The sequence below is a fragment of the Ascaphus truei genome, chromosome 3, assembly GCF_040206685.1.
Source record: "Ascaphus truei isolate aAscTru1 chromosome 3, aAscTru1.hap1, whole genome shotgun sequence".
In the NCBI taxonomy this organism is placed as follows: Eukaryota; Metazoa; Chordata; class Amphibia; order Anura; family Ascaphidae; genus Ascaphus; species Ascaphus truei.
This window is the reverse complement of record NC_134485.1, coordinates 19,034,914-19,162,649: the sequence shown is the minus strand read 5'-3', so window position 1 is coordinate 19,162,649 and position 127,736 is coordinate 19,034,914. Positions and strand designations below refer to the sequence as shown.

Below are 127,736 nucleotides of genomic sequence, written 5' to 3'. Positions count from 1 at the left end.
GGCGGTGGCTCACTGGGGGGGCGGGAAGGTTGTGATTCCCCCCCCCCCCCTTCAGAGGTAGGCGGCAGCTGCTCACTGGGGGGGGCAGCCAGGAGGGTTGTAATTCCGCCCCCCCCCCTTTTAAAGCACAGTGGCAGGGGTTCACTAGGGGGGTCGACCGGGAGGGTTGTGATTTCCCCCCTCCCTTCAGAGCTCGCCGGCGGTGGCTGACAGGGGGTCGGGCAGGACGGTTGTGATACCCCTCAGAGCTCACTGGCGGCGGCCCACTGGGGGGACGGGAGGATTGTGATTCCCTCCCTCTTCAGAGCTTGCCGGTGGCGGCTCACTGGGGTGGTGTCCGGGAGGATTGTGCGGCGGCGGTTCACTGCGGGTGTGAGCGGGGGGGTTACTGACGGGGGGCAGCAGCACGCTGTGGGGGCGGGTGGGGGGTTTCTCTGCGGCGGCTGACTTTGGGTGCGGTGGGTGGCGGAAGCTGACTTAGGCCTCGTTCAGGGTGCCAGCTGCAGGACTCGGAGGGAGGGCGGGAGGGAGGCAGTGCGGCAGTTTGCTGGACGATCTGTGTTTATCCCCCAGCAGACTTTTCAGCGTTGGGGAGGGGGCGGGGTTACACACAGCAGGGTAAGTATCCAAGTTGCAGTCATGAAATCATTCTGAAGAATGATTTCATTGGCTGCCGAGGTCCCAGTGACGCTGCTGCAGCTCCAAAAAACGAAATTTTCGTTTATTGAAACTGTAGTCAGCTTCAACTCCTGGCTTCGGAGACAGGGCGGTTGTTACCCTGACAACCAGTATTCAAATTGAATACTTTGTTTCTCACGGCAGCACGCACGGCAGCACGCCCTCCCTCCGAAGCCAGCACCCTCAACGAGGCCTTACTGTGGGGCGGCCGGGATGTTACTTGGCGGCTGTCCGCTGCAGTGGCTGGCGACAAACATATATAGAAAAAGGGGCAGATTCCGGAAATTGAAATGGTGAAAGCTACAATTAAGATCAATGAGCACTTGTGTATCTCACTATTGTGAACCTACTGTACACAGTAGACAGATTTTTTTGTTATCCAGCAAAGCCTTATTTTTCCTATCAAATAATTGTAAAAATGTTAACATTAGTTCTGTGTTTATGCCAAATTGCAACTCTTACACACTGGTAACAAATATTTTAAAATAATTTGCTTAAGATGCTAATGTAGGATACACGGTGGAGAAAAATTGATATATAATGTCTGTCAGTGAAACATAATATGAGGGAAATAGCAGCTCGTATTTACTGCACTTTAGTTTTCCATAGATTTGCATTATTTAGAACATTTAGGCCTCGTTCAGGGTGCCAGCTGCAGGACTCGGAGGGAGGGCGGGAGGGAGGCAGTGCGGGAGTTTGCTGGGCGATCTGTGTTTATCCCCCAGCAGACTTTTCAGCGTTGGGGAGGGGGCGGGGTTACACACAGCAGGGTAAGTATCCAAGTTGCAGTCATGAAATCATTCTGAAGAATGATTTCATTGGCTGCCTTGGTCCCTGTGACGCTGCTGCAGCTCCAAAAAACGAAATTTTCGTTTATTGAAACTGTAGTCAGCTTCAACTCCTGGCTTCGGAGACAGGGCGGTTGCTACCCTGAAAACCAGTATTCAAATTGAATACTTTGTTTCTCACGGCAGCACGCACGGCAGCACGCCCTCCCTCCGAAGCCAGCACCCTGAACGAGGCCTTAGAGAAAAATGTATGAAATATGTGACCAGAAAAGCACAATAACTACAATAAGCAATATACTGTACCATGCAGAACCTGATGAACAACACATATATAAAATGTGTCTAGGTTGTTAACAAGACTATAATAATTTGTTGGGCTTCAACACTGTGAGTGTCAATACAAAGCGTCTTTAGTACTGGATGCTACAAACAATCCAGCACTGAAAGAGATTAAATGCCTTTGCCTGAGAGCCCAGCACGCACCCTTGGCAGTAAAGTGCTTAAACCAAAGTTACAGGAATGAGAAATAAGGAGTAATATATGAATCTGAATGTCAGTGTTAAGTTTCGTTTCTGAAGCAGGGAGGGGTGTATTGTGTTCTATCATAGCCACCCGGTCAGTGACAATCCTTCATTCTGCAGATGCATGACATGCAAGGTGAGTACTGTACATCTCGTCCCTATATTATCAAGCCAGTCCAAATACTCCTAAGCCAATATGCAGCAATTCATGGCAGCAGTGAAGGGGGGAAGCTTTAAAAAATCAGTTGCAGAAGAGGAAGTAGTTAACTTTGCTGCTTTTTACTTTCCATTTCTTACCTCTTTAAATATTTCTAATGAACTTTCAGGGTTAAAAATGGAAGCAAAATTGTCTAATTTTGTCAAATTTTTTTTTAACTTTTCATAGTTTTATTTCCCGGCTAGCCATAGTTTTTTTTTTTTTTTTTTTAAACTCAACCATTTCTTTTAATTATGATATTTTTGAAAACAGTTTTTATATCTTTAGCTGCGGTTCTAATTTTGACTTTTCACGGCGAATTCGAACTACAGCATGAATATTTAGCTCATTAGATGGGTGCAAATAAATGTCCCACCTTTCAATATATATCAAATAGTCCCCGGTCCGGTTATTTTCTCAATTTATTCAGAGAAAATAAAAAAAATCTTTTACTGCATCCATAGGATTAACTATGTTCCTAATCTTTTAAGACTGGTCCCTATTGTACAGTATTGGGTTTTATTTTACTACTAACTAAATATTTAACTAACCTTTGATTCCAAACTCATGATTATATAATATTCAACTCGGCAAACATTAAACATACCAAGTTTGATACAAAATGGAAATTAATAATAAAACAAGATAGATTATTAAGTCACATAAAACATTTCTGCACCTGCCGGTCTTCCGACTGATTTACTTTGTAAATGGGTATGTGAACGCGTTGGCAGGGATTATTTGAACCGTTTGCTGCCATTGGCGTTAATATGCATTTCTGTCTTATGTATCAGGGAAAAATTGAACCTGTACTTTATAATTGAGCAATAGAGGTGCTCACTCACTATCTCTGCTTCTCAATGTGCTGCAGGCTCTGGCTGCTGAGGGGTTAATATATCCACTTGTATTACAAGGAAATTGAAAGTGTAGGTTTATGAGAGAGAAAGGCATGCTCAGTGCCATATTAAAGCATCAAACTCCAATCTGCTTTTGAGAAGACAGACTGGGTCAAGGGTGACACACTGTGGCGTCTTTAGAGCCTCTACCACTAGGGGGCTCAGGACATCGTGGTTCACTGCTGGACCATTAACTCTTCAAGTAGAGCCCTACCCTTTCCTGCCTGCTCAATATCCCCGCCCACCTGTGCAGGGGCTTCTAGAACTTGTAATCCAGCTCCTGATTCAATGCAGTAAATATATACACGGGTCTACAACTCCCAGAATCATTTAGGGAAAATCCTAGGAGGAGGTCATATGACAGCCAATCAGTGTAAAGGCTCCCAGTCCCATGGCTGTAATCCTTACCTGCATCAACTGCCCCCCACTCTCCATCCTGTACCCACTGCTTTTTTGCCTCTTTCTCTCCCACCCATCTCTTTTGCATAAACTGTCCCCCTCTACCTGTCCCTCCTGCACCCGCCGTCCCCTCTCTCTCTCTCTCCTGCACCCATGGTCCCTCTCTCCCTCCTATACCCATTGACCCTCTCTGCCTCCTGCACCCTCTCTCACTGTCTCTTCTGCACCCACTACCCCTCGCTCCCTGTCTCCTGCACCCACTACCCCTCTCTCCTTGTCTCCTGCACCCACTGCCCTCTCTCCCTCTCCTTTTCCCTACTGTATCCACTGCCCCTCTCTCCCTCCTGCACCTACTTCCACACTCTCCCTCCTGCACCCACTGGCCCTCTATCCATTCTGCACCCACTGCCCCTCTCTCCCTCCTGCACCCACTGCCCCTCTCTCCCTCCTGCACCCACTGCCCCTCTCTCCCTCCTGCACTCACTGCCCCTCCCTCCCTCCTGAACCCACTATCCCCTCTCTCCCTCCTGCACCCCCTGCCCCTCTATACCCTTCTGCACCTACTACCCCTCTCTCCCTCCTGCACCCACTGCCCCTCTCTCCCTCCGGCACGCACTGCCCCTCTCTCCCTATCTCTCCTGCACCCACTGCTCCTCTGTCCCTGTCTCTCCTGCACCCACTGCCCTCTCTCCCTGTCTCTCCTGCACATACTGCCCCTCTCTCCGTCTCTCCCGCACCCACTGCCCCTCTCTCCCTGTCTCTCCCGCACCCACTGCCCCTCTCTCCTTGTCTTTCCCACACCCACTGCCCCTCTCTCCCTGTCTCTCCTGCACCCACTGCCCCTCTCACCCTGTATCTCCATCACTCACTGCCCCTCTCTCCATCTCTCTCCATCACCCACTGCCCCTCTCTCCTTGTCTCTCCTGCATCCGCTGCCCCTCTATCTCTGTCTCTCCTGCATCCACTTCTCCTCCCCTTGCCTGTTTCTCTCCCTGTCTCTCTCTTTGCCTCTTGGACCCACTGCCCCTCCCTACCTTAGGATGAGGCTAGCAAAAGTAGATCTTAGGTAGCTGAAGTCTGAGCACCCTGCTTTACCAGAATGACCTGTGTCATTGTTTGCAAACTCATAAACACGGGGTTAGATAATGAGTAGTTTATTGCCTGTACAGCATAGAGCATGATCATACACACAAAAGTCAATGAGACTCTCTGCCAGGGGAGGGTCCAAGCAGGCTTTATACGCATTTTAGATTCCTTTGTTTAAAATAGGTTACTAAGCAGAATATAATGACATCACACCTGTGCATGGGGGGGTAATCTTCTTTTAAACCAATCAAATTACTGCTCATCTTATCTATCCCAGACTGGCTCCAAAGAACAATTCATCAAACCTAAACTGGTACTTTTAGCTGACCACAACCCTTGAGTGTTTGAGCAACAAGGCACAGTCCATATCCCCCCGTGGAGCAAAGTTAATTCTTGCTACAACACGCATACTGACATATAACACATACAAAGACAAAATGGATGCCTGTTAAAAAAAATGAATTCCACACTCCAGAAACCCCCTCCAGTCCATTTCAATAATATGTCCTTCCAACATTATTATTTCAACACCTGTTATTATCATAACTGTATATCGCAGGTTGCAATACAGTGACTGAGACTATCACTGTAATCCCCCAAGACTACAGTAGCATCATATCATTCATGAACCCCGCTGATACTATCTTAGCAACCAGTTCATTCACCGTCTGGCAACGAGTGAGTTTACCTTTGTGTTTCCTTAAAGCAGCAGTTCACGCTGCGGATTTAAATGTATATATTTATTTTCCCTTTAATATGTGCATCAATACAATCCACACAATGATAAGTAATTGGCTAAATTGCCGATCGATCCGTTCCCCTGTGATTGATTGGCGAAGATTCGGCTCGGAGTTCACTAAATGGCTGTCAGTGCAGCAGAAGAGGAACCAAAGATGCACAGTTCCGTGGGGAAGATCATGTGACCAGGCAGTCACTAGATACAATTGGTGCACTGCTAGAGCGAGAGAGGGCAGGGCTCAAAAAGGGGTGTGCCAGAGCCTGTCTCAGAAGAGGAATTAGATCGGACTTTGTAAATGGTTGCTATAGAAACAAAAAATGCGTGTTATATTATAATAAATTAAAAATGTCATTCAGAATTGTTTTAAAAAAATGCTACAAGTATTTTCTCATAGTACAGAACTGATTTATTAAAAAAATATATCATGTAAGATATTGTTTGGTCTCCAGCTTTAGTGATGAAACATCTCCCCTACATCTCAAAATGTGCATGTAATAATAAAAAGTAGTTTGAATTGATTCAGTATTGTTATTCAAATGATCCATTAGATATTATTTAAGTAATTGGTATGTGATATGATAAAATTAGGAAAATCAACAACTACCTATATTTTTTGTCCAAACTAATAGTGGTAAATAATCATATTTAATAATGTTAATTATTATTAATATGATACATATATTATGTCTTATTTATAACTGTTTACTAGAAAAACAATAAAAAAATAATGTTGAGTCTCTGAAACAAGGAAACATCTGGAAATGCAGGTACAGGTCCTTTGGAGTCGAATTTAAATTAGGGAACATAAAATCATCAAATTTTACATGAAATTAAGAATATTTAAATGTACACATATCTGTCAGAGATTGCACAACCCTGCTCCTAAAACATACCCTGTGCGATGTGTAGTGTTAGGCTTTACTTTGATTTTATTGATTTATGTAAATATTTTTTTTTTTTTAACTATTTAAAGAATTTTCATCAACCGAAAAACATTCGTACTCATTGAAAAAAAAGACAAGAAAAAACATACAACTAGCAGGGAGCAGAAGGGTAAGAATGCAATTCAAATGACATAGAATCATACCGAGTATTACTTTACAGCAAGACATTATGGACCATATACTAAGCAGTCTTCTGTCATACGGCACTTTCTAGCACTGCAAGCTACTGCTTTTTAAAACCTTTTTTTACTTTGCACGGTTACAGGGAAACCTGGACACAATAATACATACATTTTAACTCATGATATTGACATCGTCCCTTTATACCTAGCGGGACCCACACAGACATTGTAATACATTTACAGTGTTGCAGCCACTATTGGGGTGCAGAGCTAGCACTCTATAATGCCCCAATATGGCTCGGGGGCACCCAGCCGGGCATAATACCTTAATTTACTGGCCTCGGTACCCCCTCACCGTTACAATGAGCTTCAGATCAGAACCAACTCTAATACCATCCTAGCCCCTGTTAATACTTGGGCATATCGTTTGACTCCCATTTAATATTTTGGTTACATATTTATACCCTGACATCCAAAACCTACTGTATGCCAAACTAGGTGTACTTTATAGGAATACATCCTCCCTAAACCTGTTGGTCAGAAACGGCTTTGCACAGCAGATGCTAATGCCAATTATAGACTATGGGTACATAGTGTAAGGTAAACTCAGATTAGCAAATTTGATACCCATTAGAATTCAAAACGCCGCTTTGTTCTCCAATGCAACTACAACACCCTTCACTGCGAAATGCCCAAAGAACTAGATTGGTCATCACTTGAATCTAGTTCATCTTTCCTGTCTTGCCTTCAAATACTTTCTGGGGAAGGAACCCGCCTGTCTGAACAAGCTCCTCACCCCTACCACATGCAGCACCTATCATCTAAGATTAAAAAGACAGTTCATGGTCCCAAGGTTCAAAAAAGTATCCAGATGCTCCTCCTTCTCTTACCGTGCACCCAACAATGGAACAATCTACTGAGACTCTCACAGCCACCACCAGTCTAAGTTCTTTTAAAACTAAAGCTGTCTCACATTTTAATCTGGTCTGTAACTGTTACATACACCTATAACATGTATTATCTTTAACTGTGCATGTAATATCATTATATATAATGTATACCCCTGTTCACTTAATGAAACTACTGTATATATTTGTCATCATAAGCTATGCCCAGGAAAAACTTGAAAACAAGAGGTTTTCTCAACAACTCTCAATGTATTACTTCCTGGTAAACCAATTTTATAAATAAAAGAAAAAAATTGTACATAGCTCAATAATAGTCAGTGTGTTATAAAGTTACATAGAACTGCTACACTGTGCAGGTGTGTGCTTTGTACGGGTTGAAACATTTAGCCCCACCCTGAATATACATATTTACATTTGTTTATTTGCTCTTTTTTGGCTTTTCTTGATACATTTTTATTGAAATATTTTCATTCATATTATTGAACACAATTTGATATACATATATACTACATACATACATACATACATACATACATACACCGGTTTTGCCCGGTTATAAGGTGAGTGGATTTTTTTTCCAATAAAGTTAAGTTGAAAAGTACATATTCACCTTATAATCGGGCCTGCCCACATTGCGAGCCAATCAGCAGTCAGATGTATTGTTATGAGGGTACAAATGGAGGAAGCTTCACCTTTTGGGGCCTGAAGCAGCCATGTTGACAGAGAGATAAACACAGAAATAAAGACAAGAGTTTGTCTCTCTCTGTTTCTTTCTGTCTCAGAAACAGACACAGAGATAGACAGAGTTGGTGTGTGTTAACCTCTTTTCTTTCCAGCTGCTACCAAAATTAAAGTGGTGCCTTACAATTGTAGCCCATGTCCCCCCCCCCCCCCCCCCAGACACAGATTGTACCTCTAGGGTGTAGGGAGGGCTGGCTAGTGTGTATTGGGTGGTGCGTACCTGCTTGTAACAGGAGGGCCTGAGTGTCCCGCGTTGATATTGGGGACAACAGGTCCAGGCTTCTGGGGTAATGGCCTTCATCTTTAGTGGTGGTGCAGCGCCTCCATTCTCTGGCGAAACCTAGGGGGTAGGTTGGAATCTTCCCAGAGAAAGCCCTGGTCCCAGGGCGAGAGATTCCAGTCTCACACACACACATCCTTTGATAAAACAGCAATGTCTTTATTGTCTCTTAGAAAACACACAGCAGCAGTTCATTGGCAGCAGTACTTCCAAATATATGAACAGGGTATTGTCCTCCACTCCGTCTCCTCCAGAAATGTACCCTGCAGGATGGCCTGGTTGGGGCTGTAATACCCCTGCCTCCACCCAAGGGTAGGCCCTATGGGTGAGGCTAAATATCCCCCCCTCACCCCCCTCAGCAGGGTGGGGGGCATTGGTCCACGCACTATAGTGCTATCCACTCTACTCAGTCTGGCTGAGTGTCTCCTCCCAATGCTCCCGGATCATACTCTTTCTTTCTCTCAGGACAGACAGCCTTCACTGCTCCAGCCCTAGACTGACTTAACACACAGGAGCAGTCCACTAAATAGAGTGCAGCCCTGCCCCTTATGATGTCAGCAGGACCTCCCCTCTGTCTCAGGCCTGCCACAGAGTCAGGAGCCTACCTCTATCACTAAGGCAGGGCTTGAAGGGGGAAAAACCCATGATTACTACTGGCACCTGCCCTTAAAAGGACTTACTCCAGTAGGAGAAAGATGTGTAGTCCACTATTTCTTACAGGGGCTACACTCTCCCTCTGGTGGAATCCAATGGTCCCCACTTGGACCTAACTTTAGCAGTACCATCCTGCGGTGAACAAACCTGGGAAACAAAACACAGGGCAGGTTATGATATTTCGTGAGCCAACAACCAGGTGGCGTAACAATACAGTCAGTTACTCCCAACGGGGAGAATTCCTTAATAATATTGTTTCGGATCAGGTTTCCGTACCTTCCTCCCATTATGGTCAGTGATAGTTATATAATAAGGCTGTACTGACACAGACTCTGGCCGATATATTACACTGTGCATATATATGCACCGTCCTATACTCAAGACCCGGACCATCTCACTGATTCGGTCCTCATTGTGGTAACCTGCCTTACCGAACTTCGTCCGTAAGTATTCTTGCACAGCCTCCCTGAGCCAACTATCTTGGTTCTCTTCTATTTCTCTCATTATGGGTTCAGGCACATAAGGATACTCATATCCGTGGGACTGTCTATACCGGAATACTATGGCTCTGTCTGCCCGGCTCAACTTGGTCAGTTTCTTATTGCCCGCCCTGCTTGGCAGTACCCAACACTCTGGTTCTGCAGGAGCAATGTCGTCATACAGAATACTAGGCCCCTTGGGAAGAATGATCTTCTGCTCTTTCTCTTGGTATCTGTGCTCTAATTCATCCGCCACCTCCTGGGGAGTATAGGCACCTACCGCCCACCAATGGTCAACTATATTGTTCCTAATTAACAGGAACCTGGTGCGGTCCATACCTTTGTGGTACCCAGTGAACAGGGGTGCCCACCACTTGTCACGGTGCTCGTACTCTGATAATGGGCTACCAGTATCTACCTCTGACTCCACTTGTGACGAGACACCGGACGTACCCGCCTCTGTAGAGCGCGAGCAATCTCTCCTCCCTTTGGCGTTGAAGTAAATGGTTGGGTTCATTTTGGAAACCCCCTAACCTACAGGCCCAGCCTCTGCCATAGTGTGGGACCCTCTGGCCCTCCCTCTAGACACAGGAGAAAATGGCACAGGGTTAGGTACACGTATCACATTTGCATATGGTATCTCCCCATCAGACCCCTCATCGCTCCAATCCCAATCCCTCACATCTCTGGAATATTTGGGGTATTTCTTTAACTTATCCCCGCTAGGTCCCGGTGGAAATACTCGTGACGGGGCAGGGGCAGTGTCCGGGGCAGTGGTGCTAGGGGTTGGGGCTGGGGCAGTGTCCATTTCAATGTCCAGCAAGCAGGTAATCCCACGACCAGTGGGCAGTTTCTTGCCTGCTCTCTCCGCTGAGCCCCGTGGTCCTCTGGAAAGGCCTTGGCTTCTTAGTGTGGCCATTGCAGCGGCCATTGCTGCTCTCCACGGGGAGAACAGCGCTCCCGGGCCTCTTTTCCAGTCGGACCCAGAAGTGATGTCATCATTGCCGCCCGCGGAATCCCCATCCGCTCCGTGGTCACGCACCGGAAGTGCGTTGAGGACCGGAAGGGGCGGTGGTGGATCATCGGGTCCGCGGACGGGTAAGTAGGCCGCACGCCTCTCCTTCTCGTCCTCTGCAGGGCTCGTCTTCGCCTGGCGGGAGTAAGGGGGTGGTGGAGTCTCCTTACCGCTCCGCTGCAGGCTGATGTACTCTGGTCCCTCCGGAGCCGTCCCGGATGCCGTCTCCGCCGCACCGCGTGGGAGTCACCACGGCCGTGGGACTTCTCCGGGCCTAAGGCCGCACCAGCGCTCGCCGTCAGAAGGTGTCTGGACTCATCTGCTCCCTCTCTCCGGTAGGTGGACCGCCATCTTTGTTACAGCTGGGGTGGTTCGCCGGTAGGCGCATCGCCACCGATGAAACACCATCTTCTTCCTCCGAAGACGACTGGATCGGATCCTCCGCTAGGGAGTCACCTGGGTCTTTTGCGGCCCCGCCAGTGGATAGTGGTACGAAACGGGCCCGTTCTGGTACCTCCACTGCGGTCGCGCTCTTCTCCGCTGGATCTCCGCTCGGCTCGATTGTCAGCTGGGCCTTGGTTCCCACTTCAGTAGTAGTGCAGTGAACTAGGGCAGCCTCGTCCGCTGTCTCCGCCACCTCCGTTAGTGTTCCCGGAGAGGCACCATGAGGGGTCTTTAGCATGGGCCATGGCTCGTTAGGCCACAGGTTGTACGTGCCACATTGAGGGCATCGTGCCTTGGTGCTTGCGGCCGGTCCGGGTGTCCTGTAGTGGACGCACAGGCACCGGAGATACTCTCGGCCCTCGACCTCCACCACCAGGAAGCCTCCTGGGAGTTGGAAGATAGTTGCGCTCAGGTCCGACATAGTTAGTTCAGGGGTGGAACAGTTCAGTGTTTCAGCTCCTTATTCTTCGAATGCCAGACAGAATTGAAGTTCCTCGCTCTCGCTTCCTGTCCCTCCCTTCTCTGGGTAGGGCGCTTCTGATTGGCTCTCCTTGTGCCCCCTCCCTCTGGTGGAAACAAGAGGAGGGGCACTCCTTCTCTCAGCGTTGGCCAGTCACAGCACAGGTGGGTGGGCTTTCGGCTTTCGCTCCGCGCCGCTCCTCTTGCAGGGGATCTGGGTTTGGCGCCAAACCCCTGCACATCTCCCTCCACATTTCTCTCACAGTCTCTTTGCACGCTTCACGTGCGCGATCCAGGATTGGCGGGAGTCGCCATTTTAGTTTGGCTGCTAACTGCTGGCCCGTGAATGGCGCTGCTGTCGCCATGTTTAACTCTTGCATGCTCCGCGGAGCACATGTAGTGACAGCCGCCATCTTTGATGAGCCCTCCAAATTTATGACTCCACTATTCTCAGTGTCTAGTGCAAAACTCGTTCCTAGAAACTGACTGAACCTACTGACATTCTCTGATGCTCTCTGGAGGCTATTTCTCATTGCTTATACCCACAAGTATGATGTGGCATACCCCAGGCTAGGCAGAACTCCTTCTCTGTGCACCGCCCTCGCTGACGGTTCCTACAAGTACTCTTTGGTGTGTTTTATGTGGGTGCTGGCTAGTGTACCGGGCATCTCCCTAAGTACGGGCGTCTCCTACTTTTGGCCACTCATAGTGCGGGCCCTGGGCCATGGTCCCTGGACTAGTTAACAGGCTAACCCCCCCCAGTTGCCTCACACTATCTGCCTCAAGGGACTAGGACAGCTATAGCCATGCACCCATCTTACAACACCCTATTAGGGCACCCAGGGCGTACTGTGCGGGAATCCACGCTCCCCTGACTACCCCTGGTATTGCATGCCCTACTCTCTCCAGTACTTGCACGGAAGGTGCACTTCACTCTTCCCGCTCAGCCTTGCTGAAAGCCTGTCCTGTTTGGGATCTCAGCAGCTCGCCTCCAAATGTAGCCCATGTTCCCCCCCCCCCGGACACAGATTGTACCTCTAGGGTGTAGGGAGGGCTGGTGTGTGCGTACCTGCTTGTAACAGGAGGGCCTGAGTCTCCCACGTTGATATTGGGGACAACAGGTCCAGGCTTCTGGGGTAATGACCTTCATCTTTAGTGGTGGTGCAGCGCCTCCATTCTCTGGCGAAACCTAGGGGGCAGGTTGGAATCTTCCCAGAGAAAGCCCTGGTCCCAGGGCGAGAGATTCCAGTCTCGCACACACAAGTCCTTTGATAAAACATCAGTGTCTTTATTGTCTCTTAGAAAACACACAGCAGCAGTTCATTGGCAGCAGTACTTCCAAATATATGAACAGGGTATTGTCCTCCACTCCTTCTCCTCCAGGAATGTACCCTGCAGGATGGCCTGTTTGGGGCTGTAATACCCCTGCCTCCACCCAAGGGTAGGCCCTATGGGTGAAGCTAAATATCCCCCCCTCACCCCCTCAGCAGGGTGAGGGGCATTGGTCCACGCGCTATAGTGCTATCCACTCTACTCAGTCTGGCTGAGTGACTCCTCCCAATGCTCCCGGATCATACTCTCTCTCTCTCAGGACAGACAGCCTTCTCTGCTCCAGCCCTAGACTGACTTAACACACAGGAGCAGTCCACTAAATAGAGTGCAGCCCTGCCCCTTATGATGTCAGCAGGACCTCCCCTCTGTCTCAGGCCTGCCACAGAGTCAGGAGCCTACCTCTATCACTCAAGGCAGGGCTTGAAGGGGGAAAACCCATGATTACTACTGGTGCTTGCCCTTAACAGGACTTACTCAAGTAGGAGAAAGATATGTAATCCACTATTTCTTACAGGGCCTACACAATATTCAGGGTTACTCCATCATCGGGAAAATGCCTGGGCAAGCCCATGGGTTTTCATTCTTCTCTGAATCAACTTTGAAGAAATCTGTGGTTGCATGTGGTGAATGCCAAGGGTTGCTATGGGAGGTGACGGATATGATTCTAAAGACCGTTGTGCTCCAGTGGTCCTGGGTTCTGCTCCATAACTAACTCAAACAGCAACCTGACACTGCACACAAACAGGACATTCCTGACATTTTGGTTTTCATTGAGTTTGACACTGTCTTTGGAAGCATGCATGTACCCTTATGTGAGGATTCTTCCAATACAGCATTTTATACATGTTTATCACCCATGCATGTGATCATGTTACGGGAGATTTTGTTGCACTGATATTGGACTTTCTCTGCAGCCTACGAGGATGAGGAGGAGAGTGAGGTGAGCGAGGCGAGCGAGGAGAGAAGAGAATCACTAGGTGATCAAAGTACCAGCACGACACGGAGGTAAAGCAAAACTAGGATTTATTAATCAACCAGGCAAACATACTGTATCCCGGCGTTTTAGTCCCGAGGGGAACCTTCCCCTGTACACCAAAATGTCTGGATATGTGTGCTTTATGGACCAATAAATTCTATTTTTGCATAACCCTAGTGATCTTACCCCCACTATTATTACACCACTTTACCGTGCACCACCCACCTCTCTGCTATGTGTGTATATATATATATATATATAATATATATATATATATATATATATATAGAACACACAAAAGGAGAAGTTGCTCAACACATAATATATAAGGTTAACTCAAGCCCTTTAATAAAACTAACTATAAGGGTAAAATAAAATATATACCCCAAATAAAGTCAGTATATAAATTAAATAGGACCTGATGGTGCTAGGGGATAGTGAAAACTATATAAGACACACAGATGAAAAGAACAAAGACAATCCCCTTAGTAGCACTCTAAATTACACCTAAACTAATCTATAAGATAAAGATGGTTAAAAAGAAACAGATGCTCCGCCAATTCAGAAAAAATGAACAAGATTTTATTAATTTAACAACAAGACACACTAACTTAAAAACATAAAAATACTAAACACAGCCTATGAAAATATATATGTATCAAAAATATAAAGAGAGGACTACTAATCAAATACTATCAGTATTACAAAAAGAAGAAAAACTAAAATGTGTCTAAATAAAGTTTAAATAATTACAACAAAGTAGTTTAGTCTAACATAATAGGCAATACAAAATATATTCCCACTGACATATGCATGAAAGAATAATAAATCATTGCGTTGGAAAAAGTATATAGTCAATGACCCAGTATATAGCCAGGAAAAATTAATATGTATACCAAAAACAGAGGGGAAAAAAAAGGAGATAAAGCAACCAGGGAAAAATAATATAACAATAATAATAGTTATACCCTGAACAGCATTTCCCCAAAATGAAATCAATGAGAACTGATGCAGCAAATAAAGAAAAATATGACTAATAAAGACATATTAGCAAACAGAGTAATGCATATTGAAAACACCACAAAGCGCAGCACTGCAAGGACAGGTAATGCCCAAACAGTAAGGAGGGTAATACTCAGCTGCAGCTAGATTGTGTGGAGTTTGTGTCCATATTGATTGTACAGGATGTGTTTCCAAAGTCTGCTTATAACAGGAACAAAAAATAAAGTCCAAAATGCTGCATCAGATCCATCAAAAGTCCCTCAGAATAGAAGATTACATAAAGGCTGTAGTAAAGTAAACACTCAACATGGAAGAAGCCCACCAACGGGTGAAACATGTTGAGTGTTTACTTTACTACAGCCTTTATGTAATCTTCTATTCTGAGGGACTTTTGATGGATCTGATGCAGCATTTTGGACTTTATTTTTTGTTCCTGTTATAAGCAGACTTTGGAAACACATCCTGTACAATCAATATGGACACAAACTCTACACAATCTAGCTGCAGCTGAGTATTACCCTCCTTACTGTTTGGGCATTACCTATCCTTGCAGTGCTGCGCTTTGTGGTGTTTTCAATATGCATGACTCTGTTTGCTAATATGTCTTTATTAGTCATATTTTTCTTTATTTGCTGCATCAGTTCTCATTGATTTCATTTTGGGGAAATGCTGTTCAGGGTATAACTATTATTATTGTTATATTATTTTTCCCTGGTTGCTTTATCTCCTTTTTTTCCCCTCTGTTTTTGGTATACATATTAATTTTTCCTGGCTATATACTGGGTCATTGACTATATACTTTTTCCAACGCAATGATTTATTATTCTTTCATGCATATGTCAGTGGGAATATATTTTGTATTGCCTATTATGTTAGACTAAACTACTTTGTTGTCATTATTTAAACTTTATTTAGACACATTTTAATTTTTCTTCTTTTTGTAATACTGATAGTATTTGATTAGTAGTCCTCTCTTTATATTTTTGATACATATATATTTTCATAGGCTGTGTTTAGTATTTTTATGTTTTTAAGTTAGTGTGTCTTGTTGTTAAATTAATAAAATCTTCATTTTTTCTGAATTGGCAGAGCATCTGTTTCTTTTTAACCATCTTTATCTTATAGATTAGTTTAGGTGTAATTTAGAGTGCTACTAAGGGGATTGTCTTTGTTCTTTTCATCTGTGTGTCTTATATATATATATATATATATATATATATATATATATATATATATATATATATATATATATATATATATATATCAGTAAAGTGGTGAACACACTAGACATTGTGCTCTGAAAGAAATTCACTTAAATGCACACCACTAGCAATTTTAAAATATAACTTTTAATAATATTTACTTAAAACATCTATTATAGATTGTGAGTATAACAGTACATACAAAATCAATCAATAGTAGAACGATATGCACATAAACTCCTTGGTACACTCAGATTTGATAATATTGTTTACTGAGATAGGAAGCAAATGGCGTAATTCAGTGTTGATGGGAATACAGTACCATCAGGGAGCCAGAGCAAAATACACAATAATACACCTAATGAATATTGAGATGGAAAGTAGACTGAATGAGGAGCTTGATCAATGCTAACTTTAGTAACAGTAGGTGCAGATAATAAATGGATACATTATACCATATCTCCCCTTTTGTAAAGCCAAAGGGGGAAGAAAAGAAGGTAGGAGCAATATGCTACCTTCCAATATATATATTGGTGCAAGTGAAGAGAAAGAAATTATCACAATGTGGCGCTCAAAAATAATTAGTGCATTTAGATTGGTGAATCTGATACATATCAGTGCAATTTGTGCTCGTGAGAATTAAATGATACTATGTATACAAATGAATTGTTGATTGCAGCTGTCACCCAATGTTGGATTGCTTTCTCAATCCCGTACAGTTTTCAAAGGTCCATGGTCGTAGGGAAGCGCAAACGTATGTGGAAAGAAAGAACAAATATCTAATAGTGCAGTATTGTCAAATATGAGTTGGATACTCACAAGTGTGAGGAGGTCTAGATACACGTAAAGGTATCTTTGGATGGTGAATCATAGACCGCAATCAGGTTGAAGATGGCATCGGAATATGTACATCCACTTGTACCTTTCATATAATGAGAAAGAGGACCGGACTCCTGATGAAACCAAATATTGTGAAATGCGTAGAGTGACGCTTCACGCAGTCGACCGGAAACCCTTGGATCCGCTGACACGCAACATGCGGAGTCCCCTAGACGGAGCCGCAAGGTGTGTGTTTGGCGGGAAAATCGTACCAAGGAAGACAACAACTGCTCCACGTTACAGCAGCCAGTGACGATCGCGTTGATCAAATTGCCTGTACCATACCTATACCATGTGAGTGTATACATCCTATACTTACCTATATAAAGTATTATAGTCTGCACTATGTCCGGTCCTCTTTCTCATTATATGAAATGTACAAGTGGATGTACATATTCCGATGCCATCTTCTACCTGATTGCGGTCTATGATTCACCATCCAAAGATACCTTTACGTGTATCTAGACCTCCTCACACTTGAGTATCCAACTCATAAGAACTAAGAAGAATACATTCGTATATACATTTGACAATACTGCAATATATATATATATATATATATATATATATATATATATATATTTATATATATATATATATATGTGTGTGTGTAGGGTGTAGGCGAGGTATAGGTTGTAAAAATACCCCTAAATAGAAAGCCAAAGCAGCACAACCCTGCGCAAGCAGAGATAGCAAACGCTGTAAAGGATGGCTCAATGTACAGTATGCTGCCTTGCAGTATATATAGGGTGTAGGCAAGTTGAGCTATAAGGGATGGCTCAGTATACTGTGAGTCCAAACTGACAGTCTACAATGAATTAGAGCTGACACAGGCCATCAAATATACCAGAAATACTTGCTATAGCCTACTTGAACCATACAGCATAGAGTAACTCTAATGACCTCAGAAATCTTCTATCTTAATATAATGATATGATATAATATAATCGCTCAAAAAAATTCCCTGACAAAGCTCGATAGCTGGAGGGAACCGTGCGTAGGGCACGCAATGACGTCATCAGCTTCCGTTATGGAGCTGTGTTAGCTCTCAGTATAACGAGTATTTCAGTGTTTGGAGCATTATGAGCGATTATATATATATATACAGTATATATTGTGCCCAAACCACGTTGCAGTCTCTTTAAGTCCTAATTTAAGGCAGGAAACACTGTATTTCTTTATTTACAGAGATTAAATCATATGATAACAGGCCCACCGGCCCTTTAAGTCAAACAAATCATCAAATAAAATACCTATTCCCGTTAGGGAAACTAACTCAACTTGGCTTCAGCCCTTTCTAACCACAGCTGAACAAACTATACTGGTTCCCAGCTTAAGACATGCCCTGTATACAGTCTCTGCACACAATAGTAATAGTAATAGTCTTTATCTGTTAGTCCATTGAAGCAGACATCCCCACTTCAGCACGGTCTCTCCTCCTTTCCTTCCTTAGGGGAACTCGGCCCCATGTGAGCTCAGAGAAACTCTCCTCTGTAGATCCACTGTCAAGGGCTGTGCCAGACTTCCTTCTTTAGCTGGGGAGCACTTCCCTGTCTCCTTCTCTGGGACAGCAATCTTTCACAATGTGTCTCTCACACATGGCAGCTCTCTGTAGTCACTTCCTGACAATTAAAAACTCCATCAGCAATGAGGAGTTCAGCCTTCTCAATTAGGCATCAGCTGAACTAGCTACTTCTAAGGAGGATTAACCCTCTGAGAGCTGAAAAGGTCCCTTACTGCACTGTTCCAGCATATATATATATATATATATATATATATATATATATATACACACACACACATTTTGTCTTTGTTAGCGCACACCTTTTATTTCCCATCTGTCTTTCCTTTAGACATGAAGCCATTAAACATCCCAAATTAAAGTATGTAGGTGTAGTTTTTAATGTTACTAACAAAGTAATTTAAATAACTGAAACTGTACTTAAATAAGTATGCACTTATTTATTGATATCTATTTCAGGAAAACACTCCAGGAGATCTAAAGGTAACACAATGTCTAACAACAGTCCGAAGGTGGATGTGAATGGAAGTACTCAGGTATCGTTACCTTCAAGGCATTTTATTGGGTGTTTTTTTGCATTGTTCTATCCTCCGGGACAGAGGTGTCACCCAAGAGATTAGAGATTGTAGAAAGAGAAAATGATTGCATTGCGTTAAGGAGCAAATCATCTTGATGATTAGTCTTTTCTGATATGTTTTCTTAGTGTATATCTGGTGTCATTTTATTTAAAAGCGTGTCACTTATTTCTTTGTTATTTTATACCGGTAACACAAATATGGAGCATACGATATCAATTGTGTTCCTGACAAAAAAATGTATCGTGTTTACTATGACTTTGGGTGTACTTCAATATGCGCAATATATTCAATATGACTTTGGGTGTAATTCAATATACTGTACTTAGAAGCAGCCAATTGCACTGAAATCCGCCCCCCCACCCCCTTTGACTTGAATAGGTGTTTTAAGACAATTGTTGTGGAATATATTGAAACACTCCCTCTGTGTTAGATTATAGGAACTTCTAAAGTGAAGTGCTGCTAATCCATATTTTGAGTCGCCTTTGTGTTTACCCCAAAACAATGGTACTTACAATCCTGATTCTCAATTCAGTTAAGCAAACATGTTTAAATTGATGCACAAAATGAGATAATTGATGCTGTAATCAAAATTAAATTTGACTGTGATAAAGGTATGGGTTCTGTGACAAACGGCTTTCTCAGGGGCTCCGCCGTCTGTCCGGGACTCCTTGAACACGGTCTTTTAGGAGAGGTTAAATGACGAGGCGTAACGTGCTGTTCCTTTAAACAGGCTCCTGCCTGGTTTATAAAGTCCCAGGCTTCTTTTTAACCATCTTTATCTTATAGATTAGTTTAGGTGTAATTTAGAGTGCTACTAAGGGGATTGTCTTTGTTCTTTTCATCTGTGTGTCTTATATATATATATATATATATATATATATATATATATATATATATATATATATATATATCAGTAAAGTGGTGAACACACTAGACATTGTGCTCTGAAAGAAATTCACTTAAATGCACACCACTAGCAATTTTAAAATATAACTTTTAATAATATTTACTTAAAACATCTATTATAGATTGTGAGTATAACAGTACATACAAAATCAATCAATAGTAGAACGATATGCACATAAACTCCTTGGTACACTCAGATTTGATAATATTGTTTACTGAGATAGGAAGCAAATGGCGTAATTCAGTGTTGATGGGAATACAGTACCATCAGGGAGCCAGAGCAAAATACACAATAATACACCTAATGAATATTGAGATGGAAAGTAGACTGAATGAGGAGCTTGATCAATGCTAACTTTAGTAACAGTAGGTGCAGATAATAAATGGATACATTATACCATATCTCCCCTTTTGTAAAGCCAAAGGGGGAAGAAAAGAAGGTAGGAGCAATATGCTACCTTCCAATATATATATTGGTGCAAGTGAAGAGAAAGAAATTATCACAATGTGGCGCTCAAAAATAATTAGTGCATTTAGATTGGTGAATCTGATACATATCAGTGCAATTTGTGCTCGTGAGAATTAAATGATACTATGTATACAAATGAATTGTTGATTGCAGCTGTCACCCAATGTTGGATTGCTTTCTCAATCCCGTACAGTTTTCAAAGGTCCATGGTCGTAGGGAAGCGCAAACGTATGTGGAAAGAAAGAACAAATATCTAATAGTGCAGTATTGTCAAATATGAGTTGGATACTCACAAGTGTGAGGAGGTCTAGATACACGTAAAGGTATCTTTGGATGGTGAATCATAGACCGCAATCAGGTTGAAGATGGCATCGGAATATGTACATCCACTTGTACCTTTCATATAATGAGAAAGAGGACCGGACTCCTGATGAAACCAAATATTGTGAAATGCGTAGAGTGACGCTTCACGCAGTCGACCGGAAACCCTTGGATCCGCTGACACGCAACATGCGGAGTCCCCTAGACGGAGCCGCAAGGTGTGTGTTTGGCGGGAAAATCGTACCAAGGAAGACAACAACTGCTCCACGTTACAGCAGCCAGTGACGATCGCGTTGATCAAATTGCCTGTACCATACCTATACCATGTGAGTGTATACATCCTATACTTACCTATATAAAGTATTATAGTCTGCACTATGTCCGGTCCTCTTTCTCATTATATGAAATGTACAAGTGGATGTACATATTCCGATGCCATCTTCTACCTGATTGCGGTCTATGATTCACCATCCAAAGATACCTTTACGTGTATCTAGACCTCCTCACACTTGAGTATCCAACTCATAAGAACTAAGAAGAATACATTCGTATATACATTTGACAATACTGCAATATATATATATATATATATATATATATATATTTATATATATATATATATATGTGTGTGTGTAGGGTGTAGGCGAGGTATAGGTTGTAAAAATACCCCTAAATAGAAAGCCAAAGCAGCACAACCCTGCGCAAGCAGAGATAGCAAACGCTGTAAAGGATGGCTCAATGTACAGTATGCTGCCTTGCAGTATATATAGGGTGTAGGCAAGTTGAGCTATAAGGGATGGCTCAGTATACTGTGAGTCCAAACTGACAGTCTACAATGAATTAGAGCTGACACAGGCCATCAAATATACCAGAAATACTTGCTATAGCCTACTTGAACCATACAGCATAGAGTAACTCTAATGACCTCAGAAATCTTCTATCTTAATATAATGATATGATATAATATAATCGCTCAAAAAAATTCCCTGACAAAGCTCGATAGCTGGAGGGAACCGTGCGTAGGGCACGCAATGACGTCATCAGCTTCCGTTATGGAGCTGTGTTAGCTCTCAGTATAACGAGTATTTCAGTGTTTGGAGCATTATGAGCGATTATATATATATATACAGTATATATTGTGCCCAAACCACGTTGCAGTCTCTTTAAGTCCTAATTTAAGGCAGGAAACACTGTATTTCTTTATTTACAGAGATTAAATCATATGATAACAGGCCCACCGGCCCTTTAAGTCAAACAAATCATCAAATAAAATACCTATTCCCGTTAGGGAAACTAACTCAACTTGGCTTCAGCCCTTTCTAACCACAGCTGAACAAACTATACTGGTTCCCAGCTTAAGACATGCCCTGTATACAGTCTCTGCACACAATAGTAATAGTAATAGTCTTTATCTGTTAGTCCATTGAAGCAGACATCCCCACTTCAGCACGGTCTCTCCTCCTTTCCTTCCTTAGGGGAACTCGGCCCCATGTGAGCTCAGAGAAACTCTCCTCTGTAGATCCACTGTCAAGGGCTGTGCCAGACTTCCTTCTTTAGCTGGGGAGCACTTCCCTGTCTCCTTCTCTGGGACAGCAATCTTTCACAATGTGTCTCTCACACATGGCAGCTCTCTGTAGTCACTTCCTGACAATTAAAAACTCCATCAGCAATGAGGAGTTCAGCCTTCTCAATTAGGCATCAGCTGAACTAGCTACTTCTAAGGAGGATTAACCCTCTGAGAGCTGAAAAGGTCCCTTACTGCACTGTTCCAGCATATATATATATATATATATATATATATATATATATATATATATACACACACACACATTTTGTCTTTGTTAGCGCACACCTTTTATTTCCCATCTGTCTTTCCTTTAGACATGAAGCCATTAAACATCCCAAATTAAAGTATGTAGGTGTAGTTTTTAATGTTACTAACAAAGTAATTTAAATAACTGAAACTGTACTTAAATAAGTATGCACTTATTTATTGATATCTATTTCAGGAAAACACTCCAGGAGATCTAAAGGTAACACAATGTCTAACAACAGTCCGAAGGTGGATGTGAATGGAAGTACTCAGGTATCGTTACCTTCAAGGCATTTTATTGGGTGTTTTTTTGCATTGTTCTATCCTCCGGGACAGAGGTGTCACCCAAGAGATTAGAGATTGTAGAAAGAGAAAATGATTGCATTGCGTTAAGGAGCAAATCATCTTGATGATTAGTCTTTTCTGATATGTTTTCTTAGTGTATATCTGGTGTCATTTTATTTAAAAGCGTGTCACTTATTTCTTTGTTATTTTATACCGGTAACACAAATATGGAGCATACGATATCAATTGTGTTCCTGACAAAAAAATGTATCGTGTTTACTATGACTTTGGGTGTACTTCAATATGCGCAATATATTCAATATGACTTTGGGTGTAATTCAATATACTGTACTTAGAAGCAGCCAATTGCACTGAAATCCGCCCCCCCACCCCCTTTGACTTGAATAGGTGTTTTAAGACAATTGTTGTGGAATATATTGAAACACTCCCTCTGTGTTAGATTATAGGAACTTCTAAAGTGAAGTGCTGCTAATCCATATTTTGAGTCGCCTTTGTGTTTACCCCAAAACAATGGTACTTACAATCCTGATTCTCAATTCAGTTAAGCAAACATGTTTAAATTGATGCACAAAATGAGATAATTGATGCTGTAATCAAAATTAAATTTGACTGTGATAAAGGTATGGGTTCTGTGACAAACGGCTTTCTCAGGGGCTCCGCCGTCTGTCCGGGACTCCTTGAACACGGTCTTTTAGGAGAGGTTAAATGACGAGGCGTAACGTGCTGTTCCTTTAAACAGGCTCCTGCCTGGTTTATAAAGTCCCAGGCACTGAGACTGCCACACTGAATACAAAAGCAAAACACAAGCAAAACAAAACCCTGCTCATCTGAGCAATAACTTAACCGAAGTTCACCCTGACTGGGGTTGGGGCGGCTTGCCCGCTTCCAACAAACAAAAATAAGTAACTTTACAATTTGAAAAAGGAACAGAATGATTTAACCTATTTGGGGAGAGGGTTTTCCCCTTTCTGCTTCCAGCAGCATTCCTGCCTCCAGTCTCTTGGGGAGAGGAACCAGGAAATCAGCCTTAAATACCTGATTTCTATCTAGCAGGACAGGTGACAGAAATCAGGTAGCAGACAAACTCTGGTCTGGATCCCTCATCCCTCAGTTCTAGCAACTGCCAAACTGTGGGATGGAGTGCATGCATTCTGCGGCTGCACTTTCCAGCCTAAACAGGATAGAAGCTGTCCAGTATCCTGGGAGCCCTATATATGGAATTTATTACCAACCCCTGGTTTCTGTCACAGTTCATATAGCATTTCTGACCCAAGTCAAGGTTAGCCCTCAGGATGGGCGACATTTGCACGTCCAGAATTCGAAAGCTTCGGAAATTGGAACTGACAGAGAGATAAGCCTGAACAAGGGTTAGTATCTGCAATTAGACAACTGGACACAAATAAACCAAAACATATTTCTGCCTCAAATTTGGATTCCTACTCCTGGCTCACTGTGCAATTGAAGGTCAAAGGTCAGGGGTGGGAGTAGGTCAATTACTGTCCTCCAAAACTCCCCCTCTGTGGGTTCCTACCTCCTGTTGCAGCTGTTGGGACCACAGGTGCTACTGTATTGTGCTGGCCATGCCACCGCTGACACCAGAATAAATCAGCAGAGTAAGCGGGACACTGGATGCTTTGTAGCTGCAATTAAACCCCAAAGACCCTACTGAAGCACTTTATGAGGTAGGGACTCACCCCCTATTTCACTTTATTGTTCCCCCATGTCACTCTTGCCCACCACCAACATACATATTTGTGTGTATAACGTATTTAAGTTGTGGTTGAAACCTATTCCAGCTTTAACCAGCCTCACACTGATGAGACCCAAAAGGTCGAAACAGCTGTCTGTGTGTCCTGCTTTTCCCCATTATCTCTTAGCATACAATGCTTACACTGCAGCCAGGGATTCTGGGAAATTACATGCAAGTGACCATACAGTGTCACCTTTTGCTTCTTATCCATTTTAGCATGGAGCCTTATGTGTATGGCTGCTATATTACACAGCTTTTCAGCACATTCTGGGTTAAAGACATGCATAGTCAGTAACCCTGCTGTGTGTCACTCCTGAGGAAGCCACGCACCCTATTGGCAAAACGCGTAGAGTGGGAGCCGCCCAGAGGAGGAGAGACGCAGTGCCAGAGATTGCTGACCCACAACCAGAAGTGACGGATCGCGGCTAACCGGAAGTGATGTATCGGAGCTAGCCGGAGGTGACGACACAGCCCACCCGAAAGGGATCTCCAGGAGGAGAACGGAGCGGCGTCTTACCAGCTGACGGGACCAGCACACCCCAGAGGGATCTCAGGAGGTGGCGGATCATACGCAGCAGTGTCCGATCGCAGGTCCATAAACCGGTGGTGGTGGGTGAGCCAGAAGATAACAGCTATCTCCACTCGGTCACATTATTGTGATACATGCATGGTTTAATTGTTTTTATTGTAAGTGTTCATTTTTAAATCCCATAAAATCACACATTTTTTAAGATTGGTCTGCACTATGGATATCTTTTCTCTTTTACATACACAGCTGCTTTGCTGAGAGGGGAGGTCTCCATTGTTCAATTGGATGAGAAGTCCTTCCTGCTAAGACCACTGTGTCACACTGCCCATTTTTGACTTACATCTTGTAAGTAGGCCAAACATACGAGCCAAGACTAACAACTTAATTAAACCACGAGCTATTAAATTGTTTGCACTTAGATTGTATTTTGTTTTATCTCCCTTATATGCTCCCCCTGGATTGCAAACGGATATTAGACAGGATGTGCCAGTTTCTATGGATGCTATGCTTGATGCATCCTGAAGCCGTGGTAAACGTACTAACAAAGTTGCATTGATCTTGTGCAAGATTTTTGCGTGTGGCTTAAGGAGTGTCTCTCTGTCAGTCCGTCTCACTTTCATGAGGGCATCTTCTATGTCACAAGGGCTATAACCCTCTCATGAAAACACATCGCCATGTTAAGGAGTGCTATCTCTACTTCGTCCGGGTTGCTAGTGATCCTTTTGGCCCGAAGACGTTGGGGAAAAGAGAGTCCTTTCTTAAGCGGCACAGGGTGGTGACTAGTTGTGTACAGCAGCGTGTTTCTGTCTGTTTCTTTATGAAAAAGTCTGGTGGCAAGGCCTCACTGTGTTTTGTAGACGGTAGTATCTAAGAAAGTTATTTCCTTAGTGCTAAATTGCACTGAAAAGTGAATTGTAGATGGAATGTTGGTCAGATGTTGAATAAATTCAAGGAGAGCGGACTCTGGGCCTTCCCACACGATGAATATGTCGTCTATGTAGCGCAAGCATTTTTTAATACAATGCACATTAGGAGCATCATGCAGAACATGAGTGTGCTCATAGACGTCCATAAACAAATTAGCATAGGAGGGCACCATGTTGGAGCCCATAGCGGTGCCCATGAGCTGTAAGTAGTGGCTCCTCTCGAATCTGAAATAATTTTTATTCAAGATGACTTCCATGAGCAACAGTAGGTATTCTGTAGGTGGACCCGTATGTAGTGTGTGGGCATTGAACTTGACTCTGTTGGCATCCAGACCCTCCATGTGATGGATATTCGTATACAAGCTGGCATCATCCAAGGTTATAGGAGGGAATGAGAAAGGATCCCTAAATGATGCACTCAACTCTACTAAATACAAAAATAATAAATTGTTTATTAATATAAATTCAGTAAACATAGAAGAAGTAAAACCTAAAGCGATGTGCTGAAGAAATCCTGTGTATGGATTTCTATTATGGTCAAATGGCATAGGTAATGTAAACCTTTAAGAGGCCATTCATGCTTGATGTAACTTTGCAAATAGCTGTAAAATGTGACAAATAACGCCTTCACATAATTACACTGTATACAGCTACTGTGATAGGTCCCTTTGGGGTTATGACATGAATATACATGAATCATGTGCCTGTGCAGTGATCAGATAAATAGTATCAGATGACACTAGCTTAATTGACACTGTGTAGCAATATCCTCAGAGTGTGCCTGTGTATTTCACATGTCATTGTTGCCTGCACAGATAAGCTCAGTGAAACAATGCCATGTGAAATACACAGGCACACTATGAGGATATTGCTACATAGTGATAATTAAGCTAGTGTCACCTGATACTATTGTATCTGATCACTGCACAGGATTCATGTATATTCATGTCATAACCCCAAAGGGACCTATCACAGTAGCTGTATACAGTGTAATTATGTGAAGGCATTATTTGTCACATTTTACATCTATTTGCAAAGTTACCTCAAGCATGAATAGCTACTTACAGTAAAGGTTTACATTACCTATGCCATTTGACCATAATAGAAATCCATACACAGGATTTCTTCAGCACATCGCTTTAGGTTTTACTTCTTCTATGTTTACTGAATTTATATTAATAAACAATTTATTATTTTTGTATTTAGTAGAGTTGAGTGCATCATTTAGGGATCCTTTCTCTTTCCCTCCTATACATATGCATTATCCCTGGTAGCACCTCTCTAGAAAGTAATTTACTCCTAGCTGAGCAGGATTCCCCCCCCCCCATCTTGCATCATCCAAGGTTACCAGAATGCAATCTGTTATTTCGATTTGAAGATTATTGGTCTGCAAAATGAAATCTGTGTATATACATTATATATATATATATATATATATATATATATATATATATATATATATATATATATACAGAGGCAGATGGCACTCGCAAAAAGAGTGGAAAACAGGTGCTAATCCCATATAGTAATTAATAAAAATAGAGATTCCTTACCAGGCAGACCAGGAGTCCAAGACCACACAGCAAGAAACGAGACAGCACTCAGAGTAGATAGCAAAAAATGATGTATTCAAAATAGGCACATACAACCGACGTTTCGGTCCTTAACAGGACCTTTCTCAATGGAGTGCTCACCCCTAAGTGACAAAACCCACCATTAAATACCCACACCCACACCAAATGCAAGCAGTGATAGGCTAGCAGCCTGCCCCTCCTCTCTAGGATCAGCTGAAAACAACTATAACCAAAATGAGCTAAATGACGTCATCGCTATGCAACCAACGAGACACGGAGCGTCTATTAGGGGAACCCTCAAGGCAGAGACTAATGCGCATGCGTTTGTTTACAAAATCGGGCGTAATAGAGTATGTGTAAATGACTGCTGGTTAGGTATAGCCCCAAACGCCAAGACAAAGCGTCTAGTGTTGTTATGGCGATTCCACGAAGCAGAGGCCATTGCGCATGTGTGCGCTGTTGGACTAGAACACGGAGCGCGAGAGGGAAACCTTTACGTATGCATGCAGGGACCGAACCTGAGCATCTAGTGTAGTCATGGCGATTCCTCAAAGAAGAGGTCACTGTGCATGTGTGCGCTGATAGTCTAAAGCACAGAGCGCAGGAGGGCAACCAATGCGCATGCGTGCAATGAAAGAAATGAGCACGTAATAGCCAGAGCAACTGGCTGGGTGATAAATCAGCCAAAACGCACAGCTAAAGGGAAGACGGCACGCATGAGTGAACAGAAGATGCCAACAATACTAATGCATCCTGAAGGGGCACAGAGAAATGTGTAAACACCAAGGTGCTATATAATAAATACAGACAGTATATGAGAACCATGGGTGTGTAGGCAAGGAGGGAAAGGGAAGGAGGGGATGAGAGGCAGCATACAGTGGGACCAAGACAAAGGGAAGTACAACCGGATAACGGAAAAGGGGAAAGGTAGGAAATGATGGAAAGATACCAGGAAACAGTAATAATAAACAAAGGAATATTACACAATAAAGACCAATGGATATACTCAGGGCCATGACAAATACAATGACAGAGGAATACAGGGGAGACAGAGATACTAATCAGGACCACATGCCAAAAATTCAAGAAAATCTGTTAAAGTTGAAATAATTAAATAAAGCATCCAAGTCTGAAGTCCTCATTCAAGCCATAAGGTGACAATGTCCTCAGATCGTGAATGGCTTTGGCCTCCAATTGTAGCAGTAGTCTGTTGCGGTCCCCACCACGGGTTGATAAGTTTGCTTGTACAATCGGCATACATTTCAGCGACGAAAGGCTATGACGATGTTGTTTGAAATGTCTTGCCACAGGGAGGAGTTTAAGGTCGTCATCAGCATTTTGGTCCAAAAGTGCCTTACGGATTGTTGACCTGTGCACAGCCATGCGTTCTTTTAACCTGCGGCTTGTTTTGCCTATATAATAAAGGCCACATGAACATTTGATGAAATAGACAACAAATCTCGACTCACAGGTCATAGCAGTCTTAATGCCAATGGGTTTCCCACTATGTGGATGCGCAAAGGACTGGCCAGTCTGTAGGAAACCACAGTTGATGCACCCATGGCATTTGTAGACACCAGGTTTTCGCTGAAGCCATGTTGTAGCATTGGCATATTTGGTAGTCGGATCAGCCTGCACAAACATATCCCTCAAGTTCCTTCCACGGCGGTAGCACATCCTGGGGGGTGTCTGACAGATGTTACCAATTCTAGGATCATTGGCTAGAATGTTCCAATTCCTTTTAATACTACGTTTAATAACATTGGAAGAGGTAGTATAAGTACTGCTGATGTTGATTGACTTGTTATCAATTATTTCAGTGGATGGTAAGAGCAGGGAACCCCTATCAACTGCCCGTACCTTAGTAAGGGCCACATTAACTTCCGATCTTGAGTATCCCCTATCCAGAAACCTCTTGGCCATCTTCCATAATGCGTCCTCGACCAGCGTTGGGTCACTAGTAATGCGTTTGACCCGTAGCATCTGAGAGAATGGGAGCCCTCGTTTCAGTGACTCCGGATGGTGACTCAAAGCACACAGAAGTGTGTTTCTGTCTGTAGGTTTTTGAATAATCTCAGTCGCTGGTCTACCCTCTTTTTTATAGACCACTGTGTCTAGGAAGGGAATACGATCCATGCTGTAATTAACAGTGAACCGTATTGTTGATGGTATCATATTCAAGTGACCGATAAATTGTGTCAGTTCTTCCTCCTGTCCACGCCAAATTAGGAAGATGTCATCAATGTAGCGGGTGTAATGAACAATATTGTTGGAAAAGGAGGCATCGCTAAGTAAATGTAGTTGTTCATAGCTGTCCATGAATAAATTGGCATAAGCCGGGGCCATATTTGAACCCATAGCAGTCCCTGTTTGTTGAAGGAAAAAATCCCGTTTGAACCAGAAGAAGTTCTTATGTAATATGACATCAATCAAGAGAAGAACAAATTCACTCGGAGGCCCATCATATCCATCGAGATTGGAAAAATGGTCCCGAATGGCCTCCAGGCCCTCGACATGTGGGATATTGGTGTAAAGGCTGGAGACATCCATAGTTACCAGGAACATGTCAGAGATGTCATAAGTGATTGTGCCTAGTTTGGTAATAAAGGCCGTGGTATCCTTGACAAATGATGACATCTTCGCAACCATAGGTTGCAACAGGTGGTCCAAAAATTGAGAAAGGGGGTGGCAGAGTGATCCCATTGCTGCAATGATCGGTCTGCCTGGTGGGTTGACGATGGACTTATGCACCTTCGGAAGTACATAGATAACAGGGACTATGGGGTGGTCTTGGGACAAAACAGTAGCGGTTACCTCTGATATCCATGAATTGTTGACTACTAAGCGAATGATAGAGTCTATTTCTTTTTTATAGATAGATGTGGGATCGCATTGTAATTTTTGGTAATGATTGGTATCCATTAATTGTCGCACTATTTCAGCTCTATAGTCGGTATAGTCCATAAGGACAATCCCCCCGCCTTTATCAGCCGGTTTAATGATAATTTTGTCATTAGACTTCAGGGATGCAATGGCCTGTTTCTCTTCAATGGAGAGGTTGGAGAAACTCCTTTTGTGATGCTTGATATTATTCCGTGTGTCTCTACCCAGGAGTCCCATAAAGGTGGTTATACTGGGATTGATCACGATTGGATCAAACGTACTCCTGACCTTGAATTTTGTATCAGCATAAGTCATCTGATTAGCATCAGTAGGTACTGCCTCAGTTCTAGAGAAGAAATCCTTAAGACGTAACTGGCGATCAATTTTGAACATGTCGATCTCCCAGCGAAAAGGGTCCTGTGAGGTGGTCGGAACAAATGACAAGCCCTTCTGGAGAACACTGATCTCCGCGGTTGTAAGGGAGTGTGAGGACAAGTTGTAAATCACTTCTTCCTGGGGTGTCCTCGCTGCTTCTTTGCCTCTCTTTCCAAGGGACCTCTTCTTCCCGGCACCTCTCCTGGTCGCTCTCCCACGCCGGAGTCTGGAATGGGTGGCTTGTGCGTACTCGCTGTGGCCCCGCCTAAAAAAGGATCAGAATGTGTCCCTTCTGGGGCATCCGAGAAGTCGGTGTCACTCGTGTTATTACCAGTGCCTGTTCCAGTACCGGGAGTCTTCTTAAAGCGAGAGTAGGTGGCAAGACATTTCAAACAACATCGTCATAGCCTTTCGTCGCTGAAATGTATGCCGATTGTACAAGCAAACTTATCAACCCGTGGTGGGGACCGCAACAGACTGCTGCTACAATTGGAGGCCAAAGCCATTCATGATCTGAGGACATTGTCACCTTATGGCTTGAATGAGGACTTCAGACTTGGATGCTTTATTTAATTATTTCAACTTTAACAGATTTTCTTGAATTTTTGGCATGTGGTCCTGATTAGTATCTTTGTCTCCCCTGTATTTCTCTGTCATTGTATTTGTCATGGCCCTGAGTATATCCATTGGTCTTTATTGTGTAATATTCCTTTGTTTATTATTACTGTTTCCTGGTATCTTTCCATCATTTCCTACCTTTCCCCTCTTCCCGTTATCCGGTTGTACTTCCCTTTGTCTTTGTCCCACTGTATGCTGCCTCTCATCCCCTCCTTCCCTTTCCCTCCTTGCCTACACACCTATGGTTCTCATATACTGTCTGTATTTATTATATAGCACCTTGGTGTTTACACATTTCTCTGTGCCCCTTCAGGATGCATTAGTATTGTTGGCATCTTCTGTTCACTCATGCGTGCCGTCATCCCTTTAGCTGTGCGTTTTGGCTGATTTATCACCCAGCCAGTTGCTCTGGCTATTACGTGCTCATTTCTTTCATTGCGCGCATGCGCATTGGTTGCCCTCCTGCGCTCCGTGCTTTAGACTATCAGCGCACACATGCTCAGTGACCTCTTCTTTGAGGAATCGCCATGACTACACTAGATGCTCAGGTTCGGTCCCTGCATGCATACGTAAAGGTTTCCCTCTCGCGCTCCGTGTTCTAGTCCAACAGCGCACACATGCGCAATGGCCTCTGCTTCGTGGAATCGCCATAACAACACTAGACGCTTTGTCTTGGCATTTGGGGCTATACCTAACCAGCAGTCATTTACACATACTCTATTACGCCCGATTTTGTAAACAAACGCATGCGCATTAGTCTCTGCCTTGAGGGTTCCCCTAATAGACGCTCCGTGTCTCGTTGGTTGCATAGCGATGACGTCATTTAGCTCATTTTTGTTATAGTTGTTTTCAGCTGATCCTAGAGAGGAGGGGCAGGCTGCTAGCCTATCACTGCTTGCATTTGGTGTGGGTGTGGGTATTTAATGGTGGGTTTTGTCACTTAGGGGTGAGCACTCCCTTGAGAAAGGTCCTGTTAAGGACCGAAACGTCGGTTGTATGTGCCTATTTTGAATACATCATTTTTTGCTATCTACTCTGAGTGCTGTCTCGTTTCTTGCTGTGTGGTCTTGGACTCCTGGTCTGCCTGGTAAGGAATCTCTATTTTTATTCATTACTATATGGGATTAGCACCTGTTTTCCACTCTTTTTGCGAGTGCCATCTGCCTCTGTATATATTTTTCACTATGAGATGAGCACCCACCTGCAATTTCATTTTTGTGATACCCCTGTACCTCACGGAGTGTCACTTATATTTTTACTTCTTGCTGCCTACTTACAGTCCCTTACTGAGTGACAGTTTATGATGGAAGATTTTCCAGACATCACTGGAGTTTTTTCTACCATTTCGGATAGTGTCAGTTATAGTGAAGCTGACATTGCCAAAATTAGATTTAGTGAGACCTTTGAGGCGACTTTGGGCTCTGACAAAGCGTCAGATATTTATAATGACCTCATTAAATTAAAAAAGCGAGAGGTTGATTTCTTTTTGCATGGAGTAACTTTGTCACACTACCATAGGGAGAAGCTGATCCCTAGGGGTTTCCGCATTAAAAACCAACCAACGATTGGTCGTACAGACACTGAGTTCTGTAGAAAGTGGATTGGTATCCTTAATAAGTGTTCCTATGACCTTATGATTCTGGTCATAGAGCAGTCCAGTAAAGAGATCACGCGACTTAAGAGAGAGATAAAGGTGATCACGGATAGACACAGTGAGACACTAGCCTCTGATACCTCTACAGACTGGACTGATCAAATTCAGACTACCCTTGACCTATATCGCGACAGTTTAACAAAATACAAACGTGAAAAACTTAAGCAGGTTACCAACGACTACCAGGACAAGCGGGTTTATAGGTGGCTTCTTGGATTACACGAACCTGGCACTGGGCGCGGTGCACAGCGAAGAACCTACTCTCGCTTTAAGAAGACTCCCGGTACTGGAACAGGCACTGGTAATAACACGAGTGACACCGACTTCTCGGATGCCCCTGAAGGGACACATTCTGATCCTTTTTTAGGCGGGGCCACAGCGAGTACGCACAAGCCACCCATTCCAGACTCCGGCGTGGGAGAGCGACCAGGAGAGGTGCCGGGAAGAAGAGGTCCCTTGGAAAGAGAGGCAAAGAAGCAGCGAGGACACCCCAGGAAGAAGTGATTTACAACTTGTCCTCACACTCCCTTACAACCGCGGAGATCAGTGTTCTCCAGAAGGGCTTGTCATTTGTTCCGACCACCTCACAGGACCCTTTTCGCTGGGAGATCGACATGTTCAAAATTGATCGCCAGTTACGTCTTAAGGATTTCTTCTCTAGAACTGAGGCAGTACCTACTGATGCTAATCAGATGACTTATGCTGATACAAAATTCAAGGTCAGGAGTACGTTTGATCCAATCGTGATCAATCCCAGTATAACCACCTTTATGGGACTCCTGGATAGAGACACACGGAATAATATCAAGCATCACAAAAGGAGTTTCTCCAACCTCTCCATTGAAGAGAAACAGGCCATTGCATCCCTGAAGTCTAATGACAAAATTATCATTAAACCGGCTGATAAAGGCGGGGGGATTGTCCTTATGGACTATACCGACTATAGAGCTGAAATAGTGCGACAATTAATGGATACCAATCATTACCAAAAATTACAATGCGATCCCACATCTATCTATAAAAAAGAAATAGACTCTATCATTCGCTTAGTAGTCAACAATTCATGGATATCAGAGGTAACCGCTACTTTTTTGTCCCAAGACCACCCCATAGTCCCTGTTATCTATGTACTTCCGAAGGTGCATAAGTCCATCGTCAACCCACCAGGCAGACCGATCATTGCAGCAATGGGATCACTCTGCCACCCCCTTTCTCAATTTGTGGACCACCTGTTGCAACCTATGGTTGCGAAGATGTCATCGTTTGTCAAGGATACCACGGCCTTTATTACCAAACTAGGCATGATCACTTATGACATCTCTGACATGTTCCTGGTAACTATGGATGTCTCCAGCCTTTACACCAATATCCCACATGTCGAGGGCCTGGAGGCCATTCGGGACCATTTTTCCAATCTCGATGGATATGATGGGCCTCCGAGTGAATTTGTTCTTCTCTTGATTGATGTCATATTACATAAGAACTTCTTCTGGTTCGAACGGGATTTTTTCCTTCAACAAACAGGGACTGCTATGGGTTCAAATATGGCCCCGGCTTATGCCAATTTATTCATGGACAGCTATGAACAACTACATTTACTTAGCGATGCCTCCTTTTCCAACAATATTGTTCATTACACTCGCTACATTGATGACATCTTCCTAATTTGGCGTGGACAGGAGGAAGAACTGACACAATTTATCGGTCACTTGAATATTATACCATCAACAATACGGTTCACTGTTAATTACAGCATGGATCGTATTCCCTTCCTAGACACAGTGGTCTATAAAAAAGAGGGTAGACCAGCGACTGAGATTTTTCAAAAACCTACAGACAGAAACACACTTCTGTGTGCTTTGAGTCACCATCCGGAGTCACTGAAACGAGGGCTCCCATTCTCTCAGATGCTACGGGTCAAACGCATTACTAGTGACCCAACGCTGGTCGAGGACGCATTATGGAAGATGGCCAAGAGGTTTCTGGATAGGGGATACTCAAGATCGGAAGTTAATGTGGCTCTTACTAAGGTACGGGCAGTTGATAGGGGTTCCCTGCTCTTATCATCCACTGAAATAATTGATAACAAGTCAATCAACATCAGCAGTACTTATACTACCTCTTCCAATGTTATTAAACGTAGTATTAAAAGGAATTGGAACATTCTAGCCAATGATCCTAGAATTGGTAACATCTGTCAGACACCCCCCAGGATGTGCCCTGAGTATATCCATTGGTCTTTATTGTGTAATATTCCTTTGTTTATTATTACTGTTTCCTGGTATCTTTCCATCATTTCCTACCTTTCCCCTCTTCCCGTTATCCGGTTGTACTTCCCTTTGTCTTTGTCCCACTGTATGCTGCCTCTCATCCCCTCCTTCCCTTTCCCTCCTTGCCTACACACCCATGGTTCTCATATACTGTCTGTATTTATTATATAGCACCTTGGTGTTTACACATTTCTCTGTGCCCCTTCAGGATGCATTAGTATTGTTGTCATCTTCTGTTCACTCATGCGTGCCGTCTTCCCTTTAGCTGTGCGTTTTGGCTGATTTATCACCCAGCCAGTTGCTCTGGCTATTACGTGCTCATTTCTGTCATTGCACGCATGCGCATTGGTTGCCCTCCTGCGCTCCGTGCTTTAGACTATCAGCGCACACATGCGCAGTGACCTCTTCTTTGAGGAATCGCCATGACTACACTAGACGCTCAGGTTCGGTCCCTGAATGCATACTTAAAGGTTTCCCTCTCGCGCTCCGTGTTCTAGTCCAACAGCGCACACATGCGCAATGGCCTCTGCTTCGTGGAATCGCCATAACAACACTAGACGCTTTGTCTTGGCATTTGGGGCTATACCTAACCAGCAGTCATTTACACATACTCTCTTACGCCCGATTTTGTAAACAAACGCATGCGCATTAGTCTCTGCCTTGAGGGTTCCCCTAATAGATGCTCCGTGTCTCGTTGGTTGCATAGCGATGACGTCATTTAGCTCATTTTTGTTATAGTTGTTTTCAGCTGATCCTAGAGAGGAGGGGCAGGCTGCTAGCCTATCACTGCTTGCATTTGGTGTGGGTGTGGGTATTTAATGGTGGGTTTTGTCACTTAGGGGTGAGCACTCCCTTGAGAAAGGTCCTGTTTAAGGACCGAAACGTCGGTTGTATGTGCCTATTTTGAATACATCATTTTTTGCTATCTACTCTGAGTGCTGTCTCGTTTCTTGCTGTGTGGTCTTGGACTCCTGGTCTGCCTGGTAAGGAATCTCAATTTATATATATATATATATATATATATATATATATATATATATATATATATATATATATATATATAGAACACACAAGTGAAAAGGACAAAGACAACCCCCTTGTTAGCACTCTAAATTACACCTAAAGAAAATCTACTAATAAAGATTATATTGCAAGAACCAGATGCACTGCAGAGTCAGAAAAATGAACAAGATTTTATTAGAATAACAGCAAAACACACTAACTTAAAAACATGAATATACTAAAGACAGCCTAACAAAATATATGTATCAAAAATATGTTGGATAAAGGGGGACTGTTGATCTAGTGAATGAATTCTATTTTACCTCAAAAAAAACTAAAATGTGTCTAAATAAATATAAATAGTTACACAGAAATAGTTTAATATAACCCTTGAAGGTAATACAAAATGTTATAAATCCCTACTGGCATAAATGCCTAATAAGGAGATATATGATGGATTGTGGCATGGAGGAAAAGTATATGATCAATGACCCAGTATACAGCCAGGAAAAATAATATATTACCAAAAATAAAGGGGGAAGAAAAAAGCACACAGGGAAAAAAATGATATAAAAATAATAATCATACCCTGCCTAGCAATTCCCAAAAAATAGAAAACAATGAGAACTGATGCAGCAAACAAAAAGTATACCTATTAATGACATGCTAGCAAACAGAGTCATACAAATGGAAAATACAGCAGTGCATAGCACTGCAAGGACAAGTAATGCCCAGACAGCAAAGAGAGTTAATACTCAGCTGTAGCAGGGTTGCGTGAGGCATGTGTCCATCAAATTGTAGAAGATTTGTTCCAGTGTTTGCGCATAGCAGAAATAAAAAAATTAAAAATAAAAAAATTCAAAAATGCTGCAACAGATCCTTCACAAGTCCATCCAAATAAAGATTACATAGGGGCTGTCAGAGAGTAAACACTCAACGCGTTTCACCCGTCGGTGGGCTTCTTCTCGGAGTGGTAAAATTAAAGTGCAGGCGAGCAGTGTTATATAGGAGGAGAAGTAATCAGTTGCAGCATTGTCAGTATTTCCCTATCCAATAGAAGATGCTGGCCAAGTTCAATTGCATCACACACACCAGTGCAAGCAATAATGTAATTACTTAAGGTATACTTAAATGATTTGCATAGGCGCCACAGTTCCTTAATTATCAACAGTGTAATTGAAAAAATAAAATAAAATAAAAATAAAAAATAATCACTTTTCACAAATTACTTAAGGTAACAACAAGTTAAACAAGTTAAACCTATATATTAGCAGTGGTGCGCATGTGCTTATCAACTTTGCTAACTGCAGCCAGTGTCACAGTAATAAAGCATATAAGTAGACTATATCACAGGCAATAAAAGATTAAAGATCCCTTAGAAACTAGTTAGGATGCTTTAGACATATTGATCATCTGGTCTTGATCAATGTCATTTCATTATGCGCAAGATCGTGGGCAGAAGGCAGCAGTCATATTTCAGAAAGTACTTGTACTGCTGCAGAGTCCTAAGTTGTATACATCGCTACTCATCCCAGTCTCAATTGTGTCAGCAATACATTACTACTAATGTTGGTTTAACAGCTTCTAAAGACATATACAGGCAGTCCTCGGTTATCCGACACAATGCGTTACTCAAAATGGCGTTGTAAAGCGAAACGTTGTAAAGCGAAACACGTTTTCCCATAGGACCACTGTTTAAATGAAAGGTTCCGTTCCTGAAGGCATTTTTAACACTAAAATACACCAAATATTTTATGCCGGCAATAAGATATGCAGCACACACATAAATTATATAGTGTATATACTGTATTATATATATAATATAACATAATAAATAATATATTATATAGTATAATATAATATTATATAGTATAATATTATATATATATATATATACGCTCTTACGACGCTTTGCAACGTTGTTTATGTGAATGTGTATATATATACACACATACACAACGCTGCAAAGCGTCTTAAGAGCGTTGGATAAGCCATTTTGGCGTTGTAAAAATGAATATAGGTATGCATTGCATAGCGTTGGATAAGCCATTCGTTGTAAAGCGAAGCGTTGTAAAACGAGGACTGCCTGTATAGACTTATATCAATTATTACATAATACTGCATCTGGATAGGCAATGATCCCATCACAGTGCGCATGTGCTTATCAACTTCGCTAACAGCAGCCAGAATCACAGTAATAAAGCATATAAGTAGCCTAGATCACAGGCAATATGAGATAAAAAAAATCCCTTAGAAATTATTAGGACTGCTATAGACATATTGATCATCTAGATTTGATCTCTGTCATTTCATTATGCACAAGATCGTGGGCAAAAAACAGCAGTCATAATTCAGAAAGTACTTGTACTGCTGCAGAGTCCTAAGTTGTATACATCGCTACTCATCACGATCTTAATTGTGTCAGCAATACATTACTACTAATGTTGACTTAACAGCTTCTAAAGACATATATAGACTTATATCAATTATTGCATAACACTGCATCTGGATAGGCGATGATCCCATCACAGTGATGACTCTGAAGCAGAAGTTTGTGCAAGATCAGACGTCAGTAAGATATTTATCTGATGACGTCATCAGCCAATCACATCAAGAACTGGCGTGGATGGAGGTATCAATTCATATATCAGTGCACTGATAAGAAAAGGACATAGATGTTAGTAGAATAGAGTTGCATTAAATTTAAAGCTATTATAAAGCAATTTGCGAATTGATGAAATTAATAAAAGAGTAGATGATCACATTATATCATTTAAAAATAAATCAATAATTTAAAAATATAAATAGTAAAACAGAGAGGAGACGAAATGATGCATAATTATGTAATTTAAATTTGAGAGGTTGAGGGCATGCTTCTTCACTAATTTACAACGATTTATTGGTCCTGCAAGATTTCATATGTATACAGTTTCAAAAAATAAGCTACAGAAACATGGCAAACCCTAAGGAATCGTTAAGTCCCATAGGTTGCATAGTGTTTAGGAGAACGATCCAGCGGCATTCCTTTTTAAGGAGTGCTTTCTCCAAATCCCCACCTCTAATGCCTAGGGCCACTTTATCAAAGGCAAATGCTGACAAGCACGTACTGTCAGACGAATGGTATTGTAGGAAATGTCTGGCTACAGATGTTATCTTTTTAAATGAGTCCAAGTCCCGTTTTGCTGTTTTGATATTTCTTGTATGTTCCAGGACCCTGAAGCGGACTTCACGTGTAGTCATGCCAATATATTTAAGGTCACAGGGACAAGTTAAACAGTATATCACACCCTTGGTCTTACAATTAAGGGTGTATCCAATATTATACTGTTTTGTATGGTTACTGTTTAGAAACTTGTCGGTCTGTACCATATATTTACAGGCAGAGCAGCTGTTACATTTAGAAAAGCCCTTTTTTCTAATAGACAAAAAGGTTTCACTTTTATGGGGGACATAGTGACTATGCACAAGTCGGTCTTTGAGGTTAGGTGACCGTCGACTTGTCATGTTGACCCTGTCACCTACCGCCTCCCTTAATTCTCCGTCTGTACATAAGACTGGCCAATGCTTCTGAAGGATAAGCTGGAGATCTTTCCACCTGTCATTATATGTACCAATAAAACGTGTTTTAGAGTCCTGAGCCTTCCTTTTAGGATGTAATAATGTAATGCGTTGGCTATTTGCACTATGCTGATACCCAGCATGAATGTGTTTACTGCTATAGCCTCTGGATCTAAATCTTGTACGCATCTCAGCAGCCCTAGACTCGAAGCAGTCCTCGGTAGAGCAATTACGCTTTAACCTCAAGAATTCGCTGCGAGGAATGCCCCGAATCTGGTGCTGCTGGTGAAAGCTTGAGGCATGCAGGATTGAATTTGTAGAGGTAGATTTTCTAAAAATATCTGTACCAATACCGCCACTCTCATCAATGTAGATCCTGAGATCCAGAAAATCCACCGATTGAGTGCTTGATTTGCAGGTAAGTTTGATATTGAGTTTGTTGTGGTTGAGCACATCGACGAAACTCCTAAGCTCTGTAGCAGAACCCTGCCAGAGAATAAGAATATCGTCAATGTATCTCAACCACAACAAAACATGCATAGTAAGATAAAGATTTTCCTCACAAAATACCACCTCCCTCTCCCACCAACCCAAAAATAGGTTTGCATACGATGGGACACATGTGGCCCCCATCGCCGTCCCTCTTATCTGTAAATAAAATCTACTCTAAAATCTCTCTCTCTCTCTCTCTCTCTCTCTCTCTCTCTCTCTCTATATATATATATATATATATATATATATATATATATATATATAATGTATATACACAGATTTCATTATATTTTCATATACACATACACACACACTATATATATATATATATATATATATATATATATATATATATATATATATATATATATATATATACAGAGGTTGACAAATCACCAAAAAATCTACTCGCCACACAAAAAAATCTACTCGCCACCTAGTACCAAACGTGTGCTGCTTGGGCCAATATTTACTCGCCCGGGGGTTAAATCCACTCGCCCGGGGCGAGCAAATGTATAGGTTTGTCGAACACTGTATATATATATATATATATATATATATATGGAAGAAAAAAAGAAAAAACAGGCGCACACCTAGTGCATTAAAGTATAACAATTCAGTTTATGGAACAATAAAAACAGACAAATGCCCACTCACAAGTGTTCACGGTAATCAAGCAATTATGAGATAGGCCCTCATAAGCCAATAATGCCGTCCGACTCAGCAATGGTGTCCTCTCCTGTACACTATCCGCATGGTCTCCTTCAACCGGATGTGACGTCCATCCGGTCGGGTGCCCCGCAAAAGGAAATCCCTCCGGGAACCAGGACCTTCAGCTGCCTGCTTCTGGTTGCTGCACCACTGGGGGAAAAGGAGGATCCGGACTTCTGTTTAGCTTTGCCTCTCACAGCCTGCGGTATTCTCAGCCCGTAGCGAAGGTCTCCGTGGGAAAATGTCTCCTCTGCCTTAGCCACGCCCTACGCGTTTCGTCATCTATGATGACTTCATCAGGGGTTACCCATTGGATGTGGCCCCACAGTATTTATAGCAAGGGAATTTGCATACACCAATAAAACAATTAAAAGGTTAATTACAAAAGTTAATTACAAAAGTTAAACCAGTCCATTGTCTCAATCTTAATGCTGTGCAAATCCCAATAGACTAGTTATGAGGACCACACTATATTTAAAAAAATGTGATCATATGATAGTTCAAGTAGTTGAAATATATACAAAATATTATTAGATATATTAAACTTCATTTAGTAACACTATTTGAGCAGTAATTAATAGTAAATCTAAATTATGTCTTTAATTTTGATAAATATGATATTATTGGCAACATATACGATGTCTGAATTAGACATATGTTTAATTTAACAATAATTTATCTAAATTCTAATAAAAAAGTCTCAAGGATTGGAGAATACTATTATACATAGAGAATACTAATATATATAAAGAGTATAACTACCCATTTAACCCCTTACATCATTAGCCAGCACTTAAGTTGCTAAAAAGCCAGCACTTGGCCCAAGCAGCACACGTTTGGTACTAGGTGGCGAGTAGATTTTTTTGTGTGGCGAGTAGATTTTTTGGTGATTTGTCAACCTTAGCCATCATTAGCCAGCACTTAAGTTGCTAAAAAATAATAACATGGTTTAAGGTTTCACCCAACAAGTCTAAGTATGTATACCTGTTGTTAATCCATTGATAATTAACCAAATTGTGGATTACAATGGTGCAGCAAAGGTTGTTGCTGAGCAAGGACAGAAGAATCCTCAATATGAAAGTACATGTTACTAACTTCTTAATATGTGAAAATAAAAATAATGATATAATAAAATATAATGATGTTCCTAAATGTGATAATAATATTCTAATAAATGTGAATATATGTATATTAGTGTGAATGAAAGTACATGTTCCTATACCTCTGTGATAATAGTGTGTCTATTTGTATATAAAATAAAATAATAAAGTGATGTTCCTCAATGTGATAATATGATGTAATCTAATAGATGTGAATATATGTGTTTATTAATGTGAATGAATGTTGTAACACTAGCTGTTACAATGAGGAAAATGAAAATGTTATGACTAAATAGAATAAGACCAGTCACAGACTGGAACAGACACATCCGCAATATGATGCGAAACATAGATAGAGCAACCTACAATAGGGTTGGTTATATACAATCACTAAAGATGACAGTATGGGAAGGTGTATTTATAGACCTGACATGTCACCATAGTTCAGAGGGAATGCTAAAAAGCACTCAAACCAGACCTCAGAATGATCACCCGCCCTGAGTGATCACACTATGGTGCTTATGTCAATATGGTCATTATGTCCCTTTGGGTGCATTGTATCTAAAATATACATCCAATAAGTCTCCCTCATACACAATCTTTTGAAGCGATCTCCACCCATATACGTAGGGGGGATATACTCAATGCCCATAACTCGTAGGGACTTTGGATCTTTAAGATGTTCATTACAATAATGGCGGGAGAGGTTGTGTGTTTGGCATCCATTTATTATATTTTTTCGATGCTCTAAAAATCTCGTGCTTAGAGCTCTTGATGTGCGGCCCACATACTGTAGGCCGCATTCGCATGATATCAGATAAATAACATACTCACTGAGACAGTTAATAAATTCTGCTATATCATGCGAGATGCCATTAGAGTGAGATATGAATTTATTAGTTTTAATCAAATGTTTGCACGTTAGACACCTGCCTCTCCCACATCCAAAGTTTCCCTTTTCCCTGATGTGAATGGAACCATCCACTCTTTGTTTGTTTACTACTTTTGATGTTTTTAATTTGCTTGGAGCAATCATTGTTTTGATACTCCTTGCTTTCTTAAAGATCACAGGAGCATGTTTTGGCAAAAGATGACCAATTTCTGGATCGCTGACCAGGATGTTCCAATGGTCATTTAAAACTTTTTTAATTTGTTTAGCGGACTGATTATATTGCGTGATAAATTTAGGTGCGGACCCTTTAAATTTAGCCTCATTTTTAAAGTTACACGTTGTTTTTATTTTAGATTTTTCCGATAACAAAGCACGGTCCAGAAGACTAGCATCTAGAAATGATTTATTTACAATTGTCATGTCATAGCCTTTTTCCTGGAACTTTCCTGAAAGATTCTTACCCTGAATATAAAAATCTGTGTCCATTGAACAGTTGCATCTTAACCTGTAGAACTGACTTTTGGGTACATTGTCTAACCATTTTTTATAATGGTTGCTACCATATTGTAGGTAGCTGTTCGTAGCCACAGTTTTAAAATGTGTTCTTGTACTGTATGAATTTCATTTTGAAGACCCACAAATAGCTCCAGATCTAAAAATACTATAGTGTCAGGGTGTATGTTGTATGTAAATTTCAACCCCATCTTGTTATCATTGAAGGACTCCAGAATCCCCTCCAGGATTCCCCTATCACCATCCCAAATAATAAGGATATCATCTATGAAACGGCCATAGAACAAGGATGTAGCTCAAGATACATTTTAACCCCATATGCTATTTCAATGAAAGTATGTTTGAATTCTATTATAAAGCCCCTTGATCTGTCTCTGCTTTTTTAACACGTGATATCATTTATCTCTGCACACCATTCTGGGGCAGTGATATTGATGTGTGTAATCTTATATAACTAAATTAATCATCCATGATCTTTTGTTTTCAAACAGGAAATGGATAACTTCTTGTGCAGCCAATATGAGGAGAAGATTCGCCCGTGTATCGACCTCATTGACTCGCTGAGAGCTCTGGGGGTAGAAAGAGACCTGGCTTTACCAGCAATCGCTGTCATTGGTGATCAGAGCTCTGGGAAAAGCTCTGTTCTGGAAGCGCTGTCTGGAGTCACTCTCCCCAGAGGCAGCGGTGAGAATTTCTCTTCATGGGGAACAGTAATGTTTGTAGTGTAGGTAGAGTTACAGCATAAGAAAATGAAGCAACTGCTTAGGGTTGTAACAATCGTATGTGCCCCCTACTCATTCCGAGACATTTAAAGTATTATCTCATTCAAAATTAAGTGGTGTTTTTGAGGAACAAAAAAGAAGGTTGACAGAGTAAACCTTTAAGGGGAGCTTCGTTAATCCCTGGACACTCAATGTGTCCCCTATTCAATGGCCCTGATTCACATTGATGGCCGTAAAAAAGTTGAAACACAGAAAACACCGTCCAAATAATTAAAAGAGTACTCTGGTAAATGGAGAAAATACAGAAAAATAATAAATTCTCAGAATGTCCAGATATAGGTAATCCCAACTCCAGGATATTTAAAAGAGTAATGGAAATGGCCCTTGATTTAAATATGGAAACCAGAAAAACATGTGTTTAATACGGGTCAAGTTACCCCTTCACCAATAAGGTAAAATATTAGCGTGCCTGAGGTCATTAGCATAGGGTTACTGTCACTTTATTTCAGGCAAATGCTACATTTTCTCCAAATGTGATGTTACTTACATTTTAGGGAGTTATTTATTAAACGGTGATAGTGCCGAGTGCATGGAAACACCCTTTTAAAGTCAATGGGAGTTTCTGTGTGATAGTGTGATCAGCACTATTGTAGTTTAATGACTGACCCCAATAGAGTTACACTCATCCAGACATCCTCTCCTGCAAAAACCCTACAGTATGTCAGTGTCTGCATGGGAGGAACAGTAGTCAGGTACAATATGAAGTAAAGCAACAGGTTTTCATTTAAAAAAATATATATCTTATTACAGGATTGAAGCACAGGGTCTCCAGGCTGAATTTGTTAATCTCGGCTCTGGGGACCCCCTGCTTCCAGAGATACCTCCGTAGGGATACAAACAAAAGACGGGGTGCCCAATGCTACATCCAATTGACAAAACATGTAGAGTAATAAGTATAAAGTTTAAATACTTCAATAATAATAATATTTACATGCCTTATTTGGTTAAACCCTTTGGCCAAAGCGACATAAGCCTGCATACCAACGTCAAGGTATAACCAAATTAATGGGGGTCCTAACACTAAAATTGCAGAACCTTCCTTCTACCTCTGAATGAGGGGAAGCAACTGCAGTGAGTCCTGTCCATTCAGCAAAATGCTAGAACCTCCCAAGTTAAAAAGGTGGGGAGGGGTGGGCTCTGGGAGGAGGGGCCACTTACATCTAAGCAACTCAGGAATCCCTTTCCTGTGTCTCATATGACACTCTTTCACAGAGCTCTCATTTGGCAGATAGAGTCTGGTCAATTGCCTGGCTGCACTTAACCAGCGCCCTGCTGGATTTAGAGGCAGTTTCTTCAACAGGGTTAAGTCCCTGTTACAATGACGTACCAGTTCCACCGTGCCAGTAGCCAGTATAGGGCCCTCTCTTTTTAGTAAGTACATATAATGAACAGAGACGGAAAAGAATGGGTGGATCCCTATCGACCTCGCATTTATGTGACGGGAGAGGAAGACGCTTTCACACAAAGTATCAGCCACGTGTTATTTTAAGAAAATAAAAGTAATAACATGTTACAAATAAAGCCCAGCATCTTCTTTATCACCCCCCGGACCCACTTCAATCACCCACGGGGGGGTGAAAACACTCCTGGTTAAGATCCCCTAGGCTGTAATGCATATAATTTAGACAGAAATCTGTTATAAATAACTAGGATTTACACAAGGAGTAAAACCTGGTAAAGGTTGGATCTAGTTCACTGAATACTCTGTTATGATTAACGAGCAGTAACTTAAGTTAATGTCACGTTAAATAGGCTAACATAGCTTAGTGAATCTGGGCCTTTGTCTTATTCTGGAGGGCTATCTTTCAGCAGGAGTGGTGGATGCAAATACAAAACCTTTAATACATTCTTTGTATAATCATTAACTTGAGAAATTAAGTTGTCCCCAGGCAAGTCCTCCCTCACTATACAGTAGAAAGGCTGGTCACAGGATTTAATTTCTGAAACATATTTCCCAACCTACTTCTTCTTACACTTTACAGGCATTGTGACACGGTGCCCACTGGAGCTCAAGCTTAAAAAAGCCAGAAAGGAAACAGATTGGTGTGGAAAACTTATTTATCGGGATCAAGAGATAATACTCACAAGTGCCTTGAATGTGGATAAAGAAATAAGAAAAGGTACATTGCTTGATAAGATTGTAGATGGGGAAAAAATTGAGATGTTTGAGTCATACCACACAAAAACTAAGGTTTTTTATTTTAGAAGGGCTGATTATTACCGTGCAAAAGCAGCGGGAAACAAACCTTTGTGTCTGGCAGGTTAAGCAAAGCAAAGGAAAAGAAAGTCTGCAGGGTTCTTAAAGAAGGTAGCAGGTATTGTTAAGGCTAAAAATAAAGCTTTTGGGAAATTTGGGCAGACGCAGAAGAAGAAATAAAGAACTACATCAGGCTAGGCAGGAAAAGGCTAAGCAATTAGTCAGATGTGCAAAGGTTAAAACAAAAGAGAAAAAGGCTACAAGTAGGTCAGTAAAGAAGGGGTAGAAAACCTTTTTTAGATATAGAAAGGTCATGTTGAGCGAGACAAAGGCATACCTGTAGCAGATCCCTTTCATTTATTTGCCCAGTCTTCCCAGCTGAAGGTGAAGGAGCCACAGGTGGGTGACAGAAATATAAATGGTAAGGAGTTGGACACAAGTACATTTACAGAGAGGAGAGACCTACTGGGACTTTCAAAACGGAAAGTGGACAAGTCAATGGGGCCAGATGGGATATATCACAGGGTATTAAAAGAGCTTAGGGGTGTGCTGGCAACACCATTAATATAACTATTTAACCAGTTAATATTAACAGGTGTCATTCAAGATGACTGGAAAAGCGCAAATGTAGTCCCACTTCACAAAAGTGAAAGTAGGGTAGAGGCAAATAGTCATCATTACTGGGGAAATGAATGGAAACACTGCGGAAAGAAAGAATTGTTGAATATCGAAAATCCAAAAGCATTGGGTTTACTGCGATGAGATAATGTCAAACTAACCTAATTGATTGTTTGGACTGGGTGACTAAAGTAATACGGTGGAGCAGTAGGTATAACTTATATATATTTTAGTAATGCCGGTGACACAATTCCACATAGAAGACTGTAACACACGTTGCAATGCTTGGGATTGGATTCTATGGTGGTTGAATGGATGACAATGGATAAAGGATAGGCAACAGAGTTGTGGTAAATGGAGAACATTAAGAGGGGACGGTGACCAGTGTTGTACCTCAGGGGTCTGTACTGGGTCCGATGCTCTTTAATATCTTTAGTAAAAGACATAGTTATTTTCTGGCGCTCTAAACGATAACAAGTAAAATAGCAAGGACTTAAAATATTAGTACATAATGTGTAATTAGGTGCTGACAATGCCTAACCCTTCCTCCCATATCGTCCAAGCAGATACAGGTGGCACTTAATTATTTATTTATTAAGGCGACAAACCTTAGAAATGCATCAAAATATGTTAACAAACAAAATATATATATATATATATATACAGGCATACCCCACATTAATGTACGCAATGGGTCCAGAGCATGTATGTAAAGCGAAAATGTTCTTAAGGTGAAGCACTACCTTTTTCCCACTTATCCATGCTTCGGTACAGGTAGGGAGCCAGTATTGCTGTTCAGAACGTGCTGACAGGCGCATGCGCGAGCTGCCGTTTGCCTATTAGGCGAGGGGAATCAGCGAGTCACTTCTACGGCGGTCTGTAGGGCAGAAAAAGTGTCCATGCTCACGAAGCGAACGTACGGACAGATGGGTATGGTGCTATTGAAAATAAGTCCTTACTCGCGAGTGTACTTAAAGTGAGTGTCCTTAAACCGGGGTATGCCTGTATGTAAAAAATAAGTTTTAGTTATAAACAATGATTGAGACAAATTGGTTCCCCGCCCAGCCTGCTACAAAATGGCTCCTGGACAATACCATTAATCAGCAAGCCCCCATCTTGCGCAGTTTATTTGGTTATACCAGCAATGATGTAGTGCAAACAAAGATCAAAATCATAGTCCATGTACCCCAGCATCAAGAGGTTAGAGCAAGAAATGAATTCCTCACCTTGGGGTCACTTACTGCTGTAGGTCCTAACGTCGACACAAGTCCACAGTGAAAACAGGTTTATATAAAGCGGAGACAAATTGGAGGGTTGGGGCGACGTTTTGGACATATTAGCAGAGAATTAAAGACCTTAACATGTATAGCTTGGATGAGAGAAGGGCTCCCTTTGCAACTTTCAAATACATAGAGGACTTCAACAGAAGTACAGTTGGGAAGCATATTTCAGAGAAAGAAGTGCTAGGACAAGAGGTCATGGTCTGCAGCAAGATGGTGGCAGGCTCATTGAAATGTTGGGAAGAACTTCACATCAAGGTTGGTAGGTTTGTGGATTTCAGAGCGTCACCATTCCTGGAAAGTTGGCTTTGTGCATTGCCCCAGAGGAGAGATTTAGGGTGGCAGAATCTGGGTCAGAGGAAGGAAACACGTGCGAGAGAGACTGCAAGATGGGAGGGAAAAAAAGTAACTTAAAATTGTTGCAACATAGAATTTGACGGCAGATAAAAAACACTTGGCCATCTGTACTATTGTTTTGTTAACTTATATGCTCCTGCGTTTCTCCTCCAATGGATTTAGTCTTTATAGTCCGGGTTGCAGATCTTTGATTATTTTTCGTATACCCTCTAGGGTAGGGTTGTATGTGGTCACTAGTGGTATGCGTGTGGTAGGAACAAAGATCTGCAACCCATGCTGGCAGAGGATGCGACATTAAAAGAAATCTTTCCCAAACCTCCCATTCTTGCATTCCGGCAACCACCAAACCTCAAACAGAAATTAGTCAGCAGAAAACTTCACAACGATTTTAAAGACATGGATAATGGCACAAAGCCGTGCAGCAACAAACGCTGCAAACTCTGCAAACATATTTGCCAAGATCCCACAGCCAGTCACAACCATAGAACATTCAATGTTAAAGGATCATACAGTACAGCTGCACATCCAGGAATATAGTGTATATGATTCAGTGCAACAAATGTGACCAAGGTTGCTACATTGGGGAAACCAGCCAAAAACTACAAGGAAGAATGAATATGCACAGACACTCTATACTCCATCACAAAGAAGGAAGATACTGCTCACCTGTGGGACATCACTTCTCACAACCAGATCATTCCGTAAATGATTTAAAAATCAAAATCCTCAACGGAATGTTTAAATGCACCCAAGAACGGAAAACATTTGAACTCAGAATGATAAGACTCTTGGACACCAAAACCAAAGGACTTAATGCGGACATGGGTTTTCTCACACCCTATCAAAATTGTTTGTAATTATCCTGCTTGCCTCCATTCTTATCAACACTTTCTCTCCCCCCCCCCCCCCACCCAGCATCCCTCCCCCTCCCCACCTTCCCTTGTCACCGTCCTCTGGCTTCAAACACTTTTAACACCCTACCTTATCTACAGTACATATCTGTTTTTGTTGTTGTTTTTTTTGTTTCTCTACACTGTTTTAGCCATAGAATCCTTTGTATATCAGTATTGCTTGACCTGAAGAAGAGAGGATAACTCTTGAAAGCTTGTACTATGACATAAATTGTTAGTCCAATAAAAGAGGTATCACCTAATACTGAAGAACTCATTTATTCTGCACTATCGCAACTGGACTAACACGGCTATTTTCTGCTTTATATATATATATATTCATGTGTGCAAAAAATGGATGCGCAGAAAACAAACTGTCTTAGGATCTGGTGATAGTGTCTAAATTTGCTGCAACAATGTTTAAGGTTCTACACAAATAACAACAATTAGATACAATGGAAAGTAAACAAAAAGCCAATATAGAAGATTAAAGTTAACTAAAAGTATTTCAGTATACAGGAACAGTTACACTGTATCCGTGTGACACACGATGAGAGTAATCCTGAAAATGATAGAGAAAATCCAATATGGTGAAGTACTGTGAGATTGTATTGTCACACGCAATGAAGCTACTTACAATGTAGCAGAAGTAAACAGTATACAGTATATATTCATGTTGCTGTTCGTTCATTCTCTATGCTCAGGACATATTTAAAAACGAGAGGTAACTCTCAATGTATTACTTACTGGTAACATATTTTATAGATAAAGAAATACATTCATGGTAACCTGCAGTATTTTAAGCTTTTTTTCTACTTTGCTCAAAATATTTCAGACGATTTTGGCTATACAATAATGACTATATAAAATATTACATTACAATTCTGTATCTCTCCAATTCACTTCAGCATGGATCAAACCAATTACTTTGTGACTGGTGAGGTCAAATTTACATTGCACTGTACTTTAATGAACAAGCTGCATTCCGATCTGTTTAAGTGGCCCCTAATATTTCCTGTTTATTGAATTTTTTTGCACTGTGATCATGCAGATTTGTTTTCAGATTCCTTGTTGATCTTTGATGAATCTCCAGTTGTTAAATCCTGAAGTTGTCTCGCTCTTGTTCACAGCACAGAACTTTATTGCTGGTGATGGGAATGGAATCAGCGATGAACTCATAACGTTGGAGGTCACTTCTCCAGATGTTCCAGACTTGACATTGATTGATCTGCCTGGGATCACAAGGGTTGCTTTACCCAATCAGCCCAAGGATATCGGTGATCAGGTTTGACAGCTCCTGTAGTCTATATCAGATTGTTTATTCAGCCATAAAATTAAGTATTATTGCACAAATAGCTTTAAAATGTGTAGCTAACACCATAAAACATTTACTTCTAATGCTTTAATACCACATTACATACTTTTAATTTGCAATGATGTTAAACAGAAAAGTTTTAAGTTATCTATGAGGATAAAAATAGGGGGTGTAACTTATTAAGCGGTTTAATTCAATGACAGAAAAAGTGTAGCAGATGTACTGTATCAATTAAAAAAATCCCTATGAAAATTTTTTTTTCCTTCAGTTAATGGTGTGTTTTATTTGCCCTTAAATTTCACCAGATGTTCTCCCCCCAAAAAATGTATATGTCCCTATTGGGCTATTTTCTACATATGTCAAAAATGCCATTTTCGTATGAAAATCGCCATTGAAACCTATGGAGATCTTTTACTAAAAGCGGCCAGAATAGTTGCTTTTGGACTATATAGAGGTACCCTCTTAGTCTTTTATGTTGAATGATGGATAAAGGGGATGCATCAGAAAACGACTGTTAAAGGGATGGAAATGTCCATATAGTAGTTACAAAATGCTGAAAACTCAAACGCATGAGCATTAAACTAAGCAACCAACCACAAGATAATTGTGATCACTTAAATCCAAAGTGCTTCCTCAAATTGAAAAAATGATTGAAATATGCCAACACTTTAATATAACGCACAAACATTTCGTTGTAGATCAAGAAGATGATCAAGAAGTACATCATAAAGCAAGAAACAATCAACTTGGTTGTGGTTCCCAGTAACGTGGATATAGCGACAACCGAAGCCCTTGAAATGGCTCGAAATGTGGACCCCTCTGGAGAAAGAACATTAGGTAATGGGAAATGTTTTATATCCTAAAGACTACACATACTGTACCGTTTGTTTCCCAAAGTTGTGAGCTTCATAGGTTACTAGTCACTGTGCCAGTGGCAGAAAACCAAACTAAATTCCACCTGTTGGGTGAGGGTGATATTTTTATTGGTTGAAGGAACGATCCCACTGGCTGGCCTGGAAACAAGATTCGGTCAAACAAATGTTAAAACTTCCTTAACATATCTAATCATACTAATAGCAAATATTTGACAGTTTTTATATTTTGGGAAAATAATTGCAAATTGAATTTCTTAAGGGCCTCTGAATGGGCTCAAGTCGTAGCTATACATGTTTACAAATTAATTTAAAAACTGATTAAACAATATTTATACAGTAGGTGTCAGATTTGGGATAAAAAAGTTATCTATCACCTAGATGCAGTCCCTTAAACATGTCACTGACATTAGTTCCCTTTGGTCCTTTAGAGAGATCACCATGTGCTTTCTGGAATGTATCTGTGACTGAAGCCTATCCCTCCCCCCTGTGCAGTATGCGATTTATGATTTAAGGTGTTAAATGGTCCCTGAATGTTAGTGACGTAAGAGTATGTGTGTGTATGTGTATGTGTGTGTATCACACATGTGTATGTATACATCCATCCATACAATACAACTTCATAATATTAGAAATGAAATATAATGTACAAAGCTATTTTATTGAGAAGATGTAAGCCATGCCACTGTGACAGTACTTTTATGTACATCGTATAAATTCATTAGTGTTCCATAAAGTCACAATACATTTTTAAGGGGTCTTACGGAGTCACCACCCATCTCTAAAGGGATCCACATGTCTTTAACCCCTTGTATGCGTGAGGGGCCGCAGCACCAGACTGCCACAGCCCCTCTGACACTCGCAATCACATCACTGCTGCTCTGTCACTGATGTCCGAAAGAACGGAATCCTCCCCATTCCGTTCCTCATCAGTGTAAGTTACGTAGCGCTGGACCCGATCTCCGCTAGTAAAGCGTGCTAGCAGACCCCATGATGTAGGAGCTACGTGTCAACAACCAAATGGTTAAAGGTTGTGAACCGCTGGTTTAAAATGAGGACAAATTCCAACTACATTGACTTGAAGAGGCAGTCTGAGTGGCACTTAAAAAAGAATACATCTTATTTTGTTTTAATATATGCAGCCTGTGATTAGCTTTATTGAAAACTACTGATCTATTCTGCTGATCAATTTGTTTTCCCGTGATCGATCAGCAAAGATCCTGTTTGCCTGGGTTCACGTAATGGCTGCCTTTCAGTTTCAATCAATCCTTCAGTTAGTGCAACTCAGCAGCAACAATGTATCCTGATATTACTAAGGTAACATTGCTATTGTAAGGCCTCGTTCAGGGTGCCAGAGGCAGGAGTTGGAGGGCGGGCGTTCGCGAGGGCGGGCGGCAGTCTGCTGGGCGATGTGTGTTCATCCTCCCCAGCAGACTTTTTCAGGAGTTGAGGAGGCGGGGAGGGGGCGGGACTACAGACCTGAGGTTAGGGATCGAAGTTGCAGTCTTGAAATCATTCTCAAGAATGATTTCATTGGCTGCCGAGGTCCCAGTGACGCTGCTGCAGCTTCAAAAAACGACTTGGGTTGTTTATTGAAACTGTAGCCAGCGTCAACTCCGTACTTCGGAGACAGGGCAGCTGCTACCCTGACAACCAGTATTCAATTTGAATACATTGTGTCCCACGGCAGCTCGCACGGCAGCACGCCCTCCCTCCGAAGCTTGCACCCTGAACGAGGCCTTACAGTTTGCTGCTCAAACTGCTGGGAACATTGGCAACAAACAGGAAAGTGTTGCAAAGATCTGGCCCTGCTGGAGAGGTGGGCTAAAGCCTGCTATGGAAGTCAATGGATGCTCAGTATATTAATCCTCATTAAAAATGGCAGAGAGTTGAATTAAAAAAATGCAGTAAGTATCTAATACTACAGAACTGATTTATTTAAATAAAAAATAAAGCACACGTACTGTAGGATATTGCTTGAATGTATCACTCCACTGCAGTGACTTATCTTTTGCTTATAAACACTTCAGTGCCACTGGCTTTTAGTCCTGTTTTCTTCTAGTCAAATTGCATTGTGAAGGCGGCAGGATTGCATGTTCTATGCGCTAACACTGTGTTCTCCGTCTGATTCCTCTGCAGGGATCCTGACTAAACCAGACTTGGTTGACAGAGGAGCAGAGCAGGACATTGTTAGCGTTGTCCGAAACCTGGTTTACACCCTCGAAAAAGGTTACATGATTGTCAAATGTCGCGGGCAGCAGGAAATCCAGGACAACCTTTCTCTGCATGATGCTTTGCAGAAAGAGAAGACCTTCTTTGAGGAGCACGAACACTTTAGGTAAAACCTACGTACATGTACTTTGCCATTGGCTATTTTATTGCTCCTGCCCTGGGAATATGTGGAGGGTACGTTTGCGGGCTTCACTGCCACATTTGCTAATGACATTCTTTGTAAAATCACCTTTTCATTGGATGTCCTGTTAAAGGGAAAGGAAAATAGCCCTAGTTTCCATGGAAGTGATGTAGAAATACTCTTCTGGGACTTCAGCTAAGAGGTGGCTGCACGGACACCTGTGAAATATACAAACCGGTGTCATTGGCCGTGAAATTGTGATAGGAATACAATTTATTCTCCTGGTGCGAAAGGGACATACATTTCTGAGTAACTTTCCTTTGTGAGTAGGAACTAAATGCCCTATTGCAAAAAGGCTAGTACAGGGGCGGGCAACTCCAGTCCTCAAGGGCCACCAACAGGTCTGGTTTTAAGGATATCCCTGCCTCAGCACAGGTGGCTCAATCGAAGACTGCACCTGTGCTGAAGCAGGGATATCCTTAAAACCCGACCTGTTGGTGGCCCATGAAGACTGGAGTCCCCTGGGCTAGTGCCTTTTGGATTACATTTATTCGGAAATATGGAAAATAAATATGCATAACATTTTATTTATTTAGAATATTTCGATATCTTGTATGCATTTACAGACTTAAAAAAAATGTATATGTATATGTATATGTATTTACATTTATTAAGGTTATGGTGGGTAAAAGTGACAAACCCCTCCACAGTATAGCATATAGCAACTGTAAATATTCCTGTATATTCATTTGCATGTCTTAGACAGGTCTCCAACCCTGTCTTTCACCATTATCGACCAGTACACAGCACTTCCACTGCAGCAAGGGATTCTGGGAAATGACATGCAAATGAGCACACAGTGCCACCTTTTATCTCAAGCTCACATTACATGAACAACCCTTAGCCAATTGTTGTTCATGTAATGTGAGCTTGAGATAAAAGGTGGCACTGTGTGCTCATTCTCATGTCATTTCCCAGAATCCTTTGCTGCAGTGGAAGTGCTGTGTGCTAGGCGATAATGGTGAAAGACAGGGTTGCGGACCTGTCTAAGACATGCAAATGAATATACAGGAATATTTACAGTTGCTATATATATATATATATATATATATATATATATATATATATATATATACATACATATACACACACACACACACACACGCACACACACACATACATATACACACACATTTTATATATTATACAAAATATGTTGCCTGGTGGGGATTTCATACAACCACAGAGTTATGCAGGGTCCCTGTTCAGGAAACTAGATATCAGAAAAGAGAGAGTATAAGACATTAATGTTTTGATTTTGTTCATATGCTTTTCCATAAACGTGTGAGCTGAATACACCTGTAATCGCAACAAAGCTTTATGTAGAAGGCATAGTTTGTGTATTCCTCTGTAACCACACAATTAGAACAATAGGATGTGTCCACTTACAGGGTCAGAAGCAGAGTAACAGTTAACAATGCATTAAATTCCTCCCACTAACGGAATCTATTTCATTTTATCTGTGCTTCCCCTCCCACCCCAATTCATCATGATGTATTAAAGCTGCAGTTCAAGCTGCCGTTTAAAATATATATATATATATATATATCCTTTTCCCCATTCAATAAGTGCATCAATACAATCTGCACACTGACAAGTGATTAGCTGAGCTGCAGATCGATCCGTTCTCCTGTAATTAATCGCTTTGCTCTGGGTTATTTAATTCAGCATTTTGGGCAATGTAGTTCCTGGAATATGATTGACAGGGCAGTTACTAGGTACAATTGGTGCACTGATAGAGAGAGGGCGGGGCTCAAGAGCCAGAGCCTATCAGAAGGGGAAGGGGCGGTCACTTTGGAAATGCTTCCTACATTAGAAACATTAAAAATGTCTTTAAAACATTTTATTTTTAAATGCTACAAGTATTAATTAATTAAAAAAACAAAAAAAACACATGTAGGATATTGCTTGAACTGCTGCTTTAAGGCCTGATAGTGTACATCAGGGCTGGCCAACTCCAGTCCTCAAGGGCCACCAACAAGTCAGGTTTTCAGGATATCCCTGCTTCAGCACAGGTGGCTAAATCAGTGGCTCAGTCTTCGACTGATTTTATACTGTATGGTGGCTTAAAGAACCCATGTCACGTAGGCCAATAGGAAGCCGTGACATCATCCACTGCGGCTTGCCATTGACCTGCGTAAATCCTCAAATTTTGCAAAAGACCTTTCTCCCGCATTAAAAGTCAACATGCTGGTCAAATAAACCGAAATTCAGGTCACGTGACCCTTTATATGCTGCCATTTTTAATAAATTCAGGCAACATTTTACAAAAATGTGGTGAATTTAGTGTGCGAATTAACAGTGACAGTAAAGGGTTACATGCTCATTTGCATGTGATTTCCCACAATCCCTGGCTGCAGTGGAAGCACCGTATGCGAAGAGACAGATAGGGTTGCAGACCTGTCTGAGACATGTAAATGTGCTCACAAGTGATAGTTTTATCTATTGTGAGAATTAAAAGACATTTATAAATCAAATCACATTTGAGGATATTCGCACATCTCTAGTCAGGATATTTGGCTGAAACAAATGTATTTTCTAGTGTAACAAAAATCAAGTTTGGGCGCTCTGACAGAGGGACACAGTATCCATCTAAATTGTATTTCTAATATTGATGGCATTTGCTTCTGCATGGTGTACAGTCATGTAACTTGTCTCCTGAACACTGTTCTGCTAATAAGTTATGGGGGGAAGGCAAATCCCCTTCAATACCTGACAACTTTGCAATGCATTGTAAAGCAAACAAAAATGAATGAATTTATGAAACTTTCCCTTCACTGTTGCACGGGGGGAAAAGTTTTCCACTGTTACCAATGATCATACACTATGTCAATATTTTTCTTCTAGTGTTCTTCTGGAAGAAGGAAATGCTACAATTCCTCTTCTGGCAGAAAAGCTTACCAATGAGCTGGTGGCACATATCATCGTAAGTATAAAAACTACGGCAATAGAGTGATCTGTGAACGCTGCTTCCAATTTTATTAAATTAGACAGGGTTTTTAGAGTGAAACTTCTTTAGTGGCACCTAGTACATTTTATGAGACAAAACTCCTTCATGGACACGAAAATGTGAAACGGAAGTGACCTATTTGACTAGTGCTGGCTTACGCATGCGCAGAAGTGGCCGTTGTATTGCACACATGTGCAGAAGTGGCAGCCGCCGTCAGCACATGCGTATAGGCGCCCGGCGTCACCAACGCATGCGCAGAGGTGGCTGGCGCCGCCAGCATATGTGCAGAGGCAGCCGGTGGTGCCAGTGCATGCACAGAAGCGGCCACCACCGCGCACACTCACACTTCTGCTCACGTGGCTGTAGTGTGTGCGTGTGCCTGTACAGATACACAAACAAACAAAAGGAACAGTGATATTAGAGCAATTCCCAGTGTGTACAAATATAGAAGTGCAAATAGCAAAAATGTTACAAAGGTACAATTTCTAATAAAAACTGGAGAAGTGCAAAAGATTCAAGGTATGTAAACATATACAGTAACACATGAATTATATATAGATTATTATAATATAGTCACTGTAATTATTATAACAAAAAAAGAAGGGGGAGGGGTGCCGAGCACGAGCGTTGTAACTCAAACGTCTTTGCGTTTTGTCACTGAAATTGTATTTTGATTTATATGATTTTGATTGAATGAAAGAATTTTGACAGTAATGCTATTTAGATACTTTACAATCCAAAATATATGTATCTTAATTTAGTTATGATAAGTCAATTGTATCATGTACAACGCACGTGCTTGGCACACACACACTTTTTTTGTAACACAGGCAACCATTGCACTAACTTTGGTACAAAATGTCTTCATACTGTACAGTATGTACCAAACATGTTGCTCCAGTTACATACATCAATCGCAGATTTGTAAGAAAAAAAAGTTAACGTCACCCAAGACCTGGCAGATATTTTTGAGCCGATTGAAAGAAACATAACAAACCGAGGCACAGAATTTCACACATCTCATTATAATATGTGCATCCTGCAACTCTTCCATACCTCTACTGACAATCCCCCCCCCCCCCCAAAAGATGATGCACATCAAGCAAAAACTGGATTTACAGTAGAGGCAACTCTTATTCTAACAAAAACCAGTGGCAATTCCCCAAAAAACCCAGGAAACACCCAGGTACATTCTGAATACAAGCCTTAAACTTTCGTTAAACTAGCCCCAGCATTTCTGCATTGATTAATGGCCTATCAGATTAACACCGGGGGTCCCTGGCAGTCCCATTCAAACTGAATTGGACTGCCAGGGATCCCTGCTGTGTTAATCCTATGGGTCGTTAGTCAATGCAGAAATGCCTTAAACGTGCCTCAAACTAGCCCAGAACATACCCAGCACATACCCAGCACATACCCAGCACATACCCAGCACATACCCAGCACATACCCAGCACATACCCAGAATGTAACCCGGCTAGTTTACGGCAAATGTTAGAATAAACGTTGCCTCTACTGTATGTCCTTGATACATTGTGCAAAAAGTCAGAACTCAAAGATAATGCAACACTCCAACATCCCCTAAGTTCATAAGCCCCTCAGTGTCTAAAATTCAGGAAAACAGAAATTACAATAATTTGACGTACGGTATTCATCAGTTGTTTCCAGTTTGGATGTGGAAAAAGTGTTTGACTTATTTGTTTGGGACCACTCTTTTACCTCTATGGAGCACTTTGGTTTGGAAGTGAATATCCTCAAGGCAACAAAAGCCCTTTATGATTATTCTACAGCCACTACACAGATTCCAATTCCTGTTCCAACCTCTTATGTTCTAGGAATAGGTACCAGGCAGGGGTGCCCACTTTATCCTTTACTTTACGATATTGCCTTGGAACCGATTGCGATCTGGATTACACTTCTGCATAGATCCCGTTAGTGTGTATTAGAACTTTAGTGTATATTAACACATCAAAGCCGGTGAGAGTTTAGAAAACCCGTATATCATAGTTACATGTGTTGAAACATTTTGTGTGTGATAGTGATACAATTCACATATAATTAGTAGCAAAACACTAAATACCTACGTGTTCCGAAATACTTACTCTAAGGTAGTGAGATAATTCTGCAAACAAACCAAATAAACTTTCATTGGTTAATAATCCATGTGATTACACTGGGCTAGCCTCACGCAGCCTGCTGCTACCCTCTTTTTATTTATCTTACTATTTGAGTGTGATTTACTTTTATGTGTTAAAACCAATTTTAATTGACACTATATAGATGCTGCATGCATGAGAAGCATCTAGACAACAATTATTAACCTAATAGCTTGACACTTTGGGACCAGGGTGTGCTCCTCTCCGTAGAGGTTTGCTATACAACAGACCCAGTCTGGTTATTTTGCTGTCAACGAGGTCTTTCTGATCCCTCACTGGTATAAACCAATATATATACCATTTGTTAAAATCTGGATAACAGAGTTTGGGTGATCCTCTCCCCATGTGAGATTCCTCATTCGCTTGGTCTTTTTGATATAAGGGTTTTCTAAACTCTCACTGGCTTTGATGTGTTAATACACACTAAAGTTCTAATACACACTAACGGGATCTATGCAGGAGTGCACCCACGCTAAAGGATTATCTCTTTTTCTCCTAAAATTAGTTTTTCATAGCTTCCTAGGATGCATAAATCCTTGGGTAGCCCCCCCCCCCCCCCTCAGTTTAGAGCGACTGTCAATTGTATCTACAGCAAGGCCCCGCTTCTTGGCGCCCCGCTTCTCGGCGCCCCACTTTTCGGCAATCTGCCGGTACAAAGAAGGGGGCCGCCATGTCTGCGCATGCGCAGAACTGCCGGTCCGGGGTGGCGCCTGCGCAGTATGGGGGGGTTTTGCCGATATTGCGCATGTGTAGAACGGCACATTGCCGGTCTGCGCATGCGCACATAACGAAAATTGCCGGTTCCGCTTTCCAGCGATTTTCACTTTGTGGCGGGTCCTTAGAAGGGAACGTGCCGCATGACTGTGGCCCTCCTATATTGTATCTAGGTAAGAGAGTCACTATTAATCCATCTTTAGTCTATATGTAGATTTCATTTACTGAAAATTGGCTCTAAGATTCTGACAAATTAATCTAAACAAATAAGTGTAAGTGTCTTCTTACGGTGATATTATATCCTAAAATTACTTAATATACTGTATGTTGCAAATGCTCTCTAGAAAAAAAAATATTTTTTTTTTCATTTCATCCGGAGAGGGAACAAAACCAGGATTGCTCTTTCTAAATTGTATCTGCCCAAAATGCTGGAGGCATTCATTTCCCAAATATAAAACTCTTCCATTTACCTTGCCTCCTCTAATTTGCTAGTGATTGCTGGTTTATGAAATCTACGTTTGTTAATTATACTATTGAAAAAACCCTCTTTGCTGGCAGCCCATCCTCATGTGACCTTACTGAATCATCTAATTTTATTAATGGTAACGTTTTATTGTCAGATTGATTAAATCAGACTTCTGCGCTCATTGCCTTATTTTACATTTAAATTTTTACTTACCTAAAACTTTTACCTCATTACAGTGTTTCTGTATTTTTTTTTTAAATCTGATGCTCTGTTGTAGTTGTGTATGTGTTTATGTATGTACTGTATGTATGTATGTCTTTATGTATATAGCGCCATTAATGTACATAGCGCTTCACAGCAGTAATATACGTGACAATCATATAAATAATAAACAGTGTAAATAACACATAAAGGGGAGAAGTTCTTCAGACATAAAAGTAACATTTAGGAAAATGTGTCACTGCTCCGAAGAGCTTACAATCTAATTTGTTCAGGAAATATACGCTTTTGAAATATTAAGTGCCTGGAAAGTTAAAATGGAGCTCTCCCCTGGAGTGCTCAGCTCCAGTCCTCCCCGCCCTCCCAACGGGCGGTCAGGTTTAAGGATATCCCAGCTTCAGCACAGGTGGCTTAATCGTAGACTGAACCACTAATTGAATACAGCAGTCAAAGACTGAGCCACTGATTGAGCCACCTGTGCTGAAGCCGAGATATCCTTAAAACCTGACCTGTTGGGGGTCTTGAGCACCGTAGTTGAGCACCACTGGTCTAAAATGTTAACATGGTAACCTCAGTTGCTAAATATTAAGAAAATCATGATTTTTAGACAAAAAATATTCATTTTGAATCTATGGGTCACTTAGTCCTTTAAAGGCATTCATTTAACATGTACTGGAAGCTTCAGTCATCAAAGAGGTTAATTTGTTTCCTGCCATAGGGTTTTGTAATAAACCCTCCTACATTACCCTATGGTAGAAGAGTGATATTTACATGTGGAGTTTTGGCGTTATTTCGTAAATTGCGATAGTGACCTTAGGGGCTAATTGGGGCATATGCTGTACATTACACAATGCATTTAGCATCTGTGTTTGGTTATGTTATCTTCCGAGATGAAAACCTAATGTCGAGGCTGGAACTGAAATGAGAAGTCTGCGCAATGAAGTTCATTCCACTCCTTGGCCACTAAACTTCACTTGACCTCCTAGAGAAGATTAGTCACAGAAAATGGGAATGCAGATGTGTGAGAAAAGCAGAGCCCATCTAACCAAAGCTTCGGTGTCTTTTTCAGAAAACTCTGCCCACCCTGGAGGACCAAATAAAAGCTAGACTTCAGGAAGCCGAGCAAAAACTGAAGAACATCGGCATAGGTGTTCCTGACTCGGACACAGAGAGGCTTACGTTCCTTATAGATGTAGGTGGAGACGGGAGCACTTGTATGGTGCATGGTCCTGACATGTAAATGGGTGAAATCTGTGCAAAAAATATACGTCTTAATGAAATCGTTTGAACACCAACAAGGGAGCCTTTGTAATCGTGTGATTCAACTGGTTTCAATGAGTGATTTGCTAACAATGAGACTTACTCCAGGTCATTAGGTGGAGAAACCAGTTACGAAAAGATCAGCTAACAGTATTACTTTGTCCAATTCTGAATAAAATTAGATTTAATCTAAAAAATATATTTCATGGCTGTAGGATATACGCTTTCAGAAGCGACGCACAGAGACACAGAACTTGACACATCTCATTGTTATTCTGTGTCATGTAAATCCTCCCTCACTCTTCATGTTGACACTCCCGGAATCACAAGCTGATGCACGTGGTGCAAATCATGGAGCAAAGACCTTGATACAATGCTTCAAAGAAATGCAAGATGAATATAACAGTTTGCTCACTTTTGTTCCAAATTTGCCTTACATAGTTACATAGTTACATAGTAGATGAGGTTGAAAAAAAGACATATGTCTAAGTTCAACCTACAGTATGCTAAATTTAGATGACAGATACTTATTCTATATTTCTATTTACACGATTTTATTCCAGAGGAAGGCGAACATAAAAACCCCAGTGAAACATTATCCAATGTTTCATAAATAAATTCTTTCCTGACTCCAAATATTGGCAATCAGATTTGTCCCTGGATCAACATCCTTCCCATGTTTACGTATTTGTTATAACCCTGTATGCCTTACCTTTCAAAAAAGATGCTCTGCCTTTTTTTCAAGCTATTTCCTGACTCCAAGAACTGGCAATCGGATTAATCCCTGGATCAACATCCTTCCCATGTATACTTATTTGGTATATCCCTGTATACCTTTCCCATCTAAAAAGATGTCCAACCTTTTTTTGAACAAATCTATTGTATCTGCCATCACAGTCTCCATGGGTAATGAATCCCACACTGTAACTGCCCTTACAGTAAAGAACCCTTTCCTTTGTTGCTGGTGAAGTCTGCTTTCCTCCAACCTTAAGGGATGACCCCTGTGTTGTTTGTACTGCCCTATGAATAGTTCTTTTGAAAGCTCATTGTATTGGCCCTGAATATATTTGTATATACAGTAGTTATCATATCCCCTCTTAGATGTCTCTTTTCTAATGTAGACAAATCTAAATTAGCTAGTCTTTCATACAGTAAATCAGATGTTCCACCCCTTTATTCATTTGGTGGCTGTTCTCTGCACTTTTTCCAGTTCCGCAATGTGTTTTTTAAACAGTGGTGCCGAAAACTGTACTTCATATTCAAGGTGTGTCTTAGGATATGGCCCCAGTGCCTCCGCTGCACGCGCGCCCGCGAGGCTGGCGGCGTGTGCAGCCGATTCCCTGGTCTGCAGTGAGATGCAGGGTGAAATACATGGGGGGCATGTCGGGGGAGTGATGGGGGCGCGGCCATGACGTCACCCGTCAGGTTCACCGTCATTGGCTGAACCACCGGGGGGCATGGCTTAGCGCTCCGTTGAGAAACTCAGCGCGGCGCCCCCCCTCCCACAGCGGGCCCAGCCCCATTGTGGAGTGGCTTCTGTCAGGGGACCTGGCATATCTAATGCTTTATAAGGTGGTATAATTATGCTTATTTCCCTTCCATCCATTCCCCATTTAATACAAGATAAGATCTTATTTGCCTTTGCAGCTAATGCCTGATATTGAGCACTATTGCTAAGCTTTCTGTCTACAAGCACTCCTAAATCTTTCTCCATCAAGGATTGGCCAAATTATGCCCCATTTAATTTGTAAGTCGCCTGTTTATTCTTGTTTTTCCAAATGCACAAAGTTACATTTACAGTATCTGTATTAAACTTCATCTGCCATTTACCTGCCCAAGTTTCCAGCCTTGATAGACCCCCCCCTCTGTATGTGTAATATAATATAGTCTAGCAATATTTAAGTTGGTTCCTTTAAATGTAGGAATTAAATTCTGGCAGGGATGGACGTACTAACTCTTTAAGGATGGTACAGCCGCCTATAAAGAATACCTGGAACAGGAAAACCTTGTTGAATATTGATCAGTGCTATGGCGAGTGCTCCGCTCCCTCCTCTCTCAGGAATTTTCACCCTTTTGTCACATTAGGGTAGAGAAAGTGAGTCATGGAAAGGATATGCAAAAAATGTGGGTCATTAGTAAATAAATGTAGAGATGTGGTTCCTGGTGAAGTCAATTGACTTTGATGAAGTTTACAGAAGACAGACGGTTGTACCTTGAGAGACCGCCGCAGTGAAACAGAAGTTCCAACCAGCAGTAATCGGCATGTGTTAAGCATAGCAGAAGGATAGGGCTGGGTAAGAACATACGTTCAATCTGAAGATAGGAAATGTACTTGTTTTAAAGGAGCCGTCCCACCTAGCAAACAAAAAAGTATCTGTCAATCAACTTATTAAATGTCAATGACTTCACTTATTAGCTTTGTAACTATTAAATGTCTTTCTTTTCTTTAAGGTCTATTGTTATCTTGTAATAATTGTTTGTACCTCTTTGGCTAATGTGTCAACCAACACAAAGTGTCAACAAGTCACTTTTATGTCTAAAGCACTTATTCCCATGATCTGTTATTTATATGATCTGTTATTTATTTGATTACCACATGTATTACTACTGTGAAGCGCTATGTACATTAATGGCGCTATATAAATAAAGACATACATACATACATACATACAAGTCACCAGAGTATATATTACCTTGTATACAACAGACTACACATTTTCTTATCATAAAAGTGTATTGATAGTTAATTTAAAAAAAAACAATTCAAAGTATCTAATTGCTATGGAGAGCTTAACAGAAACATTTTTGGGGGTTGTTATTCTTATTTTGAAAGTCCCCTCTTTTCAATCCATTAAATGTTGCACTGCCATTAGTTAACTTTGGTACTAGGAGGTACTGCGCCTATTGGAGTGTAGTACTACAAGACATGCCAGGCATTTTAAAAAGCCTACAACACATAACACTGTTGACAGCTCTAACGTCTAGCGAAGCATTCCAAATGTGAAGTCTGAGCAAAATGTGCTCGTCTATTTATTCACTTTATATGCTTACTGCACTGCAATGCTTATTATTTCCCCGCAGAAAATCCAACGGTTTACAAATGAAATCATTCATGCAACCCAAGGGGAAGATGATGTAACCAATGGTTCTCTGAAGCTTTTCACGAGCATCCGAAAAAACTTCAATTCCTGGGAACATTCTCTCAATAAAACATCAAAGAAATGTAAGTTTAGCGCTGATCTAGTCTTGGGTTTGCTACAGTATCACAGGAGGCTTGTAACGTTTAAGGATAAGTATTATATTTTCTCAAATGCTAAATACATTGGAGAATGTGTACAATTACTTGAACTATTCAAGTAAAAAGCCCCTCCAGCTTTAGAGAGGCCTCCTTATCGGTAAATCCACAATGAGTTTCAGACTTGTCCCGTCTGGAAGAAAACATCTCACTGTTAACATTTCAGTTCAAGAAAAATTAAGAGAGGACATGGATCTTTATGAGAATCGGTACCGTGGGCGAGAGCTTACTGGATTCATCAACTACAGAACATTTGAATCTATATTAAGGGAGAAAATCCAGACTTTAGAAGATCCAGCTGTGGATGATTTAAAGACGATCACTGGTGAGATTTATTTATAAATAAAAAAAAAAAACTTTGAAAATGTAAAAGGTTTTTCCACTTTCATATATAGTTTTCAGCATTTTTGTTGATAAAAAAATTGTACTCATTTATTTAAAAATTGAATTAATTCATTCATTAATAGGAGTGAAAGCAACTCTTAGTTTATGTCATATATTGTTTATTGATGCCATCAACTTTTATTTCTTTGCATCTTTTTATTCTTCTTAGAAAAAGTCCGGTCAACATTCACAAAAATTTGTACGGAACATTTTTTGGCATTTCCTTTTCTTCAGAGAGCTGCAAAGGTAGGACAGCTCTTTGTATCAAATGATTAACTGTTATCTACACTAAGGCATTCCCCTATACAAGTACAGATACTAACTGTTATTATTTGTTCTTGTATAGCGCTGACAGGAGTGCTGTATATAGAATTGTTGCCGGCACGAGTCCCTGCCCCGTAGAAATTACAATCTACAGTATATTTAGTGCCTGAGGTACAGGGAGATAAAGGGATTTGCCCAAGGCCACCAGGAGCTGGCACGGGGTGCAGCAGATGTTAATGCCCCCGCTGGTATGTTGCATCGAGACATACGAAACGCGTCAGCCGGAGAAGCTGCCATTGTTTTGAATCAGCAGCACAAGAAGGGATTGGGGCTATCGCTCTATTTCATTTGTGCCAGCACGGGGAAAGCATTAACAAACCAATTTCATGCTGCTGCCACGGTGCCACGCCTTTCTAAGATTGTAGCATTCTTCAGGAGCAATATCGCTAACAAAACCATGCAAAGTGGATAAAAAATGTCAAGATATTAGAATAGTGCCCATTGATGAGTATGACCCTAGGAATTTTGGACTGAAAAACATGGATAGTCTAGGGGGAGACTCACTAAGGTCTATTGCACGTTAACGCACCGAGATGAACTGATATTCACTTGAAGGGCAGTTTATACTGGAATAGATGCGTTAACCCACAACAGATCTTAGTGAATATCCCCCTAAGGCCGCGCTTATAGTCCCGGCGATGGTGACGTCACCCTGCAGTCGCTGAAAAAAAATCGAATTGAATTGACTTCCAGCGATCGCGGCCAAACGCCATCGCGTCGCTCCTACTATAAGTGCACGGATTCAATACATTTGTTGTGACGCAACGTCACCGTCGCTGAGACTATAAGTGCAGCCTTAGTTTAGTGAATCTAACCGTAAGACACTCTCTAATATATGAAATTTGATAAGCAAGTTTCTTACATGGTACATAGCTGCTAAGTAGAGATGGGTGAAGATGGGTGATTTTTTTGGGGGGGTGGGATTTGGATCTGCCACGGATTGACCGTTTCCTTTGGTCTGCGGATTTTACCACAAATCCGTCTCAAAAAGGGCGATTCGCCTTTTGCGGATTTCAAAAACAATTATTATTGACAAGACAATCCGCGGATTCCGCTGACGGATTTTAAGAATCCAATCCGTGGATTCAGCAATCCGTACGCGGATTATTACAATTCCAGCGGGTTGTGTCCAGTGGGGGTTTCGGATTGATTCCGGGTGAATTGAAACTGTAACAATCCATCGGCGTATTATACGCAGCAGAACGGATTTTGAATGGCAAACTCGGGGAAGCGGGTTTGGACTGGTTCGCCCATCTCTACTGCTAAGGTTTTGAGTAACGTTTTACGACAAGACTGATGTTGCATGAACTCAAACTATTGTGCTGATCTGCACCTCTCTTCTACTTTACATAAGAGCAAAATTGAAGATATTGGAGAAGAACAGGAACAAGAGGCTGAAAAAACAATCAGAACTCAGTTCAAAATGGAACAAGTCATCTACTGTCAGGACGATCTCTATGGCAATGAACTGAAAGAAGCGCGAGATGCTCACAACGAAAGTGAAGTGAAAGCGGCCAAAGCCTTGGGACAAACACCAGTAGCAAAAGCTACACCCTGCCAAAGTCAGATTTCTGTTACTGAAATGACCTATCACATAAACGCATATTTTAAGGTGAGCCTCTCTTAAAAATGTTGTATATTTATTTTTACAATACCCATTCATTTGGGCTGTATGGGAAGGGCCAATTTATATAATAATAGCATTTCTCTATTCTGACCTTTCTTTTGCATTACTCCCATTTGTGAGGGTCTTTTAAACTGCTAGAGCTGAAATGTCCTCAGTAACATGTATCTTTTTTTTAGCCTCCTCTCTTTCTTTATTAAGGCATTCCTTACAGCTTTAACTTGCTATGCATTGTGCATCTTGCCACATATATGATGTTGCATGAATATTTCAAATATAACACTGTTGGAGACTATCACAATTCATTATGTGATGAGGATACAATATCTCGCAATGTTTTTGTTTTCTAGGGCACAACCGACCGCCTATCCAATCAGATCCCTCTAATCATCCAGTACTATGTTCTTCGTGGGTATGCAGATAGATTGCAGAATGAAATGATGCACCTTGTACAAGACAGGGACCAGTTCATTGTGCTGCTTCAGGAAAAGCAGGATCTCAGCAAGCAGAGGCAGGCTCTGAAGGATCGGATCCAGCGTCTCAATGGAGCACGTCTACGTTTGGCCAAATTCCCAAGTTAAACAGTAGGAGCCGTCTACTTAGTTTAGGGAAACCGTATCCCTTTCAATTGGAATAAAATACAGTAGAGAAAATAGTGGCCCAACATGTAACACATAGAAAAGTTGGTCAATATATTTAGTGGTCAAACTTTGCTGCTTTTGTCTTTTATAAAAGACTAAACCTCCTCAACCTAAATATAATATACACCTTTTTAACAATTTGTTTCTAAGAATATTTTAAAACGATTGTGCTTCTAACACTCTAACTCATTGAGCATAGCTTCTAATTTCTTCTAACTCAGCTCCTTATTTCCGTTTTAATGGTAGCAAGTGTAGTGAAAAATTTAATCCTGAGATCAAAATTAGGAATATATATATATTTCCATTTGCTATATGCTTTGCTGTGGAGGGTTTTTGTAATTTTTTTTACCCACCATAACTTAACTAAGTATGGTAAAACCCATCCTCATTGCTTCATTGCATAGCCAGTTAACCAACCCCACACTGATGAGACCCATTAAGGTCAAACAGATATATATATATATCTGCTGGTGAAGTGACAGAGGGTCGGAAAACCTAATCCTATGGGATCAGAAGATGTAAAATCTCTCTTAGCTCTCTGTTTATGGACCTCCCCACAGTGAATGCAGAGCTCTGTCAGAAATATGAATTATTTTCTTAATATTGTCACAGATATGTCTAACAAATGAATTCCTTGCATTAAAATGATTACTAAATACTATTGCCCTGTATCCCTGATTACTTTGGTACTAGATCAGTCTAGGTTTATGTACATTACTTGGTGGCTAATACAGACCCCAAATGAGCAAGACTTTTCTCACATTAATTTTTAGGACTGAATGTAGAAGGCACAAACCATAATTGACAAGGCAAAAATACCCCCTAGCAGAAACATACACCCTCACCCCAAATTATATAGTTCCTAAAACAACATGCCCCAAGCAATTTAAAAAAAATGGGCAACATGTTTTTACCCAGTGTCCTGAGTGTCTCCAGTGTCCTGAATGAAAGCCCAAATATGCCTATTATGTTTAATACACTATTTGAGGGGGACTTTCATTCATCAATTTTTATAAAAAGTTATAAAAATGACGTCCTGGTCGTTTTATATGTTCCTATCTGTACTATGCGCACAGCAAGTTTCAGCGCGCTAGGAGCTTTCTAACTAAAATTACCAAACAGCTGCTTTTATTCCTTAAGCGCTGAACTTAAAAACATTTTTACTCTCGCCACCTTATACCTGGTGGGAGATACACTGAACCCCTACTCTGGGTTCTGGGGATTTTCGGCATACACCGGGGGGACCCTGGAATGTGATTTCCCCCTGCCCGGTTTTACTGTTCTGGTCTGTGCTGAAGCAGGGAGATATGGTGCTGAGCTGCAAACTGCTTGCTAGGGAGGATTTTGTCCGGTGGTCTGTGTCTTCATGTTATTCAAATATTGTGCTTATTATCTATTGATACTCCATTGATACATTTAAAATAAAGAATGTGATAGAGATGTTAACAAGCCATTGGACTCTATATATAGCTTTTAAAATTGGAGCTATACAACAGAGACAATATACAGGCATAATTCTCATGATAAATATTTATGTCACAAGCTACAATGTTAAATTCACCATATATGAATATATTGGGGACAATTAGCAATGATCAATTCTATACCTTCAATTCGTAATGGTTACAGGTATCTTACTGGAGACAGTATAATTACAATATGGAAAGTGAAGGCTAACGCCTTGATTCACTTTTTTTTGTATATTGCACTATTCTCACCTTCAAGAGCAGCTTATTTTGGTTTATCCGTTTCTGGGTTTGTGATATCACATTCGTTATTATGTGATATCTAGGAAAGATAGAATCATGAAACTTAATGATGTTTTTAATACACCTTTAGATATCACTATAGATAGACACACCAGGTATGGACGAGGAAAATCTTTTTCTAAATTTTCAAAATTTAGAAAAATTGATGAAAACTGAAGTTAAAACAATGGTGGGATCTCAAAACTTTACAAAAATATATAGAAGCAAAAAAGAATTCTTAGAGGTCTAAGGATCTTCAAAGCTCCCACAATAGAACACGGTGATGATTTTATAAACACTTGAACTAGTATTCTCGACCAATGCTCTTTTAAACGAATGGAATTGTTAATAGGGGGGAAAAAAACTACAAGAAATAGATGTGGAAATGAAAGAAATAAAGGCCAAATTAGAACCATACACAGAATCTGAGGGCTATAAATGTTGTGAAACCGAAATAAAAGAAAAATTGATAAGGTAGAAGTTGGCATCATGCAGGTAAAAATGAAAAAAAATTACCAGAGACAAACAAGACTATGACAACAAGTGTTACCGTAGTTGGAAAATACTCGAGAAAAACACAGATAATAATACAGATCAAAATATTTGAATAATATGTCAAGTCGTAATCAATGGTAGATAGGTTCTGTGTTATTTCAGGACAATTATGTGTTGTCAACATTTATTCCAACCACTAGATGGCAGTGAAATACTCCTATATATCTAATATACAGTATCAACAATCTCTAGAATCATATACATCAAGTTGTATTCTACTATACTGTAGTTTGATGTTATATACAGTATAAATGTATCAATATAAATAGTTACAATTACATAGCGCAACTTTGAAACTTGCATCAACAATGTATAATTCAATGACACAACTTGTAAGCATCAACGACGAGTTCAAATAGAAACAATATATTTTTAAAGATTGTTAAGCATGATTTTCTGCTACATGTGATAAACATAAAGGACGGAAATAAATGCAGTCACAATGCCAACGTCAAAAAATAAGGAAAGGAAAGTTTTATTTAGTGAAATTGTTTTCGAGAATTTTTAACCAATCATAAACATCTATGTTCACTATAAAAGTGAGTCTTACATAGCAGCAATTACACCCCTGATGAAGCCAATCTGTGGCGAAACGCATAGGGTGGGACACCTGTGACTTACAAACTTGTGAGCACCCGCATTGCATCTACACACCTGCTTGTCCGCGTTTGGCGCCAAATCGGGTTCACCGAGGAGAAGGCGCTCTCCCTGCTTGGTGCACCGGCGATAGGCATGTGACGGATCGGAGCAGTTCCTGGTGAGAAGCCTGAGTTACTCGGATGATTAATCCAACTGCAGTCGGAGTGGAACAACAGCGAGAAATGGAGAGCTAAGTGGCAGCTGCAGGAATCTTTGAGGTGCGAGTATAACGCTGAGAAAAAAGGTAACCAAACACAGAGAGACACTACTGTACAAGCGGGAGAAATCTGCAGGCATAGGAAGAAGACTCCAGTGCAAAATCGGACTGAGTCCTGCGGTAGAAGTCCGCGCCCTTACTGTTGGGAGTCCATGAGTAAAATCTGCGTATACATTGTTACCGGCAAAAATACCCACCAGATTTTCCTACATACAGCATTAACATTGCCAATATTTGATCATCATCCATTCATTATATCGCAATACACCAATAATCTACACTAGTGCAAGCACTCCAGCATTCTAATTACATTATATATATAATATATATCCATAATTGTTTCCAAGAGGATAACATACAGGAAACTTCAGGCCACCAGGTCACAGCTACCTTTGATACAAACAATTCACATGGACTATAATACAAAATTCTCTGGACGCAAGAGACAAGTATTCAAAGTGGTGTTTATTGTGTGTAAAATCAATTCAAATTGTACATCCAATTTTGTTGTTATGACTAGAGTCAACTCGTTCAAACATTAGAAGGGGTCTGTTGCAGGGTACATGCAACCACACGCGGGTTCTCTTGATAAGGCTTATTTATTGAGCCTTTAAAAATACAGAACACAAAAATAAAATAGCTTCTCTTTAGCATACAAAAACAAAACAGCTTCTCTTCAGCATGCAGGACACAGACAGTTCATCAAACATGTACCTTATAGCAGTAATCTTACTGTACTTCAGCATTTCAGTCCTATCTCTTGACCAGCTAGCCTGCATGTGTGTACAGCCTGGGGGTTTTAAAACACCTTGATTATGCAGCTGGGACCACTCTAATTGTCAGGAGCTTCCCAGCTGAAAGTAACCTCATCACTGCTGCACTGCATACCTACACATACGTCTGCCAGGCATATAGCTGGTGACGTTCATTCACCCTGTCACAGGGTCCAAAATATATGAGACCTGATTCAAGTTCAGGATATATTTTGATTTGTTATATTCATGCATTAATGCGGGTTTGATTAAGCTTAAGCAAGTTACAGGTCTCCATATTTGATTCACTTCCATATATGTGAGTTTTTGTGATTATTTTAGTATATTTTAAATAAACATTTTTTGTTTTATATCAATATATTGTTTTATCTGCTCATTCTGAAGATAACTTGGTATTCCATACCATAATACTTCAATTCATCAGTAACATTTACGCGCCCGAGTGTCTTTCTTCCTGTTAGTCACTTTTGTGGAGTTGTGAGATTCTCCACCTCAATTCGGCAGCTAAATTATATCACATATATCACTATATATATATATATATTTTTTTTTTATCTACACCAGCGAGCGCCTTGATTCACTTTTTTGTATGTTGTAGGCTGAAAAGGGTGCTTCGGTACTGCTGCGCTTTGTAGTGGATGAAGGTCCCTTCAGATGAGCTAAATCTCTTGATCGCGTCCTTAGGCTAAGGCCCCGCTGCCAAAGACAGCGCGCCCGCACTACAAACAGGCGGTACGTGAAAGTCACTGCACCGCGATCTGCGCGCCCACAAGCTGGCCCCTTCACAGCTCCCCCGGGGGGATCGGGGGCTGGGGGACACCTCCCAGCGCCACCAATGCAGCGCCAGCCTCTCCCCGTGCGCGCCAGTCTCTCCCCAGCTTCCCCCCCCCCCCCGCACACTCAATCCGCCCTGAGTGGGCAAGTATGGGGCCGGCCACGCTCCCGCTGCCCACCACCCCCCGAATACATATTAAAAAATACCCCCACGCCCCACGAATACATATAAACAAAAAAAAACAAGCCCCCCGAATACATATAAAAATACCCCACGCCCGCCGAATACATATAAAAATACCCCACGCCCCCCGAATACATATAAAAATACCTCACGCCCCCTGAATACATATAAAAAATACCCCCATGTCCCTGAATACATGTTCTCCATGGAACGCTCACGGGCACTATAGATGATCACATTAACATAACGTAATTCATCGCATAGCGTTCGAGCGCGCGCTAACGCTCTCAGCCTGGATGTGGTCTTAGGCAGTACAGGAAGGCTTGAAATAGAGCTGCTCTACCTACAAACCTCATGGTTGAGGAAACCTGAATGCAAGTGTCTGCATGTAATGTATGCAAACCTGTCCTGTTGCTGGCCTGAAAATCGTACTGTTAATAAAGTTAAAGAACATTTCCTGGCGCCCTGTTCTATTATTGCTCACAATACCAGCCCTGCACGAAGTTCCAGCACCCTGAGATATAAGGTAGCCGCTGAGCAGCACCTACACACACATTGGGACAGTTTGGTGTGGCTCCTCTTCTATTGGCTGGGGTAGAGGCAGTGGCGTAGCTAGACATGGACGGGCCACCGAGCAAAAAAAATTCAGGGCCCCATTAATATTAATACTGACTGCAATTTTCTTCCTTCCCCATCCTCTCCCTGATCCTCTCTCTCATCATCTCTCCCCACCATCATCACATCTCCCCCACCCTCATCACCTCTCTCCCCCTTCACCATCATCACCTCTCTACCCCACCATCCTCTCTCCCCCCACCATCATCATCACATCTCTGTCTCCCTCCACCATCATCGCCTCTCTTTCCCCCCCATAATCACCTCTCTTTCCCCCCATCATCACCTCTCTCCCCCCATCATCACCTCTCTTACTCGCTCCCATCATCACCTCTCTTACTCGCTCCCATCATCACCTCTCTTCCCCTCCCATCATCTCCTCTCTTCCCCCCATCATCACCTCTCTATCCCCCTCATCATCACCTCTCTATCCCCCCCATCATTCTCTCTCTCACTCCACTTCCCCTTTGCCTACCTGTGAATAGTCCAGGTTAAACAGAGGAGCCGGCAGAGGAATCAGCAGCTGTTACACAGCAGAGCAGGACAGCAGGAGAAGAGTGCTCTCTAGTGGTCTGACCCTGAAGGCTTTCTTACTTCCGGTGTCGGCTGCCAGAGCTGCTCCTCTCTTGCTTTCCTGCCAGGGACACCGCTGTCGCCGTCACCAGGGGTGGGGTGAGAGCGGGCCCCCCAAGAGCCCGTGCCCCGGGCTTCGCCCGGGCTATAGCTGCGCCCCTGGGTAGAGGTGTTACATATACAATTGTCCATTGACCTTAAGCTATACAGAATAATCTAAATACATTGAATATATTGTATAGATATTACTATGTTAAAAAGAATGTTCATTTTTTTCCCGCTTGTATTTTATTGATAGTTCACATGTTCTACAGACATTGCATACATTTCCATGTAAAACATTTACAAAACAGTGTCCATTGTCCATGTATCATTGCTTTCAACAGACGACAACAAGACATAGTGGGGAGACCAACAGACACAAATCACAAACCTGAAGGAAAGAGGGGGTAAGGGCATTAGGGGGGGGGACCTTCCGCCGTGGTTCCCCTGGGAGCCCCGTGTCTTCCAGCGCATCGCTTCCTGGAGGGGTCAGATTTATTTCCGGCAACGCCAGCGACCCTTCCATGGGGCACTGATCGGTACAGCCCCAATATTTCTAAAGTGTCCTGTGTGCCTATTCCTGTGCCTTAACCCCATAGAAGAACGCATTCATCTCTATCATTGCCATATCGTGGACCTATCTACCCCCGGTATGTCTGTCTGGGCCAACCATGGCGTCCAGACTTTTAGGTAATTTTCGCCAGTATCATTGACCAAGCTCGTCAATTTCTCCATCTGGCAGACTGTCCAAATTCTGTTCCGAATAGTATCAATCCGTGGAATCTCATTTTGTTTCCACCTTGCTGCGATCTCCCCCCGCACTGCCGTTGCGAAGTGCGCTATCAATTTATTTGTTTTTTTGGAAAGGCCCGGGCGCGGCCAATTTAAGAGGAACAACCACGGGTCAGGCGGGATTTGTATGCCTAGGATCCTGGTCAGCCAATCTTTGATTGAATCCCAGACCGCGGTTAGTTTGGGGCAAGACCACAGCATGTGTAACAAGTCTGCCTGTTGTCCACATTGTCTAGGACACAATGGGGAGTAACTGGGCAGAAATTTAGCCAATTTTGTGGGAGTGTGGTACCATCTCATCATAACTTTATATGCGTTCTCCCTTAGGGTCGTGCACATGGAACTTTTGGATACTGCTTGAGCAATTTTTGTCCACTCCTCTAGTTCTATTACCTCTCCTAAGTCCGTCTCCCATTTGGTCATATATCTTAGTTTCTCTGTCACTGTCGAGCCAGAACCCGTTACTTCCTTGTACAACTGCGATGTGAGTCCCTTTGTGGTCGTCCCTGAGCGACAGAGCTTTTCAAAGTTCGTTAATTGAATTATAGGTTGTTGGGATTGATAGAATGCTCTGACGTGGAGGTATCTAAAGAATTCAGCATTGGGGATACTGTTGCTAGATTTGAGGATGTCAAAAGTTTGTATGCCTCTTCTTCCCTCCAGGTCCACCAATCTATTAATATGTTTACTTTTCCAGATTGTGAAGTCCGCACTGATCAGCCCCGGAGCAAATAATGGGTTGCCCCATAGCGGGGTCATTCCCGATGATTTATGGGTCTATTTACATTTGAGCCTGGTGTTCTCCCACACCGAGAGTGAATTGATCATTGAGGAAAGCGGCATTTTGGTGCTTAATCACACCTTTTTGGGAAGCCAGATTAAATGTTCCAGCTCAACCGGGGAGCAAATCTCTTTCTCTAAGGCTACCCATCTTTTTGAGTCTGGGTTGGTGTGCCATTGCACAATTTGGCATAATTGTGCCGCTTTGTAATAGGATAACAAGCAAGGTACCGCTAGCCCTCCCGCTCCTGTTTGTTTGCGCATTATCTGTTTACCCACTCTCACTCGTTTCCCTCCCCAGATAAATGTATCTATCTCAGATTGAAGCGAGAGGATGTCCTTCAATCCTAATGGCACTGGGAGGGTCTGGTAAAGGTATTTATATTTATAAAAAAATGTTTTACCAGGAAGTAATACATTGAGAGATACCTCTCGTTTTCAAGTATGTCCTGGGCACAGAGTTATAAAAAATACATGTTTACGATAAAAGAACAGGGTTATAGAGGGAATTCATAGACATTTCATGGACAGATAAAGTTGGAAAATTGGGTACAGGGGATAAAGGGCTTATGTGTTTCAGATAGAAATAGAGCAGCTTTAACATCACTTTAACATCAGTGAACGGCAGCAAACGGCTCACGCCTGAATCTGGTGCGTCTGTGAATAAAAAGATCTTTTCTTTGTCCCCTTGGCTCATTAACATTCCAGTGGGTGGGGTTGCCGATTCAACAAAGAACAAGCACATGTTAACCCTTAGCACACTGGTCCTGTGCAGAGGGGAGCAGTTCTTGGGGGGCCCTCATCAGGCTGTGCGCCTTTGGAGCAACGCAGATGTACGCTGGGTGGGTAAAGGTATAGAAGGCGAGGAAGCAGGTTCATTTTAATGCACTGAATCTTCCCTATCCAAGAAATGTTGTAATTGGCCCATCGCCTAACGTCCTCTCTCAAGGTTTGAATCAGTTTAGGGTAGTTTGCCTGATACAGCTGTTTAGTTGTCTTGGTTACATTAACCCCTAGATATTTCATTTGTTTCTGCTGCCAGTTAAAGTTGAAGTTGAGGGTGATCAGCTTCTCCAGATGTTTAGGTAAATTTATATTCATGGCATCTGATTTAGATTGGTTGATTTTGAATCGGAGATCCTGTTGAATCTCCCCAATAAGTCGAACAAGTTTGTCAGAGAGGTGAGGGGTTTAGATATTGTCAGGAATACATCACATGCATACAGTGCCATCTTATGCGACTGGTTTCCAATGCCAATACCCGAGATATCTTTACTGTCTCTTATCTGAGCAGCTAAGGGTTCCATGCATAAGGCAAAAAGGAGGGGGGAGAGCGTGCAGCCCTGTCGCGTTCCGCTTCTAATCAAGAAGGGGTCTGAAGCGAATCCCTGGTGGCTCACCCTGGCTGACGGTGCAGAATATAATGAGAGTATGGCTTTTGTCAATTTCATTCCCATCCCAAATGCTCCAAGCATGGCCTCTAGGTATGGCCAGTCTATCCTGAGGAACGCTTTTTCTGCATCCAGACTGAGCGCCATAACTGGTATTGATCTTGTATTGGCTATTTCTAACAGATCAATGATTCGTCGGGTATTATCTGCAGCTTGTCGACCCGCGATAAACCCGACTTGATCTGGGTGCACTAGTCTGGGCAGGATGAGACTCAATCTGTTGGCCAATAATTTAGCGTAGATGTTAATGTCTGAATTTATCAGGGATATTGGCCTGTAACTTCTACAGTCCTGTGGGTCTTTACCCTGTTTGTGTATTACTGAGATTGACGCTTGGAGCATGTGCTGGGGGAAAGGGGTGCCCTCTAATACTTGGTTGTACATACGGAGGAGATAAGGGGTCAATTGTTTCTTGTATTTTTTTGTAATACAGGTTCGAGAATCCGTCAGGACCCTGGGATTTAGAGGGTTTCAAATTTGTGATGACCTCGGATACTTCTTCCGCTGTGAAGTCCCCTACCCATCACCTCTCTATCAACCTCACTCATACTTGGCAGATTCGAACCCTTCAGGAAATCCGTCAGGTCTTTCTCTGTACCTGTGGAGCGGGTCACCTTCCCTCCATCATATAATTTCTCATAGGAGTGCTTGAATTCCCCCACTATATTTTTAGGGTTGGCGGAGAGTATGCCGGTTTTTGTTCGTATAGCTTGGATATTGTAGTTCTTATCCTTGGGATTGATCATCTTGGCCAATAAGGTATCTGGCTTGTTTGCTTTTTCAAAACATTTCCTCCTTGACCAAGTCAACGATTTCACGGCCTGGGAGATAAGCAACAGATTCAGCTTAATCTGTGTGTCTCTAATCTTTTGAAGGGTAACTGGGTCCGAAGACCTCTTATGTTGATCCCATAGGTTTTTCAAATCGTTCTGACCTTCTGTGATTTTTGCATTTCTCTCTCTCTTTCTCTTGGCCGCCATACTAATGAGAGCCCCTCTTAGTGTTGCTTTATGTGCCTCCCAGAGGGTGATATGGGAGCGAACACTTCCTTCATTTTCTCTAAAGAAGTGCGTTATTTCTCCTATTTTCTCTTGTAATTTGGGTATTTTGAGTTTAGTTTCCAATTTGCTCCCTGCCTGTCCAGCCCTATTTGTGCGCACCTTAGCTCAAAGGGTGCATGATCTGACCACGAAATATTGTGGATCCCAGTATGGGAGATATGTGTCTACTAGTGACAAAGAAGTAATCGATTCTGCTAAAGGAATGATGGGGGTGTGAGTAGAAGGTGTCGTTTTTGTCTACGGGGTGAAATTCCCTCCAGAAATCTACCATCCCCAAGACCCTTAGCCCATTTTCTAGGGCCTTGGACCTTGTCGGTGTGCCAAGCCTGGGGGGCCCTGATCTGTCTAGGTCTGTGTTCAACACTGTGTTGAAGTCGCCTCCCACGATCAAGGCGCCTTTAGCATGCTTTTGGATAGCTGAGAATGTTGTTGTATAAAAAGCGGAGTCGTGTCCATTTGGAGCATAGATTGCCGCGATTGTGATGGGCTGCTGATTTATGGTCCCTGCCAGCAGGAGGAACCTTCCTTCCTTATCTTTTTTTTACTTTATCCTCCACCAGTCCCACTCTGTTATGTATTAGTATTGCAACTCCACGTTTCTTCTCCTTTGCGGAGGATAGAAACACCTGTCTGAATTGTTTGTCAAAATATTTCGGGAAGCTGGTGGTGCTAAAGTGTGTCTCCTGAATTAAGACTACATCCGCTCCTTTTCTCCTATAATCATTGAGGGCCACCTTTCTTTTACGGGGGCAGTTTAACCCTTTGGCATTATGAGATATAACAGTCAACGTCATGTTGTGAGTCTGTTCTTACCTATCATCAGTCGTGTTTCCATGTTAGGTGTCGGGCGTCACCAGGGGGTCTCCTCCTCCCTGCGATGTCCCACAGCTCGTCAAGCTCCAGCGTTGCACCACCTAGGCAGAAGGTAGGGTGGGAGGGGAAGGACACAAAAGGGACACAGGACACATAGGGGAAGATACATTGAGTTGACAGGGAATCAATGGCGCAGGACCATTGCCCCTCCCTTGCCTTCGGGACATGGGAATCCTTTGGAACATCTCCCAGATCTCCTCCCTCCGACCTGTTGGCTCCATTCCCACTCCTCCTAAGGACTTTCTCGATACCCGGGGTGTGGGCCCCAGGCCGAGTCTGTAGGCACATAGCGACGACCAGACCGCATTCCCAGCCTGCGACTGCATCTGGTGTTCTGTCTTATAGCATCATTTCTGCTATCCTATCATACCTCATCCTCTCTGTTTTTGATCTTACCTCTTTAGACCCTCTGTATGTTTCTTACATTTTCTATACACAGCGTCAGGACCCAGTCCCACTAAGTACCCTGGTATATTTACTGATGCTGCCTGGCCTTTGCTATCTAGATCCCGGCTGTATCTTGTCCAGCTATTATATACCTGGGTCATCTTAGCTCGCACTCCACTCTCAATTAGCTCCAGCCTAATTCCTTGTTTATTTTAACTCATTTTAACTCAATTTGCTCTCTACTTGAACTAATAACTCTAATGAACTCTATTTAACATCATTTATTAATTAATTCATTAGGACCCCACCTTCTATAGATCCTAATGTAAACTCTATTACTTAATTTAGACCCTGTTTTTAACTCTGTTAACCTTTGCCTTGTCCCCTATCTTGGGTTCCCCTACCCCCTGTTATTCCCTTAGATTATTTACTTCTTCTGTTTAGGCAGTTATGCGAGGGGTAAGTAAATGTGTGGTCTATATTGAGAGAACCTCAGGAATCCCGTTATTACTTGTGGGTCTAACCTCCTGGAGGGGAGAGTAGTCTGCTCTGTGTATGTGTGGGTATGTTTGCAAATGTAACGGGTATTCCCCCACCCAATCGCAGATAGGGTCTCCTAGGGGAATTGCTACTCTGGTTACAAAGAGCACACAAAAAGATCCCCACTAGGGCGCACCACAGACCTGAGTTGTATTAAATTCTGGTCCTTGAGTGCGCAAAACATACAACATATACAAGTTTATTAGACTAAAAAAACTACATAAATAACTTTAAAAATATGAAGCTCCTAGAGTGTCAGTACCAGCTCAGAGGCTCTGTGTCAGATAAGGAGATATATACGAGGATGGTGTGTCTGTAACTCTTACGGTTTCAATGTGAAAAAGAAAAAATGTGCACAAGCGCTAAAGACTAAAACACCAGTGTGACAATTGCAAAATATATATATATATAAAGGCTGCCTAGTAATACTGTCAGTACTGACAGAGAAAGTGAAAGTGAAACAAAGAAAAACCTGGCGCCAAAAGTTCATTGGATAATCCTGTACTCCTCAGGGGATCAGCACACTTGCTTGACAGGCCATATAGGGGAAAAAACACAAACAGACACAGATCATAGTGCAACACTGTAGGGTTAAAACAGGTCTACACTAATACACACACTGCACATATAACATAGAGACTCCTAGTGACTATAAAAACTATTTATTAAATAAAAAGAACTATGCCATAAAATGGTTTGGACAAATGAGAACACCGCTGGTCATCCAGATATGAAAAATCAGAGCCCTACTTACAAGCAGCAAGGCAAATACAGGCAATGCAACAAAGAGTTTTCCGGCTGCTGCTGATGTCTTTGCAGAGATGTGATTCCTGCTGCACCGTGACTCTCGTGCTGACTCTCCCTCCAGGGGTTAACAGGAACAGTGGCAGTGTTGGAGGCCTGCTTGTGGGGCTCACAGCTCTCCTCAACGTGAGGCTGCTCTCCTCACTTCCTCCTCCGGTTACACAGGCTGTCTCAGCGTGCCTGCACGCGAGTGTGCACGTGCCCTTAAAGGGACAGTACAAGCGTCCTGTATGCCAAGAACTAACGGCTGCAATGGGGCTCAAATGTGACCAAGTGTCCCAAAAAGTCCAATACCAAGCTCAAAGTGACTGTGTCACCTGCCCTACGCGTTTCGTGGATGTTACTCCACTTCCTCAGGGGATACAAAGACTGACACTGAATGACATGTACATATACCCTAACCAATTAAAAATTAATTGCCCAATTAGGCTGTATAGCCTGCATGTCATTAATATCAAATCACTACGTCTCTAACAACATAATACACATACAATACATTAAACAACATTAAAAACATTCAGATATCAACTGATAACCATATATCCCAAAATTGAGGCCAGATGTAATATCATAATAGGCATTGATATATACCAAAATGCCAAATTGTGGCCAAAGGATAAACAAACCTGCTTAAGCCACTTAGTATGCTACTGCTGGTACAGAGTCAATGGATAAGGTGTCATCCATTAAGTAATGGTTGCATTTAACTAATGTTTGTTTGAGCCATTTCATCTACCTAAAAAGGAGCCCAATTCAAAATCAATATTGAGCCCATATGGGGATAGAGTCTTAAGTTCATAGATCCAAAAGGCCTCCCTCCTATTGATGTGTTGAATGTTATAACCACCTCTCCAATTGGGTGTACACAATTCAATAGGTTGACAGATAAGGCCCTTTGGCCTGTTTGTGTTTTTTCCCCTATATGGCCTGTCAAGCAAGTGTGCTGATCCCCTGAGGAGTACAGGATTATCCAATGAACTTTTGGCGCCAGGTTTTTCTTTGTTTTCTCTTACGGTTTCACCCTTTTCAGATTAGACTCCTCTTAGATAATTCCTTGGGTAAGGTATTAATATACCTATGATTAGACCCTAAGTTAATAAGAGGAGATAAATCTAGGATTAATGCTTCGTATATAGATGCCTGCTGCACATCCCCACTTAGTGTTTAAAATGGATATGCAGGAACCTCTTATTAACTTAGTGTCTAATCATAGGTATATTAATACCTTACCCAAGGAATTATCTAAGAGGAGCCTAATCTGAAAAGAGTGAAACCGTAAGAGTTACAGACACACCATCCTCGTATATATCTCCTTATCTGACACAGAGCCTCTGAGCTGGTACTGACACTCTAGAGGCACTAGGAGCTTCATAGTTTTAAAGTTATTTATGTAGTGATTTAGTCCAATAAACTTGTATATGTTGTATGTTTTGAGCACTCAAAGACCAGGATTTAATACAACTCAGGTCTGTGGTGCGCCCTAGTGGGGATCTTTTTGTGTGCTCTTTACACACGCATCCCTTTTGTCTATGTATTTATCCCTGGCAGCACGCGACCGAAACCATTTATTTAACACAAGGGTTTGAGCGAGGCATCACAATCTCTCAAAGTACTCTGGTTACAAGGCATAATAGTGTGGCGCACCTGCTGTCTTACAGGATTCCTGAGTCTCCCGCTTGATGGTATTATGGGGAAGGTCAGGACAGGCTTCTGGGGACATGCCCAGTACGTACTCACGGTGACAGTGCCTCCATGTATTGCAGGCCCCAGGATATGGGGTGGAATCCCTGGAATAGAACGTCTCACTCAGGGATGAGAGATTCCAGTCTCACAACCGCTTCTTTATAATCAGGAACACTTTATTTCCTCTGCAGCACACTGTACAGCATACACAGTCACAGCAGTATTTCTCAGGAGTTCTCCCTCAGGATGACCCTGGCCTTTCACTCCCAGTCAGGGCCCTGGAAGCAGGCCTAGCTCTTCCACTACCCCCTATCAGAGTAGTGGGAACAGTCTACCAGTCTCTCCCAGGGGGAGGGCCTCAAGCCTGCCAGGTCCCTGACAGCTCGGTTAAGTAAGACTCAGCTCCTCTCAGGGTAGGAGCAACTGACTCAATACAGGAAATACAGATCATTAAGACAGATACAACAAGAGCCCGCCCCTGTCCCTTATTGGACACAGGCCTGACTGCATTGCTTTCTCTGCCTCACTGATCTGCAGTGAGTGGGGAGAACCCATCTTAACTCCTGGCAAACCTGCTGTTACCAGGGATTATTGCACAAAAGGAGGACAGAATAATAGCCCAAACCTACCAGGGCTATACTCTCCCTCTGGTGGAATCCAATGGTCCCCACTTGGACCTAAATTTGCGGGTCAATCCTGCAGGTGAACAACCTGTACAAAACAAAATAACATGACATATTATTCACCATAATACAGTGTTATTACATTTGCAGGTTATACACCCTCCTTAGATGGTAACACAAAAAACTAGGATTACTCACAACGTGGAGAATCCGCTATTAACAGTAATGCCTGGGATCAGGTTCCTTTACTACCCTCAGGATATGTATTTACTTGTACTAGCTATACCTCTTAGGGTGGCCTGCGCACAGCATGGTCCACTGGGTTTAGAGCAGAAGTACCATAACACTCGGGGTGGAATACTGGACACCTACAATCATCCCATAATTTAGACATGGGTGCTTATGGTTGGAGAGGATCATGCCCATACACTTTCTTAAGGCATCACCTGGAGATGTAAGGCACCCTTTCTTCATTATACCAATTCTCATCTGATACTTCAGGATCCCAGTCTTCAAGGGAGCTATTAGTATCCCAATTTTTCTCGTCTGATCTTTCCTCATCATAAGAACTATATCCCCTGTCCTCATCAGTGGAACCCATGTCAAACTCAATCCCCCCATCTACTGAGTGGTGAAAATAAAGTAATTACTTTTGGTGATTTCTGACAACTCTGTCAGACACTGGAGGCACATAGGGTTTTACCCAGGCAATGGGCACAATATGAACAACATAATTACCCAATTCCCCAGAGTCCTGTACCAAACCCACCCAGTCCTTGTAATCAGTGAATGGCTTGGGGACCCCCTGTTCACCCAGTGACCCATGGTGACTGTATCTGGTTTCCGAACCAGATGGGACAGGGGCAATGGCAGGGGTAATGGGGCCAGAGACTGGGGCATAGGAAGCAACAGTGTCCGGGGCAAAGTCCTTGGCTTCAGCTAGGTCACGGCCTACCGCAGGGGACATTGGTTGCTTGGACGCAGCCACGCCAGGCCAGCTTTTCCCTCGGTCTACCACCCTGTAAATGTAGTGGTCCATTTCTCGCCTGGAGAGGGCGCTACTCACCGGAGCGGTCGCAGCACAGTCCCAGTCCGCTCCGGAGGTCGCCTTGTAAGTGACATCATCCTCTCGCGAGGTCGCGTCATCTTGTGTCAGGTCCCGCACAGGAAGTACGTCATCCGCAGGACGGGGTACCGGGAGCTCGACACTGTCCTTCATGCGGAAGTAGGCGCTGAGATGGGCCTCCTCTCCATGCTCCTCTGCCGCAGCCTTGGTCGGGGCCTCTTCTAAGGCCTCCTCCATCGGAGCCCGCTCCACATCACAGGCAAGTGGCTCTCTTCTTGCAGCACCGCTGTAGTGATCCACCGGTAGGCGCATCACCCCCGCTGAACTGCTATCACGCTCGTCGGCCGACGAGGCAGGAAGGGACATCTCCGAAGGGGAATGACATTGGGTCCCTCGCAGTCACTGGCGGCAATCGGCACAAAGCAGTCCCGCTTCTGCGCCACCAGCGATAGCGATCCCCATCCTCCCTGGGCAGTCACTGTCTCTTCCTTGGGTTCCACCATCGTGAGTTCCGCCTCTGGAACCGGGGTGCACGGATCCCCTGGAACGTTTGTTGGGGCGCACTGGCCCTCCGCATGGGTAGCATCGACATGGCCCACATCGCATAGCACAACCGCTGGGTCATCCGGCTTTGCTGACACCAGAGGACCGGCTCTGGCCTCGTCAGGTTCGATCACCTCACCCGGTAGCATTTGGGTTGCGGTTTCTGGAACCGGCTCGGGCCTTGTCTCAGTCATTGGGGCTTGGTACACCCCAATGAAAGGGATTAGCGGGCTAGACACAAGATGGCTTGCCCCATTCACAAAGAAAATAGCCCCCCAAACAAGGTCTTCTCCCAGGCATGCACAGTCAGGGCCCAAACACCGCAAGCTGGTGATCCCATCAGTGAGTACATCCAGGAAACCTTCTGGCAGCGAGTAATAGGCAAAGTCATATCGCCTGCTCTTACTTTATGTATACACGGGCACAAAAGAAAGGGGTAACTCACTCCTCTGGCCCACCATGTTCCATCAGTCTCGCATCCAGCTCCTCCTTCAGTTTGGGTAAAGCTCTGGGATTGTCTCTCATTGTGCCCCCTCCCTCTGGTGGAGATTAGAGGAGGGTCACTGGGTGTTACCTCATGATGTGGACTCTTCGCTGAGCCAGTCACAGGGCAGGGGGCTGCGGCTCCTGCTTTCACGCCACTTCCTGCACATAGGCGGGGCTCTAGCTTTCGCGCCAGACCCGGCCAAATCTCTGCAAATACTCTGCTCACAGTCTTTTTGCACGCAGCACGTGCGTCATATAGACTCGGCGGGAAATGCCATTTTAGCTTCTTCGCACCGCGCGGTGCACTATCGCATATAGCAGCCGCCATCTTAGGTGAACCCACAATTTTCACTGTAGCGCAACCCTCACTGTTTGGCAGGGAACTCGCTCTCTTGTGAACACTGCAATACATGTAGCCTCCTGCAAGTGGTAAACTCGGCATACCCCAGGCTAGGCAAAACTCTTTCTTTGTCTACTGCACACGATAACAGTCCATACACGTGCTCTGCGGTTCATAGTCTGGCTACTGGCTAGTAGTACTCTGGGCTCTTCCCTGTGCAGTACTCTTGTGTCTCCCCCTCTTGGCTGCCAGAATCGTAGATCCTATCCAGGGGTCCCTCTGAACTGAGTTAACCAGGCCACCCCCTAGGCATCCTGACTACCCGCCTCAGGTTTGACTAGAAAAGACATAGCCTTGTCTCCAGACCTATTCACCCTTTAGGGCAGTCTAGGGCGTGCTTTGCAAGGTTTTTCGTTCTCCTGACTGCCCCTAGACATCCCCCTTTCAGCAGCACTGTTTCTGGAAGCATACTTTCAATCTTTCTGTTTTGCGTCGCTGAAAGCCTGTCCTGATTATCTCAGCAGTGCCTCCAATGTAACGGGTATTCCCCCACCCAATCGCAGATAGGGTCTCCTAGGGGAATTGCTACTCTGGTTACAAGTATGTGACAGTGGGTGGGGGAGTGGGGAATGTGGATGGACTGGGCGCTTCCCAATTAATATTAGATTGGTGTAATTAGTGACACACCTTAGATACACACAATAAACCTTACACCACAAAGTGATAATAGAAATAAAAGTGTACAAGTGCAGCTCAACTTCCTCTGGTGGGACAGTTCCAAGTCCCAGGATGTAGAATTTTCTTTTCTTGGGGTTGAGGAGGAGCGCAGGATAAGTTCGTGATATGTGAAAAAATAAAAATATATATAGTGCAGATGGTAGATCACTGCTAAAAAGATAATCAATAAATGAAATGAACTCACAAAAATCGTATTGTATTACTGCATGTCAGAGATCCATCTCTCTCTGACTGGAGCCCTTTGTGTAGCTGGGGTCAGGATGCCTCTCAGTGGAGTGGATGATATGCAAGTGAAAGAAACCACAAATAGTGCATACTGTATAAACTATAAATATGTATTAGTCACAAATGTTAAGGAAACTCACATTTTCCATAAATTCAATGGGTGGTGGAGAGAACCGCCGATAGAAGGGTGGTGGAGTGTAAGGCTGCTGCTCTCCACCACCACCCATTTCTCTGCCTCACTGATCTTCAGTGAGTGGGGAGAACCCATCTTAACTCCTGGCAAACCTGCTGTTACCAGGGATTATTGCACAAAAGGAGGACAGAATAATAGCCCAAACCTACCAGGGCTATACAAATATGTAACCTTGCATGTGTTTCAGCATTAACCCTAATCACCCATCTACTTCACCTTCACATGCGTATTTGAGGGTGTGCATCCATTGCACCCCCCACCTTATTGGGGTAATTTTGTGCAGATGCATGCACCTCCCAGTTCTGCGTCAATGGGCTAGATACAGGTGCTTTTGTTTTTAGTGTATTTTATTTCCCTTCCCCTGTTTTTTTTTTTTTTTTTTTAAATATACCCTTGATATTTGTCTAATGTTTCTACTCCTTCCCTGGCTTCTTTATGTTTATGATTATTCCTTATTTTTACCTTGGCATGGTGGACTCCACTCCCCACTTATAGGCTAACCATGCCCCCGGCATCTTTATTAAGCCCCCCCTCCCATCATGGGACTACGGTAACCCGTAGATTCTTTATTTACCTTGTCCTCTCCCCCCCCCCCCCCCGGGTCTCTGCCGCCTCTCCGGACCGCAGCCATAACTCCTGCAGGGTCTTCCTGTAATTTGCCGGTGTCCCGCCTTTTCCGTCCGGCTCCGGCGCCATCTTGGATGTGGCCGGGCACCCGCTATGGGGACCTCTCGCGAGATTTGCCAGCTCCTCGTCCGACGTCATCCGGCTCCTCCCTGTTGTCTCTGAGGGTTGAGAGCCGATCCAAGATGGCCGCCATTCTCTGATGAGCGCTACAGGGGCTGAGGGGCGGTGATTCAACTAACCTTAACGGGTCTCAAACTGGGCTCGCAACTGTAGAGCTTCAACTGGAACAGCAGAATAAAGGATGATGATGGATCGCACAGCCACGAAGATCCAATTCCCTATGGGACCGGAGGATATAAAACAAAAGTGCACACTCCAATTATGCAATAGGTCTGGTTTATTGCAGGTAGGCAAAGCAACAGGACAACACGAACGCACCTACGCGTTTCGTGCACAGGGAACTTTATCAAGGTGACAAAATAACACATTGCTGCTTAATTTATACTCACCTGAGTTGTCCTCCGCACTACCGGGTGTGACGTCATCAGCCCGCGTCTCAGAAGAGTCGCGGTGACGTGGCGTACACAGCCATAGGCTGGGCAAGTCGGGTGATGTGCTAACTCTAACTTACTATCTATTTTTTATAAAACAAACTTTATTAACAAAAAACTAAATGAACAACATGTAAAAACGTATGTAAATATACAATTAAAAACGTGATCAATCATGCTAGTGCAGCAAATTTGCCTGAGTAAAGTCAATATGAACAGGTTAATTGAGTTAATACAAGAAGGGAATTTATAGTGATTGTATTTCTCGAAGTATTGTAACATTCTATTACTAATAACCCCTCTTGTTAAATGTTTATATTGCATATTGAAACTTATACTCGTGCAAAAAATAGTAGTTACCTTGTAGTTCATAGGAAGAACATGTTCATAATGTAAAGAGTATGTATAAAGTGATGGTTGCATAATTATGGTTCATATTGATTCTTCACAATTTAATGCAGTAAACACACTTATAGTAACATAACCAATAAACATTTATGAAATGACCCCAACAGAAGGCCTCATACAATGTTAATTAATGTAACACTGGAAAAAATCTGTAACTACATGTGTACATAATACTGAGTATTGTACAAATATATATCTAATGGAAGAGAGCATGAACAGTGGTTGGGAAAGCAAACAAAATAATGAATATGAATGATTCTATAATAATTAATCCAAATATATAATTTGAAGATTATTTACAAATGATACATTGAAATAATATATTTTATTTTAATAAAAAATGAGAAAAAATAATTAATTAATTCCAATAATAATATATATTGATTATAATAATTGAATAGAAAATTATAAAAATATATTTAGAAGGAAAAATGTCTTCATAATCAAAATATATAAAAAATCATTATAAAAAGTGACTTATATCCCAATCAACGTTCATGCCAAGAGGTTCTCTGGTTCTGAGTGTGAAAATCCAATAGGATTCACGTCTGTCTAACATCTTAATTCTATCCCCACCCCTTGGGGATAAGGGAATGTGTTCAATGTCTTGGACCGAGAGGAGATTCACATTACCATAGGGACAATTTGAGAAATGTTTCGGTACAGGATGATTTTGGTCTTTATTACGAATTAATCTAAGGTGTTCTAGAACCCTAATTTTTAGTTTTCTTGTTGTCCTTCCGACGTATTGACGTCCACAACCACATTTAAGTAAATATACAATGTGTGTGGAATTACAATTAATAAAAGTTTGAACATTGTACGTCATTCTTGTAACCGTTGATGTAAACATTTTATCTTGATTCATATATGTACATGCTTTACATTTAGTGCATGCATACGTTCCTTTTGGCAATGTGGATTTTATCTCATCTACAGCTGTAGACAAACTGGGAGATAATGTATTAGCTAATGTTTTTGCGTGTTTAAATATAACATTAGGACCCAAAGACACATATGGTTTTAACACTGGATCTAGGGATAAAATATTCCAATGTTTTTTGAAAATGGCTTTAATAGACTGTGCTTGTCTACTAAAGGGTGTAATGAAAGACGGGCTATAATTGGATCTTGATCTCTTGACGGATTTTTGTCTGAGAAGAGTATTTCTGTCCATATTATAAACCTCTTTTAGTATTCTATCTAGATCAGCTTTTTTGTAACCTCTCTGTAAGAAACGAACATATAAATCATTTGACTTTACTTGAAATTCATCGTCATTAGAACAATTGCGGCGAGTTCTAATAAATTGGCTTTTTGGTATTCCCATGAACGTGGCTTGAGGATGACAGCTGCTAGCCCTTAAAAAAGTATTACGTGAATTAGGTTTACGGTACAATGTGGTCTGTATAGAAAGTGCCGTGTCAATATATAAACATAAATCTAAATAATAAATGTGTTGCAAGTGATAAGAAAATGTGAAAGGGAGATTAAACTCATTATCATTAAGTGCAGAAATAAATTCCAAAAGTGTGGTGATGTCTCCCTCCCAAATGACCAGAAGATCTTCAATGTAGCGCCTATAAAAAAGTATGTGCTCCCTATATTTATTCATTTCTCCAAACACGTGGAACGACTCCCACCACCCCATGAAGAGGTTGGCATATGATGGGGCAAAACTTGTGCCCATGGCCGTTCCACGTGTTTGGAGATAATGAATCCCATTGAAAAGAAAAAAATTGTGAGTGAGTAAAAAGTGAATTGCATCCAGAAGAAAAGTAACTTGTGCTGGTGCTAAATCTGACCGATTAAGAAAGTGACGTGCAGCTGTCAAGCCATGTTCATGGGAAATGATGGTATACAGAGATGTGACGTCTAGTGTCACCCATACCATATTGTGGTTCCATACAACCCGATCAAGAGTGGTTAATAAATCACTACTGTCTCGGATGTATGAAGGCAATTGTTGAACAAGGGGCTGAAGGAAGAAATCCTTTTTAGAAGCAATTGATTCGTGGAGAGTATACCGCACGGCTGGGTAGCAGGAGAGTAGGAGAATTGGAAACCGGCAGGAGGAGAGAGCGTGACACGCATAGCAGCATCACTGATCCAGCGCCCCTGGAGCTCCATACAACATCCATACAGCATCTGCCACACGTGGGGACGCCAGAGAGTGAGCTCCGGTCGCCATCTTGGATCCACAGAAAGTGCTTCCAGTCCTGCTGCTTTCAAACATCCTGCATCCTGTGAGTAGGGTAACGATTTTGCCCCCCCGGATTAGTGTGTGAAACTATCCAGAATCCTGCATTAGTTGTTAATAAATAGCTTTTTTATTATTTTCTGTCTGGCTAGTTGTTGTTGTGAGTCTGTCTTGTTTGTTCTACAGTATGTTGTTAGTGTTATATGTTTTTATGTCCTCATTCTGACATACTGCACTATAATTTTCTCTTTATTTTTTCACATATCACGTCACGTTTTGGAGAAAATCTGCACTTTGCTTGTCATCATCACCAAAGGACTTTGATTTGGACTTTACACTTCACGGTTTGAATTGGCGCCGGCTTATCTTTTTTCTTTCTTTGCTAAGTTACTGACTGTACAGTCAGTTTTTGTCTGGCTGCCATCATATAATTATTATTATTGTGTGTTTTAGCGCTGTTTTGCACCGTCTTTTCTGTTTTATAAGTGTGTTTACTGCATTAAATTGTGAAGAATCAATATGAACCATAATTATGCAATCACCACTTTATACATACTCTTTACATTATGAACATGTTCTTCCTATGAACTACAAGGTAACTACTATTTTTGCACGAGTATAAGTTTCAATATGCAATATAAACATTTAACAAGAGGGGTTATTAGTAATAGAATGTTACAATACTTCGAGAAATACAATCACTATAAATTCCCTTCTTGTATTAACTCAATTAACCCGTTCATATTGACTTTACTCAGGCAAATTTGCTGCACTAGCATGATTGATCACGTTTTTAATTGTATATTTACATACATTTTTACATGTTGTTCATTTTATTTTTTGTTAATAAAGTTTGTTTTATAAAAAATAGATAGTAAGTTAGAGTTAGCACATCACCTGACTTGCCCAGCCTATGGCTGTGTACGCCACGTCACCGCGACTCTTCTGAGACACGGGCTGATGACGTAACACCCGGTAGTGCGGAGGACAACTCAGGTGAATGCACGCCCTGGATGTCTGGATGTCTTTTCAAGCACTAAGGTAAAGGGCCGCAGTGCCCTATCATATATATATATATATATATATATATGCATACCCATGCTTTTGCATTGTAATATTGGTTATTTGGTTGGGTGTATACAGTGTTTAATCTGAGGAGGTCAAGTGGACCCCACTAGACACTTAACCCTTCCTATGTATACGCAATCATCATTCAAGGACTTCCCATTGTCATCCTGATTATTAACATATGTTGTGGAGGAATTCTCTCTGATTTTGGATGCATCACATCTCTTCTACCTTCAACTGGAACAGATAAGTGGAAGAAATTGGCTCCTGAACTCACTTTGGGCTGCGGGGTTGTTTCTTCTTGTCCGCTTTCCTGGCTTCTTTCCACGATAGGTCCGGTGCTGCTCCCCCTGCAGTAACTTCCTGCGGTATCTTGTCCTGTAGCCCCAGCTTGGTTAGGAAGTTTCCTCCATCCTCTAGGCATCGCATCGTGCTGGCCGCTCCATTTTGGATCACCATCAGGCCAAATGGGTATAGCCAGCGGTACCAGGTCCCTGCCTCTCGCAGCACTTTGGTGATGGGGGCAAGTTGTTTCCTTTTTAGCAGGGTAGTGGGAGATATATCTTGGTAGACTTGCAGCTTATACCCCTCAAAGTCCCCTTGGCTTCTGGTTATTTGGCAGAATGTCTCCTTCACTTTGAAAAAGTGAAATCGTGCGATGATATCTCGGGGGGGGGGGGCCCATGTTGTTGCCGCGACCTCAGAGCTCTGTGGCAGCGGTCCAGGTGCAGGTCTTGTTCTGAGCGGTCCGGCATTAGATTTTGGAGCCACCTTCCCATAAACTTTTCAGGCTCCGTCTCGGTCTCCGGGACCCCCCTGACCCTCACATTGTTCCGGCGGTCTCGGTTGTCGGCATCCTCCTGCTTGTCCATGAAGTCTCTGACCGAGTCCCTCACCTGGGCCCCTTGCTTGTCAGTTTTGTGTAGGGCTTTTATTGTAGCGTCCATTTTTTTTTCTAGGGAGTCTGTTCGCTCTCCTATCCCGCAGACGTCCGCTCTTAGTGCTGCCACTTCTGACTGAAAACATTTTTTAATGTCCAGGCAAAATTCCCTCATATCCTTTCGTCGCATTATTTGATTGTCTCTGCTAGTATCCTCTCTGTCGTCCTCCTCCTCCGATTCAGAGTCGCTTCGCGCCATTTCTTCCTGACTTTTGGCCCGAGCTGAATCTCCTTTGGCAAAGTAATACGTCAGGACCGTGGAGGTTCTCTTTGAACGGGTCGTCCTCAACATCCTGGGTTGATACGGCAGCTTTGGGGAAAGTTCTGGGTATGTTTTGGTGCACTTTGATGGCTAATGGCTCACACGTCCATGCTGGTCAGCCGCCGCGCATACGCCCCAGAATGTTCATTTTAAGATATATGTGTACACCCACTTCCGGGTTATAATACGAGGAAGGGTAGCTAATCTGGTGTAAAAGGAAATGCTACTAATGAGTAAGTCTTTTAACCAGCCGATGGGTAGGCGTCCTTCCTGAAACATTGTGTTTTATACGCCTCCACGGACATCTAAATAAAATACGGTTCATTTGGATCGTGGTAAAATATCCCTGTTTGCAGCCGTTTTCTTTGCTTTGGATCAGCCGCATATAGAGGCACCAGCAGCATGGAAACAAGGGCTCCACGGGAGCAGACCAGGAAGGATGAATTGATGGCGATGGCGAGCAATCACGAACGAAAATCTAGGTACTGTCACACACTGTCCCCCATGTCACTCACTCCTCCCCATGTGTCACCTGCTCTCCCCCTACCCACTTGTACTCTGTCAGTATACAGTGCTGTCAGGTTATACTCTGTGCCAGTGTATGCTGCGGTCAGGTTATACTTTGTGTCAGTGTATGGTGCGGTCAGGTTATACTCTGTATCAGTGTATGGTGCTGTGAGGTTATACTCTGTGTCAGTGTATGGTGCTGTCAGGTTATACTTTGTGCCAGTGTATGGTGCGTCAGGTTATACTCTGTGCCAGTGTATGGTGCGGTCAGGTTATACTTTGTGTCAGTGTATGGTGCGGTCAGGTTATACTCTGTGTCAGTGTATGATGCGGTCAGGTTATACTCTGTGTCAGTGTATAGTGCGGTCGGGTTATACTTTGTGTCAGTGTATGGTGCGGTTAGGTTATACTCTGTGCCAGTGTATGGTGTGGTCAGGTTATACTCTGTGTCAGTGTATGGTGCGGTCAGGTTATACTCTGTGTCAGTGTATGATGCGGTCAGGTTATACTCTGTGTCAGTGTATAGTGCGGTCGGGTTATACTTTGTGTCAGTGTATGGTGCGGTTAGGTTATACTCTGTGCCAGTGTATGGTGTGGTCAGGTTATACTTTGTGTCAGTGTATGGTGCGGTCAGGTTATACTCTGTGCCAGTGTATGGTGTGGTCAGGTTATACTCTGTGTCAGTGTATAGTGCGGTTAGGTTATACTCTGTGCCAGTGTATGGTGTGGTCAGATTATACTCTGTGTCAGTGTATGGTGTGGTCGGGTTATACTCTGTGTCAGTGTATGGTGCGGTCAGGTTATACTTTGTGTCAGTGTATGGTGTGGTCAGGTTATACTTTGTGTCAGTGTATGGTGCGGTCAGATTATACTCTGTGTCAGTGTATGGTGCGGTCAGGTTATACTGTCTGTCAGTGTATGATGCGGTCAGGTTATACTCTGTGTCAGTGTATGCTGCGGTCAGGTTATACTCTCTGTCAGTGTATGGTGCGGTCAGGTTATACTCTGTGTCAGTGTATGGTGCGTCAGGTTATACTCTCTGTCAGTGTATGGTGCGGTCAGGTTATACTCTGTGTCAGTGTATGGTGCAGTCAGGTTATACTCTGTGTCAGTGTATAGTGCGGTCAGGTTATACTCTGTGTCAGTGTATGATGTGGTCAGGTTATACTCTGTGTCAGTGTATGGTGCGGTCGGGTTATACTTTGTGTCAGTGTATGATGTGGTCGGGTTATACTCTGTGCCAGTGTATGGTGTGGTCAGGTTATACTCTGTGTCAGTGTATGGTGCGGTCAGGTTATACTCTGTGTCAGTGTATGGTGTGGTCAGGTTATACTCTGTGTCAGTGTATGGTGTGGTCAGGTTATACTCTGTGCCAGTGTATGGTGTGGTCAGGTTATACTCTGTGTCAGTGTATGGTGCGGTCAGGTTATACTCTGTACCAGTGTATGGTGTGGTCGGGTTATACTCTGTGTCAGTGTATGGTGCGGTCAGGTTATACTCTGTGCCAGTGTATGGTGCGGTCAGGTTATACTCTGTGCCAGTGTATGGTGCGGTCGGGTTATGCTTTGTTTCAGTGTATGGTGCGGTCAGGTTATACTCTGTGTCAGTGTATGATGTGGTCGGGTTATACTCTGTGTCAGTGTATGATGTGGTCAGGTTATACTCTGTGTCAGTGTATGGTGCGGTCAGGTTATACTCTGTGTCAGTGTATGGTGCGGTCAGGTTATACTCTGTGCCAGTGTATGGTGTGGTCGGGTTATACTTTGTGTCAGTGTATGGTGTGGTCAGGTTATACTCTGTGTCAGTGTATGGTGCGGTCAGGTTATACTCTGTGCCAGTGTATGGTGTGGTCGGGTTATACTTTGTGTCAGTGTATGGTGCGGTCAGGTTATACTCTGTGCCAGTGTATGGTGTGGTCGGGTTATGCTTTGTTTCAGTGTATGGTGCGGTCAGGTTATACTCTGTGTCAGTGTATGGTGTGGTCGGGTTATACTCTGTGCCAGTGTATGGTGCGGTCAGGTTATACTCTGTGTCAGTGTATGGTGCGGTCAGGTTATACTCTGTGCCAGTGTATGGTGTGGTCGGGTTATACTTTGTGTCAGTGTATGGTGCGGTCAGGTTATACTCTGTGCCAGTGTATGGTGTGGTCGGGTTATGCTTTGTTTCAGTGTATGATGTGGTCAGGTTATACTCTGTGTCAGTGTATGATGTGGTCAGGTTATACTCTGTGTCAGTGTATGGTGCGGTCAGGTTATACTCTGTGTCAGTGTATGGTGCGGTCAGGTTATACTCTGTGCCAGTGTATGGTGTGGTCGGGTTATACTTTGTGTCAGTGTATGGTGCGGTCAGGTTATACTCTGTGTCATTGTATGGTGTGGTCGGGTTATACTCTGTGTCATTGTATGGTGTGGTCGGGTTATACTTTGTGTCAGTGTATGGTGCGGTCAGGTTATACTCTGTGCCAGTGTATGGTGTGGTCGGGTTATACTTTGTGTCAGTGTATGGTGCGGTCAGGTTATACTCTGTGGAGATGGAGGGTTGGTCAGCGCACGGGATTTTGCTCAAACATAGAGATAAGAAGATATGGAACACGGAATTAGTGTTTTGGTAGCCAAACAGTACAATAGAGAGTAAAAAAGTTTTCCTTTAAAATGATTGATATTAAAAATATTTTAAAAAGAGAAAATTTCTTAAATAAAATTCTTAAATAAAATTGTGTGGTTTATTGAGCTATTTGTGGGCAGATGCAAAATATGTGCTATATGTGAATGGCTAGCAGGGCTTCTGTGTGTTTGTATAGCCTGCTGTTGGTCTGGGGTTAAAAGGGATAATTGGGCTGGTTAGCAGAGTCTAGTGCAGTCTTTCCTTCACGGAATGCTGCCAGAAGCAATGAATGGCTTTCTCACCCTCCTAGTGGAGGCAGTATGTGAGTTGCTTCTCTCCCGGGTGCCCAAATTGAAAGAAAAAGGGCCGAACTCGGTGAGTGAGCAAATAAGATTTATTGGGAGAGAAGCAACTCACATACTGCCTCCACTAGGAGGGTGAGAAAGCCATTCATTGCTTCTGGCAGCATTCCGTGAAGGAAAGACTGCACTAGACTCTGCTAACCAGCCCCATTATCCCTTTTAACCCCAGACCAACAGCAGGCTATACAAACACACAGAAGCCTTGCTAGCCATTCACATATAGCACATATTTTGCATCTGCCCACAAATAGCTCAATAAACCACACAATTTTATTTAAGAATTTTATTTAAGAAATTTTCTCTTTTTAAAATATTTTTAATATCAATCATTTTAAAGGAAAACATTTTTACTCTCTATTGTACTGTTTGGCTACCAAAACACTAATTCCGTGTTCCATATCTTCTTATCTCTATGTTTGAGCAAAATCCCGTGCGCTGACCAACCCTCCATCTCCACTGCAACTATAAGAAGATTCCGGGCTTTATCTTCTCTACTGGTCCAGCTGCAGAAAACAACAAGGGCAAGTATACACTTCCCTTTCTTTGGTTACACATTACCACACAGGCAGCATCACAAGCCTATACAAATAGGGAGCGCCCCAACCTCTTTTCTTTTTGTCAGGTTATACTCTGTGTCCGTGTATGGTGCTGTGAGGTTATACTCTATGTCAGTGTATAGTGCGGTCAGATTATACTCTGTGTCAGTGTATGGTGCCGTGAGGTTATACTCTGTGTCAGTGTATGGTGCGGTCAGGTTATACACTGTCTCATTGTCCCTGAATAGGCACGTCATTTACATGAAACAAGAATTAGGAGTGATCTAGGATTGAGTTTCATAGGGAAGCTTTCAGTTTCGTTTCCTGCAAGCCCTGCAGAAGCAGGGAGGGGTGTATTGTGATCCAAAGGTATGATAGTCACCCGATCAGTGACAAGCCTTCCTTCTGCAGGTGCAGGGAGGGGTGTATTGTGATCCAACAGTATACTAGCCACCCGATCAGTGACAAGCCTTCCTTCTGCAGGTGCAAGGAGGGGTGTATTGTGATCCAACAGTATACTAGCCACCCGATCAGTGACAAGCCTTCCTTCTGCAGGTCAGGGAGGGGTGTATTGTGATCCAACAGTATACTAGCCACCCGATCAGTGACAAGCCTTCCTTCTGCAGGTGCAAGGAGGGGTGTATTGTGATCCAACAGTATACTAGCCACCCGATCAGTGACAAGCCTTCCTTCTGCAGGTGCAGGGAGGGGTGTATTGTGATCCAACAGTATACTAGCCACCCGATCAGTGACAAGCCTTCCTTCTGCAGGTGCATAACATGGAAGGTGAGTACTGTACATCTCTTCCCTTTATTATCAAATCAGTCTAAATACTCCGAAGCAAGCAGCAGTGTGTTTCAATTCATGGCAGCAGTGAAGGGGGGAAGCTTTTTGAAATCGGTTACAGAAAGGAAATCTAAGCACAGTGGGAGTGATTATTTTAACCTGTATAATGCCAACAGCTGAGTTAATATGACTTTTTGTAGCTGTAGTTTTATAACTGAGTTAAAGAGATGCACGGTTAGTATTTTTGCTTCGTAATGTGTTGCAGGCTCTCTGGCAACAGGAGGGGTTAATAGATCCACTTTTATTAAGGGGAAAGGGAACCTGTACAGTAGGTTTCTGGGAGAGGCTGAGCGACACCTGATTTGGTAGAGTCCCCAGTGACTTATACACTGGCCCAAACACTCCTTTTATATACATTAATACAGCGGTGTGCAAACTGGGGGGGGGCGCCCCCTGGGGGGGCAGGAGATTTGTCTGGGGGGGGCCCGGGCGGTTGCAGAGGCTCCGTGCTCCTCCCCCAGGCATTTAAATGAATACCGGGGGATCGCGTGAGGCCTCTGCAACACTAAACCTTACTGGGATTCATCCGCGTCTCCATGGCAACGCGGCGTCAAATGACCCCGCGGTGTCATGTGACGTGACGTCACCAGCGTCAAATGACGCCGCTGGTCACCTGACCTAACGTCACGTGACCCCGGAGCGTCATTTGACGCTGCTGCCAGGTACGAGAGGGGGCGCAAGACCGGGGGAGGCAAGGCAGGGGCGCGCAGCATCAAAAGTTTGCGCTCCCCTGCAGTAATACATGGAGAGATACCTGCGAACAGAACTAAACACACCTGAGAGACCTGGGAGCACAACGTCAGTACCATGTCTGTAGGAATGGCGGCCAGTATGACAGTCGCTGGATGTTTTATTCGTGATGTCATTTTTAACCCTGTGAGTATTAGAGAATATTCAGATCCCCTCTATTACCTATGGGACAACAACGACCCTGTCCTGGTTTTGAATTCATATTTGCTTGATCGGAAGAAAGACCAAAGTGGACCATTATCACACTGCGCTGTACACAGCATGCTTGTGTCTTGTGCATCTCATTTTTAGCATTGTAAGATGACATTCTGTCCTGCAATAACCTGCAATTACACATCCCAAGCTAAAGGCTTTGGTTTTGGTTTTAATGTTACTAACAAAATAATTGTACATACGTAAAGTCTGCGTTTATTTATAGATACTGTATTTATTTCAGGCAAACAGTCAAGGAAATCTAAAGGCGGCCCTAGAAAAAGACCGTGGGAGGAGACATCGGGAAATATTCAGGTCTGTGATACTTTAATTTCAAAGCATTCTGTAGGATTTAAAAACATTTTTTGCATCAGTTAAAATAGGACAGGCGTGGTTAATGCTATGCCCAAAACAGAGCCGCTTATGGGGGGGACAGCTAGAACAACTGCACCGGGCACGGCGGCAGCAGGTCGCCCGGCCGGAGCTGGAACTTGGGCCTGGTCAGAGGTCGGGCCCAACTCCCATGGCTGCCTGGCCGTTTGCTGCCAGTCCCCAGCTCCCCCCAGGGGAGCGGGAGTGAGGAAGGCAGAGGGAGAGAAAGAGGGGAAAGAGTGGATGGGGAGAGAGTAGTAAGAGGGGGAGAGCGTAGTACGAGGGGGAGGAGGGAGGGGGCGATGGGAGAAAGGGAAGGGAGAAAGAGGGGAAAGAGAGTGTAAGGGGAGGGGGAAAATAGAGAGAAGGGAGGGGGAGGGAGGTAGAAGAGAAGGATAACGGATAGGGGGAATGGATGGATAGGGGAGGGAATGAGGGATGGTGGAAAGGGAGGAAGGCATAGGGGGAGGGATCGGTGGGAGTGGAAGGATAGTAGGGATACGGGAGAGGGAGGAATAGGAGAGATAGGGAGGGATATGGGGGAGGGATAGGGATGGGGGGAGAACATGGATAGGAGGAGGAAGAGGAAGAGAGAAGAGAGGAATAGAGGGAGGAGAAGAATAGAGAGAGAGGGAGGAAGAGAGGGATAGAGAGAGGGGAGGGAGAAAGGGGGGAGGAGAGGGGAGAAATGGAAAGGATAGGGAGAGAAAGAGGAGAAAGAGCGGGAGGGTAGAGAGAGAGGAGGGAGGGAGGGGGAGAAAGGAGAATGTAGGGATAGGAGAGGAGGGATAGGGAAGGAAAGAAAGGGAATTAGGGATAAGAGAGAAAGGAGAAGGTAGGGAAAGGGGAGGAAGTAAAGGGAGGGATAGGTAAGGGGGGAATGGAGGGAGAGATAGGAGAGGGAGAGATTGGGAAGAGAGAGGATAGGGGGGAGAGGATAGGGGGTGAGGAGAGTGAGAAGAGAGGGGGAGGAAGAGGAGGGTAGAGGGAGAAGGAAGAGTGATAGAGGGTAGGAAGAGAGAGAGGGAGAGTTAGAGAGAGGGGTGAAGAGTGAAGGATGGGGAGAGTGATGGGTAAAGGGAAGATTGAGACAGGTGGAGTGAGAGTGAGTGAGAGGGGGGAGAGAAATACATGGGGAAGTGAGAGGATGAGGGGGGTGAGAAAGCATAAAGGTAAGTGAGAGGGTGAGGAGCTTGCAGGGCTGCTGACACGAGGGGCCAGGTGAGAACTCCAGTCCTGGATCCCGGGAAAGCTGTCAGGGACTCTGGCAAAGATATTAGTTTAAGATATTATACTTAAGTAAGAATATTCAAAGGCAAATGAGAAAGTTAAAGAAAGAGAGTGTGCATGGTGTTCAGGAGTAAATCATCTTGTGTGTCCCCCTGCTAATCCATTGAGGGCTCTTAGCAGAAAATAATTTGTGTCGACTTTGTGTTAACTTTATAAATATGGTAAGTACAATCCTTATTCTCAATTAAATGTAGCCCCTTTATTTTACCTTAGATAAACACCTGCTACTAAGGTGGGGCCGAGTCCTCCTTTCTTTCTTATCCAACAAAATACTTCAGTACCCCTTTACTTGTCTTGAAATGACGATCTGCTCAGTAGCTACTCATGCCTCCCAATATCAGGCAGAATGCTTCTCAGCACTGGCTCAACTCCTGGATTCGATCTGTGATCTGGTCACCCAGTGTTTACTAAGCCGTACCACTCACAGACTGGTTCCTGACCACTTACAGTATATCGCCCGAGGTCCCTCAGGGTCTCCAGAAGCTCTGCCTCCATGTGCTCCACCACGGACCATCCAAAAGTCACATCCTGAACACACCTTGTAGAGGAGTCAGGCAGGGGGCATTGTGTGCATTTCAGCTGCATGCACTTATAAATGGGGTTACATCCTCCACCTGCACAAGATGTTGATCGTCCCATCAAGTTTATGTAACGCGTAGCTCACCACAAACGAGGCGCGATCGCGGGGCTGAGGTAGGGATTGGTATAGAACGCCGACCATAACCACGAGGGCGCGTCTAGAGTGTAGGATAGTCTTACAAGCCAAATCGGGGTTATAGAGGACAACGTAAACGTGGAACTTGCCGGGTCTAGGAGTGGAGCGTAGCGGATCGTTGGGGTACGTAGCCGGGGTCAGTATTTTAGAGAGTAGAGTCGTCGTAGAGCCAAAGCTAGAGTCAGTGCAGGAGAGAGCAGGATTGTCGTATTCCAAAGCCAGGTTCAGTGCAGGAGAGCGTATCACAATGTTCCAGGTCCAAGGCAGGGTCAGGCAGTAAGGTAAGGATCAAGCAAGGCAGGATGCAGTGAGATGCAGCGTCACAAAACAGTAGTAATGCTCGGCAATGAATGAGAGTTCAGACAAGGTATAAATAGGACCTCCCTCCAATGGGAGGCAACCAGGAAGTGGAGGTGCCCTCACTGATAGGCTGCGTGATCATGCAGGTGCGTCCTATTGTGCAGCTGATTGTAAGTGGGGGTGGGACCTCTAGAGAGCGCGTGCGCCCCGCATGTAACCCGAGCATCAAGCTGGCAACCTGGTCTAGCGCCATTCGTGCGTGTCATGGTACCCACGTCAGTGCGGGGGCAGAGACTGGAGGCAGTGCCCGAGGAGAGAAGGGAGGAGCGTGTGCGACCGCTGTGCCGCGTATCCTCGACTTCTGGGCGGGGACGGAGTCGGGGGACGGAGAGTACAGAATGTCAGAGAGAGAGCGCACTGCGCATGCGTCGTGTGTCGATGCCGCCGGGGGGAGCGCACCCCCTGGACACGAGAACCGCGGATACAGACGGGAACCACGCACTACCCGCTTGCCGCGCATATGAACCACCGCTGACATGCCCTCCTGGAGTGCCACTAGGTCCGGACGGACAGGTGAGGGTTAAGGGGACAGAACCACTAGAATGGCAAATCCTCACACTTTATCAGGACTTTATCAAGATTATCTACGTCATAAGAAACTAAACAAACAAATTCATCCTCTAGGTATATATTATCATAGGCACAGTGTAGCTCATAAACATACAGTTCTCACACAGTAACATTAGTGCATTACATTGTACCACATCTTCCAGGTTTACCGAGGTCCCTTGTCATGGGGCTCGCCCTTTTAGCTACACTAACCATGGGGATTTCTGTGGGTACCCCAGGAGAATCATAGGTCAGTCTAATTGGAGGTCTGGTCTCCTCTCTGCGGCATATAGAGGGCACCCATGGCCCTAGTGGTACTTCCCATTGCTTCTCAGCGGACCCACCAGATACAGGTGGCTCTTATACTGCTGGCCCTATACTAGGGTGGTGCTCACAACTGTCTACACCTAGCTCATCCTCAAACTCATCACCCCGCTCCATGTAATTCAAAGGGGTGAATTCCTCAGTTTCTGGGTTCAACTCAAGTGGGGTATCTCTCTCTTTGTTCCGTGACCTTGCTGGCCGCATTGGGGAAACCTCTTGTCAAGGATTTCTCTCTTCAGAGTCCAGGATTTCAGACAGGTGACCTAACATTTGTTCTTCCCTATATTCCTCATCCTCATTGGATTCGTCATCACTCTCTTTTGTGAAACACTGTCCTGTGTTCAGCCTGTCCCTTTTCCTGGGCCTGGTATCTACCCCATGAGCCTCCTCCCTTATAGGACACCTTGCAAGCTGGCTTATTGGTAATAGAAGATTTATATGCAAGTTCTTCTCTGATCCAGGCCCCTTTACAGGTCTCACTCGGTATACTGGTAGCCCCTTTAATTTCTCCACTATAATGTAGGGCTCTGATTTCCATCGATTGGCTATTCTATGCTTGCCACGTATAACCAGCTTCCTAATGAGAATTCTGTCGTTCATTTGTAATTATTGTCTGGGCACTCTTTTATCATTCCGACCTCTATTTCCCCGGTTGGTAGTCTCAGCCGCTGTAGAAGCCAGTTTATCTACCTCTTGCAATTACTCTTTGAGTCTTTGCACATATTGCGTGTAGTTTGTAGGGCTTGTACTTTGGAGTGGCTGCAGATGGCACAGATCAATTGGTAGCCGGGTTTCCCGTCAAAACATCAAATAATACGAAGAGTACCCTGTAGTTTCATTTTGGGTGCATACAGCATGCACTAGGTGGTGCACATGGTTGACTCCATTGTTCTTTTCACCAGGTATTCCTTGTGCCCATCATGTTTAATAGTGTCCTATTCAATCTTTCAGGTTGTGGGTCCCCCATTGGGTGATTCAGCGTTGTTCAGGATTTCATTACCCGACATAGAAGTAGCAATTCTTTAATGAGACAGCGCCCGAAATCTCATCCCTGGTCAGAATGGATTCTAGCGGGTAGCCGTCTTGTCAACAAATTATTTGTCCCACAGGACCTTGGCGACTGTAATGGCTCGCTGTTCTTTGGTCAGGAATGCTTGTGCATACCTGGTGACGTGGTGGGTAACTACTAGGATATTGCTAGTATTTTTACTATCTGGTTCTAGTGACAGAAAGTCCATACACCAAGTCCAGTGGCCTACTGCTGGTTATATTCACTAACAGAGTACCCCTCCTAGGTAATGTTTTCCTCAGTACACACTGGCCTCAATTTTTACAGTATTCAACATCTCTGGCCATTCGAGGCCAGTAGAACCGGTCCCTAACCAGCTCCAATGTTTTGTTGGTACCCAGATGACTATGATTGTTGTGAAGTGAGCCCTTTTTATCTGCAAGCTACCATGTCAATTGGGCTTTCCATGCGATACCGCCGGATCTGCACTATCGCAGTTTATAGAACATGGGCAAATGGATTCACAAAGTTCCAATATTGGGTATTTACTTGAATGGTATAAGGGCTTAGTCAATTTCCCCCAATAGATATATAGCACTGCAAGGAGGAGCTTCTTTGACATTACATTGTGAATATTTACCTGATGCCTTCTGTGATAGATCAGTAATCTGAAAACTCGATAGAGAAGGCATTAATAATCCAGATTCTTTCCAGAATAAGGGGTGCTGTCATACACGGATTCCATATAGTCATCTATCCTTTAATTTAACTTGCTCAAATGCTTAAAGTGCCACTAGAGCACGGAACTACATAGCAAATGAGGAGTAGGATAACACATTTTTAACCCGTAAGCTGTTTCTATGAAAGTATGTTTGAATCCTGTTATAAAGCCCGTGGATCTCTATCTGCTTTTATAACGTGATATTATTAATCTCTGAAAACCCTTCTGGGGCAGTGATATTGATGTGTGTAATCTTATATAACTAAATTAATCATCCATGATCTTTTGTTTTCAAACAGGAAATGGATAACTTCTTGTGCAGCCAATATGAGGAGAAGATTCGCCCCTGTATCGACCTCATTGACTCGCTGAGAGCTCTGGGGGTAGAAAGAGACCTGGCTTTACCAGCAATCGCTGTCATTGGTGATCAGAGCTCTGGGAAAAGCTCTGTTCTGGAAGCGCTGTCTGGAGTCACTCTCCCCAGAGGCAGCGGTGAGAATTTCTCTTCATGGGGAACAATAATGTTTGTAGTGTAGGTAGAGTTAGTAACAGCACAAGAAAATGAAGCAACTGCTTAGAGCTGTAACAATTGTATGCATAAAAATCGGCATAGAAATCAAGGAAAGACAAGAAGGCATAGTGCTACATCTGGTCAATTAAACAGGTGGGATGAGTGAACTTGGGAACAGGGAGGAGTGATCACTAATCTCCACGTCCAACAAACACACACAGTCGCTGTAAACGCAGAACTAGAGATGAGCGAATCAGCCCAAATCCGTTTCCCGGATTTTTGGTGGACTTTTCCCCGAAAATCCGTTCCGCTGTATAAATTCCGTCAATGGATTATTCCAGTTTCATTCCGCGCAAATGAATAAAAACCGCCATTGGGTACAATCCGTTGACGGATTTGTAGACTCAAATAAGGTGGAGTCCATTTAATAGTATGAGGCACCATATAATAATAATAACAACCAAACCTCTGCAATCGATCTAGATTTAATGATCTAAAACATAATGACATTTACCTGACGTTACGATTTCTCCACGCAATCCCTCCCTTGCTATAGAAAGGCAGGTCACAGCATTTAGTTTTATTACTGAATTTCTGAAACCTATTTTTTCCTGACACTTTTACAGGCATTGTGACACGGTGCCCACTGGAGCTCAAGCTCAAAAAAGCCAGAAAGGAGACAGATTGGAGTGGGAAACTTAAATATCGGGATCTAGAGATAATGCTCACAAGTGCCTTGGAGGTGGAAAATGAAATAAAAAAAGGTAAGGTGCGTATTTATTTGTGGGATGTTTTACTAGGAGATAATATCTGGAGAGTTACCTCTAGTTTTCAAGTATCCAGATAGTAGTGTGCCAAACAGAGCACAGCCAGCGACTAATAGGAAAACCGCCACTGACATTACTGTAATTCTGAGTGAGCGCTTAGGTTCCAGTGACCAATTCTGCGTCATACCACACAACACTAGGTTATTAGATTTTAGGAGGGCTGACTTTTTTAGATGGGTAAAAAATAAGGAATTATTTGGGAAGGTGAAGGTATTTGAGTGCAAGAGCAGTGGGAAAATGTAAAAGATTAAATTCCAAAACCAACTTTGTGGCATGCAAATTAGAAAAAGCACAAGAAAAATATAGCAAATATGATTCTTAAAAAAGGTGACGGGTGTTGTAAAAGCAAGAAAAACATATTTTAGGAAATGTAGGCAGACACAGAAAAGGAAACAGAGAACTATATCAGGTTAGGCTGAGGTTGGCTAAACAAATACAGTACTCAGATGAGCAAATGCTCAAGCAGAAGAGAAACTAGCTCAGTCGGCAAAGAAGGGAGAGAATTTTTAGGTAAATACGTGATAGGTTAAAAACAAAGGAAGGTGATGTTGAGTGACATAAAGGTATGCATAACCAAAAGAAAACTGAGTGCAAATATCATTTATAAGTGATGCAAGTGAACACTAGTGCAAGCGAGGAAAAGGGAAATAATTTATACAGTCCCTGGATGTAGTGCTGCTCCTGGGAAGGACTCAATCCTAGTCCATACATGAATGGTGACCCTGAACCTTATCCTGAGACAAAGGTATAGCAGATAACCTTCATAATTATTTTCGCAGAGTCCTCGTGGTTGAAGGTGATGGGACCACAGTTAGGGCACAGGAATACACCGTAGATAGAAAGAGGTGGACATTTACAGAGGAGAAAGTAACATTTTCAAAGTAGACAAGTTAAAATACACCAAAGGATATTAAAAGATCTTACAGGCATGCTGGCATCACCCTTAACAGAACTATTTAACCACATGGTCACGTGCCCTCACCAGGGCTCCCCCTTTTCTCCTAGCCCATATGCCTATGCTTATTCCCCATATCTACTCCCCCACCAGACCCATACCCTACTCAGTCCCCAAGCCCATACCTTCCCCCCCAGGCCCCACCCTTCCATACCTATTCCCCCACCCTGACCATATCTTCCCCCCCAGACAATACTTATTCCCCCCCCCCCTAGGCCCATACCTACTCCCCTATAGGCCCATACATACCCCACCAGGCCCATACCTACTCCCCCCAGGCTCGTACTATCACTCTATTACATCATTCTTACCCATAGCTCTGTCTTCCCCACCATAGCCCTGCCCTCCCATAGCTCCTTTCCCCCCTATTATCTCACCCCAGTACCTCTTTCTACCTCCCCCACCCCAAATACCTACTTCTTCCTTTCTCCCCCCCAATACCTCCTTCTCCATCCCAATATCTCCTCACCCTCCTCACAATACATCATTCTCCCTCCCAATACCTCCTTCTTCCTCTCCCTACATCTCCCATCCAGGCCCTCTTCTCTATGACCCGCCCATCCATGCCGGTACCCCAAGTGAGGTCCTACCAATGATCTATAAAGTAGCATCACTACCTCTCTCTTTCTTCTCCAAATACCTTTCTCTTTACAACCCAATACCAAGCAACCTTTCCCCATTGCTTTGTTACATTGGTTGCTTACTATTTTGCACTTCTTGGTATTAAAGTGTAGTTGTCACACGCTTGACCATTCCTTCGATTTACCTAAAAAAAATTATATTTTTGCTTATTCCACCTGGAATGTCAACCCTGTTGGAAATCATCTGCAAAAGGTCCCCTGGTCATGTTTTGAAAGTAATCTATATAACACAACTCTTACTAACCACTCCTTTTCAAATAAGATGCACTCTTCCACCATCAGTAGCTATAACATCTATGACTTTCAACCAGTGTTGCCACCTTCTACTGAAGGCCAACCCGGAGAAATTTTTTTTCCCTTACTTGGTGTGGCGTGGTGCGGCGGCATCTCCCAACATCCTACCGCAATTCCCCCTCCAACTGCAGTGAACATGGCTGCGCGGCGTCAAATGGCAGCGTGACGTCGCGTAGCGGCATGACGTCCCGTAGCCTCCGGTTGCCATGGCAGCGCCGTCATTTGACACTGTGCTGCCATGTTCACTGCAGTTGGAGGGGGAATTGCAGGAAAATAACGGAGAATGCCGGAGACGCCGAAGCATCACACCGCACCTGGCTGCCACCCGGAGATTGACAACGGCAACCCGTAGCCCGGAGATAAGTGCCCGGAACCCGGCATCTCCTGTCAAACCCGGAGAGGTGGCAACCCTGCTTTCAACTGGCCCTTTGTGACGCTTTGGAAAGACCTGTTCTGCTGCGATTTCCATAAATTTGAGATCAGTTCTGCTGAAGCATGTGCAAGCTCCAGTTATTTGCTTGGAAATGTGCTTACACAGTGCATTTATTATATTAATGTATTTATTCTGATGAGGAACATGCATCATGCATTCTTGTGAAAAATACCAGAATCGTATCTATCGTTTTTGACGGAATTCTTCTGCAGTTATTGCGAATTAAAATATATGCATAAAAGTCATTATTATAAGAATTCTGTTCACATTTTCAGTGCAAATGTGTATTTTGCTAGCGCATTTTCTGTTTAGTAAATGAGGCCTGTGGAAACATACTGGAGAATATTTACTAACTAGGACTCTTGGCCTGATTTACAGTTTTATCAGATATCCAAAAATAGGACTGGTGTAAAAACTTTAGCGCCACACCAACTTAATATCTGAGTCATTACCATCAGGTCTAATTTTATGTAACTAAAAACAGAAAGCACCAGGCACTTCTTAAAATATCAAAATAATTTCCATGCAAAATGAAAGTGTTTATAAAAAAATAATATAGTAAACCGACGTGTATACTTCCAAATTGGAAATAATATAACATGCTCAAAATATGAGCTAAAGCTCATGTATGTGATATATATATATATATATATATATATATATATATATATATATATATATATATATATATATATATATATATATATATATATATATATATATATATATATATATATATATATATATATATATATATATTGAAGATGAAAAGGTGGTAATAAAAATGAAGGAATATATGCTACTCAAAGCCCAAATGAAACGTCCCAGCAGATCTTCTTATGGATCCTCTTGAAATAGGGGGGGGGGGTGAAGTATTCCAACCGAAAAAGAGACCATACAAATAAAAATATGGTGCAGTAGTTCTAAACTCTGATAAATAATGAGTGGAAGTTTGGTGGGAACGATCTCGTTAAAAAGTTGGTAGGTCAGGTTCAAAGACTGAGCCACTGATTGTGGCTCACATGTGCTGAAGCAGGGATATCCCTAAAACCTGATCTGTTGGTGGCCCTTGAGGACTGGACTTAACCACCCCTGCTGTACAGTATCACCTGTGAAACGTGGTTGTTTTTTATACACATATTGCCTTGTGATGCATGTTCCAACAGTGCATCTTTTTTTTTTTAAACTGTGTATTGATGACAGAACAAGCCTATTACTATTTTGGAATACAAGTTTGATAACCTGTTAGGAAGTATGGTTTGTTGAGTCTTTATTCCAGTTTGCTCATAATATTTTAGACATTCAGGATGATCTTCACCCTCGACTATGTAAAGTAATAAGTGACAGTTACAGTATTCTGTCATTTCCTTCTGCAGCGTTGCAACCACTGTAGTTGTTTTCTGCTTTGCTTGGCGAAGTACAATATACATTATACTATATGCTTATGAACAAGCTGCTTTCTAATCTTTTCAAGTGCCATTATTATTATTGCCTGTATTTGTTGTACTTCTCAAGCGATGCACTGTGATCATGCAGATTTGTTTTCAGATTCCTTGTTGATCTTTGATGAATCTCCAGTTGTTGAATCCTGAAGTTGTCTCGCTCTTGTTCACAGCACAGAACTTTATTGCTGGTGATGGGAATGGAATCAGCGATGAGCTCATAACGTTGGAGGTCACCTCTCCAGATGTTCCAGACTTGACATTGATTGATCTGCCTGGGATCACAAGGGTTGCTTTACCCAATCAGCCCAAGGATATTGGTGATCAGGTTTGACAGCTCCTGTAGTCTATATCAGATTGTTTATTCAGCCATAAAATTAAGTATTATTGCACAAATAGTTTAAAAATGTGTAGCTAACACCATAAAACATTTACTTCTAATGCTTTAATACCACATTACATACTTTTAATTTGCAATGATGTTAAACAGAAAAGTTTTAAAGTTGTCTATGAGGATAAAAATAGGGGGTGTAACTTATTAAGCGGTGTAATTCAATGACAGAAAAAGTATAGCAGATGTACTGTATCAATTTAAAAAATCCCTATGAAAAAAACATTATTTTTCCTTCAGTTAATGGTGTGTTTTATTTGCCCTTAAATTTCACCAGATGTTCTCCCCCCAAAAAATGTATATGTCCTTATTGGGCTATTTTCTACATATGTCAAAAATGCCATTTTCGTATGCAAATAACCATTGAAACCTATGGAGATCTTTTACTAAAAGCGGCCAGAATAGTTGCTTTTGGAGTATATAGAGGTACCCTCTTAGTCTTTTATGTTGAATGATGGATAAAGGGGATGCATCAGAAAACGACTGTTAAAGGGATGAAAATGTCCATATAGTAGTTACAAAATGCTGAAAACTCAAACGAATGAGCATTAAACCAACCACAAGATAATTGTGATCACTTAAATCCAAAGTGCTTCCTCAAATTGAAAAAATGATTGAAATATGCTAACACTTTTATATAACGCACAAACATTTCGTTGTAGATCAAGAACATGATCAAGAAGTACATCAAAAAGCAAGAAACAATCAACTTGGTTGTGGTTCCCAGTAACGTGGATATAGCGACAACCGAAGCCCTTGAAATGGCTCGAAATGTGGACCCCTCTGGAGAAAGAACATTAGGTAATGGGAAATGTTTTATATCCTAAAGACTACACATACTGTACCGTTTGTTTCCCAAAGTTGTTAGCTTCATAGGTTACTAGTCACTTTGCCAGTGGCAGAAAATCAAACTGAATTCCATCTGTTATGTGAGGGTGATATTTTTATTGGTTGAAGGTACGATCCCACAGGCTGGCCTGGAACAAGATTGTGTCAAAGAAATGTTAAGACTTCCTTAACATATCTAGTTGGTATGGGTATAAAGCGGGCCTGCTCCATTGGGGAAATTCTGGATAGCTCAGCCTGGATCCCTACCGCATGGGAGATGTATGGGACTAGGGCAGCCTTCGCATCTGCTTCCTCCACCTCGATCAGTGTTACTTGAGATCCCTCTCGCTGAGTCACAATGGTGGGGAATGGCTCTGTAGGCCAGAGGTAGAATATGCCACACTGCTGGCATCATGCTGTAGTACTTGGCGCGGGCCCTGGTAACCTGCATTGTAGACACAGGCACCCAAGGTACTCGCGACCCTCAACCTCCACATCCAGGAAGCCTCCTGGAAGCTGATATGTAGACACGCTCAGATCAGCCATCTTTTGCTTGCTCGACAATTTGCTCCTTCTCTGTCGCCAGCCAAACAAGAGTGAGTGTTTTGTGGCTCACTTCCTGCTCCTCCTTCAGCTTGGGTGGAACACTGTGATTGGCTCTTGTCGTGCCCCCTCCCACTGGTGGATGGTAGAGGCGGGGCACTCAGCTTCTTTGCGTGACATGGGCTCGTCTTTTGGCCAGTCACTGCCCAAGGGGGCGCGCCACTTCCCTTCTTTAGGTGGGGTTCTGGTTTTGGAGCCAGACCCTTGCACATCTCTGCAAACAGTTGTCGCACAGCCTGCTTGCATGCAGCATGTGCGCAATCTAGGCTTGGCGGGAGTCGCCATTTTGGATCCTCTGCACCACGCGGTGCATGATCTGGCATAGCAGTCACCATTTTAAACTCCTCAGTGCCACGCGGGGCACATGTACCTACAGCTGCCATCTTTGATTAACCCACTAGGCTCACGGTAGCGCTACTCTCACTGCCTTCAGGGCAACTCGTTCCTTGGTACATACTACACTCAATGTAAGCTCTAACCAGTGATAAAACTCATGGCATACCCCATGCTAGGCAAAACTCTCTCTTATGTGCATACTGCAAACAATTGCAGACCAATACAAGTACTCTGCGTGTGTATTCTGGTTACTGGCTAGTGTACTCGGGCTTCCCTGCAGTACTTGGCATCAACCTACTTTTGGCCACTCATAGTGCAGATCCTATACAGAAGTTCCTGTCCCAAGTTAACCAGGCTACCCCCTAGGCATCCTACAACTATCTGCCTCAAGGTGACTAGGACAGCTATAGCCTTGTATCCAGTTCTACATCACCCTCTTAGGGCACCTAGGGTGTGCTTTGCGAGCGGACTGCCTCTCCTGACTACCCCTATTTTCTGATGCCCTTCCTTCTTCAGCACTTGCTCTGGAAGCATACATAACTCTGTCTGTTTTGCTTCGCTGAAATCCTGTCCTGATTATCTCAGCAGCGCCTCCAACTGTAACCCTCCTACACCCACCCAATCTCAGATAGGGTCTCCTAGGGAGTCTAATGCTCAGGCTACATGTCTCTGTGTGGTGCATATCTGCTGGCAACAGGGGGCCCTGAGTCTCCCACGTTGACATGAGGAGAACAGGACAGGCTTCTGGGGTTGTGCCTCCGTTTCTTCTATTGGTGCAGCGCCTCCATCTCCTGCAGCCCCCAGCGGTATGGGGTGAAATACCTACAAGAGAGTTCTCCTTCCCCTCCTTCACTCTCAGGCAGGAGTATAGATAAAAGTGCAAGGTCTTTATTGTCTCTTCCTTAGCAGACAGGTTACACTGCAGACTGTCTTCCCTCAGGATGTCCCTGACCTCACTCCCAGCCTAGGGCACCAAGAGTGGGTCTAGCACTTCCCCTACCCTCTAGGCATGGTAGGAGGTATGTGGTGCACACTCTCACTCCCTGGAGGGAGGCCTCAAGCCTGCCAGTCCTGGCAGCTCGGTCTGTGTCACTCTTGTCCCTTCCACTCCAGGGACAGACTCTCTCTAAGTAGGAAATGGCAATACCCTAAGTAGCTCCAACAGGCACCACCCCTGTGTCTTCTGATTGGACACAGAGCCTGATGACCTGCCTTAACTGCCTCAATGTACTGCCTGAAGTGGGGAAACCCCATGATTGATCCTGGCAAACCTGCCCTTACGCAGGGATTACTGCCAGGAGGAGGGCAGACCTATAGCCCAAACCACACAGGGCTACATACCTTTGCAGGATGGGTCTGGTCCCAGACCACAGACTGCCGGAGCTGCACAGCGTTGCAGCTATATCCCTAGTACTAAACACTAATGGGGCAGTGTCCCTGTCTAAGGGCCTGTCCCTGTACACGCTTTACAGGGGAGTCGAGGCCTATGGTGATTGTCTGGCCTAGGGCAGGAGTTCACAGACCCCTGCACACATACACCCTCACCTATCTGTGTCCCACCTCCGACTAACATGGTACCCAGCACGCGAAATATATCTATCTGCTGCAGGGGACATCCTACAGACCTTTTGGCTGATTTGCGCCATTTGATGAACAGTCCCTCAGGCTGCTGGGAGCTTTAGTTCCCATGTGGAGCAACTGGGTGTAATGGCCGTCGCGGGGAACCTTCTGCGCATGCGCAAGGGTGTAGCAAGATGGCCACCACACTGGGAACTTATCTGCGCATGCGCAACTCACTGCATGTGCACGCATAACCAACATGGCGGTTGCACGGTGCTCCAGCAATGCCCTCGTCCGGCACAACATCCCTGCACATCACCCGCTGCAGCAGAGATAAGGGGGGGCAGAAACGGAAGACCGGGGGACCAGAGAGGACCTGGCTACATATATACTGTATGTATATCTTTATTTATATAGTGCCATCCAGGTACATAGCACTTTACAATACACGTAACATAATATTATAACACAATGGGAATAAGCGCTTAAGACAGAAAACAATAGGAAAAGGAGTTTCTGCCCCAAAGAGCTTACAATCTAAGTGCCACTGTCTTTTAGTCCTGTTTTCTTCTAGTCAAATTGCATTGTGAAGGCGGCAGGATTGCATGTTCTATGCGCTAACACTGTGTTCTCGGTCTGATTCCTCTGCAGGGATCCTGACTAAACCAGACTTGGTTGACAGAGGAGCAGAGCAGGACATTGTTAGCGTTGTCCGAAACCTGGTTTACACCCTCGAAAAAGGTTACATGATTGTCAAATGTCGCGGGCAGCAGGAAATCCAGGACAACCTTTCTCTGCATGATGCTTTGCAGAAAGAGAAGACCTTCTTTGAGGAGCACGAACACTTTAGGTAAAACCTACGTACATGTACTTTGCCATTGGCTATTTTATTGCTCCTGCCCTGGGAATATGTGGAGGGTACGTTTGTGGGCTTCACTGCAACTTTTGCTAATGACATTCTTAGTAAAATCACCTTATCATTGGATGTCCTGTTACAGGGAAAGGAAAATAGCCCTAGTTTCCATGGATGTGATGTAGAAATACTCTTCTGGGACTTCAACTAAGAGGTGGCTGCACGGACTCCTGTGAAATATACAAACCGGTGTCATTGGCCTTGAAAGTGTGATAGGAATACAATTTATTCTCCTGGTACAACATTGATGAATAGCAACTACATACATTATTAGGAAAAGGCCTCTTGTATACATTCTCAGACGTTATGATATTTTTATTTTTGTATATTACATGGGGATCTGATACAACCACACACAGAGTTATGCAGGGTCCCTATTCAGGAAACTACACTAGATGTCAGAAAAGAGAGTGTATAATAATAATAATAATAATAATAATAATATTAGCATGTTCTAATAAAGAGACATTTTGCAGGCACAGGTCCCTGGCTCATGGAGCTTACAATCTATGTTTTGGTGCCTGTGGCACAGGGAGATAAAGTGACTTGCCCAAGGTCACAAGGAGCCGACATGGGGAATTGAACCAGGTTCCCCTGCTTCAAACTCAGTGCCAGTCAGTATCTTTACTCACTGAGCCGCTCCTTCTCCATTTGTTTTCATTTTGTTCATATGCGTTTTTTTTTATCAACGTGTGAGCTGCATACACCCTTGTAATCGCAACAAAGCTTTATGTAGAAGGCATAGTTTGTGCATTCCTCTGTAACCACACGATTAGAACAATAGGATGTGTGCCCCTGTTTAAAAGGGTCAGAAGAAGGCAAACATATAGTTAACAATGCATAGACTAATGCATTTTTACTGTGCTTCACCTTACTTATTATCATGTTGAATAAAGGCGTAATAGTGCAACTAGAGAGAATGTTTTTCTCATAGTTTATTCCTTTCATGAAAATCTGCTACAGAAAATTGGATTTTTATTACCGTATTTATTATGTACTGCTTCACAGCTAGGCAAACATTCATATGGGATGCCTATTAACAAATCTATTTATTTATTTTATTTATTTATCAAATGTTTTACCAGGAAGTAATACATTGAGAGTTACGTCTCGTTTTCAAGTATGTCCTGGGCACAGAGTTAATATGACAAATAGTACATGGTTACAAATACAGTTACATAAGTGAACAGGGTATACATTATATACAAGACATTGCGTGCATAGTTAGAGATAATATATATTATGGGCGTATGTAGAAGTTACAGATCAGATTAAAATGTGAGACAGCTTTGGTTTTGAAAGAACTTAAACTGGTGGCGGATGTGAGAGTCTCCGGTAGGTTGTTCTAGTTTTGGGGTGCACGTTAAGAGAAGGAGGAGCAGCCGGATACTTTGTTCAGCCTAGGGACCATGACCAGGGAGGCTGCGAGGGACCCCCTCCCCCTCCCACTTGGAACCGGTACCCACATATAAACAGACAAGTAATGACAGACTCAGTTTTGCCGCAGACCGGGAGCAGAATGGAAGATTCGGCTCCCAGCTGCCTCTTTTGAAGCCTCCCTTGGCCTGCCCCCCCCACCCCCCCTCAGGGGTCGCGACGGCGACCCAGAGATCCTAGCGAGGTGAGGGGGGAGGGGGCTTGCCCCCTGGTCATGGGCTTCCCTCGCCTAATTGGCTGGAGGGATTGCTTGAACAGTCTTTTGGAGTCAGATGTCAGATGATAAGTGCTGCATGTGGTAGGGGTGAGGAGCTTGTTCAGATAGACAGGTAGCTTGCCCAGAAAGTATTTGAAGGCAAGAAAGGAAAGGTGAACTTTGCGCCTAGGCTCAAGTGATGACCAATCTAGTTCTTTGAGCATTTCACAGTGATGTGTGTTGTAGTTGCATTGGAGAACAAAATGACAAATTGAATTGTAGAGGGTGTCAAGTTTGCTAAGGTGGGTTTGGGGTGCCGAACCGTATATTATGTCTTCATAGTTGATAATTGGCATTAGCATCTGCTGTGCGATATGCTTTCTGACCAGTAGGCTTAGGGAGGATTTGTTCCTATAAAGTACACCTGGTTTGGCATAGGTTTTGGATGTCAGGGTATCAATGTGTATCCCGAATGATTTAAAACTAGTAGCAGGAGTTAGGGTGGTGTTAGCGTTGGTTCTGATCTTGAGCTCAGTCACTGGAAGCTTTAAAAATGTAGTCTTGGTCCCAAATACCATTGTTACAGTCTTGTCAGTGTTTAAAAACAGTTTGTTTTGGGAAATCCAGTTTTCAAGTCTCAAAAAGTCAGACTGAAGTATGTGTTCAATGTCGGAGAGGCTATGGCTGTGTGCATATAGGATTGTGTCATCTGCATACAGTACATGTGTATTGAAGCTTCCTTACAAGCTGTGGGAAGATCATTGATGAACACCGAGAAGAGTAGAGGCCCTAGAACAGAGCCTTGCGGGACACCACAGGTGATATTCAAGGGGTTGGAGTTAGAGCCTGAGATGGACACATGTTGTGATCTACCTGATAGGTAGGACTGAAACCAGTTTAAAGCATGCTTCCCTATTTCAGAGCTCTGGAGTTTAAGCAGGATAGCATGATCAACAGTATCAAAAGCCTTTGCAAAATCAAGGAATATTGCACCAGTGACTTGTCCCCGTTCCATTCCACACTGGATTTCATTGCATACTTTTAACAGGGTAGTTACGGTAGAGTGTTTGGGGTGAAAGCCAGATTGGAATTGGCTAGGGAAATTTGCCTTGGTATAGTAATCGCTTAATTGGGAGTAAACACATTTTTCCATGACTTTGGATAGTATTGGGAGAAGAGAGATTGGCCTGTAGTTTGAGACAGTGTTTTTGTCCCCACATTTGAAGATTGGGACAACTCTGGCAGTTTTCCAGGTCTTAGGGATATGGACTACAGACAGGATAGAGTTGACTATGAAAGCAATTGATTTGGCAATGGTTGGGGCACCAAGTCTTAGGAAATTAAATGGTAGTAAGTCAGGTCCACATTGGCTGCTTAGTTTTAATTTGAGGAGCGCTTGTGTAATTTCAAGCCTTTTCATGAAGTTTGTAAGCATAAAAAAAATAAGAAGAAAAACCAACGCAAATAACTATGTAGATAAATCACTGAGACACGCTTAGAAAATGCTTAATCCTAGTCCTTAAACTCCCATACGGGTTGTTGCCCTGCTATTCGCAATCGCTGCCATTGATTTGAAAATCAGTAAACGTGAGGTTGTAGTGCAAAAACCCATATCGAGGTTAGTGAATCTGCCCCTACTTGAATTAGTAGCATTACATAATCTTGAGTAATATTTATTAAGCCGTCCATTGCCATAAGGGACCTTTCCGATGCTGGAAGACGCCGTATTGCATATTCAAGTGAATGGACTGTAAGGCAGTAGTTCACTTATTAAGTACCGTATGGGATCTTACATTACCTGTTACAATGCTATGTTCCATTCATCAAATAGTACCATAATAATTAGAGCGTTCTAGACTATCTCTTACTAGGTGATGAATCTTGCTCAGGATACTTGGCTGAAGCAAACGTCTTCTTTTTAGTGTAACAAAAATCAGGTTTGGCAACATATTGATGGCATTTGCTTCTGCATCATGAATGGGACTGTAACAGGGGAGTAATCCCTGTTCAAGTAATGTGCCTTTAATCTAGCAGTGTGGTGGTTAACTGCTGGTAGTCAATTAATAAACACCACCTGCCTGATTTAGATTGCTTACAAAAGCCTGTCTGTTGAGACAGGAAGTGACTCACTTGTGAGCTGAACTTTGTAGACAGAGCAGAGGTTCTTGAGTCTCCCAGGAGAGACTGACCAAGAGAACACAGATCTCTGGAGCTGACAAATAAGACTTCTAAACCTGGATGCTGACATTTTCTGTGCACACACGGGTGCGGTTCCAGGAGAGCAGAGAAGCTTACTCTACAGCAGCTAACAGATAAGACTTTTATTAACAAGACTTTTTATATCTGTTCATTTCATGCTATGTGTTTGGGGCTGGGAGACATGCTTATCTAAGGGAGTTGTGAATTAATTGCATAGTATTCACTAGAAATACTCCCAAGTGAATAGAAGCTTTGTTCCCCCCCACCCCCCTCACTGTGTTTGGATGGTTTCCTGATATTAAGGAAAAGGCACCATAAAGCCTTGTTATAATTTCACCTTACAAAAGTCTCCAATTGTGTACCTCTGTGAGCGTCCGTCTACATATGGTGTCTGAAGTGGGATGAGAGGTCGTCTTTGAAGTTAGAAAGGACCGGAGATTTTTTCTGTGAAATTTTTTTAATGCTTTTTGCCTACAAACAGTCTGAGCAACTTAAAAAAAAAAAAACTCTCAGGCAGCAGAGACCAGAGTTAAAGTGATACACACCACTGAAACTTATACTGCACTGAAACTTACAAAACCACAGATGGACTCTTTTCCCCAATCCCAAGAGGAGAGAGACTGCTGAAGCAGCTAAACCTTATTTGCCTATCACAAAGTGTAATATGGTCATTGAAATAGGGGTTTTGCCTTCCAGCAATAGTCAGGGTTCAAGAAGTGAGTCAGCCCTTAAAAAGGGATAGGTGTTTGTTGTTTTCAAAAGTTTCGCTGAAGCAGTGAATACAGATGGTGACCCACGAGTGGTACTGATTTTGCAAATAAAGGTTGCCACACCGCATAGGGCTACCAGCTGTGAATGGAGTATATGCAGAAAAGTGTGAAAATTGATACAAGACTGTGCTGAAGCAGGGGAATTTTTAGCAAACAAATGCTGAGTGTAAAATTGCCCTACAGGGGAAAAAGGGATTGCTGAACTGTGTAAAAGGTATTTCAAAGCCAATTGCTGAGTGTTGAGTCACCCTGCCTGGAATGAAAGAAATAGTGCACTGCAAAGAATGTTTTTTTTTCTGCAAGTAAAAAAGTCTGCCTATACTGCTGCGGCAGAGTTTATTCGAGCATTTGCCCGTTCTCTGCCACAGCAGTAGCCTGGCGCGCGCCCGAGAGTGACGGGCGCGCGCCGAAGCAGCGGAAGAGCGCCCTCCGATCGGGGCGCTCTCCCTACCGCTACCGGGTCCGCCGGGTCCCCCGGAACCCCCTGCCGCTGTCCCGCGATCGCGGGACACCAGGGCTCCCTCGGGGAGCCCCTGGACACGCGTGCAGGGGGCGCACGCTCCCGAAGACGCGTGACCGCGCGTCTATGACGCGCGGCACGCCGAGGGGCGGCCACTAGCAAGCCGGGAGATTTCCCGGCTTGCGGTACCGACCACACTCGAATAAAGTGTGTCGGTACTGTATATATCTTGGGAGCAAAACAGACACCCAAAGTGTGAAGTGTGAAGTGTGAATGCCATAATACCCAAAGATAAGACTGAAAATTACTGAACTCAGGCAGAAAACCAAATTCTGTTGCTGAAGCAGAGGCATTGCACCTAGCAAGTAAATGGTGTAAAGCAAACAGAAGTTTTTACCTAGCAACCACACATTCAGCATACCTAATGAGAGATTATACCTAGCAAGTAAATGGTGTAAAGCAAATAGACTTTTTTACCTAGCAACTGCACATCTTGTATACCTGATAAGAGAAAATGCATGCACAGTACTGCTGATATTGTAAAAAAAAAATTACCCAAGAAAGAAAAGTCTACAGAGATGCCTGTGAGAGCTACAACCTCTACAAGCAAAATATGCCCATCTGTAGGACTACCACAATTGGGGATTCTAGCAAATACTGTGGCAACAGCTGCAATAGCGCCTCCTGAGGTCAGGAAGAATATTACACGTGATAGCCTAAAAATGGAGGACAAGATGCCGTGTTCCTGTAATGAACCCTACCCCACGGAAGAGTGGCCCTTCCAGTCCAATAAAGAGGAAGACATCTCTTACGGGGAACCCGAACCGAGTCACACCCACAAAACAACCCAAGAATGGTGGGGGTGCCTGAACTCGGCACGAACAGAAAAGACCGCCCTCTATGATAATGAATATGGTCGACAAGAGAAAGAGCGGGAGCAGCAGATCACCCAATATTTCTGTCAGCTAAAGCAACTGCAAGAAAAGCCTGACGTATATAATGAAGCTGCTAAAGTATCAAATAAAGAAGGAGACCCCAGTGTTCCTGATGGGACGGAGTCAACCAAAACAAAAAAGCGGAAAAAGAAAAGCGGTTCTTCAATTACCGAGGAAGTAACAGACACGTCCGCAGATCCTGTGGAGGTAAAGGGGGACCGAGTTGCCCTGCAGCCTAGAGAAAATGGAGAATTCGTCCTGCAGTTAACCGAATATCCAGAGGGCCCAAGGCAGAAGTCGTGTACCACAAAGAAGTGTCTGTCCGGTGCCAACAGTGAGGAACCCTCAACCAACCATCCCAGGGAAGTGGAGCCGGAACCAGTGAGTGATGATCCCTTGAGCAGCCCTGAAGATGAACTGAAAAATGCCAGGCATGACTGTGATATGCTCCGTGAACAATTGAAACAAAAGGAAGATGGTTACACAGAGCTACAGAAAAATAACGTGAAGCTACAGGAATATGTGCTCGCAATGTACTCTTTAGCCAGAACAGAATTGGACGATCTCAAGACTGAGCTAGATACTGCAAATGCTACAGCTGGAGAGACAGAGAGACTGTTCCATTCCCTTGAGTCAGTACACCAAGGAGAAAACAGACGCAGCGGCAACCTTGATGACAAAAATTACAGAGCTCCAGAATATGAAGGAGACACTGATACAGACTCAAAGAAAGCAAAGTGCGCAGATAAATTCCCTGAGAAGAGACTTGCAAGACGCACTAAAAAACAGGGATCTCTCGTGGATGAGATTACAGTCCTACAAGGACAAGTATTGACCCTGACTAAGCGTCAGTATCCCACAGCCTCAAAAACCCATGAAGACAAGGGTACAGTGAGAGCTGGGAATACCGCTAATCTGAAAGACAAGGTTGCAAAATTTGAACCAAGCACTAAACAAGCACTAGCAAAACCTTCAGCCACCCAGCAGGCAACAAAAGAAGGTACACGTGCTGAATTAAAACCAGAAGAATCCATAGCTGATGAAGCTGAAAAGATGGGACATTCTCTGGAAGTGGGTGTGGAATTGCAGCTTAATCTCAAAGAGGCTGAACTAGCAACCCCATTGAGTGGGAAAAGGGCAGAGCGACAGCTTCAAGAGCAGAAAACTCAAAGGGCTGTTTTTAAACGCTCTGCAACTGCTGCCATACAGTATGCCTACAATAAGACGAGCACCCGACGCAAAGGAAATCTCATGACCGCGCACGTAGAAAAAAGACTATACTTGGAAAAAGTCCTCCTCGAGCGACTGAGGGGTGCTGATCTCAAACACCTTCAGGAGGAGACACGAATAAACTGGAGAAAGGGCTCCAATCCCAGCAGGACTGAGGGTTCTCTTCCTCCATCCACTCTCATTCAAGTCACAGAGATATCTAGAATGAGAGTGGAAGGATGGGCTTTGGCCGTGGCAAGCCTGAGCTTCCCACAAACGGGAGGTATGTAACAGGGGAGTAATCCCTGTTCAAGTAATGTGCCTTTAATCTAGCAGTGTGGTGGTTAACTGCTGGTAGTCAATTAATAAACACCACCTGCCTGATTTAGATTGCTTACAAAAGCCTGTCTGTTGAGACAGGAAGTGACTCCTTAGCTCACTTGTGAGCTGAACTTTGGAGACAGAGCAGAGGTTCTTGAGTCTCCCAGGAGAGACTGACCAAGAAAACACAGATCTCTGGAGCTGACAAATAAGACTTCTAAACCTGGATGCTGACATTTTCTGTGCACACACGGGTGCGGTTCCAGGAGAGCAGAGAAGCTTACTCTACAGCAGCTAACAGATAAGACTTTTATTAACAAGACTTTTTATATCTGTTCATTTCATGCTATGTGTTTGGGGCTGGGAGACATGCTTATCTAATGGAGTTGTGAATTAATTGCATAGTATTCACTAGAAATACTCCCAAGTGAATAGAAGCTTTGTCCCCCCCCCCCCCTGTGTTTGGATGGTTTCCTGATATTAAGGAAAAGGCACCATAAAGCCTTGTTATAATTTCACCTTACAAAAGTCTCCAATTGTGTACCTCTGTGAGCGTCCGTCTACAGGGACACAGTCTTGTAAAATGTCAACTGAATCATGTTCTGCTAATATCTCAATTTGTGTTGGAATATACATCCTCATCAGAACCTGAGGAGTTTGCAATGCATGGTAAAGGAAACAAAAATAGAATGAGTGGGTTTATGAAACTTTCCCTTCACTGTTGCACTGGGGACAAGTTTCACTTTTACCAATGATCATACACTATGTCAATATTTTTCTTCTAGTGTTCTTCTGGAAGAAGGTCACGCTACAATTCCCTTTCTGGCAGAAACACTTACCAATGAGCTGGTGGCACATATCATTGTAAGTATACAAACTACGGCAATGACTCATAAGACTCTCACTTCCGAGGACACTACTACAGAGTTTGTTGGTTGTTGTGTATCAAGTTTTACTTCGATGGAAGAATAACAGATAGTAATTGGTCCCAGTTATTGATGGTCTCCTTGTAGCTTTGCCTGGAAGACTTCATTGACAAAGCGCAGCTTTTGATTTTTCAAGACGTACTGTCACATCCACCAATGTAGACACAAAAGTGATTTGAATGGCGCTTATACCCACATAAAAACTCAGTAAGTGAAAAATAATCTGTTTCACCAATCAGTGTGACAATCAAATGCTCTTAAATAATCACAAATATAGTGAAATAAAAATAACAATAAAGGAATGTTAGGTGATTGAACAATCTCAACCTCTGGTGGGAATTGTTTTGGGATTCCCTATTGAAATGTAGACTTGTCCAGGGTCAAGAGGGAGCGTATATATCAGGATCACCCCAAAAGAGAAGGAAAGAGTATAGTGCAATATTGTCTAATAGTTCTGAAGGAAATAGGGGTCGGCTCCTTCAGAGAGCCTGCTTATAGTGTAGAAAAGTTATGCAGGCAGAGAATGTGATATCCGGATTTCTGGATTGGAATATGTAATTGCAGTATGATCTCAGGAAAAGAGGAGAAGAAAACAAATGATTGTGCAGAACAATCTGAAAGTTTATCTTACATAGAAAAAACCAGTATATATGTACTCACATTGTGTACATATAATATGAACATATAAACAGTGTTGGGTGTTTGAGGTCGTTGCTCGCCGAGGAGGTAGTAATTCACGCCATTTGCCAGTCTCTGAATTGTCTCCCGGGAGTCTAGTAGCTCAAAGATCCTCCGGCTTGACGTATCGCGTCACTTCCAGCTGGAACAGTGTCACGTCCAGTTCCTCGGATCAGGGATATAGAGATGCAGTCGTGGGTTGGCAGGTCCTCCCGGCACAGCCTCCTAGTGTCTCAGCGTGCAGCAGGCAATAGCTAAACGCGTTTCTCTGAACTGGTCAGCTTCGTCAGGAAAAGCATAATACCCCGTAGTGGATTGAACATATTTAAAGCATGTGCAATTAATAACAGCAGTTTGATCACAGGTTCTCTCAATGAGAACATAACACAGTGATCAAATTCTGTTGGATAAGTATCTGTTTGGTCTCTTCAATGGAACTTTAATACATCAATAAAATACCTCATTCAATAATAAATTAATACAATGAACATAAACACTAAAAAAACATACATATACAATATGCTAATAAAACCACATTACTCCAAAAATCGATGAGAGAGAGAGCACGAGAGAGAGAGAGAGCACGAGAGAGAGAGAGAGCACGAGAGCATGAGAGAGAGAGAGAGAGAGAGCACGAGAGAGAGCACGAGAGAGAGCACGAGAGAGAGAGAGTACGAGAGAGAGAGCACGAGAGAGAGAGTGCACGAGAGAGAGAGAGAGCACGAGAGAGCACAAACATGCAGGGGCGAAAGATGCTTCACACTGGGGTTTCAAAATATCACATTAGTTTAAAAATAGTCCTATTTCAAAGTCTGCATTAAGACGCTTTGGTATCATAGTGTTCAATTTGTGGATCCAAAACATTTCACGCTTCCCTAAATCTCTGTGTCTGTTTCGACCCCTCCATTGTTGAAACACATGTTCAATTCCTACATATTTTAAGCCTCTAGGATTGGATTGATGGTGCAGAGCGAAGTGTTTAGACACACTATGTGTCATAACACTGTGTCTTATGTTGCTTAAATGCTCAATTATTCTCGTTTTTATTGCTCTTTTTGTTTTCCCTACATATTGTAAACCGTAAGGGCATTAAATAAATAAATAACATCCTCTGATTTACAATTCATATATTTGTTAATTTAAAAAAACTCCTTTTTGTTATTTGATTTAAAAGTCCTCTTTTCATCTAATTTGTGCTCACAAGCTTTGCAGGACACACATCCATAAAAACCTCCCAGTTGTTGTAACCAACCTTTTTCTTTTTGTTTCATTTTTCTAAGCGTACTGGGCTTATTCGTTAGGTTCTGTGCTTTTTTTAAATTACATTCGATTTATTAGGGATATCATCTTTTAAAACTGTATTATGTAATAAAACATGCCAATGTTTTTTAATAATGATGTCTATCTTTTTTGCCTTTCTATTGTAAGTTGAAAGGAAAGCTGTGTCAAAATTATTTTTCACAATTGACTTCTCTTTATTAGGTTTTATTAATTCTTTTCACTGCAATCCATCGGCCCTTGTTCGAGCTCGATTTAAAATCTCATCATCATAGTCCTTCTGTAAAAATCTATTTTTTTTAAATTTCACATTGACTTAAAAAGGTATTATCATCTGTGCAGTTTCGTTTCATTCTTCTAAATTGGCCGAAGGGTACATTATCCATCCACTGGGGATGGTGGCAGCTGGAACGTAAAATATAATTATTACTATCTACAGATTTTAAAAAGGACTTAGTTTTAATTTTCCCATCGTTAATATAAATAGTGCGATCTAAAAATTCCAGTTCTTTTTCGCTTGATATAGATGTGATCTTTAAATTATTGTTATTCTGGTTGATTTTTTTCCAAGAAAATATCTAGACTCCTTTGGTCTCCTTGCCATAGCATTATAATATCGTCGATATAACGCCGCCAGAGGTCCAAGTTTGCGCCAGGCCCCGCCTTGGACCAAATGCGCTCCTCTTCCCAGAATCCCATGAAGAGGTTGGCGTAACTCGGCGCAAATTTGGTCCACATGGCGTTACCACATTTTTGAAGATAGTGGTTTCCTTCAAACCAAAAGAAATTTTTCTGCAATATAAAAATAATATTTATTTATTTATTTATAAAATGTTTTACCAGGAAGTAATACATTGAGAGTTACCTCTCGTTTTCAAGTATATCCTGGACATAGTTAATGACATATAATACATGGTTACAAATACAGTTACATAAATGAACAAGGTATACATTATATACAATACATTGCATGCACAGCTAGATGAGATGTATATTCTAGGCGTATGTAATAGTTACAGACCAGATTAAAATGTGAGGCAGACTTAGTTTTGAAAGAACTTAAACTGGTGGTGGATGTGAGAGTCTCCGGTAGGTTGTTCCAGTTTTGGGGTGTACAGTAAGAGAAGGAGGAGCGGCCGGATACTTTGTTGAGCCTTGGGACCATGACCAGTCTTTTGGAGTCTGATCTCAGATGATAAGTGCTGCATGTGGTAGAGGTGAGGAGCTTGTTCAGATAGATGGGTAGCTTGCCCAGAAAGTATTTGAAGGCAAGACAGGAAAGGTGAACTTTGCGCCTAGACTCAAGTGATGACCAATCTAGTTCTTTGAGCAGTCATGTGTGTTGTAGTTGCATTGGAGAACGAAACGACAAATTGAATTGTAGAGGGTGTCAAGTTTGCTAAGGTGGATTTTGTGTGCCGAGCCATATACTGTGTCTCCATAGTCGATAATTGGCATTAGCATCTGCTGTGCGATACGCTTTCTGACCAGCAGGCTTAGGGAGGATTTGTTCCTGTAAAGTACACCTAGTTTGGCATAGGTTTTGGATGTCAGGGTATCAATATGCATTCCGAATGTTAAGTGGGAGTCAAACCATATGCCCAGATATTTAAAACTAGTAACAGGAGTTAGGGTAGTGTTAGCGATGGTTCTGATCTGGAGCTCAGTCACTGGAAACTTTAAAAATTTAGTCTTGGTCCCAAATACCATTGTTACAGTCTTGTCAGTGTTTAAAAACAGATTGTTTTTGGGAAATCCAGTTTTCAAGTCTCAAAAAGTCAGACTGAAGTATGTGTTCAACGTCTTAGAGGCTATGGCTGTGTGCATATAGGATTGTATCATCTGCATACAGTACATGTGTATTGAAGCTTCCTTACAAGCTGTGGGAAGATCATTGATGAACACTGAGAAGAGTAGGGGCCCCAGAACAGAGCCTTGCGGGACACCACAGGTGATATTCAAGGGGTTGGAGTTAGAGCCTGAGATGGACACATGTTGGGATCTGCCTGATAGTTAGGACTGAAACCAGTTTAAAGCATGCTTCCCTATTTCAGAGCTCTGGAGTTTGTTAAGCAGGATAGCATGATCAACTGTATCAAAAGCCTTTGCAAAATCTAGGAATACTGCACCAGTGAGTTGTCCCCGTTCCATTCCACTGGATTTCATTGCATACTTTTAACAGGGTAGTTACCATGGAGTGTTTGGGGTGAAAGCCAGATTGGAATTGGCTAGGGAGATTTGCCTTGGTATAGTAATCGCTTAATTGGGAGTGAACACATTTTCCATGACTTTGGATAGTATTGGGAGAAGAGAGATTGGCCTGTAGTTTGAGTTGAGACAGTGTTTTTGTCCCCACATTTGAAGATTGGGACAACTCTGGCAGTTTTCCAGGTCTTAGGGATATGGCCTACAGAAGGGATAGAGTTGTCTATGGAAGCAATTGGTTTGGCAATTGCTGGGGCACAAGTCTTAGGAACTTAGATTGTAGTAAGTCAGGTCCACATTGGCTACTTAGTTTTAATTTCAGGAGTGCTTGTGTAATCTCCTCTTCGGATACTGGGCCAAATTGAAAATTGTGGGCAGTGTTGGGAGGGGGTGGGGCTATATGGATACTCCCAGGATGAGATTCAGGTTTGTGGTTTGGGTTGCGTTACTCTCAATTAAAAACGTAATTTGGATCTCTGGTAACTCAGCATCTTTAGAAAGTAAATAGTTGACTGCTTCACATCCCTGATGATGTAAAATAGAAGTGTATAAGGAGGCAAAATCAATTCACACTAAAACATAATTTTCATTCCATATAATATTGAAGTGAAACTTCTTTCGTGGCACCTAGTCCTGATAGAGCAAAACTGGATAGATGGGGGGCGAAATGTGAAACGGAAGTGACGTCACCAAATGGACACCGCTCCGCTCACACGTCCCCTGTCCCCTGTCCCCTGTCACATGCGGCGGCTGTCGCCGCCGGCGCCGCTCCTAATCGCCGCCGCACCCCCCCACACACACCCCCCCACACACACACCCCCACACACCCGGCTGCTGACATATGCGGCCCAACTGTTCCACGACCGCTGCCATGCTGCGCATGCGCAGTTGTGATGGCGCCGCTGACGGACGCCACACATGCGCAGAAGAGGCTGGCAGCGGCGTCGTCCCACCCACACGCTCCTCACGACGCCATTCAGCTTTCCACTGCCGCGGGCGTTCGCGGGCCCCTTGCGCCCGCAGGAAGCGGTGGCACACGGCGCAAACCCGGGCGCAACCTGCGTGGCACAGGGCCTCGGTCACTCATGCCCGTGCCGGGCGCATGTACCCCGCGGGAGGTGTGTGTGCGCAGATTGCGTGCGGGGTGTGTGTGTGTCTCTGTGTGTGTGTCTGTATGTCTGTGTGTGTGTGCGCACGCGCGCTCAGAATTTGCATAAGGGGGGGGAGAGAG

The 127,736-nt window shown here is 42.8% G+C and overlaps 2 protein-coding genes across 4 annotated transcripts in view; both read left to right on the top strand.

Moving 5' to 3' along the window:
* Positions 1-6,279: 6,279 nt before the first annotated feature.
* LOC142491316 (interferon-induced GTP-binding protein Mx2-like) lies at positions 6,280-68,917 on the top strand. 3 transcript variants are annotated; one of them, XM_075593704.1, is made up of 15 exons: positions 6,280-6,356; positions 13,596-13,686; positions 22,546-22,622; positions 43,994-44,186; positions 46,267-46,404; positions 50,757-50,911; positions 51,640-51,778; positions 53,953-54,151; positions 57,074-57,152; positions 61,801-61,923; positions 65,073-65,214; positions 65,453-65,611; positions 65,840-65,916; positions 67,349-67,606; positions 67,969-68,917. In XM_075593704.1, the coding sequence occupies exons 3-15, from the start codon at positions 22,578-22,580 to the stop codon at positions 68,197-68,199; spliced, it is 1,938 nt and encodes a 645-aa protein (XP_075449819.1). In that variant the 5' UTR covers positions 6,280-6,356; positions 13,596-13,686; positions 22,546-22,577; the 3' UTR covers positions 68,200-68,917. The 3 variants fall into 3 exon arrangements, with proteins under 3 accessions (XP_075449819.1, XP_075449818.1, XP_075449820.1); XM_075593703.1 differs by lacking the exon at positions 13,596-13,686 and having other exon boundaries at positions 6,303-6,356; XM_075593705.1 differs by lacking the exon at positions 13,596-13,686 and having other exon boundaries at positions 6,307-6,356; positions 22,546-22,569.
* Positions 68,918-97,367: 28,450 nt separating this feature from the next.
* The window catches only part of LOC142491315 (interferon-induced GTP-binding protein Mx2-like), a 52,518-nt gene continuing 22,149 nt past the window's right edge, over positions 97,368-127,736 (top strand). Inside the window, exons 1-8 of the mRNA XM_075593702.1 lie at positions 97,368-97,815; positions 99,062-99,132; positions 104,457-104,649; positions 105,295-105,432; positions 109,434-109,588; positions 110,314-110,452; positions 113,630-113,828; positions 122,204-122,282. Coding sequence (XP_075449817.1) covers positions 97,809-97,815; positions 99,062-99,132; positions 104,457-104,649; positions 105,295-105,432; positions 109,434-109,588; positions 110,314-110,452; positions 113,630-113,828; positions 122,204-122,282 — 981 coding nt within the window. The 5' untranslated portion in view covers positions 97,368-97,808. The remainder of the gene's footprint in view (positions 97,816-99,061; positions 99,133-104,456; positions 104,650-105,294; positions 105,433-109,433; positions 109,589-110,313; positions 110,453-113,629; positions 113,829-122,203; positions 122,283-127,736) is intronic.

Bases quoted from the DNA above. Each gene is read 5' to 3' on its own strand.
- LOC142491316 (XM_075593704.1), top strand. From the start codon at position 22,578: ATGTCTAACAACAGTCCGAAGGTGGATGTGAATGGAAGTACTCAG. The intron at 44,187-46,266 runs GTGAGAATTTCT...TACACTTTACAG, and splicing joins CACTCTCCCCAGAGGCAGCG to GCATTGTGACACGGTGCCCA. The intron at 65,215-65,452 runs GTAAGTTTAGCG...TTAACATTTCAG, and splicing joins CAATAAAACATCAAAGAAAT to TTCAAGAAAAATTAAGAGAG.